The sequence below is a fragment of the Triturus cristatus genome, chromosome 8, assembly GCF_964204655.1.
Source record: "Triturus cristatus chromosome 8, aTriCri1.1, whole genome shotgun sequence".
NCBI classification, from domain to species: domain Eukaryota; kingdom Metazoa; phylum Chordata; class Amphibia; order Caudata; family Salamandridae; genus Triturus; species Triturus cristatus.
Genome location: NC_140591.1, coordinates 225,902,505 through 226,046,683, shown reverse-complemented (window position 1 = coordinate 226,046,683; position 144,179 = coordinate 225,902,505). Strand labels below are relative to the sequence as shown.

Here is a 144,179-nt window from a genome sequence, read left to right as displayed (position 1 = left end):
TCCTTTCCCTTCCACTGAACCAGTTCACTCCTGTCCCCACCTCCCCGCTCAGCCAGCCCCTGCCCTCCTGCCTCCTGGACTGCCCCTCCCAATTCTCAGGGCTACTTAAAAGAGGTCGCTGCATGACAGCGCAGCGGGCATGCCAAAGGCAAGCCCGTCTGAGCCAGTCTGCGCCAGGCCCACGCCCAGTGCCAGGACCCCTGGATTTTCAGCCCAGCGCTGTTATTCCACTGAAGAAATCCAAAACCGCGAACCCAAGCCACGAGATGACTGCAACAACACCTCTCCACGCTCCATCGAAGGATCCTTCACCTGCGACCACTGCGATGTAAGAACCCCACAACCTCCAATCAGCAACACACACCCTACCAGAGACCACAGCTCCACGGTGCCCTACTTAAAGTCAGATCCCTCTGCAAATACGCCACGTAAATCTGGGACACCATATCCACCCTCGCCCCCGATGTAATGTTCACCACCGAAACCTATCTCACCCCATGTCCACACTCAACATAGCCATCACTACAACCCCCAGATACAAGATGATCCACCACAACATCCCCCACAGACCCGGAGGAGGCATCGTCATCATCCACAAGGACTCCCTCGACTGTAATGCCCTGGATGACGACACAACATCGATCATGATCAAACCCAACGCCAAAACCACCATCAGAGGAACCCTCGCCTACTGACTGCCAGTCCCCACTCCAGCTGCCGCAGCGCCATCCCGAACTTCATCCCCCCCGGCTATAGACTCCAACCACTACATCTTCCTGGGAGACCTGAACTTCCACCTAGAGGACCCCAACGCACAGCGCTGGACACACCCTGGACCTCATCTTCTCCACTAATGACCACACCAAGTTCTCCCACACCACTGAGCTGAACTGAACAGACCACAGCATTGTTCACTTCTCCATTGACAGTTTGCTGGAACCCTGACGAAACACCAATCCCTCTCTCAACGCAACTGGAGCAAAGTCACCAAACCCCTCTGGACTGCCGTACTCAATGAAACAAGACTTGTTCCTACTGATTTCATCCAACTCAGCGTCCAAAACTTCTCCAACTGGATCTCCTCAACCGCCGATACCATCTACCCCGGGAAGCACACCACCAGCAGAAGATCCGCCAAGCAAGCCAGCTGGTTCCCCCCAGACCTACTGATCCTCAAGCACCACTTGAGATCCAGTCCAGTCCAGAAGAGATGCCTCTTCAAACTCCTCACGCACGCCTACAAAGCTCTCCACAAAACTGGAACCTCCTACATCAAAAACCCCCTGACATAAACTGATCAACCAGAGAGCTCCAATCCTTCACTCTCGCCTTGGCCCATCTCTCCTGCATCCGTTGCAGCCTCTGCAGAGGTCGTTTTTACTCCTATCTCGGCATAAAGTCCTGAAACAACCTTCCCCTCCACCTGCACACCTCCCCATCTCTAAAGGACTTCAGAAAACAACTCTAGACCTGGCTTTTCGACCACCACCTTTCGGACCGATGTTTGCACCCAGCACCTGGAGACCATCCTTCCCCCCCCCCCCCCCCCCCCCGAGGTGACAAGCTGCACTCTACAAGACCTACTGAAGGACGGGCCTCAGGCCGATCGGCTTGTGGAGCAGTCTATCACTCTTAGAGCCTTCCTTAGAAAACAAATCTGGGATAGGGCAGTCAAAAACGGAAGGGCCCAGCAGATGGTGTACTTTGAAAATAGCTAAGAAATGGGACAAACCCTTTCCTTCATCGTAAGGGATCAATTTAGCCGTAATACTATTCAGCAGATCAAGGATGAGAAAGGGGGTTCTTCCGGCTGATCCTGCTGTAATTTCCGAGGTCTTCCGTTAGTTTTACCAGGACCTTTATAGAAAACACAGTTTTTCCTCTACAGACGACATTTCTCTTTTCATTGGGCAACATTTTGATCAGCAGGAGACTTCTATCCAGCAGTGCAAATGAGAAGCATCCATATATATAGAACCATTTATTCAATGGTCGGAAGAGATACTCTCTCTTAGATTACACAGTTATGTAGTTAAAATATTGGCATAAGTGGATGGCGTTGCCATCTTGACCCCGGCCCCGATCAGTGGCCCATGCGTGGTAGTTGCAGCGGCTCAATCTTTTGGAAAGGCACCCATTACAAGTTAAATTCTGATAATGCTCAGGTCTTATCCATTGTTGCTCCCCTTAGTCAGGATGAGAGGTGGGTACTGTCATTGGTGTATCTTGGGGTCAAATGAACTATTAATATTAATATTCTAGAGATTCTGGAGAATAACTATGGGAATCTGTACCAACATTCCGTTGAAGATTTTTTTAAATTGAATTGTTTTCATTTGGGTCTCATAGGCCACTGCAGTCTTATCAAGATGGTTATCTTCCCTCTGTATCTTTATTTTTTCAGGTGTATCCCATCCTGATTTTTTTTTTACCAAAGTGGAGGTATTGTGGTGGATGTTTACCTGGGGCTATCGCAAGCCCCGCTGTAAGATGCAGTTATTACAATAGCCTAAGGAAGATAGTGGGGTCTCACTTTCGGTTCTTCGGTTGTATGATTTGGCTTAATTTATGTGTGACTCCTTTTGGTAGTAGGATCAGGGTTTTGGCCTCTGGGGGGTATGTTTACCAAGTTTCTTCCACTCGAGGAATTGATAGTTTCTGGGGTGGGCATCGTCGACACATTATACTTCAAGCAAACTTGCTTTAAGATGTTAAAAAGGGTCAATCTTTAGACTATAAGTCAACTATTTGATGGAGATGCTCTTTCTTCATACGTGAATTTACAGCAAAAGTTTTCTCCTCCACACTCTGTCTTTTATAGATATATGTAGATGCAGCATTCTATCCTAAGTGTCAAGGAAGAAGATCTGAACTGCATGGATAACATCTGTCTGGATCTGTGACTGGGGGTGAGTTTCTGCAAAGTTTCAGGACTCTGTCCATCATTTGCTTGTGTTTGCTTTGCTCGCCCTAAGTTGGCAGGGTATGCCCAGACTTGGGTCCCTTGCTCACTTTGCCACTGGAATCAAGCTAGCCTGGCTGATGAGGGCTGCTAGCCCGAAACTGGTCCCAGGATGCTTGTTTCCGGTCCAGGTAAGACATGGCTTAGCAGTTCGGGCTCGACTGTTCCCATGAGGCACAGAGTCAGACTGATTTGCATATAGCTGTGTCTGATCTGGGATGGCAAAGTGAGCTAAAGAATGATGATGGATTCGACCCAGATCTGTGACTGGGGGTGAGTGTTTGAAAAGCTTCAGCACTCCGTCCATCATTTGCTTGTGTTTTCTTATAAGGAATGGTCCACCAAAGAGAAACATCTGGATAGTCTATGTCAATTTATCTGTCATTTTTTGGTCATGTGGATGCTTTGTTTCAGCTGAGGGCAAACAAGTGGAGTGCTCTGCTCCGGCGCAGCAATCTGCTGTTCCATATTGCTTTGAAAGCATCACAAATTAAGGTACATCCTCTTAAATGTATTAATGACTGATATTATACCCAGCATCGCCTCTTCGTTATGAAGTTGCGGCCGGAGGACCGCTGTTTCCGGTTTGGTCTTGCTGAAGCCAACTCAGTTCATATCTTCGCATTTTGCCCTACTCTGCGCTTGTATTGGTAATTTGTTTTCGTAAACTGCATTGCATCGCTAACCTGGTGGTTGTGGCTGACTCTAAGCTGATTATGTTGGGGCACTCACCAGCTATTCCGCCTAATTTATATGGTTTATATTTCTTCTCTATTTTGCTTACAAGGCTGATCTTGGCACGATTTGGGCTTTCTAGTAAGGCTCCCGACCCGTGGATATGGTGACGGTAAATGTTTAATAAAAGTAGGTTGGAGATGGTGCTAATTGACAACGATCCTCGGAGGAAAACATTCAGCCGAATTTGGGACCCTGTCCGGGGTAGGTTGGCTGCGAAGGCTCCTTCTCAGGACTTGTCCGTGTAGCTCCCCCTTATTTGTTTTTCCACAATGCTTTCCCCCAACTTATTCACTATTATGTATAATATCTGTTTGCATTTTCCGTGTTTTCAAATTGTTCGAACAAAGAGAGAGAAAGGGAGAGCGGGAGGGAGGGGAAAGAGGGAAAAAAATATGTTTCATTATTTTTTTCATCTCTTTCAATCTACATTGTTGGTGGTCTATCTTTGCCTCCATTTTTGCTCTAATCTTATTTGCTGGATAAGTATTTTATTTTCTCTCCTCGCTTTGGCTTGTGATGTCTTTCTTGCCATTTAGAAAATAGTAAAAAAAAAATTTAAAAAAATTCAAAGAAAGAAAAAAGCTTGTAGCTAACATGAATGAAAATTTCAATTTTATTGAGAACACGAAGGAGAGGATTATCCCATCCATTAGATACTTCAGTATTGTGGTCCGGCCTTCATTGGGGCATGGTAATGTATGTGTTTTGAGAATTGTCATGGATTTCAATGTATTAACTATTCTCTCATAAATCTTTATTTGGTTGATAAAATCACCATAAAAGAATACAAACAGCATATTTATTTTCAACTTTATTACTGATAAATAACATAAAATGATGATAGTTAATAAAACAGTAAAACAAACACCCCTTCTCACACTACATCTGTTAGTCAGGTCTCCATCTCCTGGACACCATAGAAGCTTGCAGTAAAAGTAACACAGTCAGTATTACCTTTTGTCTACAGCATATTTCTTTGCATGATAATATTTGAACAACACTGAGCGTATACATGTTTCATATTTGCCAAATTTAAAATCTAATATGCTTCAATTTTGGCCCCTTCAGCTTTACAAGAGAAACAGTCATAAAGGAGGATGACAGACGATCTATTCAGAATACCTGGCTTCCATCCAAGCAAAGCAAGAGGAAGAGTCTCTAGCAGGTACTTGTTTTATGGACTTACTTGACACACACACACACCAGTAGCACACAGGCACACCACAAAAAAAGACTCCACACGAGGTTATATAAAAATATCCTTTGTATTGTACACCGAACACATTAGACCACAATCACATAAATCACTTTGCCAACTAGGCAACAGTCATGGCATTACATAGGTCATAAATAATTACTTTGTGCCTTAAACATGCAGCCGCAGTGCTTCTGCGCTTCTCTCACAGGGTATGCGGGAATTATACTGTAGCCTGTGCAGGATTGGGACCTCTGTCGAGGATCGCCCACCCCCCGTCCTGTTACTAGATACTGCTCTATCAGGGACCCCATGTTGTCAGCCCACGTGGGGAAGGGGGCCAAGACACTGCAGGTAAATGTGGTGAGGCCTCCCAGGGTCCTCCCCGTGGGCTTAAGACACAGTCAGTAGCTACCGGCTGGCACATCGAACAATGACAGTTAAATGGGGCACTATCAGTCTGGCTAGGCCACCATTGCCAACTACTTGTACAAGGCGGGGGCACTGACCCTGTTCCGACTCACTGGACCCAGCTGCGCATCCCTGTCACGTTGGCCGGAAAATTCTCTCCTCAGGATGACGCTGCAGATAATGGGGTCCACCTCCCATCCGTCCCCAGTCCGGAGAACGTGTAACACACACGGACTATGGAGACAGGTGGGCGAGGGAAGGAAGGGAAGGAACAGCTGGGAGAGGGATCTGGAATGAAACAAGCACACCGTCAGACACCCGTCAATAGTGACCCACGTGTTGCCTCCCCCCTCCCGCTTTGCAGTGGTTTCTCACCTGTCACCTTCCCACCCGGGGTTTTGAGGGTTCTCTGGCCTGGCCTGCGTGTCTTTCAGTTGAGGTTCGCACTGACGAGTCACCGCAGAGCCAGGGCGGATTCGTGGGATCGAATCCGGAAGGACAGAGGGACGCTGCCCACTGGGAGCAAAAGCCAGCACTTGAAGGTCAGTGCTTGATGCCCCCCAGAGCGCGTCCTGGATCAGGGTCACTCCTAAAAGAACGAGGAAATCGCCTCCCTGAAGGCTAAAGGAAAGAACAGTACTCACAGTTGTGTAGTGCTAAAAAAGGAACGGGCGCTGCTACTCTAAGCCCGGAACTCCATGGGCCGAGGAGCGCCCCCGTTCGTGCTTCCACTCTGGACCCGGTTCTCCGTGGGCAGAGGAGCGCACCAGTCCGCGCTACAACTCTGTACCCGGAACTCCGTGGGCAGAGGAGCGCGTGGAATGGATGAGGGAAGAAAACAGGAACGTGGAAGCGTCGGGGCTCACCGACGAGGTTTTCACCTTCGCGCTACCACTCTGGACCCGGTATCCTTGGGCAGAGGAGCGCTGATGTAGTGTTTCCTGGAGACTGAATACAAGGACTAGGGCAAGACCGAGGATGCAGGGCTGGAACGTTGTTTCTGGAACAAGAGTACGAACAGGACTGGCTGGAATCATCGGCACCGCTTGGTGTTTGTTGGCGGTTTTAACCGCTGTCGCGCTCGGCGCCGAACACGTGGGGCGTGTTCTGCCGGGCGTCCTGGGAAACGTAGTTCCCCCACATGGCAGGGATGCGAGCGGTGTACTACCGGTTCTCGCCACCTGACAGTACACCCCCCTCCCCACCGAGTCAAGCGCCGCGAGGAGCCCCAGGCTTCCCGGGGCAGCGGCGGTGGAAGGCAGCCACCAGGCGGGGGGCGTGGATCGCCGACGCCGGCTCCCAGGAATGTTCCTCCGGCCCATACCCCTTCCACGCCAGGAGGTACCACACCCTGCCCCGCACCAGCTTGGAGTCCAGCACCTTCTCCACCACGTACTCCCGCTCATGCTGCACCCACACTGGAGGAGGGACACGTTTCACAGGACATAAAGAGGGTTTGAGCAACGAGACGTGGAACACTGGGTGTATGCGCATGTGAGGTGGGAGACGGAGCTGTACGGCCACGGGGTTGACGTGGCGAACCACCGCATAGGGGCCTACAAACTTGGGATTGAACACACTGGGTTTCTTGAAGGAAATGTGTTTTGTGGACAACCATACTTTATCCCTACGGTGCTTGTCAGCCTGCGCCTTGTACCTGTTCTTTGCTATGCGGAGGTTTTCGCGGGCCGTTGTGAGGGTCGAGCGTATCTGCGCGAGTCGGTGTTGGAGATCGGGCAGAGTGACGCCAGAACGTGGGAGCAAAAAAGGGGTGAAACGAGGGTGATACCCAGAGGAGAGGTAGAAGGGAGTGTGTTTTGTGGATGCATGAACGGTGCTATTATAAGCTATCTCCGCCACCCATAACCACTCCACCCAGGCTTCTGAGGCTTTGTCCACATAGCAACGGAGGTACTGCTTCAGGGTTTGGTTGAGGCGCTCGGTTTGGCCATCGGATTGGGGATGGAAGCTGGTGGACAGGGATGATTGAATCCCCAGCTCGGTGCACCAGACCTTCCAGAAGCGGGCTGTGAATTGGGACCCCCTATCAGACACGATCTCCAACGGAAGGCCGTGGAGCCGTACGATGTCCTTCAACATGAGTTTCGCCAAGGTCCCCGCCGTGGGTATCTGTCTGCACGGGATGAAATGCCCCATCTTGGTGAGGTAATCGATGACGACCACAATAGCCGTGCAGTTCTGATCTTTCGGCAGTCCCACTATGAAGTCGACGGAGATCTTTTCCCACGGAGTCATAGGGGTCGGTAGGGGACGCAGGACGCCTTGTTGCTTGCAGTGGTCTGTTTTCATCTGGGCGCAGACGGTGCATTGCTTGACCCATCGTAGGACATCCGGTCGAACCGACGGCCACCAGAATTGTCGCAGTACTTTTTCCAGGGTCTTGGAGCCACCCATGTGACCGGCGCAGGGGGCGTCGTGGCACCAGCTGAACACGAGCTTTCGGAGGCGGAGTGTAGGAACCAGAACTCGGGAGCCACACAAGGGGATGCCTTGCAACAAACGCCACTCTTTGTGGCTGCGCAACCAGGACGACCAGGCGAACGATTTGATACCCCGTTTCACTCCGTCGAGGAACGATCCGGTTTCCACTCTCCCCACCACGTTGTCGGGGGTAATGATGGCTCGTTCGGCATCTGCCAAGGGGAGACAGGTCATACCCTGGCGGGATAAGGTATCCGCCTTTTGGTTCTGGGTTCCTGGTCGGAACGTGACGAGGAAGTGGTACTCCGCGAAGAAGAGCATCCACCGTTGTTGTCTGGGGGTGAGATGCCTAGCAGACCGCAAAAACTGGAGGTTGCGATGGTCGGTATAGACCGTGACCTGGTGTTGTGCCCCCTTCAGCCAGTGTCTCCATTCCAGGAAGGCTTCCCGAATCGCTAGCAGCTCCTTCTCGGCGATCGTGTAGTTCTTTTCGGCGGGGTTGAGTTTCCTGGACAAGTAGGCCACTGGATGGAGGTGGCCGGTGTCTGGATGCCGCTGTGACAGAACCGCCCCAACTGCGATGTCCGAAGCGTCCGCCTCCACAATGAACGGGAGTTCAGGTTTGGCATGGCGTAGGACCGGAGCGGTGGTGAAAGCGGTCTTGAGCTGCTCGAACGCCCTCTGTGTTTCGGGTTGCCAGGAAAACGGAACGCCTTTGCGAGTTAGTTTCGTAAGAGGTGCCACCAGTTGGGAGAAATGATGGATAAAGCGCCGGTAGAAATTGGAGAAGCCGAGGAAGCTTTGCACTTCCTTGACAGTCGTAGGAGGCGGCCACTTCACCACGGCTTGCACCTTCCGATCCGACATGACTTGTCCGGCGGGAGTCAGGAGAACACCCAGGAATTCCACTGTCGTCACGTGGAATTCGCACTTCGTGAGCTTGCAGTATAAACGGTGCGCGCGGAGGGCTTGCAAGACCTGTCTCACGTGGACGACGTGCTCCTTCGCGTTGGCCGAATAGATAAGGATGTCGTCGATGTAGACTATAACGGACTTATCCAGGTAATCCCTTAAGGCCTCGTTGAGGAAGAACTGGAAGGCGGCAGGGGCGTTGCAGAGCCCAAAGGGCATCACGAGGTACTCGAATAACCCATACCGCGTCTTGAACGCCGTCTTCCATTCGTCCCCTTCTCTCATTCGAACCAGGTGGTATGCCCCACGGAGGTCCAGCTTGGTGTACAGGGCTGCCTCCCTGACCTGCTCGAGCAGCACTGGGATCAATGGCAAGGGGTATTGGTTCTTTACTGTCACTGCGTTGAGCGCGCGATAGTCAATGCAGCAACGCAACTCGCCGTTGGCCTTTGGGATGAAGAAGAGCGGAGAGGCTGCGGGCGATCGAGAGGGGCGAATGAAGCCCAACGCGAGGTATGTGTCCAGATACTCTCGGAGGTGACTCGTTTCGGGTCCTGTGAGAGCATAGACACGGCAACAGGGGATGACGGCTCCAGGTTCCAGGTCGATGCGGCAGTCATATGTCCGATGGGGTGGCAGCTCTTCGGCCTTCCGTTTGTCGAAGACGTCCGCATAGGCGCTATACCAAGCCGGGAGCACTACGTCTTTCTCCGCCGCCGTGGCGATATGTTGCTGAGAGACCAACGGAGGGGGTGGAGGTGAGTCAGGCACCGTACAGTGTTGACGGCAAAAGGTGGAGCAAAAGGAAATGGTGTTCGCGGACCACTCTATGGTTGGTTCGTGTTTCCTTAACCAGGGTAGCCCCAGAATGAGTTTGCACCGGGGAGCTTTGATGATGTTTAAGGCCAACCATTCGCCGTGGGTCTTCCCGATGGTCATCCAGAGTGCTGGGGTGACATAACGGATGGGCCCCGAGTCCAACTCCTTCCCATCTACCGCATAGACGAGTTCAGGTGTATGTTTGGGGAGGAGAGTGACCCCCAGCTTCTGGGCTTCGGTCTCGTCCAGAAAGCATCCTGTGGCCCCAGAATCAATCATGGCCCGAATGGTCCGAGTGGTATGGTCTATCACGACTTGAAGCGTGAGGAAGAAGTGGTCCGGCTCTGCCTCAGCATCGGCTTCTACCGAAGGGATAGAGTGGTAGCTTGAAGGCTTCCCTTCGAGGTCCTTCAAGCCTGGGCGTTTCCCGCCTCCCCTTCTCCCGTCACTGCCGCGGCTTGGCCTGCGCGAGGCCTCCCGACCTTAGGACGGACGGGACATTCTCTGAGGTAATGACCTTTCTTGCCGCAGTACAGACAGAGGCCCTGCTTCCGGCGGTAATCCTTCTCACTCGAGGTGAGGGACGCTCTCACGGCCCCTATCTCCATGGGTTCGGGCCGGGCCGGTCCGTGATCGGGTGCTCGTGCCGGATCCGAGGACGGAGGGGGTCTTTCCTTTTTTCTATGGTCTCCTTTCCTTTCTCGGAGGCGGTATTCCAACCGCGAGGCAAGTTCCATCATCGCGACACAGGAGCGTGGTTGGGGATCTATTTGTGCTATGACGTCTTTCAAATCTTCCGTCAGCCCCCGGTAAAATATGGCTGACTGCTTTGCTTCAGGCCAGTCAGTTTCCGCTACCAGCCTCCTGAAACTGTTGAGGTATCCGAGAAAATCGGAACTGCTCTGTTTGAGGTCGAGGAGATCACGATCCGCGGAGAAGGTATCGGCTCTTCGGTCGAAGGTTTTCTCGAACTCTTCGCGGAACGTATCCCAATCATAGAGCAGGGCGTCGTCTCTCCTGACGATAGGCACCGCCCATTGGGCCGCGTCTCCTGACAGGTACGAGATGAGGAAAGCTACCCTAGCCTGGTTAGTAGCGAACAGCTTGGGTTTACAATGGAAGTTGAGGAGGACCTGAGTCATGAAGACCTGTACTTTTTGCATATCCCCATGGAATCGTTCAGGAGGGGCCAGGGGAACATGCGCGGGCATCTCTACCACTACCTGGGGCGTGGAGGCTGGGCCAATACTCCCGGCATCAAAGGGGTTCCGTTGGATACGGTCCATCCGGGAGTGGAGGGCAGCGGTTTCTTGACGTGAGGCGGCTAGTTCCCCCTGGACAAGAGCCAGGGCGGCCACCACGTCCTCTAAGGAGGTCATCCCCTATGACAGCGTGATCGGGAGGAGCGATAATTAGTGGGCCGATGATTCTGTCACGTTGGCCGGAAAATTCTCTCCTCAGGATGACGCTGCAGATAATGGGGTCCACCTCCCATCCGTCCCCAGTCCGGAGAACGTGTAACACACACGGACTATGGAGACAGGTGGGCGAGGGAAGGAAGGGAAGGAACAGCTGGGAGAGGGATCTGGAATGAAACAAGCACACCGTCAGACACCCGTCAATAGTGACCCACGTGTTGCCTCCCCCCTCCCGCTTTGCAGTGGTTTCTCACCTGTCACCTTCCCACCCGGGGTTTTGAGGGTTCTCTGGCCTGGCCTGCGTGTCTTTCAGTTGAGGTTCGCACTGACGAGTCACCGCAGAGCCAGGGCGGATTCGTGGGATCGAATCCGGAAGGACAGAGGGACGCTGCCCACTGGGAGCAAAAGCCAGCACTTGAAGGTCAGTGCTTGATGCCCCCCAGAGCGCGTCCTGGATCAGGGTCACTCCTAAAAGAACGAGGAAATCGCCTCCCTGAAGGCTAAAGGAAAGAACAGTACTCACAGTTGTGTAGTGCTAAAAAAGGAACGGGCGCTGCTACTCTAAGCCCGGAACTCCATGGGCCGAGGAGCGCCCCCGTTCGTGCTTCCACTCTGGACCCGGTTCTCCGTGGGCAGAGGAGCGCACCAGTCCGCGCTACAACTCTGTACCCGGAACTCCGTGGGCAGAGGAGCGCGTGGAATGGATGAGGGAAGAAAACAGGAACGTGGAAGCGTCGGGGCTCACCGACGAGGTTTTCACCTTCGCGCTACCACTCTGGACCCGGTATCCTTGGGCAGAGGAGCGCTGATGTAGTGTTTCCTGGAGACTGAATACAAGGACTAGGGCAAGACCGAGGATGCAGGGCTGGAACGTTGTTTCTGGAACAAGAGTACGAACAGGACTGGCTGGAATCATCGGCACCGCTTGGTGTTTGTTGGCGGTTTTAACCGCTGTCGCGCTCGGCGCCGAACACGTGGGGCGTGTTCTGCCGGGCGTCCTGGGAAACGTAGTTCCCCCACATGGCAGGGATGCGAGCGGTGTACTACCGGTTCTCGCCACCTGACAATCCCATGGAGTGTACTCATGGCAACTCATGGCGGGGAAGGCCTTGCCGGCTCTCCCGCAGGATGGCGATCCTAGACAGTGGCACGCGAGCATGCAGTGTCACTGCCCAACACCCCTCAAGCACCTCGGTTCCCAGCTTAGACACTGCACTGCCGTCAGCGAGTCCCGGGTTGGTTCCCTTCACGCATGCCAAGATGTCGATGTTGCCGGCAGCCACCACTGTACTTCTCCTTTCTGGGTGGTTGCTGGGCAACAGTCAGAACTTCAGACAGCTGCGGTGGTTGCCCGGCAACGCTGGGAACTTTACTTTGCGCTGGCCGCAGCACGGAACAGAGAGATCTGCTTGGCCCTCAGCCCCCCTGTGCACAGGCTTTCCTCAGGATGACACTCAAGTGCTTACCACACACATTCGTCAGTTTTCTCTGGCCACAGCCACTTGGGGACAGTGCAACTCTGCACACGCTCTGGTGAGCCAGCTCTAGGGCTGGCAAATAGCACTCTCACCACGCTGGATGGCAATTAAAAGCGCTCAACACGTGCTTTGCTTAAAAACAAAAGTAGTGAAGAACACAGCGCTCACCACGGGCTGTTGGGGCCAATTGGTACAAGGACAGCCCACTCCTTTCTCTGACCCATTCATGAACAATCACTGCAAGCCGTCCTACGCCCCCCCCCCCCCCACGAGTCAGGGGCAGTGCTCCTCACACAACTTTTCCGTCTCTCCTCCCAGGCAGGTTTACTTTGGTTGAAGACTTTGATTTCCCGGAGACTTCCAACAGGAGGCCAGCACACACAAGCCTTTGGAGATTCTCTTCACAAGCAGAATACCACAGCAGGGCAAAAAGAGCCAGTCCTTTTCCTCCACCACAGACAGAAGTGGCAAGTGCAGGCCAACCCACCACTTACACAGAAAAGGCAGCGCTCCTCACATGGTCCTTTCGCTCTTCTTCTTGACTGGGTCCTCTTGTTCCTTGAAGTAATCTAAAGTCATGGGGTTTTAGGTCCAATACACATACCCCATTTTGTTATTGTTCTCTTTGTGACAAGGGTCTCTGAACCCAGTCCAAATGAGTCCTGTCCTCCCTGGTGCAGCATGACCACAGGGAGCGGAGACAGCATTGTGAAAAGGAGAAACAGCCTATTCAGGTGCAAGCAAAACTCATTCCACCACTCTAAATGCAGACCAGGTCTATTCAGCCCAGTGATGAGTCACCCAGGAAAGGCAGGGCATACCTCAACCCGCCAGTGACTGTCTAGAGCGAATGCACATCCCCAACTCCTGTCACTCCAACACCAGACGCTGAATACCCAAACAGTCAGAGGCACACAGGATAACAAAGTAAGAAAATGCCCACTTTCTAAAAGTGGCATTTTCTAACTCAGAATTTAGAAACCACCTTCAACAAAAGGTGTGTTGATAAATTCTGAGTTCAGAGAGCTGCAACTCCATTTCTCTATCTTGTACCTATGGAAAGTTATACTTGTAAAATGTTAGAAAGCAAATCCCATGTTAGCCTATGGGACAGATAGCCTTTCAATTGTGAAAAACTAAATACACAGTATTTCACTATCAGAACATGTCACACACACACCAGTACATGTCCTACCTTTCACATTCACTGCACCCTGCCCATGGGGGTAACTTGGGCCTACTATAGGGGTGCCTTACATGTAAGAAAAGGAAAGGTTGGGGCCTGGCAAGTGCGTGCACTTGCCAGGGCAACATTCCAGTTTACAACTGCGTGTGCGGACACTACAGTGGTCGGTCTGAGACACATTTACAGGGCTACTCATGTGGGTGGCACAACCAGTGCTGCAAGCCCACTAGTAGCATTTGATATACAGGCCCTGGGACACAATGTGCATTTTACTAGGGACTTATCAGTAAATCATATATGCCAATCATGGATAATCAATCATATCACAATTTATACAGAGAGCATATGCACTTTAGCACTGATCAGCAGTGGTAAAGTGCCCAGAAACCTATAGCCAGCGAAAACAGGGTGAGAAAAATAGGCAAAAAGTTTGGGGATAAACCTGCCAAAAGGGCCAGGTCTAACAGAGAACAAAGGAGGATTTAGGTGAGTGGCCATTCAGGGAGCTGGAAGGAGGCAGAGATCCGGAGGCAGTGATGATGGCCCTACAGGGGGGACCAGCAGGACTGGAAGGGACAGATGAGAGACCTGTCAGCAAATGAGAGGCTAGACAGCGACCCGAAGGAGTAGATGAGAAACCAATAAGAATCAACAGAGCAGCGAGTACCTTGACAGCAAAGCAAACACATTTTAGATTGAAAACATGTATGAGCCCTAACAAATTCCCAGCTTTTGAATTCCTTAAGGCTACATTTTGCTGAATTCTTGGCTTCCCAATTCTGCCTGGCAGTTAAGTTAAGGAAATATTATAAACCACATAGACGGCATGTGTCCCCTTCAGTGAGTGATGCAGCGCGGAATACAAAATCCCTCCCTTCGTCACAGACCATAGATCTTCACAGACACATTCAATCACTTCATGCACTGGTGGGGCCCATAACACCAACATTCATTCTCTATTGATCTGTATTTCTAAGGAGGTGATTGTTCCATTCGCTGTAATGAAAGGAAATACCCGTAGTCCCTAATGAGCGATAGGTTCACCTAACCTTCTCTATCTCATTAAGACCTGAACATCACCCTTAGTATTCCTCCCATGGATAGGCCATGGATCAGCTAGTTGTTGGTTTTAGAGATTTCTAATTCTATAATTACTTTACATCAATACATTTCTTGAAATAAACAACCTGACACAATTCTTGTAATTAATAGATGAAAATTTATCTAACTAATGCGAGAAAAGTCATTAATTAATCAAGCAGCAGATCATCATATTTACCTATTCTGGCTAAATGTCGTCCTCTAAGTCAAATTCAGATATTTTGTCTCTCTATGCCCATAGAAAGCAATTATTTAGTTCGTCAGGAAATTGGGCATCTGATCAGTCCGTCAAAGATTCAGGGAAACAGCTGTCCTGCAGTGTCACCGTCCTCTCAGTCAGCATAACGTCAGGAAATCGAAAAGCGCGCTACCAAACCTCTCTATTCTATCATTTTTATAGTAAAATCATTGCAACATGTAACAAATGCATGGGTCACATTTCTCCTGATTGGTGGATTCGGTGTCATCCGTAAAGTTCTCACAGGCATCTTGTCATGAGGTCATGACACGTGTTAATACCGGTTTCAAGAAGTTGTCTATTGTCTTTCAATTTTGGACTTGGTCCCGGAGCGTCCTTGATAGGCACAGTCTGCCTAGGGTCGCGCTGAGGCCACAGTAGCTTGTCGTTAGCGCAGGCGCACTTTGCCCAGGACTTCGTCTTTGTCAAGTCAGCAATATTCATCACCTTGGTCGGCCAGTTTTACTAGGCCAGAATGAGCAACTTAAGCAAAGAAACACAAAAACTTAATTAATACTTAGAAATGGCTATTAAAATGTTATTCCCTCGCTAAACCCTTTATGTGTGTGTATTTATCTAGCAAAAAGCAACATTCTTTGCAGGTTATACTTATTTTATAAAGCACGAATCACAAATACATCACGAAAGCAACACATAACATGCAAATTCTAATTGTCTATCATTAATATGCGTACGGAATTTAGTTTACGTATTAATTAGGCCATGCACATGCAATTCCCACGTGTATTTCTTATATTAGTAAGGTTGATAAATGAACACAGCAAACCAATTAGTACAATTACTATTAATTAATTATTCGTATTAATATAAATATGCAAAATGGAGAGGGTATACAATTTTTAAGAAAAACCCGCCCCAGCAATCCCCCCTTTGGAGATTTTATCACCACCACATCACTAAATTTCTTTACCCTTTTTACGGAAAATTTTGAAATGCGTTCTTGCTCTTATTCATAACTCAGTTTCTTTGAATTCTTCTATTTTTGCCTTTTTATACATACTCTCTTTCCACTCTTCTAATGTTATCTCTTCTAAATCTATATCTTGATTCTTTTCTTTTCTTTTTAGTTTTTCTCTTTTTGTTTTATTCTTTGTTTTCTTATTTCTACAAAACACACAACCTAATCTTAATATTAATAAAATGGAAATTACACACGTTAATGGAAATAATATTTTACCTATAAATGTACTACCTATTTTAACAAAGAAATTCTTAATAGCAGCTATTTTCTTTCCAATCCGTTCCCAAACACCTTCAACCTCCAGTGGTGCAATTTCGTCATGCAATTCAGTAATATTTTTAATGTAGAGTTTTAGATCTTTACTTTCGTCTGGAATGTAAGTGCAACAATGTTGAACTTTCAGCATTCCACAGACTCCACCCTCTTTTGCCAATAGTATATCAAGACGTTTTATCTTAAAGGGTGCTGGTGTGCAAAGCATAGGTTGGTCGTCCCCTTGTCACTGAAACTAGTTTTTTGTTATCCACAGGTCCTGATGAGAGACCCTGAAATTAAGGGGTCTTGAAACGCGTAGACCTTTTGGTGTGATCACAAGAATTTGAATTTGAAAAAGAAAATAATTCTGAGAGATTTGAATTACCAAAACAAATTTCTTTCTGTGGTCTTTTGAAAAAAAATATATTTAGTTGTCTATGTCTTTTTGAGAATCTTATTGACTTGAATGAATGATTAGTTGTACCAGTGTGTTTGGTTTCAGTATGATTGGGTGTCTTGAATGCTTGGAATGAGTTTGTGAATGGTGTGGAATATATTGTACAAAATATATGTCATTGATGTGAAGTGTAACTTTCTTTTAAATTTTGCAATACGGAAGGTGTATTAACTATTTTTGAAATAATTAAATTTGATGGATTAAATCGACGAAAAGAAAGGTCTCATACGCATTTTGTTGTTTCCCAAAATGTGTCCTCATAAGTTGTTTTGAGGTGTATAATATTTGCAGTACTAGCAAATTTGTTGTTTATTTTCCTAATAGTATATCAAGGGCAAGTCGATTTTGCATTCCCATAGCACGCATGGCAACCATTTCAGTATTGACCAATAAGAATCCTCCAGCGGTGATTGTAGATAAGCGATCCACTACTGTTGATAATTTTCTAATTTTATTTGCATTCAGAGAAATTCCCACTGCTGGTATCAATGCTCCAAAGATATCACCCACAATTTCTGCCCAAGATTCTCTCTTACTACGTATTAAATGGTTAGTTAAGCTATGTACACCATCTTCTCCTCTGTCCATGTGAAAGATTTTTGGAAAAACCAGGCCTACGTAACATGTGCCATACCAATGGTCTGGCAAACGATAATATGCCCTGTTCCCACAGATAAAATATAGTCCAGGGAAAACTGGATCTCTTCCACCTTTAAATCCCCATCCACCCATGATTCGGTATGTATCATGGCACTCACTATTACCTAAGAAATAATTATCATGAGCAGTTTGATTCCTTCTTATACAAAATTTTCCTTTCTGAGGCCAGTCTAGAGCTATTGTTGGAGTAGATTCTCCCTTCAATAGATGTTTTTCCATTTCTATATCCCAAGCTGTTCTTTCCACTTTTCCTTCTGAAGCCTTTCTATGCATTTTAAGTCGTCTTTCCTCAACCATATCTAAGAATGTCTTTTCTTCTTTCTGCAAACTGCAAGTCAAATTGTTTCTGAAAATATATTCTAATGTTAGTTTACTAGTTTCTAAGAGAAATTCACCTAATACTTTAGCAGGTTTTACCTTATTCAGTTTATTATTAGCAGGTACTTGTGCGAAAATGTTATCTACATCCGAAAAATAATACTCTAATTTCCCTGTCTGATAAAACAAACTAGCTATTACACTACATGTTATTCCATAAGTGGCTGGAAGGTGATGATAAGTCACTCCCTCTGCCACAGAGGCAGGTAACTGCATGCAGACGTAGCAGTCCCTTACATCCTTGTCTTTACATATTCATACAACAACTTTGAAAATACATTGTTAGAAAAATCTGTTATGGACCTATCTTTATGTAAATGACTTCTATCTGTTACAGTCGGAACTACCTTTGAAATTTTTACTATATTAGTTTTGTTTTCACTATGTCCTTCTAATGTATCTACAGTGACCTTAAAAGAGATCACATGAGCAAGTATGCTCCATAGAAGCATTAATAATCCTGTACAACAGCAACATGTTTTACACCATCTTTTCATGAATGTACATATACGTTTACTACTATCTATGTTAGCCACCTTTACTAAAATGGACTGTGTCTTTTGACTTAGCCTCTTTTACTCCACAACTAGTTTCTAACCCAAGGCTTCTAAGCACCTACGTGGTTCTACCAGTTTTCTACTTTTTGCTTAATTTATTGTTTTTCCACATCAACAGCTTCTTTGTTCTATTCAGTTTGGCAATTCATCATCCTTTGCCTCTTTCTCGTAATCCGGATACAGAATTTCCTGAACTTCCGCTTCTTCTTCTCCAATGTCGGACAAGAGAACTCTCAGGATTTCCGATTCTTCTTCTTCTTTAACCACTTTCAGTACAGTCTCCTCTGGATTTCCTTGACTATATGCCTCTTGTTTTTCTTCAGGCAGGGCCACGTACATCTATTCCAGTGACTTATACTTCTGGTTAGGTTTTCTTGTTCTTTTTTTCTTCTTTATTCTGGATCGTTTCCTCTTCATTTGATTTTTCTTGGCTAGTCACTTCATTCACCTGCTCTGCTCTTGGTGAATTTACTCGTGTCAGCCGATATCTCAATCTCTTTATTTTGTTTGGCCACACTTCATCCTTTGCAATTCTTTTCAGTTTACCTACTTTATTATTCTTCTCTTCTCTCCAAGCTCTTTTCCTTAGGACTCGACCTTCAGGTATTTAGTTCTCACTTTCTTCAGATTCTGTCTCAACTTGCTTTTTCTCTCCCACAATTTCCTTTTCCACCACTTGTTTTGTTTTCCCTACTTCTGTCCCTCCTCGGGTCTCTGACACGCAATCTTCCTGCTGGCTACTTGTCCCTTCACCTAGCTGGATGTTGCAGTTCCCTAGACCTCCTCGGGGGTCTTCTGCAATCTGTCCCTCTCTCTCTGTACCTGTCCCTTCTTCACTCAGATCTATTATTTCAGGTGGAATTTCTCTCAGTCTTTCATCTGGGACTTCCTTTTCCCGAATTTCTTTCACTGCTTCTTCATGATCTTTTCCTTTCTTCTTTCTGTGTTCTTTTCTGGGACCTTGTCTCCCTTGTTCGTTTTCAGAATCTGAACTGTTATCAGAAATCTGCAATCTCCTTCTCAGAGAGATACTTCTGGGGACCAATTTTAGATTTTGTTCTGTCTCCCCCCTTTCAGAGTTTTCTTGTGTTTTTGGCTCTTCATTATCTGATTCAGTACTTGACTCTGATTCATCATAGTATTCTTTTTCTGTGCTGTCCACAGGATTTGGAATCCTCAAAGTATGGCTGGCATGGATCCAGTTTTTTCAATCCAGCACACTTTACAGCTGTTGTCGTGGTCAGAATGACTTGTCTTGGTTTTCCCCACCTTGGAACCAAACAATTTCTTCTTCTGTGAACTTTTATCCTTACCATCAAAAAAAAAAAAAAGGGGGGGGGACCAAGGAGCCAGTTAATGGTCCAGTGTCCATGCTCCCAAAGATTATATTACCACAAAAAAGGTTGGGCACTGTTCCAAAGATAGGGTCCAGAGATTGACCCATATGTCTTATACAGAAGACAAAAAAGAAAAGATGGGAGTCCCAGGTTAAACAGACCCACCACAAGGGGGAAAGCACATGTCTTGCCTCTTGATGCCCTCACACACCCCGAGGGGTGTCATGCTTCATCATCGGGCTATGCTCCTCGTCAGGCCGGCGCTGCAATTCCCAACAGGCCCCCCGAAGGGTCACTTTCTCGGAGATCTTTTGAGGCATGCCGGATGGTGTATGAGGGTGTGTGGGGTGTGGGCTTTAAATGAGGGTCGCTAGAATGTGTGTAAAGAGGATTAAAAATGGCTGGGGGTTATATTGATGTAGTAACCCTCCTGCCAAAAATAAGAAACTCTAAATTAGAGTATGGTCCCCAAGGACACATTGTACCTCGGTGTCATTAAAAACGGTCAACATGTTTCGCGCCTCTGTCGCTATTCAAGTCGTTGGCGCTTCATCAGGACCAAAGAAGTGCAAAAGGTAGTGACATGCACATGAGTGTGTGCGTGAATATAAAATTGAAACGTAAATACCCACAATATATGTCAGGGCGGGCCAATTGTACTGCTCTTGAACATAACCTAGGACACAGAAACAAAAGAGGATACAGTTACAAAGGACGTGCATTAGACTGGCTTAATGCAGCGTAGTGTGCCACAATCGTGTGCACCACATACCAATGTCATACAAAGAAAAAAGGAAAAAGGACGAGACCAAGTGGGGATACATAACTCCCTTGTCTGTTGTTTACTTAAAACATGGAGGATACCAAGGCAGGTGTATCGTGGCGTGTCAATATTACAAGGAAACCCTCTTGTATGACGAGCGGAGAGTCTCCCTATTCGTAGTGATATACACTCTATTATAAAAGGGGGGTTTCTCTACTTGTTGAGATCCCAGACAAGTTTTACTAGACATCCAACAAACAAATTCCCTTGAGGTATGCTTACCTCTAAATGAGCACAAATCACCTCAATGGCTGTTGGCGATTAGACGCCCGCACCGTGTCAGGTTGCTGAGATAAAGGCATGACAAAAAGTAAGCACAAGTGAACAGGGGGTGCTGTCATCACATCCAAAGACATAGGTTACGTGACCTTATCCCCAATCGTCATCGGGTACTCACTGTCGATAGCAGGTGCCTGTACTTCTTACACCTATGCGTCCAACCGCCAAGCCAGTAATACATTGGAGGCAGTGGGACGGAGCTTTTAAACTCGTAGGTTCCTCGATAAATCCTACTTCCTGGGCGTGCCATGCTTAGAGTTGCAAAAGCGCATGCGTGCAAATGCGCCCTTACTGTGCATGCGCAAACCGGGGCTAGTAATCCCCTGAGCATGGGCGTCCCGAGTGGAGGTTTATTATTAACGGCACTCTATGCGGTCAAAACACAGCTTATAAAACGTGTACCGGTCAATGCCAGGGTGAAGCGATCTGGTCGTAAAAGGTAGGTAAAGTCCTCCTAATGGCTGCGTCTACTAAACTCTCAACGTAGATCACAGTAGGCATACCCATAATGGTTAGTGGAGTATAGCCCATGCCACATATTTATCTGGGATAATCAAATTACTACATCTTGTGTATTGTTGCAACAGAAAAATGTTGGTAGTAAAAAGAGATAAGAGGAATGAAAAGAACGGGGGGCCTCCACCACTGAACCCACATTACAAGGAGAAAGTATCACTCATATCCAAGTCTAGGAGCCTTACATTTTGAGGATATATAGGTCTCATGTATGAAGGGAAATGGAAAACAGAAGGGAAAGAAAAGATAAACGGTCCCTCGGCAAAACTGCCGTGCAAGTATTCCATCAAAAAAAAAAAGGGGGGGGGGGGACCAAGGAGCCAGTTAATGGTCCAGTGTCCATGCTCCCAAAGATTATATTACCACAAAAAAGGTTGGGCACTGTTCCAAAGATAGGGTCCAGAGATTGACCCATATGTCTTATACAGAAGACAAAAAAGAAAAGATGGGAGTCCCAGGTTAAACAGACCCACCACAAGGGGGAAAGCACATGTCTTGCCTCTTGATGCCCTCACACACCCCGAGGGGTGTCATGCTTCATCATCGGGCTATGCTCCTCGTCAGGCCGGCGCTGCAATTCCCAACGGGCCCCCCGAAGGGTCACTTTCTCGGAGATCTTTTGAGGCATGCCGGATGGTGTATGAGGGTGTGTGGGGTGTGGGCTTTAAATGAGGGTCGCTAGAATGTGTGTAAAGTGGATTAAAAATGGCTGGGGGTTATATTGATGTAGTAACCCTCCTGCCAAAAATAAAAAACTCTAAATTAGAGTATGGTCCCCAAGGACACATTGTACCTCGGTGTAATTAAAAACGGTCAACATGTTTCGCGCCTCTGTCGCTATTCAAGTCGTTGGCGCTTCATCAGGACCAAAGAAGTGCAAAAGGTAGTGACATGCACATGAGTGTGTGCGTGAATATAAAATTGAAACGTAAATACCCACAATATATGTCAGGGCGGGCCAATTGTACTGCTCCTGAACATAACCTAGGACACAGAAACAAAAGAGGATACAGTTACAAAGGACGTGCATTAGACTGGCTTAATGCAGCGTAGTGTGCCACAATCGTGTGCACCACATACCAATGTCATACAAAGAAAAAAGGAAAAAGGACGAGACCAAGTGGGGATACATAACTCCCTTGTCTGTTATTTACTTAAAACATGGAGGATACCAAGGCAGGTGTATCGTGGCGTGTCAATATTACAAGGAAACCCTCTTGTATGACGAGCGGAGAGTCTCCCTATTCGTAGTGATATACACTCTATTATAAAAGGGGGGTTTCTCTACTTGTTGAGATCCCAGACAAGTTTTACTAGACATCCAACAAACAAATTCCCTTGAGGTATGCTTACCTCTAAATGAGCACAAATCACCTCAATGGCTGTTGGCGATTAGACGCCCGCACCGTGTCAGGTTGCTGAGATAAAGGCATGACAAAAAGTAATCACAAGTGAACAGGGGGTGCTGTCATCACATCCAAAGACATAGGTTACGTGACCTTATCCCCAATCGTCATCGGGTACTCACTGTCGATAGCAGGTGCCTGTACTTCTTACACCTACGCGTCCAACCGCCAAGCCAGTAATACATTGGAGGCAGCGGGACGGAGCTTTTAAACTCGTAGGTTCCTCGATAAATCCTACTTCCTGGGCGTGCCATGCTTAGAGTTGCAAAAGCGCATGCGTGCAAATGCGCCCTTACTGTGCATGCGCAAACCGGGGCTAGTAATCCCCTGAGCATGGGCGTCCCGAGTGGAGGTTTATTATTAATGGCACTCTATGCGGTCAAAACACAGCTTATAAAACGTGTACCGGTCAATGCCAGGGTGAAGCGATCTGGTCGTAAAAGGTAGGTAAAGTCCTCCTAATGGCTGCGTCTACTAAACTCTCAACGTAGATCACAGTAGGCATACCCATAATGGTTAGTGGAGTATAGCCCATGCCACATATTTATCTGGGATAATCAAATTACTACATCTTGTGTATTGTTGCAACAGAAAAATGTTGGTAGTAAAAAGAGATAAGAGGAATGAAAAGAATGAAAAGAACGGGGGGCCTCGTAGGTGTAAGAAGTACAGGCACCTGCTATCGACAGTGAGTACCCGATGACGATTGGGGATAAGGTCACGTAACCTATGTCTTTGGATGTGATGACAGCACCCCCTGTTCACTTGTGCTTACTTTTTGTCATGCCTTTATCTCAGCAACCTGACACGGTGCGGGCGTCTAATCGCCAACAGCCATTGAGGTGATTTGTGCTCATTTAGAGGTAAGCATACCTCAAGGGAATTTGTTTGTTGGATGTCTAGTAAAACTTGTCTGGGATCTCAACAAGTAGAGAAACCCCCCTTTTATAATAGAGTGTATATCACTACGAATAGGGAGACTCTCCGCTCGTCATACAAGAGGGTTTCCTTGTAATATTGACACGCCACGATACACCTGCCTTGGTATCCTCCATGTTTTAAGTAAACAACAGACAAGGGAGTTATGTATCCCCACTTGGTCTCGTCCTTTTTCCTTTTTTCTTTGTATTACATTGGTATGTGGTGCACACGATTGTGGCACACTACGCTGCATTAAGCCAGTCTAATGCACGTCCTTTGTAACTGTATCCTCTTTTGTTTCTGTGTCCTAGGTTATGTTCAGGAGCAGTACAATTGGCCCGCCCTGACATATATTGTGGGTATTTACGTTTCAATTTTATATTCACGCACACACTCATGTGCATGTCACTACCTTTTGCACTTCTTTGGTCCTGATGAAGCGCCAACGACTTGAATAGCGACAGAGGCGCGAAACATGTTGACCGTTTTTAATGACACCGAGGTACAATGTGTCCTTGGGGACCATACTCTAATTTAGAGTTTTTTATTTTTGGCAGGAGGGTTACTACATCAATATAACCCCCAGCCATTTTTTATCCACTTTACACACATTCTAGCGACCCTCATTTAAAGCCCACACCCCACACACCCTCATACACCATCCGGCATGCCTCAAAAGATCTCCGAGAAAGTGACCCTTCGGGGAGCCCGTTGGGAATTGCAGCGCCGGCCTGACGAGGAGCATAGCCCGATGATGAAGCATGACACCCCTCGGGGTGTGTGAGGGCATCAAGAGGCAAGACATGTGCTTTCCCCCTTGTGGTGGGTCTGTTTAACCTGGGACTCCCATCTTTTCTTTTTTGTCTTCTGTATAAGACATATGGGTCAATCTCTGGACCCTATCTTTGGAACTTTTATCCTTACCCAGTCCCCTGGGCTCAGATCATGGGCTGGCTTCTTTTCAAGAGTGGTGGCATCCGCTCCAACCTGATGAAACACAGAATGAACTGCGTCAGCCAGGCCTTTACAGTACTCCAACACCATGTCATCAGTTATAGTCATCAGCTTGTTGACTGGTATAAACACGTGTCTCATTGCGCGTCCCATGATTATTTCATGTGGACTTAACCCTGTTGTTCTGTCTGGTATTGCTCTGATTGTCATAAGTACTAGAGGCAAGACATCAGGCCATTTCATTCCTGTGGCTAAACACATTTTCCCAATTCTATTTTTGATCGTACCATTCATCTGTTCAACCACACCAGAAGCCTCTGGCCGGTAGGCACAATGCAGTTTCTGTTGTACATTCAATGCTTCACTAATCAATTTTACGACCTCATTATGGAAATGTCCTCCTCTGTCTGATTCGAGAGTCACTGGGAACCCGAACCTGGGAATGAATTCTCTCAACAGTAGCTTTGCCACTGTCATACCATCATTTCTTCTTGTTGGGAATGCTTCCACCCACTTGGAGAATAGGCAGACTATAACCAGAACATACCTCAATCTGTTACAAGGAGGCATCTCAATGAAATCCACCTGCATTCTGGTAAAAGGCCCTCCTTCTCGGCCTATGGTTCCTAGACTCACTACAGTCTTTCTCCCAGGATTGTATTGCTGACATATTAGACATCTCTGACATAGACTTTCTGCTACAAGTCTAAACTTGGGGTTGTACCATGTCTGCTTAAAGGACCTGATCATGGCGTCTCTCCCTATGTGTTCCTGGCCATGATACATCCGTGCCATGGTAGACATCATGCTATCAGGCATAACTGGTCTTCCATCTCGATAGACCCACACATGGTCTTTTTCTCTTGGTGCGCATCCTGCTTTTACCCACTGTTTCATTTCCTCATCTCCTGAATCTTCCTGTAATTGTCTCACCTCATCCCAAGTTCCCACAACGTTAGTAAACATTAAGGAGCAAGAAAACATTTCCCTTTCCTTTGCCCGATTGACTGAATTCTGCTTGCGTGCGCAATGCTGTGCCATGTCATTGGCGTATCTATTCCCAGTAGTGATGTAATCACCAACCTGACTATGAGCAGCACGTTTCACCACGGCCAACTGTCTAGGCAGTTGTATCGCCTCAAGCAATTTTCCAACCACTTCCGCATTCTTAATAGGAGTTCCACTTGAGGTCAGGAAACCTCTTTGTAGCCATAGTTGGCCAAAATCATGGTCAACTCCGAAGCCATACTGGCTGTCAGTTATCACAGTCACTCTCACACTCTTCCCAATCTTGCATGCTCTAGTTAAAGCAACAAGTTCAGCTACTTGGGCTGACCTTACTCCTTTCAGGTAGGATGCTTCCATCACTGCTGCAACCGTGCATACTGCATATGCTGCACTTATCACTCCCTCTCCTGTTCTCAAACATGATCCATCAACGAATAACACATAATCACTCTCTGGCAAAGGTACATCCTTTATATCCGGTCGTGGCTTTGTGCAATATTCAAGCACATCCAGACAATCATGATCTGCTTCGTCTCTTACTTCCACATTCTCTGCATCAGGCAACAATGTTGCAGGATTCACATTCAAACACCTCACAAGGCTCACATTTGTTGCACCTAATACGACCTTCTCATACTTAGTCAGCCGACTATGCGTCATATACTGAGTGCGACTTCTGGTCAGGAGGATCGCCACATCATGAGGTACAAACACTTTCAATCAATCAATCAATCAGTGACACTTGTAAAGCGCGCTACATACCCGTAGGGTCTCAAGGCGCTGGGGGGGGGGGGAGGGGGGGGTGCCGCTACTGCTCGAACAGCCAGGTCTTCAGCTTCTTCCTGAAGGAGAGGTGGTCTTGGGTCAGGCGCAGGTCGGTCGGGAGGGAGTTCCAGGTCTTGGCGGCCAGGTAGGAGAAGGACCTTCCTCCTGTAGTCGCTCTTCGGATGCGGGGGACGGCGGCGAGGGCGTGGTTGGCTGATCGGAGGTGGCGTTTGGGAGCGTGGAAGTTGACTCGGCTGTTGAGGTAGCTCGGGCCTTGGTCGTGTAGGGCTTTGTGTGCGTGGGTGAGGAGGCGGAAGGTGATTCTTTTGTTGACGGGGAGCCAGTGAAGGTCTCTCAGATGTCCGGAGATGTGGCTGGTTCGTGGGATGTCGAGGATGAGTCTGGCTGAGGCGTTCTGGATCCGCTGGAGTCTCTTCTGGAGCTTGGCGGTGGTACCGGCGTAGAGGGCGTTGCCGTAGTCCAGTCGGCTGGTGACGAGGGCCTGGGTGACGGTCTTCCTGGTCTCGGTGGGGATCCACCAGAAGATCTTCCGTAGCATGCGTAGGATGTTGAAGCACGCCGAGGAGACGTTGTTGACTTGCCTGGTCATGGAGAGGGAGGAGTCCAGGAGGAAGCCCAGGTTGCGTGCATGGTCTGTCGGTTTGGGTGCGGTGCCCAGGGCGGGAGGCCACCAGGAGTCGTCCCAGGCGGAGGGTGAGGAGCCCAGGATGAGGACCTCCGTCTTGTCCGAGTTCAGTTTCAGGCGGCTGGTCGTCATCCACTCGGCTACCTCTTTCATCCCTTCGTGCAGGTTGGATCTGGCGGCGGCGGGGTCGTTGGTCAGGGAGAGGATCAGTTGGGTGTCGTCGGCGTAGGAGATTATGCTGAGGTTGTGTTTGCGTACGATGGCCGCGAGGGGGCTCATGTAGATGTTGAAGAGGGTGGGGCTCAGAGATGATCCTTGAGGGACGCCGCAGGTGACTTCGGAGGCCTCTGACTTGTACGGTGGTAGGCGGACTCTCTGTGTTCTTCCGTCGAGGAAGGAGATGATCCAGTCCAGCGCCTTGTCCTGGATTCCGATGTTGCTGAGGCGCCGTACTAGGGTGCGGTGGCAGACCGTGTCGAATGCCGCAGAGAGGTCTAGGAGGATGAGGGCCGCTGTTTCTCCATTGTCCATCAGGGCTCGGATGTCATCGGTGGCGGCGATGAGGGCGGTCTCGGTGCTGTGATTGGCTCGGAAGCCGGACTGTGAGGGGTCGAGGGATCCGTTTGTCTCGAGGAAGGCGGCCATCTGCTTGTTGACGGTCTTCTCGATGACTTTGGCTGGAAACGGGAGGAGCGAGATGGGGCGGTAATTCTTGAGGTCGGTGGGGTCCGCCGTAGGTTTCTTTAGTAGGGCGCTGAGTTCGGCGTGCTTCCAGCTCTCAGGGAAGATGGTGGTGTCGAAGGAAGTGTTGATGATGTCTCGCAGGTGGGGTGCGATGACAGCGTCGGCCTTGTTGAAGACGTGGTGAGGGCAGGGGTCGGTCGGTGATCCGGAGTGGATGGAGTTCATCGTGCGGATGGTGTCTTCGGTGCTGATCGGGGTCCAGGCGTGGAGGGTGGTGGTGGGGGGTGGTTGTTCGGTCATGGTGTGCGTTGGTTGGTTGTTGAAGCTGTTATGTATGTCCGCGATCTTGTTGTGGAAGTATGAAGCGAGGGAGTTGCAGAGGTCTTGCGATGGGGTGATGTCGTTGTTTCCTGCGCTGGGGTTGGAAAGCTCTTTCACGATGTTGAAGAGTTCCTTGCAGTTGTGTGCGTTGTTGTCCAACCGGTCTTTGAATGCTGTTTTCTTGGCGGCGCGGATCAGCTGGTGGTGTTTCCGGGTGGCAAGTTTGAAGGAGGTCCTGTTGTCTGGTGTCGGTTCCCTTCTCCAGACTTTCTCGAGGGCTCGACAGTTCTTCTTGGAGCTCTTGAGTTCGTCGGTGAACCATGGGGCCTTCTTGCTGCCGGGTCTGCTAGGCGGGGTCCTCAGTGGGGCGAGTTCGTCCGCGCAGTTGCTGATCCACTTCGTGAGGTTGTCGGCGGCTTGGCTGGGGTTCGCTGAGCTGGCAGGAGGGTGCTGGTTCAGGGAGTGGCGAGCTGGTCTGCTGTGATCTTGTTCCAGCTTCTGCGGGCTGCCTGTTGCTGGTGTTGGTGGGTCGTCGTTCTCTTGAAGGTGAAGTGGACGCAGCTGTGGTCCGTCCATTGAAGCTCTGTGGCGTGGCTGAAGTCTATGTCTGTGCTGGATGAGAAGACTGCGTCGAGTGTGTGTCCGGCGAGGTGGGTGGGGGTGGACACCAGTTGCTTGAGTCCCAGGTTGGCGAGGTTGTCGAGCAGGGTGCTGGTGTTGCGGTCGTTGTTGTTCTCCAGATGGAAGTTGAGGTCTCCCAGGAGGATGTAGTCGGCGGAGGGGAGGGCATGCGGGCTGACGAAGTCGGCGATGTCCTCGCTGAATTGTGTGCGTGGTCCAGGGGGTCGGTAGATCAGGGTGCCTCTGAGGGTGGTGTTCGGGTTGGTGTGGATCTGGAAATGCAGGTGTTCGGCGCTGGTCAATGGATATCCCATCACAATTCCTTCACTTTGCTCCAAGCTTCGACATGTTGCAGCCACTGCCTTCAAACACCCAGGTAAAGCTGCAGCCACTGGGTCAAGCATTGAAGAAAAAAATGCAATTGGTCTTCTCAACCTTCCATGTTTCTGAATCAACACAGAAAGCGCACATCCATTTCTTTCACTGCAATACAACTCAAACTCTTTCTCGTAGTCAGGCATGCCTAGCGCTGGTGCTTCACACAAACCATCTTTCAATCGTTTGAATGCTGCCAATTCTTCTTTATTTAATTCAATGGGATCTTTCACATCACTTCTCGTCAGACGTACCAAAGGTTTTGCAATCAGGGAAAAATTACTAATCCACTGACGACAATACCCCACCATTCCCAGAAACATTCTCACCTCTCTTTGGGTCATGGGGGCTCTCATTCCTTTTATGATTCTGATTCTGTCTATTGTTATTTTTCTCAGTCCTTTCTCAATTTTATGTCCCAAATACTGTACTTCCTTTTTACAATACTGCAATTTTGCTGGGGACACCTTCAGTCCTCCATCTGCCAAATGATTCAGCAAGACTATAGTATCTACCTCGCAAGCTTCACGTGTTTTCGACGCCACCAAGAGGTCGTCGATATACTGCACTAGTATTGAGCTTTTAGGCATTTGTAAACTTTCCAATGATTTCTTCAACAATTGATTAAATATTGAGGGGCTTTCTGTATACCCCTGTGGGATTCGGCACCATGCCAAAATTTGCTCTCCAAACCGAAATGCAAAAATTTGCTGACTGTCATGGTGCAATGGGATAGAAAAGAAAGCATGTAATAAATCAATCACTGTATACCAATCCGCATCATGGGGAATCTGGTACAAAATCACTGATGGATTTGGCATAATAGGACAACACGACACAACGATTTTGTTTACCTTTCTCAAATCCTGTACTATCCTGAATTTCCCATTAGGCTTTTTCAGTCCCATTATTGGTGAATTACATGGACTACTCATTATTTTTCTCAAAATTCCTTGCTTGATCATTTTCTCAATTATTGGAGTTACTCCTTCAATTATCTCAGGTGTCAATTTATATTGGGGGACATTTGGATAGGTTACTCCTTCTTTTACAGTTATCTTTACTGGATCTACATTTCTCATTAGCCCTACATCTTCTCCAGTGAAATCCCACACTTCCGCTTTTACAGACTGTTTCAGTTCTTTAGGTAATTCATCAGGGTTGAATGCTGCATATGTTCCAGTTATTTCACTCTCTCGATTGGCTATTGTCATTTTATACAATACATCCTCATCTGGTGTTTCAAATGCTATTCCATCTGGAGTACAAAATATGGTGCAATTAATTTTGCACAACAGGTCCCTACCTAACAGATTCACAGGACTGGTGTCGCACACGACAAAGCGGTGCATTTCAGTAAATTTCCCTATACTAACTTTCACTGGTTCTGTAAGGTATGTTTTTATCTGTTTGTTGGACACGCCAACTACTTGGATTGTTTCATCCGAAAGAGGAAGATTCTTAACATCAGCTGACCTAACAGTTGATCGAGTAGCGCCAGTGTCCACTAGGAAAGTAATATTTTCATTATTAATCTTCCCATCTACAAATGGTCCTGTCTGGTCTACTTCTAGAGTTGCGCCAAGTACGCACTCTTCTTCCTCCCTTCGGCACCGTCAATAGCCTCCTTCTGAGTCACTCTCATCACTTTGCAGACAATACTGCGAAACAGTGCGAGCGCGTGGCGGCTTAGTTACCTGTTCTTCATTGTAGAATCCCGATTCATTACTATACTTCTGAGAGTTTCTGCTCTGCGGAAAAGGTGGTTTTTGCACCTGATTCTGTGGGGTTACAACCTGCTGCTGTTGCTGCGGTTGACCTCTCACCTCATTCTGCACCTGTGGATTCAATGACGAATTTTCATTATTAGTATTGGCAGGAAATTTACACTCGGATTTCCAATGCCCTAACCTACCACAATTATGACATGGGAACTTCTTTTTAGCTTCTTCTATATTACCTTTCCCTTTTCCTGGGCCGATTCTCGGTTTAGGTCCTGGATTGTTTGCCTGTTCTACTAATTGAGCTTCCTGTCTTTCCGCTACCTTCACCTGTGCCCACATAGCCTTTTCTTTTAACTTTCGCTGGTTTGCCTCAATCTCATCACTAAAATATTTAGCATGTCTCAAAACTTCGTCTATTTTCTTATTTTGCCAATCAACCGTATGTAGTTTTATCATATCACCAATTTCTGGACGCAAACCATATACAAATCTGTATACGAAATGACTCAAATCCTTATCACTCAGGTTCTCATCTCCACTGAACTGTTTAAAAGCCAGAATTAACCTCTCATAGTATGCATGTACTGACTCCTTACTTTCTTGATGTGTCCGGTCAATTTTTACCCAATCTGTCTCTTTAGGGGGTACCTTATTTTTCAAAAATGCCATAACCTGTTCATATTTCTACATGACTTCTGGGCCGGGAGCTCCTGTCTTTAATCCCTAGGGTATTCTTGAGTTGGCCAATTAATCATGAGCTTGCATTCTGTCCACAAATCTGCTGGTACTATTATGTCAAATAGGCTATTCAGATCTATCCATAGTACTTTAGATAATTTTACAAACCTGTCCACTTGTCGGTACCACTCGACAGGCTTTTCGCGTAGTCAAGGGAAATCATTCGTAAAAGACAAAATGTCCTGTCTTGTCCAAGGGACGTGTACATATCCTCCTCCTAGAATCTCTCTCATGGGGTATTCTGTTAATACCTTTTCTTTCTCTCTAACAGGGAATGCTGATACTGTTTTCTCTGAGGCATCGTCACGTTTTCTATACCACCTACTTCTCCATTTATCCACATCTCCCCATTTTCTCAATAAAATGATTATGTCCTTAATCTGACCTATCCGTCCTGTGGTATTCAGATTGTCAATATCTTTTTCAGTGAAATCAATTCGATAGGGTTTCTGCAACGCTTTTACCTTCTCAATGTCTATTCCCATTTCCTTTGCTACTTCTCCTAGTCTTTCATGCAAGTTTTTCGCTCTCCATGTCACACTTTTACACAGGAACAATAATTCTTCATCCTGATAGTTTTTCAATTTTTCAGTAGGGATAGTTCCTACTATCAATTCTTCTAATACCATTCGTAATTTGGCCACATCTATTGACTGGAATTCTTTGTCTTTTTTCTGTAACCCTCTGAGCCATTCACTTAATTCTTCTACAGATGGTCCTACTGGGTTTTCCATGTTACCTTGTTCTAAATTCCTCTGTGGTTCTAATAATGTTTCTACTGTCATTCTACTCTTTTCTGCATAATTCTGACTTATAAATGGATTATTTGAAACACTCGGTTCAAACATAATTACGGTCGGTCCCCATGGATTCTCATTCTGAGTCTGTTCGGGGCTCTCAACCAAATTATGGCTTCTATATGGTACTGTTAAACAATGTTCGCTATCCTTTTGTTTCGCAAATATTTGGCAATATTGGACCTATTGTTATGGGAACTGTTACAGCTTCTAGATTTTTGGTCAATTCTCTTATTTTCTCAGTTAATTCTAGGGTAGTTTTGGCCAATTCTGTCGAATTTTCACTACTTACTCTGCTTTCTGTCTGTTTTTCTGCTTCTCTCACGGAGTTACTTTTCCCTAGCTCTGGTGACATAGTTTCTGTTTTAATAGTTCGTAATGTTTCTTTCATTGGGGCACTTGGTGACAATGCTTCTGGTTCTGGTCGATACGGTGGTGGATTTTTATAAAACACATCATCAAGAACATCATCTTCTGATTCATTCGCTTCATACCCACTCGATTCCACATTATGCCTTTTCTCTACACACTTTCTTCCGCCATTCTCTCCTACCGATCTATCGGGAAACACACCCTCAGTCATGCTTGCATTTCGCCACCTTTTCATGCGATCATCATGCGTTTCATGTCCATATGATCTGCCAAACATGTACCTATATCCTCTACCATTTCTTTGTCTTTCTCGTTCATGCATTTCGTCTTCCCACTCCGTCAATGCCTCAAACTGCGTCGGTCTAGGTCTTGGTTCTAAATACATCATTTTTTCCCGTAAGCTTCTTAAAACGGCCAAATTAAAGGAACCATGTTCTGGAAATGCCAGGACTCCATCGTCCTTGGTATATTTTACCCAATTGTCTAACCAAATACAAGTATGGTATCCATATTTCGCAATCATTAAAGATGCGGGCGGTTTCGGTGGAGGAAGTACCTGTCCTTCCCTTGTCTTGACCTGTTTGTCCTTTTTAAACCACTTCTTGATTTTACCAAACCATGTTTTCTTCTCTTTGTCTGGTGGCTGGTAATACATTTTCTTGGTTTCCGTATATCACTAGTTTTACCACTGTACCGCTATTCTATCCAATCACAGCACGGTTTTACACTAACGCACCAATCAGGGGCGTCTACGTCACTGTCACAATCCTTTAATCCCAGCGCGACTCACACTAACGCACCAATAGGGAGCGTTTATGTCACCCTGTATTTCTCCACCCCTAGCGCGGATTCACACTAACGCACCAATCCGGAAGATTTTACACCTCCGACCGACTGTCCAATCCCAGCGCGGTCGTTCTGACGTCAGCAGCCGCTGCGGCAACTCCTGTTCCTGCCGACCCCTCCTTTACAAAATCCGCTCAGTTTTGTTTCAATTTCTACAATTTTATAAGTAACAACATAAAAACATCTCCATTGTCCGCTTTGCTAACCAAAGAACAGCAATAGACCTTTCTCACGAGAATTCCGTCTTTCTCGAGAACAGCGCTTACCTCTGCCCTACTACGGAATCATTACTTCCGTTGATAAAGTAGCACATCCCTCTACCTTACCCTTCTAGCAAGCATCAATTAACCGCTTCTCTAGAATTAAGACACCTAGTTGGAGACCCAATGCTCCTGAGAAATAACACTAGAGTTTCGCCATTAATCGGAATGCCTTTTTCATACGCACACTCCCACACAAGAAAATGTAGTACATTCACACAGAATCCTGTCTTTCCCGAGAACAGCGAACAGTCTGTCCTACTACAGAATTATAACATTTGTCAACAAAGCAGCGCTTCCCTCTACTTTGTCCTTCTATCACCTGCTACCTTTTCAGTGATAAGCGTTATCGGAATGCCATTTGGATTCCTGGTACCTAAGACCAAAATTTCACAGGTAACCCTTTACTTATCATACGCACTTCTCTCACACAGAGGATATCTCTAATGGCAACACACGACGATGCTGCCGAATCGAACCCAGGCAATGCGCTGTGCAACTTCAATCGCTACACGTTTTTCCCGTGTACCTACGGGCAACCACAATTCCGTCTTTCTCGAGAGCAGCGCTTACCTCTGCTCTGCTACGGAACTGTTACCAATTCCCGACTTCCTACATCCCAGAAGCCGTGCAAACACCATAAAACTCAACATAACTCAACATAGAGTGTTAGTACATAAATCAATACCAATCAATAATCAATAAGCAATGTACAGGCAATAATCACTTAACCAAAACAATAGCTAACCATCATACTGCTACCAGAAAAACTGATGCAGCGCGGAATACAAAATCCCTCCCTTCGTCACAGACCATAGATCTTCACAGACACATTCAATCACTTCATTCACTGGTGGGGCCCATAACACCAACATTCATTCTCTATTGATCTGTATTTCTAAGGAGGTGATTGTTCCATTCGCTGTAATGAAAGGAAATACCCGTAGTCCCTAATGAGCGATAGGTTCACCTAACCTTCTCTATCTCATTAAGACCTAAACATCACCCTTAGTATTCCTCCCATGGATAGGCCATGGATCAGCTAGTTGTTGGTTTTAGTGATTTCTAATTCTATAATTACTTTACATCAATACATTTCTTGAAATAAACAACCCGACACAATTCTTGTAATTAATAAATGAAAATTTATCTAAATAATGCGAGAAAAGTCATTAATTAATCAAGCAGCAGATCATCATATTTACCTATTCTGGCTAAATGTCGTCCTCTAAGTCAAGTTCAGATCTTTTGTCTCTCTATGCCCATAGAAAGCAAGTATTTAGTTCGGCAGGAAATTGGGCATCTGATCAGTCCGTCAAAGATTCAGGTAAACAGCTGTCCTGCAGTGTCACCGTCCTCTCCGTCAGCATAACGTCAGGAAATCGAAAAGCGCGCTACCAAACCTCTCTATTCTATCATTTTCATAGTAAAATCATTGCAACATGTAACAAATGTATGGGTCACAGTTCTCCTGATTGGTGGATTCGGTGTCATCCATAAAGTTCTCACAGGCATCTTGTCATGAGGTCATGACACGTGTTAATACCGGTTTCAAGAAGTTGTCTATTGTCTTTCAATTTTGGACGTGGTCCCGGAGTGTCCTTGATAGGCACAGTCTGCCTAGGGTCGCGCTGAGGCCACAGTAGCTTGTCGTTAGCGCAGGCGCACTTTGCCCAGGGCTTCGTCTTTGTCAAGTCAGCAATATTCATCACCTTGGTCGGCCATTTTTACTAGGCCGGAATGGGCAACTTAAGCAAAGAAACACAAAAATGTAATTAATACATAGAAATGGCTATTAAAATGTTATTCCCTCGCTAAACCCTTTATGTGTGTGTATTTATGTAGCAAAAAGCAACATTCATTGCAGGTTATACTTATTTTTATAAAGCACAAATCACAAATACATCACGAAAGCAACACATAACATGCAAATTCTAATTGTCTATCATTAATATGCGTATGGAATTTAGTTTACGTATTAATTAGGCCATGCACATGCAATTCCCACGTGTATTTCTTATATTAGTAAGGTTGATAAATGAACACAGCAAACCAATTGGTACAATTACTATTAATTAATTATTCTTATTAATATAAACATGCAAAATGGAGAGGGTATACAATTTTTAAGAAAAACCCGCTCCAGCATTAGTGCTGCCTTTTTAGCCAGCAGCCCATTCTTGCAATGTATAAGCATTAAACTACAAATCCAAGAATGCAGTTGTTGCTGGATAAAAAAAGCTGTAATGGTTAAAGGATGGCTCTGTTAGAAAAGAGAAAAAAAGCATGCATGCCCCCATTCCCAATTCAAACTGGAGACTCATAATTTGTTTAGCCAGAAACAGGCTTCATTTTAGCATTCAATTGCTTATAATTGCCACCACCCCATTGTTAATAGGAACATTCATTTGACCCAATTTTTTAACAAGTCTCCTTCATAGCTTTTTTTCTACATAGGGGTATGTTTGGGTTATAACCTTCCGCAAGTACTCCAGGAATGTGACACATTTGTTAACTTTTATGAAAAGGCTAATTTCTTAAATATATTTCACACTAGCATTAGAATTGCTTTATTTTCTTTGTATGTACCTGGGGCTTCAGCTGACTGAGATAGGTAAATATTTATGGTGTTTGAACAAACTGGGCTGGGCTGATTGGATCGGACTGGGAATGGGCTACTAGATGAGACTGGACAGGACCAGGTACTTTCTGTTGCTGGTTAATGGGGCTAGAATGGACTGGATAGGGCCAAACTGGTGCCAATGCAAATGGGGATAGAAAGGCTTTCTGCAGTCTGGGCTACCTCGGAAGGATGTAAACTGGGTTAGAGCTCATTGAGCATGGGTAGATCTGCTAGAAGTGTATAGGGTTTCAACACACTTGGTGGTCCTGGCTGTTTTTGATGCTGTCAATTGAGTTAGTATGCACTGGGTTGGTCAGGCTACTTATGATGGGTATTAATGGTTTAAAACTGGACAGTTAGTATAGTGCTTCTCATTGCTCAAAAGGTGACAATTTGTGATAGTTAGCTCTCAGTATGGACTTCATTACTTATTTTAACTGGCGAGAAAGTGTCACTCATTGCGTCACACATTGGGCAGTAGAATGTCACTCATAAGCATACATGCCAGCCCTCCTGATTCAGGTGGGAGACTTCTGATTTCAAGGCTAGTCTCCCGCCTCCTGATTCCTGCCTCCACAAACACGACTCTGATTGCTGAATCATGATCAGCTAGAAACAAGGCAAAAGTGAAATATTGTTGCCTGTCATGCAGTCTCCTATCTCTCTCCAAGAATTACCTCTGAGAAGAAAGGTTAACACTTTGGGGCATATTATCAAGACAGGCGATAAAATTATCGCCGCTTTAGCGGCAGAAAACTGCCGCTATAACGGCGATAATGGGCTTGATAATATGCTCTTTGGAATTCCAATTGAAGCCCATGTTAGATGTCATTCACATCTAACATGGGCTTCAATTGGAATTCCATAGAGCATATTATCAAGGCCATTATTGCCGTTTTAGCGACAGTTTTCTGCCGCTAAAGGGGCGATAATTTTATCGTCTGTCTTGATAATATGCCCCTTAGTCCTTAATTCTTGGAGGGGGAAATTAGAGCCTGTGACAGGCCTCTACCTTTTATTTCTGGCAGTTTTACATATAGCGCATACAAAAACGGAGTTTAGCCCTCTGTTTTTTGTTTGCGCTATGTGATTATTCCGCCAAAAATGAAATCTTGGTTGTCTTTTGCCATACACATCAATAGACCCGATTCAGGCAGATTGCCTCCCATGGCGGCTCCTCGAGGGAGTGCTGCGAGGCGGTGGGGTGGGTGGAGGAGGGGCAGGGTGGGGGTAGTAAACTTCGGCATAAGGCTGAAGCGAATTAAGTACATAAATAAATAAATATAACGAATTACATTGCGCGCGCTGCATCGCCGATTGGGTTGCAACGCGCGCAATGTAATTCATTTTATTTATTTATTTATGTACTTAACTCGGTTCGGCCTTATGCCAGAGTTTACTACCCTCCACCCTGCCCCTCCCCCGCCCTGCCTCACCGCCTTGCAGCACACCTTTCTGGAGCCGCCACTAATGCCTCCGTTTCAATATAAGTCAATGGGGAAAAAACATTCTACCGATTATTATTTTTTAATCCTCCACTTGCCTGCTCTAAAATGTTGGCATGTATGCAAAAGTACACTAAACCTATAGAGATGTCACACATAAGCAACCTGAAAAATTGGAAGCGATTGCCAGTGACTACTTTTTTCAAGTGAATGTATGTCCAGTATTTTTTCAACTGACATTGCTTTGACAGCACACCTGCAATATGGCCGCCAGAAATTGGAATAACGATCTAGTCCCTCTTCGATGTCGGCCGTGTCCTTAGTTTCCCTTCCGCAGGACGTCATAGTTCGTCGCCGAGTTGTAGAGCGGAGCCTGGAGCTCTCCATCCTAGTGTGCACCCACCCAGCTGGGGCGAGAGCTGAGGTCCGCAGGCAGGGCCGTCGCACTCGTTGCCTGGTGAGTGAATCCACTGCTTCCTCTTTGGGGTTGTAGGTAGCAGGCACTTGCTCTATGGCTGCTGGCTCCCCCTGCTCCGTTCTGTGTCGGAGCTGTCCCTTTCCAGCGTGTTGCTTTACATTTAGTTTACAGCAGGGGAGATCCTCAGGCCCGCTGCATTCACGGGCTCCGGTGTTTTAAATCCTGCGCCTCGACTTCATAGAGGGACCCTCTAATCAAGAGTCTCTAGGTGATCGCGCCACACCTCCGGGTAGGTTTGGGTATTCCCAGCCGTCTGCGTTTGAGGGTCTCGCACTCTTTTGGTCAGAGTGAAATACGAATAACAGTGTGTTCATAGATAATAGCAGGGTTTAGGGTTATTTTACCATGGACTTTTTTGACGCGCATGTGTGAAAGTTGGTGGGTTTAAAACGTGCTGGGCCAGTAATACTGCATTCGATTGACCTATATGTCAACACGATATTGGTGGAGTTTCAAATAAATCCTAGCAATGTTTTAAAAAAGTTGGGAAGTGGCGCATTATTTAAGCGCATTGACCTAGAAAAATTGGTCACAGCGTATTGAAGTTTGGCATTTGTGACACTGGTACTGGGCAGGGTAATGGAAGGAATGCTTAGGATATGTTTTTAAGGACACTGTGCCGCTAACGATGTTTTAAACTAGATGGGATTCAAGCTATATTTTTCAGGGTGGGTTGATTTAGATAGAGCTAGTAACTCAGTTAGAAGGTAATCATTTTTGGTTCAGCACCTTATTGAGAAGTAGCATCGTGCATATTTTGCTTCTGGCTTAGTTTGTATCTTTTCGTTACTTTATAGCATTTCTATGTGGATGGACTCCGTAGAGAATTTGTCAATGGCTAGGACCCATAAATCAGTTATTCTTTAATTCATTAATGTATTTCAGGCTACTTTAATATGTTACCTGAGGTATAATAAATATTGTAAGACATCAATATTAAGATGACATGTTTTTTAAATTCTCTAATGCACAAAAAACAAGCATTGGCATAGCCAATATGTCTCGCCTTTGGGACCTTATAAGTGTTTAGCCATGCAACAGTTTTTGTTGTACCAAGGATATTGTGCTGCATAACAAAATACTTATAAGGTCCCAAAAGCGAGACCATTGGCATAGCCAATAGCTTGTTTTTAATGTGAGCGACCTACTTAGGACACCAAGCAAGACATACCGAAGGGAGTGAGAGGCCTTCTTAGTATGGGAGCAATTTTGTGGGTGGATGCACCTTTAAATGTAAAACTTTTCTCGGTGGAAACCTCCCATTACCTTCTCCATACTGTCAGCAACGGTTTATCAAAAAAGTTTAGACAGGTTATTAAAAGATAGTACATTTGTATTCGAATAGGCTAACGATCCATTTAGCAACCTTGAGGAGGGGACTAGGCATTGAGCAATTAGGGATTTGCCCTTCTGACAAAGGAGAGGGAACTGCAAGGGGCCAAGTGGCAAGACAAATGGTGGCACCCGTGCTTTAGCTTAAACATCTTAAGCTAAAGTCGGGTGCCGAGATTGCTTCAAAAGTAAAGAATTGTCTATTTCTTTACTTTTGAAGCAATCTCAGCACCCGACTTTAGCCTAAGATGTTTAAGCTAAAGCACGGGTGCCACCATTAACAGAATGGCTCACGGAGAACATCAAAGCTCCCGTGCGGCCGCGAAAGTGATCGCGATCAAACATCAAAGCGGCTGTGTGGCCGCGAAAGTAATAGCGATCAAGCGTGCCCCCGCGCACATGCACTGTAGCTCTAGGCTGGCCATGGTAGCACTTTATGGAGCCCTCACAAAAAGTCTCGCCACACCAGCTCATGCGCTGGGTCAGGCGAGACCTAAAAAGCTGTAATCGGTCCACTCTTTGATTTTCCCCTTCCTCATACCGCTCGTCCACATAGATTAAAAAGAATACGTATTGAGAATAATTACTGTGTACCAAAAGGGCTGCTGCTTTATGTATACAGTCAACTTTTTCACTCAGCTAGCAACTTATTTCTGACAGTGCATTCATATTTGAACAGTGTTAAGATTTTGGCCCTATATACTTTGGATCTGAGTCGATTTCTTCCCTTTTATGATGCACCTGAGTGGAACCCTCACTGCATATAGACTGCAGGTGCATCAGGCTTCTCGATGGAATTTCACTATGCACCTAAAAAATCTACTGTTTTTTTTTTTTTAAATAATCGGAATCGCTTTTCTCGAGAAGACTTGGTGCAAGATGGATGGTTGCCATATAATAGATTCAAGTTCAATAAATTCATTCCAGAATAAAATGCTGCTCTGAATACCACACTGTAGTGCCACTGGCATGTGTTGATTTTGTAAAATCACTTCTATTTTAAGTTCTTAACGCCTTTTCGCTTTCCTCGTATTATGACTGTAACAACATTACATACAATTCATTTGTGTGTTACAGATTGCTTATTACCAATGGCATAAACTCTTTCTATACATGGCAACGTAATGAACCTTTTTTTGCATTAACAGCATAATAAGTTACACTCAAACTGAGTCATCCCCATGTATAATTTGTTGTTTCAAATAGTAGTCATCTGAATCAAAACTGCATTTGTTAAACACTTATTAGTAAGATATTATTCATAAGTCCTACTGGCCTCGTTGCTTAAGCACCCAGTTGTTTCAGTATGCTTCATAAGCAATCACTTGTTTTTTACTTTAAACTCCCGGAATGGCCATTCGCCTCAGCCTATCATTTCGAAATTACACCTTTAATATGACACGATAGCCGGAAAAGGTCCTCGTCCAGTGCTTCATATAGTGGTCAGTATTGTGTTCTGTTAATGGATGTGCCTGAAGCTACAACTACATTTGAGGTCTTTCTTGCCTCCAGGCTTCAAAAACTGCAAACTTTGTCAAGTGAAGCAGTGCAGTACCAAGGAGTGATACAGCACAGTACTCTTACTGATACAACTGTAGAACAGTTTCTTCTGTGTTGACGGTTCCAGGCCGTCTATAAATCCACTGTTCCTTGAATATGATTGCCATTGTAGACTAAATCAGACCGTAACCAAGTGTAAGGAAGCGGTGTTTAAGGAGATCCAGAATTTGCTCTTTCTTTAGTCTTGTATATCTGTCCAAGCCTACAAGATGTCTGTGAGCTTTATTCTCCCAACTTGTATAGGAAAAACAATGGTTCCTGTGGAATAATATACTATGAGGTCATGATACATAAGCACAATCGCGATATAGAGGGTTTAAATAATGGCAGAGCGCGAAGGAACCACTAACGCACCAATTACAGTGTAGTATATTTTTATGGATTTTTTAAACCAAGTTAGGAGTAAACATTATACATCAAAACAACATTTGTGCATACTGTCCCAAGTGACAAAGGGAACCTAAACCTAAGTGACAATGTGAATATTAAATACAAGGTTTCCGCAGTTTGTACAAGTCAACCATTATCATAATAATTCAATGTGAACAGCAGCTATATACAGTGATATGTGCTGGGGAAATGGTTCGCTTCTTCTGTATGTCGACGGAGTTTCGACCCTCCAAAACAAGTGGGGTCTTTTCAGAGGGGCTCAATTAATTATACGCCACAGCCGTAGCGTTGTATAATCCCTTTATGGATTAACAGTGACAATGCACTGAGAGTATTTCTCGGTAGAAGAATGGAAAAGCAGGACAGCGCTCCGCGTGTAGATTCAGAAAAAGCCGCGTCAGTCAGCTTGATCAGGTACAATGACCAGGTCATTTGTCCCGCTTTTCCATTCTTCTACCGAGAAATACTCTCAGTGCATTGTCACTGTTAATCCACAAAGGGATTATACAACGCTACAGCTGTGGCGTATAATTAATTGAGCCCCTCTGGCCCACCTACATACCCCATTGGATTGACAGCCTGTCCTCCAATTGAGTACCCGGACGGGTCCTCATGTGAGTAAACCTTTTTCCTCTCTTCTTCACATGTGGCACATCATTTTCACAAGGCTGCGCAACAATATATTCAGATGTCCCTTCATCAATAGTCCTGAAGAGACCCCACATTGTTTTGAGGGCCGAAACGCCGTCGACATACAGAAGAAGCGAACCATTTCCCCAGCACATATCACTGTATATAGCTGCTGTTCACATTGAATTATGATAATGGTTGACTTGTACAAACTGTGGAAACCTTGTATTTAATATTCACATTGTCACTTAGGTTTAGGTTCCCTTTGTCACTTGGGACACTATGCACAAATGTTGTTTTGATGTATAATGTTTACTCCTAACTTTATTGTTTAAAAAATCCATAAGAGATACTACACTGTAATCGGTGTGTTAGTGTGTAGGAGGGTTGGCGCGAGGTGAATAGGCAGTGTCTGTTCAGGTTGAGAAGAGATGTCTTAAGTTATTTTCTGAATTAGAGGAGTGCTAGATTGTCAGAGCAAGCCTGTTATGATGCAGAATATCCTGCCAAATCCTTGATGCACAGCTAGCTGAAGCCTAGTCTCCGGGACATTTCTTGTGTACACGTATTTGCTTTCAGCCTGGCTGTGCTGTGGCTAATCGTATTGCATTGCTCCCTACTTACCCCCCTCTCAGCCTCCGGAAATTCTCATTTTAAGTTGGGTATGGGAAGGCACTCTTTGTCAGTGTTTTTGTAGGTACTGTAGGAGATCTTGGAAATTCGAGTGTAGAAGTGCAGCCAGTGTAGGTCTGTTAGGGTGGTTTCAGCATGTTCAATAGTGGTTTTTTGTTTGTTTGTGGAAGTGGAATCAAGACTGCCGTTGAGCAGTGCCTTGCTTCAGTTCATATGGGAGAGGACCAAAAGCTTTGACCATTTTTTAAAAATGTGTTTGTGTGGATATGTGGTTTGTATTTACAGAAGATTGCGAGCTGACATCAAATTGTGGTTTCCTGATGGCATGAGTTTTGAATGAGAGGTCGGAGTGGATGATGAAGCTGAGTTGCCTTAGGTTTATGGTGAGTTACTTCATCAAGTTTCGTGTTTGGAAGACAATCTTGAAGGTTCTTCTGGAGCTGTTTGAGATGAGGGTGAATTACCAACCATTTGTGATCTACAAACTGCAAGCACTCCCATCACTGTAAACTTCCCAAAATGTCTTCATTATGTTGGCAAGCAGCGAACCTTCAAGGTGCTTATGGGTATTCCACCTTGAAACTGGTGAAGAAGTGAGCTATTTCTACTTCACATCTTAGCCTGGTTCCCTCCCATCTTTAACCACGGTACAGGGTTTTGCAGTTCTTACACTCTTCCATAGATCTGCTTGGTCTTACAAAAAAAACCTTTACTGGTGTTTACTTGCTACCTTCAAATGTTGCACCAGGGGAAATGCGTATAATCCTACAACTCTTTTCTATGTGCTAAATGTGTTTAGAACCGGGTACCAATTTGGTGTTTGGGAGGGGCATGTTGTATGCGTCCCTTCCAAATACTGAATCGTTATGCCATGCATCAATGTTTACGACTGAAATTAATTTGCAAGATGTTGATATTTTACTGATGCCTCAAAAGAGGTCACCATTCCTGTGATGGCAGGGAATTGTATTGGGTCGCAATTTGCAAACTACCATATTAATATTCATGAAGTATTTTGAATCTTGCCGCACTATGATTTCAGAAATACGTTTTTTCTTCATACCCATTTTTTGTATTCATTATATTCTACTACTTGAATTCCTGTATGGGCAATATACAGTAAAAAAAATCATTATTAGTAGGAAAACTGGAATTATGCGGCAGGAGAACACCAAAAGTATGCAGCAGGGATAACAGATATGTGGCAAGAAAAGGAAGATTGTACAGCATAATGCGGCACATTTTGTGATGGTATTACTTCATTATTTTATTATTGTTACACGTTAACACTAACCAAAGGATTCACATCAGTACCAGTGTTACACCCAAATACAGCGATAAGCAACTGAAAGGTGACCAGTCGACCATTTGCGAAAGGCCTTTCACTGCATAGCAAGACAAGGTGCTGCATTTGTATGACCTTTTGATCCGTTTGAGCTAGAAACTATTCTTTGGATGAAATCTGGAAACTATGCAGGAACAATGGATTAGAAGGCAAAGGCAACAAATCTATAAATATGTGGAAAACGCCATGCCGTAGAATCATAAGATTCCAGTGGCCCTGATTTTAAACTGCAGCTCAGTTGTTTGCTCTGCTGGGTATCAAACGTTTTTAAACAACCTACAAACCCTATATAAACCTTCAAATAAATAGATATATCCTAGCAACCAGTGGGGTCTATCGGACATAACGGTATATTGCTATGGTAAATTGTCCAACATGACGTAAAAATACAGATGAAAATGTTGTCACCAATGGCTATTTTTTCTTACTTATTTTCATTATTTGTTTTTATTTTGTCTATTCGGGAAAACCATGAGGGATCTTCAAAAATGATCCTTTGTAGAATTCAGGATTTTTTGTACCTTTCAGAAATGTATAGCATTCTGAGATGAGACATTCCACCACAAACTGAAAGTGCGCTGAACCAAACAAATAAAACCATATCATTATGTGGCGTCGATACATAGATGACATCCTCTGCATCTGGCAAGGAGACACACTCCTTCAGGAATTCCTGAAAAAACTGGACAATAATCCCTGGGAGATCAAAACCACTGCCAATTTCTCCAAAACAGAAATCCATTTTCTAGATTTAACGCTATATGTCAAACACAATTCTCTACAAAGCAAACTACATAGAAAAGAAACAACTGCCAATTCTATATTGAGGGCAGACAGCTGTCACCCTACGCACAACATCAGGAACATCCCCAAAGGAGAGCTTCTACGAACCAGCAGAAACTGTAGTGAGGAAGAAGTATTCATGGACAAAGGCAAAGAAATAGTATCCAGACTTGAACAACGCGGATACAACCGCAATACCTTGGAAAACACACTCAAAACGGTCTCAAAAATTGAACGGACAAGAACCTTGAAAGGCAAACACAAAAAAAGAGGAAGACCCAGCTATCCGCTTCATCACCAATTTCCATAACGGGCATCAACACATTCATAAAATCTTGAAATGACATTGGCACCTACTCAGATACAACCCCAGCCTGAATGACCATCTCAAGGACCACCCGGAAATGACTTTCCGCAGAGCACCTAACCTTAAAAGTATGTTGTGCCGCTCAGAATTTAATGACAGACGAAAAAAGGTAACAACCTTTCTGGACAGACCCGCGGGCTTCCACACTTGCCGCAATTGCAACATCTGCAAACTCAGCGTCAACAAAACAACTGAAGTACTGATGTCACAGGGTAAAAAACTCCATATCAAAGAATGGATAGACTGTACCAGCCAATTTGTCATTTACGTGATCATTTGCCCCTGCAACAAAAAAAACATTGGGAGTACCATCAGACCCTTACGTACCCGGATACAAGAACATTACAGAAACATCCATAAATATAACTCTGGTCACCCGCTGACCGAACACCTTCACAATGAACATCCACACAAAAAAGACTTTACCTTCTTTGGTGTAGAACTGGTACGACCAGCCAAAAGAGGAGGTAACCGTGAACTAAAACTCAGGAGGAAAGTGAGCTCATCCTCCACTTCAACATGGTTAAACTCTGCTTGAATAAAGATGCTGAGATGCATGTATGGCTAGGTGAATGAATGATGCTCACCTAGCCTTAAACTGTATCCTATTACCATGTATCTAACCTCAACCCCCCCAGTTGGACTTCCACGGCCCATACTCTAATGAAGTATGAGACCATGCTGAATGAGCTTTTCTTTTTACTATGTCTATCAATAACTGAATACATATGTTATGATGTTTACACTTGGGTCAGATGTCTTTTTCTCTCCTCTTCGCTATATTTATTGTTTATTTTTTATTCTTTCATTTTCTCCGCCATCCCAGAATTTATGTACCCATATTTTCCAGCAATCCACCTGCTCCCCCATCCGTCTTGTCATATCTAACCCTTTTCAAGATGGCGCCGGCTACATACGGCTTTACACACCCCTTGGCTTCACTCCGGTCCCCCCGGAAGTACTCGCACTCGCATACATCCGCCCCCGGATCCACCCGATACATGCTTCCTAAATATCCCACTCACCTTTGCCCACTTGTTTCAAACCGACCGATCAGGACCTGACCACTGAGGCGACGCGCCTTAATAGGTAAGCTCTTCGCTTGGCCCCGCCAGAAACCCTCGTCCTCCCCCCAACGAAGTTCCGATCCTAACCCACCCATTCCCCCTCTCCTTGTCTCCCTCCTCAGATAACCGAGAAACTCTTCCATTTTATATTTTGAACCAAACCGGACCCAAGAGTCCACTTGATTTACCTACGGTAAGCGGAACTATACATAGAATACGCTGCCGCGACCTCTCTACCCCCCCATCCCCCCTTGCTCCCCTTTTTACATAAACTCGTAAGTGCAGCACCTGCAGTATCCGCCCATTCCTTTTCATAGCCCTTTTGCACTCGCAACCCATACGTTTTTTCCGGTTATGGTTATACGTCTGGGTTCACCTCTTTTCCTTGACCACCTATAGGCGACTCTATCTAAATTCTAATTTTCCGTATCTTTTGTCCATTTCTTCCCGCTCTTCCTGACCCGGGCATCTGATCCTTCCATCATGGTAATTACTTTTTTCCCCTTACCATTCTAATGAATAACGCTTCTTTCTAAATGCCTTACCTTCACAATTTGTGCATGCTACCTCTTATGCATAACACTTACTTGCCATCTTAAACCAATTATTGTACTTGTCGATATGATACGTGTTCTTTCAACACTCGTTCTACCTTCCACCATGCCCAATATATTTCTGCCTCTGTATTTCTTAATGTGACATGCGTATTGTGAACACGTGATACTTATTTTTTGTATAATTGTTCTCCATGCGCCATATTTCGAATCCTGCATCTCGCTTTACCGTTACCCGATACCATATTGACTGTTCATGTTAATACTTATCTCTCAACACACGTTCTTCACCATCACATCACTCAACTGTGCCTTCCTTCACTGCAATTTTCTTCCCTTGACATCACATACGTGATACGCATCCTTATACTTTCGAATGCTCACTATAAAACCCGACATTTCGGGTTCTCCCTGTGATATCTCACTTACTATTTATTCTTTTTCAACTACTATTTTCCATTTGCTCCCTTGCATTTCATCCGCTTGGGTTTTTTTTTAACCCCACCGCTCGACTACCTCTGTTGGCCTTCTTACCCTTTTTCACCTTTCTCACTTCTATCTCTATTTCTACCTTACAACTCACCTTCCATCTCTTCTCTACTACTTGAATTTGCCTTGCGGATCTTGAATTAATTATCTCTTCCTTCCACTTTTGGCTTAAACACTATATCCTGCTTCCATACATAATCTCTTTCTCTTGCTTTTATCCTCGTGCACGGCCCTTGACCTCCGGGCCATTCCTATTGTTCAATATGTGCATATGATGTTATACATTTCTGCATTTAACACTGTACTATACTGCACGTCCAACCTTCCTAAATGTATTTGTTCTTCCTAATGCACCACTTTTGAATTGGCATGCTTTTGTTACCTATTACCACAGCCCTGAGGAAGCCCCAGGCCAGATGGCCAACTTAATGGGGTGAAACACGTGTTGGCTGCACTTCTCTAGTAGGGGTGGGGGAATCATATCGCCCGACGCCCGAACCAACAAGAATTTTATGAAGGGCAAGAAGATTTATTGTCTATTTTGTCCGGCGGACAAGCAGACATTAAATCACAAAAAAGAAATGAGCTGCGGGCGCTCTGGGGCTCACAGGCAATTGAAAAGCCTTTGGAGGCCTCTGACTGGCTGGAAGCCCATGACTGGGCTCTATCTAGTCAGTGATTGGCTGGGGGAGTCTTACGCTAGACGTCAGTGTTCTAGCGTGAGTTCCACACTGGTTCAGCCCACCTGCTCTTAGAACCCGGCTGCTGAACATGAAATGGCGGGCGCTGAGGCACGAAACACATTTGCCTCTGTCTGGGTCCCAGCGCTGCGGGCCGGTTGGCCTTGTGGTCTCTCTGTCACTGATTGATGCAGGGCTCGATCGCCCTGTCCATTGGGATCCGTCCAGGGCAGTCCACTCATCTTTGGTGCGCTGCGAGGCACTTCCTGGAATCGGGAGCGGAAAGTCGCCGTCTCTGACACAGTGAATACTTCACCAGCAGGCGAGTCAACCTGATAATGGGTTTTGCAGCGGTCAGAGCCTTAAGAAAAGTATGTTAAGTGTTATGCTCCATGGAATGGACTGTTATCAGTGGGCGTGGGGGCAGGGTCAAATGTGTGGAATAATTTACAGTAAGGCGGGAACTTCTCCACTGCTATGGGCTGATCAATGAGGCGCGGCAGGCGCCTATTACAATGCAACCAGTTCAGCTTTCATAATGACTGAAAACACAACAAATGGAGTCTCACTATTTAGAGACATTGACCTTTACTTTGCCAGTCTGCTTTTATGGACGAGGTCGCATTCGGGGGCACGGAGTTAACCATTATACTTTAACACCTGGCAGTCTTACAGAAAAGGCAGCCTTGCAAGATTATGCGTGCGCTGTAAATGGAAACATTTTTTAAACGGCATCTTTTTTCCTGGGGTTAAAAAATAAAGCTGAATTTGAATAAAAGAAAGGCCACATAATGAAGCAGGCAGAAAGAATCTTCTCATTCCAGGCAATGTTATGTGTGCAGTGTATTTCACACAGTTCACTGAAACGTGGGCCACTCTTGGTGTCTGAAACATCGCAATGTCACATTTTTGCCTGCAGTCTCCGTTCCTAATACCATCCCCCACAGTCTTTCTTGCGTTTTCCTTATTCCATTACCTCCACCTTCCCTCACTGCTTCTCGCTTAATCAGTGCCCCCACTTCATTTTCCAACCTTGCCACTGCAGCAGAGGAAGAGCCTCACGTCCGTGTCAATTTTACAGACTTAATCTGGCAAGAAACCGGTTATTCTTCAAATTTTGGGCTCATTCCTGTTCGCCGCCCTGTACCTCTATTTGGTTGCATTTCCCGTCTCCTCTACCTACTGTAAACAGCCCCCACCATGCAAAGTGCTCTGGCAGTTTGTGCTAAATAAACAGAGCCTCTGTAATGAAGCTGCAGAGAAGGTCTAAATTATGCGCCGGGTTGACTAAATTATGTGGCCAAAAAAATGTAGAATTATGTAGCAGAATGCAGCACATTTTTGTTTATCGTATTACTTCATGTTTTTTACATCTGTATACGTTAACACTGTCAGTATAAATGTTTTGCCTTATTACTTTCAGATTAACACCCAAATACAGCAATAGCAATGTAAAAGTGACCTCACTACTTGTCATGGGCTTTTCACTGTGTGGCAGGATGGTATACCCTCTTTTTTAGAAACTTTTGATCTATTTGAGCTAGAATCAACATTTTTGTTAAAATATGCAGTTTAGGCAGCATGATTATGTGGCAAATTATGAGGAAATCGTCTCAGCTGTAGAATCTCATTATTAGAGTGACTCTGTTATAGATCACGCACATACACAGGACCTGCCATCAGTGGGGGACCATCTGTCATTTGCAACGATGTAAAATGGCAAAAATTGCAGAACCGAGTTCAATATAAAGCAGAAATTATCAGAATTTACATTTGTAGGTCTCACAATCTCGTTTTATTGACAACTGCATGAAATTATACAATATTCCCACCTTAATTTTATGCAACCGCTGTATTGCATTTTTGTTGCACAGTTACGTCAGCAGTAAAAATGAGCCCCTACCAGATCCAAGGAAAATTGACACTGCCCCCTGTGTGAGTATTCATCCTATGTAGACATAAAGGATTGTTTTTCTTTCCCTACATGATTTGACAAGTAGCGTTTGTCCAGTGTGCTGGACTTTGTGCCTTCTTTATGCATATGCCCATTTCGAAATATCCTAGCATCATCACTTAGACCCTCAGAACGCTCAGCTTCTGAAAAACCCAACTGATTGCACACTTTGCTGCAACGTTAAAGCCTTGTCTTTCACCAGGCTTACCAATACTCGTATGTCAGCATCCGCCAACAGAATTACAGGAGTTTCCAAGAATATAACTGGCACATCTGGGTGGGCAGTGGGGGGCTGGGGACATTGGAATGAGAGAGACAAGTGGCAGAGAACTTGGATTTTAAAGAAAAAAAGTGAACTCTTCACAAATTTAAGTGAGACAAACTTGCACATCTATTGTGGAGCTGCACCTATTCATGTTTTCGGAGTTTACTCTTCCGGTTCCATTACTATACCACTACTGTGCACAAGAGAACCCTGTTGCTACTGCCTGTGCTGCATATGCTCCTTGTGTGGGAGAAGAATGTGGAGATTTATCAGTGAGTGCACAGTAGTATAATCACACCTCACCTGCCCAGGAATGTAAAAGGAGAGATTGATTTAACTGCCCAGTACTGCCTCTTGTGAATTTGTACTTGTGGATGCTGCCTCAGTGAACCACACCATTTTGGTTGCCCCAGGAATAGTTCATAAGCTCTTCCAAAAAGTGCAGTTATTCCTATCCACACGTTTATCAGATCATGTTCACATGTGAGTATATTTGAAGCTGGACAGCTATGAGTTCGCCCTAGGATGAAGAACACCCTTCTGTCCTACAGGTTCATATTCCGACACAGTGCAGACTGGTAATTGACTACATTAATTGAAGTAATTGAAGTATACTTGGCATAGACGGTCTTTAGGTACTCTCTCTACTATTGAAATTTTGTCACATGCATACTGGTTGATAATTGGGAGCAGTGCACACTGACACATCCACCCACATACTGTACAACCTGCCACTACAACAGTTGCATTTAAGGATGCATGACCATGTACTGCATAATTGGACTTGCGCTTGAAATAATGTTGCACAGTATGTTGCACTGATTACAGTGCAGGTTCTCGCCGTGCAGACCCACCATAGTGATTTATGGAATAGGTGGGGCAAGCAGATATCTTCCCAGGACAAGTAGATTTCTGTAAAACTTTGTCCATTGGCCAAGTAGATTTTTGACAAATTTCCACACCCCTGCTAGTTGCTTGTTCACACAAAAAATTCACAAATTCCTCATGCAACTGCAATTAAAAACTTCTCTTATGCTAAAATCGAAACTGCTGACTTTGGAATTTTTCTCCACAACTATCAACAAAAAACCAACATTTGTCCTAAACACCCTTTTGAAACCTAGCACACTGAGTTGCCCCTGCGGAGGTTGTCTAAATTCTCCAGTCATTCAAGCAGTGTCAGTAGGCAGTCATGCGTACACTGTTTGATGCTTCTTTTAGACAGTTTGGTCACTTCTTCTAATCCCTCCAATGCTTGCACTCTGCCCTGTTGCCTCTATTTTAGCTACAGTCCTCAAACTCGTCTTGATCTTCTCTACAATATGGTCAGCTAACTCAGTCGAACTAGTCTTCTTCCTTAAATTAACATGTAATGTGTTAAATTCGAGTATCAGTGATTTTCTCACCTACAGTCATCTTGGCTGTTCTGCTCACCTGAGTTCACTGTGGCCTGTTTATGGACTAGATCCGCAAGAAGCGAAGATGTTCCTGCCTTTATATTACTCAGTCATGACCCAGCTCCTGTCAGCAGGTGCAGAAGAAGAATCCTGATCAGCCAAGCATCATGCCTGAGGCAATGACTGCTTTCAGGCAGTTTATATTGGGAATCGTGAGTCAAGGTGTGCTTTGAGGACTTCCGCAATGATTGGGATGACATCACCCAATTTCTCTAAGGACGTCACTTCTTGCCATGGAAACCTTTACGATTACCGTTCCTGCTTAAGCCCATCTCTCCACTCACTGTGAGCCCCTCGGATATCTATCCTCCTGCCACAAAGAAAGAAGAAATTGAACCCCTGGCACTCTAGGGCTCAATCTGCGAGATGGGGATGTGGGTGGTTAGATATCTCCTCATACCTCACAGTAGGCCTGCAATGAAGGCAGAGCAGCCACAGGACGGCCAAATAATGCAGATCTGATCTAAAACTGTCCCCGTCTGCTGGATATTCCTTGCAGTGTACCAGGGGCAGCAAATGACTTTGCACTTGGTGCCTTGGGAGAGTGAGATACATTGGGGACCAGGGGATCGATAACAAACTCTTAAGACCACATACAGAGTTTTTAAATCATTGTGAAGCAAACATTGTAATTTTGTCAAAAATTAGATTGGTAATTGAATGGTAATATTTAAGGTTGCTGCAGGTTTCAACTGTAAATTCTAATTAAAATATATTTTATTAATACCCTATAAAGTGTAGCTTATTTGCTTTTTAAGTTGTAAATTGAATGTTCAAATTCAAAATTATTATTATCTTACACTCCAGGAGAGCTATTTTGTTTCATTTTGCTCCCCGACACCACATGCAAGGTAGAGGCAGTTCTTGAGAGCATTTGACTGTCAAAGCTGTAGGCACCAATGTTACCATGAAGCGAGTTGCAAATGTGCCCTCCTTTTGGGATGGTGTCCAAAGCATTGTATGTATTGTGGGCACCAGCAGGTCGCCAGTTCCGCAGCAACTGATAGGAGTGCTAACAACAGCTCGCGTCACAAAAGGCAACTGCTGTTGTCTGTTTATCCCTTACGGATATGCAGACTGTCCAAACTGGGGAACTGGTTGGCACTTTAAAGCGGGTATAATTGAACCAATTGAATTCAAAATAAACCCCATTCAGACACAATTTTATCTTATACCCCAGGTACCCTACGAATAAACGCATGGTTTTGGGTATACCTGTAGGTATTTTTAACATCACCCATCTGGTTCCCTGCATGACCAGTCAATATTTTATATAAGAACTCCCATAACACCATTGGTTGAGTCCGCCCAGGTTATACCATCTCACCTGGGTGTGGAAGGATGCCAATGATGAAGCATGTCACGACAAGTGAGTGAGGCGTCTTCTCTAATATCTTTGGATACCCCACCATCCGAAGTTGTTTTGAGGAAGGACGGACCGTTTGGGACCCCGTGGACTTATTCCTTCACCTCCCTTCCCCATTTTGGACAGTCTGCATATCCGTAAGGGAAAAACAGACAACAGCAGTTGCCTTTTGTGATGCGATTGAACTTGGGAGATTACAACTGATCTGCTTCTCTCACTCTCTATTGTGAAAAAGTGCTAATGACAGCTGCCTCCCTAATGTCCCCACAGCGGGTGTGGTGTTGAAGTGTTTGAAGCTTCTCCAGCCCTTGTTTAGCTGATGAGTAACAATGGACCAGATGTACGAAGATTGCAAACTGGGACTTGTATTTCTGCAACCAGTAACTACTTTTTAGGTCTCACCTGACCCAGCGCATGTGCTGGTCTGGCGAGACATTTAGTGAGGGCTTAAAAAAATGCTACCATGGCCGGCCTACAGCTTGCGTGCATGTGCGCGGGCTTACGAGCAGAGGCGCCATATGGCGCATCGCTCGCCGCGCTTGATCGCGATCACTTTCACTTTCGGCCAATACTTGTTTGAGTTCTCATGTTACAGATGACTGTGCTCAAGAGTGACCATTTCTTGATACATCCAGACTGAAAGCAGTTGCTTTAGGTGCTCAATGTTAAAACACACCCTCAATTATCCCCCCCCCCCCCCCCCCCCCCCCCCCCCAGCCATCACGCACACCACACATTGAGCAACTAGGTCAGTATCCCGGCTCTTACGTTGGCCTTATTTACTGTAACTAAAAAGAGACCATGCTTCACAAACATCCCGTGCACAGGAAAAAGCCCCACCCGGGCTGCTGCACCCTGACCCCGTCCCTCGAGCCCACATTAATCCGCTTCCCACGGGGTGATTCCAAGGTGTCCAGAAGTAAGCACCCGGCCAGGCGGCAGACTCCCACACACACACCGAGATCACCAAGCAGAAGAAAAGGCCTTTAGCGTCTCCCACAGCCACTTACAGCAAATATTGAAAATGTGATTGTACGTGATAAACAATTACTATCCCATCATTGAGCAGAGATACCACTCCCGGGCTTGATTTTTCTCTGTGACCAACATGCTCCCAATGTCACATGCCAGCATTTTCTCGTTTGTGTGTTTTGATACATTTTCTCTTTATTACTAAAATCCTTTCACCCCCATAATTGGACTCCGGACAATATATAATCCACCAAACAAAGACTCCATTTATGCACTATCCTTTTGTCAGCTATGGGACTTGTAATTTATAATTGCATTTTCCCGCAAAAAAACGTAATTTAACCAGTCACGTTAAGCATCGATGTATATTGTTTCTGAGCGACCCTACTTCGGGGCCTAAATCTTTTCAAAGTTGCTCCCCCAACGTATAAAAAGTTATTTCTTGGCTGCTCGTGTCCCGCTACACTGCCCCCACCACCCCAAATTAGAGTATGTTTACCCCCAACCTCTAAGGCAGAGGAACGGGATGACCTTGCCTTTTGCTCTCCCCTTTCTCGCCAAGTTTAATTACCGTATGCTAATTTCCTTGCCTACTACGTGATTAATTAAAATCATATTTTCATAATCATTTGACAGTGGCATAGTTTTAACATTATCCAATGCCTTGTGTGTCTGTAAATACAGCGTAGAGCGGGTGGAGGAAGCAGAGCCGAGGACCTTTTATGTGTTTGTGTGCCTGCGATTGGCAACATAACTGGTTTATTTACATTTCATCCTTCAGAGGTTGATAAATTAGTTCTGTTGAGCTGGGTAATATTAATACCCGCTGTTTAAAGGACAACAGAACTACAGGAGCCAGCGCTGGGTAAAAACAGTCGATACAGAATCTGTCTGTATGACCGATCTGTAGTGTGGTTTGTAAATGTTGATAATGTTTCCTGTCAGTTACGCTCTGACTGCTTCAAGTAATGAACCAACCTGTCCAAATGTGAAACCTGAGGGCCTGAGCATTCGATGAATACTTTTGATAACCACAGTACGAAATGCTGCAGCCAGCCTATGAATAGCGCTTCCTGCACTCTGATTAAATATGCAAGATTAACAGCAAGAGTGCTGACTCTGTCCTGGCTGTCATTCCCACTGCTGTAATAAATACAGCCCCGATCAAGCGTCTTGGTAATGATGTTTCATCAGAAACATTTTATAAAATTTTGATTGTCGCCCTTTGCAAAGGATCTGAAATATGCTGGTTACCGTTACTTTTTAATATATTTGCTCGACTTCTCTTGGCATATTTATCATTTGCATTTCTTTTCTGTGCATAATGGCATTGAGCAGGAAAAGCACACCAACTTCTCTATGTAAAGTATATCTTCTGTAGATCATTTTTAGGTCTCGCCTGACCCAGCGCATGCGCTGGTCTGGCGAGACATTTCGTGAGGGCTCCAAAAAGTGCTACCAGGCCAGCCTAGACCTAGAGTGCATGTGCGCGGGCGCGCGCGTCGCGCTTTATCGCGATTACTTTCACTTTAACGGCTGCAGGGCTGCTTTGATGTTCTCTGTGAGGCTTCAATAGATTGCAGCAGTTAAAACAAGCATTGGCATAGCCAATAGGTCTCGCTTTTGGGACCTTAAAAGTGTTTAGGTATGCAACTGTTGCATGGTTAAACACATATAAGGTCCCAAAGGCGAGACCTATTGGCTATGCCAATGCTTGTTATTAATGTTAACTAAGTACGTGTGTGACAAACTGTCAGGATTTTCACAAGAAAGTGTGGGAAACACAACAATTAACATCTTTCACTAAGCGGGAAATATTTCCTCTAAAGTAGGGGTCTCCAACAGGTAGATCGCGAGCTACCGGTAGCTCGCCGACCCTCTGAGAGTAGCTCGCGCTGCTATTTAATTTTTGAGACGTCATTTACAATTTTATTTTGTATCCCGTCATTTTCTTTCACAACTTTCAGCCCTTTTCCACAACTAAACAGCCCTTGCCCGCCCTCACACAAACCAGCTGCTCTGATTGGCTGTAGTGAGCTTAGCTGGGGTGGGGCAGACTGAAGACCGTGACGTTTTTCCTCCTACTAACGCGCCACCTGCCTTTTCCAGGCTGGCACCGCGCTTCCCATCATCTTCCACTCCACTGACTTCACTTGGGCCTCCCGGAGCAGCTCTGAGGTAAGATGGGCCCCTGACCCTGCATGAGCCGAGTCACCGGGTAAAAGCACTCAGTGCTTGCAAGGCCTTTTGATTTTAGCGTTGTCTGCCACTGCACTTTAGATCTGCCTTCAGTAAAAAAGCGCAGTGGCAGGCAACGTTTAAAATTAAAAAGTCCTTTCAGGCACTGACTGGGGCTGGGCCGATATTCAGTGGCGTAGCTAGGGTGGGGCGGTGGGGGCGGTCCGCCCCAGGCGGCACTATTTTGGGGGCAGACAAAGGCATTCAGATAAGGCTCGGCTTGCTTTCGTGGACGTTCGGGGACGGACAGAGAAGAAATAGGACTCGGGCAATGTCCTCTTCTTTTTTGTGCTGGCAGCTGTCCCCCCCTCTCTTCCTATTATTCCCTCTCTTTCTGTCTTGCTTCTCACTTACTGAAAACCGTGACTTGAAGAAACGGTTCACAACCTCTTTCCTTCTTTCATTTAGTTGCTTCCCTGTGAAATGGATCCCAAAAAGAAAAACACTCTTGCGAGAAATGCCCTTTTTCTGACATTTTTCTATTCCAAAGTGCAGCGGGATGGAGAGAAATAGAAGGTTTTAAATATGTAAAATAAATACATAACTAAATAAAGCAAGACAGAGGGGTTGCAAAGTGGCCAGATTGGTTTTATTTACATCCAAATACATCAGCATCACTTTACAGAGTTTGCCAGTAAAGCGCTACTTTTGTTTTCTCGTCTTTGTTTGAACAGCATTGTGTTGTCCCCAGGTGGGAACGTGTACCATTCCTGGAGGTACTGCAATACCTGGTTGATGGGTGGATTGGAAAACACAATGTGTACCATGGCTCTGTGTTTATGGATGTGGTCTTTAAACCATACTGCTTACGTTTTGTAAGGATATAAGCAATGGACATTGAAACGGTTCCCTTCAGGGCCCTCTAGTCATGTCCTTAACTTTTCAGGTAAAACCACTCGCTGATTTCTGAATAGTGAGTGAGAGATTGTTAAGGTAACCATGTTGTTTCTGCTTACATTTCACATACTTTGTTTACTTAATCTTGCATTCCCCATGAGTGGTTGCTTTAACTTTTTTTTTTAGGCAGCATATTACTCTTATCAAGTGCATAATTTGAATTGAGCCACATCCAAGTGTTTATAGCTGGCTCAATTAGGTTATAGCTGAAGGCAGTGCGAGTTTCTCTCAGTGTGGAAGTATGTTGTTCAGTGGAGGAGAGGATGTGGCACTATGGCCAGAGCTGTCGAATTTGGGACTGGGGAACCGGGTTCAGCCTTCATGACCAGTCCACCAGACCACTCTACTGAGGGAGCACATTCCCATGCTAGACCTTAGAAGGCCCCAAGACCAATCTAGACGGGAACTCTTTAGTGTTTTGTTCAAACCACAGTATGTGCTCTGAAGAAATTAGGCTTAAAATCAATTAAATTGGGCGTGGGGGGGTCTCTTGGAAAAATGTGCGAGTTGCTTGGGGTTTAGTGGCTCACGACGATTTTCACTGACCAGAAGTAGCTCTCACTACACAAAAGGTTGGAGACCCCTGCTCTAAAGCTTTGTAAAGGTTGCATAAAAATACAATTTGCAAGTTCCCACGCCCTTGCTCTTTTGCAAATCTCTTCCTATGCACTATAACAGCCTGCAAGTGAATTAAAATGCAGTTTGTTGAAGGTCACATTCAGGTCAGATATTTGATCAGCACGATGAAGCTCTATATGAAAAAGACAGCTATGTAGCCTAGTCAAATACAGAAATGGTCGACTGGGAGCACAGTACGAAAGCAGGTTACTTACTACTGACAAAAGGGGTGGAGAAACACATCAAGCATTAGAAAACATGAGGGAAACAACAGACACACTGAGATAGGGGGTACACTCATCTCACATCCGCACAGGAAACAAAAATCCATGCTCCTGACACATGGACAGGAAAGCGATACATTCTAATGGGTCACACTTGTGACTAGTGGCGCTGTGTGTTATACACACATTTTAGGGGGTCTGACCGGAGATGAAATGTGAACTCCTCCCACAGACACACAAGAACGGACCACCGTTGCAGACTTAAAACCTGCACTGGTGCGTGATTTTCTGCCAGTTTACCCGCTAGGTTACCTCACAGAGTCTGAAGGCTCGAGCACAAAGGCACGTTTAACATCATGCTGGGAGTCCATCTGCCTTTTTGGTTGGTTTCCATGTGAAGGCGATCCATTTACAAGCTTTGGCACACCCAATAGGTCTTATGTTGTTGCACCAAGGATATTGTGCTGCATAACTAAATACTTATAAGGTCCCAAAAGCGAGACCTATTGCCTATGCCAATGCTTGTTTAAAGAACCGACCTGTGTAAGATTAGCTTGGTTTTTACAAATCAGAATCGTAGCAACCTCAAGACTATTAAATGAGGCAAGTCGGAAATTGCTACTCATTATGTATGGAGAACATCACAGGGATGGTGGCCTGCTAGGAGATAGATAGATAGATAGATAGATAGATAGATAGATAGATAGATAGATAGATAGATAGATAGATAGATAGATAGATAGATAGATAGATAGATAGATAGATATATATATATATATATATACATATATATATATATATATATATATATATATATATATATTTTTTTGTTTTTTTTTTTATTTCAATGCATTCAGTTTTCCGTACAAGAAATGAGACTGCGTGTTTTTTATGAGTTGGCAACAGACCCCTGGGCCACTGCCTACTTCTCAAAAAAAGTAATTTTTTACTGATTTCTTCTTTTTTTACACATTCACATAAGGGAGAGAGTCCCAAGAGGGCCTCTTGTGAATAAATTACCCACTTTTGAGGTGTCGGTAAATTAAAAAAAAATGTTTTGCAACTGGATTTCGTTTGCAAATCTGCGATACCGATTCGGTCTTTGGAAGGGACGCATCCAACTCACTGCTTCCAGAAAACAAATCCGAATCCATTCGGAATCCCATATTGGGAATCAGAAAAACGTTTTTTATTCCTAAAATGTGATTAGTAATCAATCAATCAGGGACTTGTATAGCGCGCTACTCACCCGTGAGGGTCTGAAGGCGCTGGGGGGGGGGGCAGCTCCTGATCAGTCGAAGAATGAGGTCCTGAACGTGTGCAGGGTCGGGGAGCGTCTGATGTTTACAGGGAGCTCGTTCCAGGTTTTGGCTGCGGTGTAGTAGAAGACTCTCCCGCCGGTTCTGTTTCTGCGGATGCAGGGTACCTCCGCCAAGGCGAGGTCGGCGGAGCGGAGGTTCCTCTTGGGTACGTGGGAGGAAAGTCTCTCGTTGAGGTATTTGGGTCCGATGTTGTGGTGGGATTTGTGGGTGAGGAGTTTGAAGGTGACCCTCTTCTCGACGGGGAGCCAGTGGAGGCCTCGTAGGTGCTGGGTCATGGGCTCATGGTGCGGTGTCCCGAGGACTAGTCTGGCTGTGGCGTTCTGGATGGTCTGGAGCCTGTACAGAAGAGTCTTGTTGATTCCGGCGTAGAGGGTGTTACCGTAGTCCAGTCTGCTGGTGATGAGTGCGTGGGTGACGGTCCTTCTGCTGTCAGGGGGGATCCACTTGAAGTTCTTACGGAGGATGAGAAGGCAGTTGAAGCTAGTGGAGGCGACGGCTTTGATCTGGCGAGTCATGGAGAGGGAGGAGTCCAGGATGATGCCGAGGTTCTGAGCGTCGTCTGTAGGGGTGGGTGGCCTCCCGAGGGCATACAAAAAGCATTTTAACAGTTGCAGGTGACACATTGGAGCATTTTCAACAGTTAAAATGCTTTGTACATCTGGCCCAGCGTTCTTCGTTGGACTTGTCATTAGCTCTGACCTGGGCACTCCTCCATGTTCTTAGGCATCCTGACCAGAAGCCGAGTTAGGACCAGGAATAATTCCTCCTTGGGCAGCACTTTTACTGGTAAAACACTTTTGTTGTTAATTTCTACAGATTACAAAGAGAAATATTCTCGCAAAAATGTACCTTTTGACTGATTTTCTTGAGGCACTGATAGCATTGTGGTGTGCAGACATTTCGTTTACTTTGCTAACTTTTTGCATGCAGGTGGTAGCCAGTGGCTCCCCAGATAAAGTGATGATATGAAGTCATGCAAAGAACTGAACAGGAAAATGCTTATTTATGGAGTTGTTGCTTTTTTTTATTTCGTAAACCAGCAAATATGACGACTGCTGCCAGGCCTACGTTTGAACCAGCTCGTGGAGGACGGGGGAAAGGAGAAGGCGACCTCAGTCAGCTCTCGAAACAGTATTCCAGCCGAGATCTCCCATCTCATACTAAAATCAAATACAGGTATGGAGTTAATCATTCCAAGTTTGCCTGCTTGAGCAAGACACGAATGGGACATATTTAACTTTCACTAAAAGATGGGCGAAGTTTTAAAAGTGTGCCGCTTGAATTGTCCATATTCCATGTTGTCTTTCTAGCACAGGACTCAAAATTACAGTCCTATTTAGCTTGTTTTAGGCCAACTTCCAGGTGCTTGAGATTAACTCTCGCCCAGATGTTTACAAGGAGACCGGAAGCACTGATATTGATACAACTTTAGTCTGGAAAAGCTGCAGTCCTTATAGAAATGAACAGAGGTGAAGTCTATAGGCTAAAACACGTTTCCCGTGATTTGAAACACACGTGTCGTGAACGATGTTTCTATATTCTTCCCTCGCAATGCGAGAGCGGGTTTACCAAGAATTGTTAGTCCTGTTATATTTGTTTACCCACAGCCGTTTGCAAGGTTTCATGTGGTATTCCCGGGGCCATTCATTTATTTTGGAATTAATCTCGTGAGCCTACATTTTGTAATTATTCTGTAATTAATTACGTGCTCCTATATTTAATTCTGTACATCGGAAGTATATTATCGTCTTCATGCAGTGTTTATTTTTGTTTTCGCCTGCAGATGGCAGCCTTGAGTCATTCTCAAGCATTTATGTCCTTTCTTGTCCCGTTTTCGTAGTTCTTCCTGTATTTTTCAATTTTTTAGTATTCAATTATTGTACTTATCGAGTTTTGTAGGTTGGGAATTTTCTGAGACTTTTTAAGGCATGGGCAAAGTTGGCTCTGGCCCAGTGCCCCAGCTTTCAGAGTTCCCCCTGATAGATCCAACTGTGTTCGCCACAGTCCTGCTCTGATGACATTGAATGAGTCTTAAATATAGGTTGTTTTTTTTAAACACCATTTTCCTTTAATTTATTTTTAATAAGGGTGGTGTGTGGGAGCCTGTTACAGACATTTTGCAAATAGATTGTGTTTGTTTTTAAACACAATGCATCTAGAAAAAAAAAATTCCCTTTAGATCAAAACAAGTCTTCACATTTGCGAAATGGCAGTGGGTCGCACAGATTATTTGCAATAATACCAGTGAGCTGCTGATGTATTGAAATATTGAAAACGTGCATCACTATCCCTGAATATTAGTTGGAAACACATTTAGAATTTGGACCAATGTGTCTGTGCAGAGTCAGTGACGAGGGCATGAAAAGGCCGAAATTGGATCATAAATTTAAAGCAGTTGCACACAGGGGCCTCCAAAATATGTTTGGCCAGGGCCCCCAAAATCCTTAAGATGATCCCTGCCTTAACCCCCTCCCTTTTTAGGTCTCGCCTGAGCCAGCGCATGCGCTGCTCTGCAAGACATGTAGTTAGTGGATTTTCAAAGTGCTACCAGAGGCTTTTCCTGGCCTCAAGCTTGCGTTCACGAGCGCGTGCATGTGCGCAGCCGCCATCTGTCTTTCCTCCGTCACGGGTGATCACTTTCACTTTCGCGCATGCTGTCTGTGTGCATAGCAATGATGGCTGCTTTTATATCCAGCCCGACAACGCACTGCCTCTTTAAAGCAGCGCTTTAGCGTGGCGTCCACCCTCCCCTTTTGGATTTTAATATTTTTTTTTTGTACGCAGCCCAGCATCCGCGCTTCAGCATTGGTGGCCACGTATGTTATATACAGCCCCGAGGACGCTGCGCTTGTTTTATTTTCAGCGTGCCATGCACACCTTCACAGTGGCGGGAATGCACCTTTCTTTCTGCGTGGCTTGCTTTTTTCCAGTCCAGCCACAAGGAGCAGAGGCAGCATCGGCTCCTTCATATGTGAGGAGGTAGGCGAGGCGTAACACAGCTCTTTTCGCTCCCTCAATTGCAATGCAAAAGGTTTTGTTTCCAAGATGGTGTCTTCCTAGCTCATCAGCACTGTTGCAGATGGCTTTCCTTGAGGTATCCAGTTGTCCTGGTAAGTGTGGGAATCTCCCATCTGCTCGAGTGAATGGTGTCACTGCCTTCTGTCAAACTGGGTGCGCGAACCATGTCACCTCGATGTTAACTTTTTTCTTTTATGCCGTTGTCTCGTCACGTTCATTCAGACAGTCTCCTCATTTCCTTTTACCCAATATTTTTACTTGCGTGTACCGAGCTTCTGCCGGTCCGAATGTTTGTAGATCATTTTACATTGAGTTTGCAAAAAGTTCAATCCTAAAATAAAAACAAACAAAAAAATAAATGACGTGGGTTTATGCTGGCCATGTTCCCGGGGAGGGTAACACGGATTACTTTCATTCTTTACAGCTTCCCCCAAGGGCGCTATATAAAACCTTCCAACAGACTACAAATATATTTCGCATTCCTTCACGTAAGAAGCTCCTCGCAGCCCAGGTATAAAGCACTAGCAAACGCCCCTGATAATTAACCCCTTCCCACCTACCTCTCCAAACAAATGAAACAAGCATTGGCATAGGCAATAGGTCTTGCCTTTGGGACCTTGTAAGTAAAAAAAAACTGAAGTGTAAAACTTCACGTTTACATTTACTGCATCCTAAATACGAAGTAAATGGAAACGAAGTCTTTTACTTACTTACAAGTTCCCAAAAGTGAGACCCATTGGCTATGCCAATGCTTGTTTAGCCAGGTCATTCTCTGTACCATATCATCATTCCCTAGTTATCATTAAGTCTCCCCATCCCATTTTACATATGCTGTCCCTTTTTTCTGATATTTTTGTTTTCTATTTCATTGCTGCAAAATATTTTTACACCGAGGTAAGTAAAGCGAAATTAGAATGCCACCTTTTGAAGCTTGCCCTATTTGTGGAGGAAGGGCAGGAGTATTTGCACTGGTAGAGTGTAAAGAGCAATACATTACAACTGAATAGCTCATTGCGTAGTTTATTTACATTTTATATAGAGCACTGCACAACTTGCAACACGTGTTAGGAAACGTTTCATAATCAATGCAGAGTAACACTTTTGTCTTTACAATCTGCTGTGCAACTCCATTTAAATGAAAGGGAAATGAACAGAAAGAAAAAAACATTTCTACCATAGGTAAGGTGCCTTGTGTTTAACCGCCAAGTTCATGATTGGTGAGGAAAGTGTTTGAGTTTTCACCTAAACTGAGAAATATTTCAAATTACTTAAGTAAGAGAGTCCTGCAAGGTTAAAACCAGCTCAGAAAAATAGAGTGAACCTGCTCATTGAAAATCGAATTTTCTTATTTCCAGTAGTTGTCAGTCAATTCACTAGTGGGGGCTCTTAAGGTCTCAGTATGCGTTTTTATAATGAGAATTGTGCAGGTGTGTGTGTATAGCCGTCTTGTCTGTCTGAAATCGGTGAATAAAGTAGATATTCGACAAGAATCCCGTGGTCCGTGCTCTCTTTACTCGGCTGGTGTGGTACTATTCGAATGAGGAGAGTGTTTGCTGATATATATATATATATATATATATATACACACACACATTTCTTTATTTTGTGAAATGACGCGCACCGATCACTTGAGCATCACTCACCTTTGATTCCTGTTGTTCCTATCCGCCGTGAGGGAAACGGCCAGCGAGGTGGACACGTAGTATTGCACCGCCGACGCCGTGAGGGGAACGATTACCCCAACTACAATACCCAGAATCCTCGGCGCAGGGCGAATGCTGATGATGCAATCAGGAAGCGCCTAGCCCTTCAAAAGACCATCAGGTGCCTCGCAGCGCGGGACGCGCGCGGGCGAAGCCCGGGCCAAGGGCGGGCCCGTCCTTGGCCCGTCACTGGTCAGGTACTGGCAGGGCTGGGCCATCCCCATAACGTCTTCCATTTGCCTAGGACTGAAAGGTACTGTTGACTGTTCCCTTACCAAGGAGTATTTTACTTTTGACACCAGTGCCGTTTCTTGTGCCCAGGGAGCTCCTTCCCGCTGATTGTGCTAGTGTTGGCCAGTTTGTTATTGATTTTGCCCTGTCTTACTGGGGTTACAACCCTGTGCATAGTTCCCGATTGTATGTGAAGACACTGAGGATCCTATTGTGAATTGCCAGGGAAACTGAAGCATTTAGGTGAACATCATGTCTTCTAAGTTAGGAAGGGCGACCAGGGGTGAAAAGTCAAGCTCTGCAGGCTCAGTCATGGGAACCTTGGACCAATTCATCATCCGCGCATCTTCAATCCTGGCGCGCGAAATTGACAGCACAGAAAAAAGACTATCATTAGAGATCGGTGCAAACAGAAGGTCATCAATGGGTCTTATAGCAGGGGCGGTGTCTCCTATTATGCCTAATAGACCCCCATTGATACCTATCATCACCACTCGGGCCCCTATTGTTTATCCCGTGGAGAACACAGGTGTCGCTCAGGGAGGGCCCATAGTGACAGCTTACCCAGCCCCCTGTGTTCCTAGTAGGGAGGGGGAAAATATTCCTGTAATCGCATCTCCCTCTGCGTGTTCCCCAGTCTCTATACTCTCCTTAGTTGGTAGTGTCTCACCAGACCCTAAGGAGAAAAACCCCAGGACTTGCTATAAACGAGTTGCAAAACTAACACATCCTTTGCCTATAGTCAAAAGGAAGCGCAAAAGCACAGCCCAGAAGGGTAGGAAATCAAAAATTCAGAAGACAACTGCCCCAATGGAAATTCCCTATGGAACACAAGTTCCTTTAGAGATGAATGTCGAAAATCCTCCTATTCAGTTGAATGAGCCAGATCTAGCAATGTCCTTAGAGCCAGATATTCCCCCAGATTTGCCACAGGCTATTTGGGAACGAATCGAACGGCTAATTAGTGGAATTTGCAAGCCTATTCTTAAAAGACTAACCATGATCGAAAATAGACTGGACTTGATTGAGGGTGGTGAAGTTAATTCCATGGGTAATGTGCGATCAGGTGTTAGTGGTGGGAAGGGTCAACATGTGGTGGGATTGCCCGAGCCTACCCCTGGCACTAACCTTAACTCGTTGGCGCTTTCCTCTCAATTAGTCCAATCTGGTAGTCCCCCAGTTGTGACTTTGAATGCCCCTACTCTTAGGGTTTCTTCCCTGGTTGAAACCGGCACAACCAATTCCACTAGGGCTGGTGCAAGCTCCGTGGTTTCTGGCCCACCTATTATATCCATTGTAAGGGGCCCAAGGGGTTCTCATGATATATCCCCAGTTAGCCTTCCATGTATTGATCTTCCCCCCGCATCCAACCCTTATGTGTGCATTTTGACAGGAGTCCCGCCATTGAGACCTGGCCAACTAGAGGAATACACTGATCTGAAAAATAAGTGTATTCATTGGTTGAACAAGAACCGCCCTCTCCCATTTGGAGCTAAGGCCAAAATCTTATTCGCGAGAAGGGTGGGTTGGGTTGGGCAAAGACAGAAGTCAATCGAGGGGGATTGTATCATCATTAATTTCGGGGACCCCAGAGCAGGGGGGCATATATGCAGAGAACATTACCAAGGCATGGCCTCCAAGATAAGACCGGTCCCTCTAACATTTTTCTACCCTGCCCCCTCTCAAAGTTTCCAGCAGCCTTGGGCTTGTAGGTCCAACATGACGGGGTGGCCGAGGGGTGGATCGGGTGTTCAGTTGGGAAATAGATTTGAAGCACTATCCGGCTTAGAGGAGTGTGATTGACTACAAATTACACCTTTTGAAAATAATTCAATTCACACTCCCATAGGCCCCGCCCCCCCTAGTGAAGGTAGGCCCAATTTTGATTCGACTCAAGGAAACCCATGTGCCTCTAGCCATTCTATTGTAGGGTCTTTATCATTTACAGGGACAACTGGTGGTTACAATATGGAACCACCTGAGGGGCCACGATTGGTTCTAGACTCCTCCCCGACCTCTGGGCGTTCTACCATGTCAAATACCCCATCCATCCAAAGTTCCCCAACCTTAAAACTTTTATCCTGGAATATTGCAGGGTTGGGTTCTTAGATGGCACACCCTGAATGGGTAGAGTTTATTGACTAACATGATTTATGTTTCTTTCAAGAAACCTGGGCTACCGCGCCCCTTTTTCGCCAAGGATATTTATCTTTCCAGGTCATTGCGACTAAACAAGCAAAGGGCCGCCCTATGGGGGGCCTGGTTATATGGGTACGACAGGCACTTTGCTGCAAGGTCACCCAAATACCTACAAATTGTAATGACATCCTTGCCATAAAAATTAGCAGAGATCAAAGCCCCTCTCTATACATTTTTAATGTTTATGCAAGAGGATTGCCTGGCGGTCGCCGTTCCCATGTTATAACATCGTTGGAAAGACTGTTGGATAATATCCATAGGGACTTCGAGTTGTTGGTTGTGGGGGATTTTAACACCACGTTTGAACCTTTGGGTGATACTGCTTACAATCTTATGGCAGAAGAGGACGAAATTTGGGGTATACCCCCATTAGAGGTTGTGCCTATAAAAAAATGGTCAGATGCGGCAATCCAAATATCTGGATTGTGCCTCGGATATAAACTGAGGGCCGTAAATGGACGCACACCCTCTGACATGATAGGAGCAAATACATTTAATAATGGGCGTAGGGCAAGTCGCATAGATTATGTATTGATAGGTTTGTCCCTTTGGCATTGTGTGAAGGACATGGCTGTAGTCACCCGAATAGAAAGTGATCATGACCCTCTTGTTGTCACATTGGAGGGCTTATTGGGTGGAGCAATGCCAGCTAGCCCAGCGGAGGGACATTTAGGTTTAGTGTTGTGTAATGACATACGTCATCTGCAGTGGGAAAACGTCTCCAGATCCCAGGAGTTATTGTCGAAGATGAATTCCGAGATGGCCAAGGTATTGGATGTCTGGGCTTCAGGAGAGGGAAACCCAATCCCCCTGACTCAATTTACTGACATGCATACAGCCCTGTTTGAGAAACTTAAACTGTTCTTTTGTAGACCTGTGGCGTGTGGGCAGGCTAAGAGGAAAGGAAATAAAACTGAGGGATGGTTCTCCGTCAATTGTCGACAGATGCGAAGAAACCTGGGGTTAGCCCTGGGTGAAGGTGACCCAGGGAAGGTCAGGTTGGCACGCACTTCTTATAAACTAGCACTTAAAGATGCAAAAAAAACCTGGGACCAGGCAAGATGGTCCGAGCTTAAAGCTGCCTGTTTGTCGCGGAACCCTAAAGTGTTCTGGGACACTTTTAAATGGGGCCGGGGGGGGGATCCCGGACCCCCCACAAAATAACGTTCCCCAACACCATTGGGTGGAGTTCTTCAAACCCCAGTACGCTTCCTCGGAGGACAAACAGTCCCTAGGGACACTCGAGCAAACATTCTACTCTGGTGAGGTGTTCACTTTGGGGGACGTGGATAGAGCTTTGAACACCATCATCTCTGGTCGTGCTCCCGGGATGGATAACATTCCAGGGGACGTGTTCACAAATCATAAACCATCTTGGCGCCTGTACATTAGACATTTAGCAAATGCTATCGCTTGTGGGGCTCCGATCCCGGCCTCTTGGAAAGGGGCCGAGATTATACCGGTCTATAAAAAGGGCGATAAATCAGTTGCGGCAAACTACAGACCAATTGGTCTCATCGACGCCATCCAAAAGATCATGGGGCGTCTGATTCTTTATAAGATACAGTCTTGGATGGAAGAGGAAAACATTCTTTCCCCGCTTCAAGCTGGTTTTCGTCCCTTTATAAGCACTATAGACCAGGTCTTCCGGTTTATTAACATCTACTGGAAGACCATTGTTTTGGGAAAGGGAGCCCTATACGTGGTATTTGTTGATCTGAAGGCGGCTTTCGACCTGGTGCCGCGACGAAGGTTGTGGGATGTTCTCAGTAATTTAGCTATTCCTTCTGATTTGCTGTCCTTGATCATTCGTCTACATGAGGACAATCACGCACGAGTCAGGTGGGGCACAAAAGGCGAAGTCACAGACTCATTCCCGGTTGCAAGGGGTGTACGGCAGGGTTGTGTGCTTGCACCTACGCTGTTTTCACTCTTTGTAAACGGGGTGGTTGACTTCCTTCAGGAGTTCCCCACCGATGCTCCTGTGTTGGCAAACGAACGCATACCAGTCCTCATGTTTGCGGATGATACCTTGATAGTGTCCAAGACCCCCAGTGGTTTACAGAAGGCCCTGAGTAGATTCGAAGCTTTTTGCTCGTCTCGTGGTCTGATAATAAACACAGACAAGACAAAATGTATGTCCTTTAACGAACACAAGTCCTTCCGGGGTAAGGTTTTTATGAACAATGTACCTCTGGAAAAAGTAGATGCATTCACCTATCTGGGGGTTCTACTTCAGGCAGACATGAGCTGGGCTAAGCAAATTAAATCAGCTACCCTGAAGCATAAGCAACAGACAGGGATTCTGGTAGCTAACTTTAATACCTCCTTCACCAAACCGATCAGCCCATTAATGGAGATATACAGCCTTAAAGTTTTAAGTTCTACCCTTTATGGTGCCGAACTTTGGGGGTTCCAGAATTTATCCACCTTAACTGTAGCGGAAAATTCTTTTTTGCGAAAGACTATTGGTGTTCCCCAAAGTACCCCTATGAGCCCACTACTACTAGACATGGGTAGGAAATCTATAAGGGATTTGGCCAACCTCCGCCCCCTCCTATATTGGAGAAGACTATGGTGTACGCCAGAGCTCTCACACTATACTAAAGGCCTCAAAGACGTGATGGACTCTGATCACCACCACAGGATCAAATGGCTGGGGGTACTAAGATCACTGTTGGCCAATTTAGGCTTAAGTGATCTTTGGGAGGACCCCCAAAATGCTTCTTTTCCCTCAAAGAAGGTCCTAAAGGAGTTATACTGGGACCTGATAATGGTTTCAACGCGTACTAAGGGTGTATGCCAAGAATTGTCTGGTAGGTTCCTTGAGATAAAATCTAAGCCCGCTTTAGAAGATTATTGGGACTTTATCGAGAAACCACATGACAGGAAGTTATACTTCCAACTGAGGATTGGCACCCTATCCGTAGGATCATTTAATGGCAAATGGGGTGGGGTTTACAAGAAAGTTTGCCCAAAATGTATCGATAAAGATGAATCCATTAGCCACCTGTTGTTCTTTTGCCCACTATATAAGAAACCTCGTGCAAAATGGATTATACCTATCTGCAAGATTTTGGGTTTTAAGAAGCATGATGAGGCCCTGAGAATACTTACAACGGATCCCCTACAGCCTATAGCAATAGCCATGGCCAAATTCCTAGGTTGGGCTTGGTCTATTAGGTCCAGGGCGTTGTCCCAGTGTGTTTAATTAGTTTGGCCCTAGTATTTTGGGCAAGCTACCTTCTGTCGTATTTGGTCAAGACTTTTTAATCAAACAAGGGTTTTTTTATTATTCACAGATGAAGGGAATGTTCCCTTTCCCATTTTTATGTCAATTTATTCGACAGTCACTAAGTTTAATCTTTTTTTAATGTTTTTAGAATTCAGAATATTTATGTCTTAATAATATTGTATGTATGTGTTGCTTTTATGACAATACTGTCGAATAAAGCTTTTGGATTGGATTGGAAATGATCACTACTTGGGGGTGTTTCAACCAGGGTCGTTGTCGCAGAGACTTACTGGTAGTCTTGGAATCGCAATATATTCATTCTGGGTGTACACAATATTTTCAAGTTACCCAAAATAGGGTTAATCAGATCAAATTTGTTTGTATGCTACAGAAAGATCCAGGTAGTGATGCACTCTTGACATGCGCCTCAAATTAATTGACTCTATAATTCATCTTAAAATAAGTCCCAAATGTACAGCAGAACAATAACTCGCACAGTTTTGACCACATTATTCCCATGTATACTTAGTTGAATACTTCATATGTGAATGTTCTTTATTTCTTGGTGGTTTGTATGTTAGAAGGCTCAATGCCTCTTTTCTGTGACATGATTTGCACTGATTAAGGGTTATTCAAACCCTCTCAAAACAACCCACTCGTTCCTTACTCTAACAGTCCTGCCTGATTGTCCTCTGTAAAATTCATGAAAATAACAACAGTAAATAATCGATTATGTCAACGCTGCAGTACTAGCTATTGTAAGGTCCACCGCTCAACCAGCAATGATCAAACTGTGGAAGTTAGCTTGTTTCATTGAGGTACCGTTATGTGGTTCTCAAGATAAGCCTGACCGAGGCCCTGGTTCTTATGCTTAATTGGATGGAAAGCAACCTTCAACTTTGCCTGCCTGAAGTCTACAGCTCCTGACCCTACTCTCTTCAGTGCTCAAAACCTACACACTGCCTCCAGCTCCTAAGTGAGTAGGATTCTCTTTCACTTTAACACCATGTCCAGTATTCAAAGCGGTGACCTGCCAGACGCTTGCAGCGATGGCTGCTGCTGGAACTTTCTGTCGAAAAATACGCATACTAAGATATGTTACAGATAAATAACAGTGAAAACCCTAGAGGAATGCAGCTCCCACACAGTAAAACAAGACCAATATCTCTGAATCCTATTTTCCCTAAAATATTCTAAAATACAGTGTGATGCACTGCCAGCACCCTGGCTTAAGTCACTACTATGCAAGTAACCTAACCACCTAGGCACTACAGAGGTATAGTAGTAGTAGTAATTGTATTAATATAGCGCTTACTACCCCCGACGAGGCGCTGAAACTTTTATGCCTGGAATCAGGGGGCTCCGGAACCCAAGGTTAGTGGTTAGTCAATTGTTATTGGTTACTATTAATTATTGCAATTAGTCTCATGAGCTCAAAGCAAAGCATTCCATGCAGTCATTCCAGTTACTTTGTGGTGCACTAAATTAGTGGTGTTTTGTTGGGACAGACTCATTTTGTCACATAGGACCCGTGTTGGTAAAGTAGAAAAAAGATGCAACCTCAGGAGAATAGAGTTCATGAAAGATGAGACCTCTTCAGTTTGACAACTAGCCCTGTTGTAGTTTTCAGGTTTTATAAAAAAGGTGTCAAGAAGACCAATGTGGACAATACTGATACTTGCAGTGTTCTTTGAGTCAGCCTGTTACTTACTATTAGTTGGCGTTCTTGAAAGTCTTATTTGCTTGCTTATATATTGAAAAAAGCCTTGTACCATGCAGACTCACTCCAATGTAGTATCTCTGCATGAATGACTAGTGTAATGGTCCGACCAAGTATTATAGTCCGGGGGGGGGGGTAAACTGAAAAAATCTGGTTTTCAATAGTTTTTTTTAAAGTCTCAATTTTGTGACCGGGGCGGATTGAATAGAGAGTTTATTTCAATGCCAGACAGGCATGCACGTGACAGAACAGCCAATAGTTCTTTCAAGATAAACATTGCAGTTGTGCGACAGTGGTAGACATGAAAGCCCTGGTGGGATTATAAAGGCTCAATTGGCTGCGTAAGTAGTGGGGGCCACCAGTGTATAATGTCCTGTTGACATAGGATACGAAATTAAAATGTTTCCACTTGTGTATGGGCATCCAATCGTTCTGGGTGGAAGATGACAGACCAGTCTGGCGATGGTATTTTGGGTGGTTTGCAGATGGAATTGCAAAGTTATTAATGCCCTACATGTACGGCATTACCTTAATCTAAGCGAATGGTAATTAAAGCCTAGGTAATTGTTTTTTTGCAATGGTGGGGGATTCAGTTAAAGATTTTCCGCAGCCTCTGTAAGATCCCATAGCTCAATCTGTGGAAAGCAGAGATCTTGTTTAACTTTTGTCAATAAGAATGCCCAGATTTATTGCCTGCCTTTTCAGAATGGGGGCCCATACCAAGCCCAGTTGGCCACCATTCATCTGACCAGAATGTATTGGTTCTACATAACAGGACGATCTCGGTCTTCTCTCCCATCAGTTAGAATCACTTCTGCTTCATCCAAAGTGGAAACATGGCTCTTATACATTCACAGAATTTAACTGTGGTGGAATCTGAATTTTCAGCAATAGATATCATTAGCTGAGTATCATCTGCATAAGATAAGACCCAAAATCTGAACTTCCTGATAATGGTGGGCAGTGGAATCCTATATAATAAAAAGCATGGGGCTAAAGGCCGATCCCTGTGGTACTCCAAATACATGGTGACCAGTGGAAGGTATATCCCTGCATTCCTTCGCGCCTGCCGCCTTATTTGATGGCTTCCCCTGTCTTTGTCTCTCTCCTGTCCCATACCACCTTTTCCATCCTTGTGATTAGATGCCTTTTATCCTTTCCACTGCTCTCATTCAGGGAACTACTTATTCTTTCGGCACTCTATGGGAGCACATTGGTTTTCTTGCTCTATCCATGGTTATTTTTCTTGCTGTATCCGTGGTGTCCTGCTTCCCTCTTCTACATACCCCCTTTGCCATCTGTGTGCTCCGAGTTGTTCCCTCCCCTGTTTGTTTGAGGAGTTAGTTGGGGGGACAAGGCAACACAGAGGGAGGATTGTAGAGAAAAGCGCAGATGGGATCGGAGTGAGAGGACATTTGAGGGGAGATGATGGAGCACACAACTAAAAACAAAAAGGAAAGTGTTTAACGCTAGGCCCTACATTCAGCTATGTTTTTTATTATTGTTAGCATGCTGCTCAGCAGCTGCTGCTATCAGTAGAGCATAGCTACAAATCATTGTCCGAGATAATGGCTCTCATAGGTGAGACATATTGTCTTTGCCAATCCTTGTTCCAGTTTGTGTGCTACCTTTATGAAATGGGCAAATGCATTTAAAGGTTTTTCCTGGTTTGGGTGGACAGCACATTCCTGCTTCTGAGTTTGATAGTCCTACGTTTTTGAAAAATACATACTTTGCACATTTATTTCTCCGGTTTAATGTCACAAATTGATATTTGAAAGCACACCGAAGTTAAGGAAGTTAAAGAAGGTAAAGAAATTGAGCTATAGTAAGTTCATGGGAATGATTGATTTCTTTTCAATGTATTGAGTAGTTCTATGATGTGGACGTACATACAAGTCACGCATATTAAAGCATTACGTCCATATAGGATGTTTATATTGCATATTAAAAATCTTTGATTGAATTTATTTACAGACAGACTACTCAGGATGCACCTGAAGAAGTGCGCAGCCGTGATTTCAGGAGGGACCTGGAGGATAGAGAACGTGTAGCTGTAAGAGACAAGAATAGAGATAGACCACCACGAGGTAGGTTCTTAAAACCCTCTTAAATGTAGCTTGATATGCGCACTAAGATTATTTGACTTTTTTTTTTTTTATTGTTTTGGTTTTCTTCAGCTGGTTAGTTATTTCTTTGAACAGATACAAACTTTATACAGCTTACTAACATAAGGATAGTCGATCAGAAAAAAACAGTGATAAGGAACAGGTACCCTCCCTCCCCATCCACTTTTCATAGAAGAACATAATCCTTTCTATGTTGCTGAAATTAGCTTTATTCTGTGATTTGAGTTCCAAGGCCCACATTTAAGTAATCGACTACTTATTAGTCAAGGATTTGTAGTATTCGTAGCCTTGAAGGCACGTCAACTCGCTTTCCGCACCCCTTCCATAAATGTCATCATAGGATGCCAAGTTTGTAAGAAGACGTTTTTGATTTTAGTAACATGGAATATCCTCCTCTGTGTTACCATTTCTTCCATATGCTCCAATACCACATGTGCTCCGTTGGAGCGGCCTTTATCTCCTTAACCTTACCAGTGTCATCCATGCAAGTAGTAATAAATGGTACATTCACTTCCACTGTCCTGACCCTTCCCCCTCCCATCCCTGGGGTTGCATCCCTGGATTTGTGACATGCACGATTTGTTCCATTGAGGTCTCAGTAATTGGCTTATTGGCAACTGAAACCTCTTTCCAGAATAATAGTGTACCTGGGCATTCCACCAAACATGTAGGGGTGGTTCTCTCAACTCTGCATTCTCTCCAGCAATTGCTAGTTATATGTGGGCAGATTTTAAGCTTGTCAGGTTCCATCCCTTGCTCCCTTTATTTTTTGTTTACATTTTTTTATTAGGGTTTTGCGTACAAATTAACACAATGCATGTCAACCATATTACATATGAATCCATTTTGTGCATCAGCGTGACTTAACATTGCTTTTTTCCAGGGTAGTTACATTGGTTGTTGTGTCTTTGGGACTTGCTGTTAGTACTAAGTCCACACGTCTCCCACCAGTACGTTCCAGTAGATCGTCACTTATGTCATCCCGGTGGTGCTAATGTGTCACTTAATCTCCACCGTCTACATGGTTTTCCCTCTTACTATCTGTGTAGCTCCTCCCTGTTGACAAATGTATTCAATTGTTTCAGTAACTAGGGCATCGGTATTTGAACTGCCTATGGGTACAACTGTTAACAGTGGGGAGAAGGGGAAAAAGCCATGAGAAAAGAAGAGGAGACGTATAAGGGGGGGGGGGGGGTAGAGGGGAAACTAGTGAAAGGATCATAAGGGGGGGGTAGGGCGGGTGGGAAGGGCTGCCGCGGTAGTCTGCGCGCTGATTAAAAGTACGTGTGTCGGACTCGTTCTAGGGTAAGCCAGGGGGGAAGAAAAGGGGTCGGTGCGTGGGCGCGTGAGAGGGGACGGGGCCTCCGCTCGCCTCTCCTAACAAAGCCCTCTACTTGTCTATTGTACCTCCGCCATCATCCCTGGGTCTCGAATGGCAGGAGGAGCGGGAGGAGTGCAGGGGTTAGACTGTGTCGCGTTCTGTGCTTCTCCTTCTGTACATTGTTGTTTGAACTGTATGAGGAGTTGGGCCCACTCCATGGATATGGGGTGTTTGCGGATGCCCCTCACCTCTTCCTCTCTGAATGTCTCCTCCTCCGCCGCGCCCCATTTTAGTAACGCTCCCGTCCATGCCGCTTCCGAGGGTCCCGCTGGGGCCCTCCAGTGCATAGCTATGTTCCTTTTCGCTAAGAGGAGAGCCAGAGAAGCAAATTTCCATTGCACTTTTGCGGTTTTCTTTTTCGGGGAGAACCCCAGAGCACATGCCGCCCACGTGGAGGCGACCGGGAGATCAGTCGTCGCTTGGAGCGTGTGGTGCACTGTGCCCCAGTATCGTTGTATGGATGGGCAGGCCCAAAATATGTGCTTTAAGTCTGCGTCCAACAATTGGCAGCGGGGGCAGCGAAATTGCGTATCGGGGTAGAATCGGTGGAGCTTGTCCGCTGTCAGGTACGCACGGTGTAGGATGTTGAACTGTATATTTTTGAACCGAGCGTTCCTGCACACCTTTTTTGGGAATTCCAGCGCTTTGCGCCACTCTGAGTCGTGAAACGCTCGGCCCGCATCCTCCTCCCACGCGCCCCAGAGCCCGTCCAAGGAAACATCCGTCAGTTCCCGGATCACTTTGTAGTGCCACGTGATTAGGTGACTGCCGGACCCCATGCGCAACAGTGTGTGGAGCACCGGCTGTGTCGGGAGCTCACCCTCCCGTAGGTTCCAGAGTTGACCACCGCTTTCTAACACTTGTCTGTGACGTAGGAATTGTCCAGGAGGGAGATCATGCCATTCGACCATTTGGGCAAATGTCTTCAGTTGCCCCTCCTGGAACAACGCCCCCACCTCTGTGATGTCGTGGCCGGCCCACACGCAAAGGGCTCCCGTGGTGTAGTATCCGCCGTTACGGGGGGAGTCCCACCAGGGGAAGCAAGGGGGAGTATAGTGGTTGACCCTTGGACATGCGGTGTACTCGCATCCTGCATCTGCGAGCTATGGCCACCTGTAGCGGGTGCGTGCGCACTGGTGTAGTACCTGGTAGTAGCAGTCGCCGGATCTGCGGGAGGGGTATTCTGCCTCTCTCCGTGATTGTCTCTCCTGTTTGCCTCCCCGCTGTCCAGTGGGACAGCCATTGGAGCTGCGCCACGAGGAAGTATGATTCGAAGGACGGAGCTCCCAGGCCTCCACCCGTCGTGGGTAAGTATAGTGTGCGTAACGCCACTCTAGGACGGCCCCCTCCCCAGATCAGGGTCGCTAATAACGTATCCAATTCCTGGAAGAAAGAGCGTGGCGGGACTATAGGAAGGTTCGCAAAGTAATAGAGCATCCTCGGTACCATGATCATTTTTGCTATGGCGACACGACCGATGGGTGCCAACGGTAGATCCCTTGCTCCCTTTAAGCGCTGATTCTTTGACAGGTTGAGAGATTGTTCTTGTGAATGTCTTTCTGTAGTGTCTCTCCATAATGAGTTTAACATATATATATATATATATTTTTTTTTTAGATATGTTTTCATGCTGTGCCGCAGCCCATTTCCGTATTTAGATTCCCTGACAAGTTATTAGACGCTTCTCCCCAGGGTGAGTGGTCGGGTTGCCACTTCCCTTATAGTGGGCTGTAGCACTCATTGGCCCATATGCTCTCTCTCATTCAGGAAGTCCATAGGTCCAGAACTAATTTTCCCTTATGAAAACGTATTGGAGGTCACTGTACAATCCCTTGATCTCCAGTTTGTGTGACAACTGCCCCTGTGTTGGTGTAAACTCTGTAGTTATACAATAGTGGTGAGGGGAAGATGGTAAACGATCATGAAGTATGATTGCTGGTCCATAGAGTAAAAAGAGTGATCTCTCTTGGGAATGTAGCACTCTTCTCCATTCCAAGTCTCAGATTTGGTTACGGGAGTCTGATGACATATTGCCATTGATGACTAGGTGGATTTAGACATATCTAACCTGTTTCTGAGACTAAACTAAAATCCCCTGTTCATATCGCCAGTTCTTCTTCAAAGCCCGAGTGTTCAGAGTGCTTTGCCTAACATCTGTCCTTTATGGGTTCGGTGCTTAGTGGGGCGCTATTGTGATTCTCTCTCCTTCGTATATGCCTTTTATCATTACGTAGTGCCCTTCCTTGTGTGTTAGAGTATTTTGCAACCTGAAATCGAAATTTTTAGCCAGGTTTTAGTATGAGCAGTGAGAGCGAAAACACTCAGTCCCCTTATTTAAGCGTGTTACTTGTAGAGTCACAATTTCTGATTTATCTGATGTTAAGAAGCCATGAACTCTTCTTGAATGGGGAATTGAGCCCCTCTTACGTTCAATTAAACTACATGGACTGTTGTAAGCTATAAAGAGTGTACCTAGGGTTTTCAGGTGATCCATAGTGTCTCTTAATGTGAGTGTGATACCGTTCTCTTTCTCCCGAACATAAAAAAATTAAACTGACCGTCTTCAATGTGGTCAAATCTGAATATCAGCATACATATGAAAATACATCTAAGAGAAATATTCAACCCATGTCTAGTTCTCTCCTCACTGGTACTCATAGTATCAGTGTTGCTCCATCAACCAGAGAGGAGGAGGTATATCTATGTTGCAAGTTTTGGTGTCTTGTGTGGTCTTAGTCTCATCTTGGTATGGGACAGTAGGTAGTCTTTGACAGTGCTTGTCATTGTGGTGAGATTTAAAGGATCACTCGCTTTTCCCCTTTTTTCCTGTCTTGGCTTATCTCCGATATATTGTTGTGGTGAAGGGGTGAGCTCCCCTTAACACCATTCTCTGCATCTGGGCTTTAGAGAACTGTGGGAAGCTGCAGCCCTGATAGTTGGTTCGATGAATTTAAGTCCCTCTTCTAGTTTGCTTATATGGTGTTATTTCTCTTCCTTTGAAAAGACTAGCCTGCACAGAAATGTCCACCTGACTCTCATCTTTTCCTTGTTCAGGACATTTGTAACCGGCCTCATCTTTCATTGTTTCTCGAGAGTTGATTGTATTAGATTTTGTATAAGTGTGTTACCTCCATGGTAGAAAGGGGATGATTTGTGTGCTTCCTTAAAGATAGTCTCTTTCTGCTGGAACAAGGAGAGTTTTGCCACTAGCTCTCTGGATTAAATGTTGGCTGTGTTAATGATTTAAGTCTCACCCTGTGTGTTCATTCAGTTCCAGCAAATTCTCCTTTCATCTGCAGTATTTAGGCGAACATAGCTTGGACATAGGCAGCTGCGTCCATCCCTCTGCTTCCTCTGTCACATTCCAAACTCTGATTTTTATCTCTTTTTATCTCTCCTTGTTCTGTTTTCCATGTCTTCGTATTTCAAATGTATAATGTCCCCCTGGGTCTCCAGAGATTGTGTCCTTTACGCATCTTCCATCCTGTGTGAGTTCCTGAGTGGTCTCAATGCTGACCACTCTGTCACCGATCTCATCATTGTCTTTCTCTAGGGACGATATGCTTTACTGAAGACTTTTAAACAGTTGCTATAGTTCCTGTTCCAGATAGGCGTTTTCTACTCATTTTTCAGCTCTTGGAGGAGAGTTTAAGTCCCTTTTCATGAGGACAGGTTAATCCTTTTTAGAGAACACCGTAGCAGCGTTTAGAGGTTTGAAGGATTTGACGGGTCTTTGTATGAATAAGACACGTAAATGTTCAGTCCTAATAATCTTGCCACTTCTCTAGACACTTATATCGGCCATGTGTCGCTGGATGCCCCTAATTTTTCTCATGCTGAACTCTTAGAAAATTGAGGTCCTTTACTTCCCTTCTTCCTTTTAACATCCCTACTTCCTTTTAAAATCCCTACTGCTACAAATTTGTCTTTGCTTTAGCTCCTCCATGTGGACGAGACCTTCTCCCACCCAAAGGATGTGCAATCAAGATACAAGTTTCTAAATGCACTTATGATTCACACACATCTATCGCATTCGGTAAGCCAAAGCAAGGTGCTGGTTTATAAATATACTTAAGTTTAACACACACATCCCATTAAATGGAGTCATGGCGCAAATCCAGTCACTAGTGTTCAGCAAGTAGGATTACTCGTACTACTCATCCTTTCAACAGGACTAAGTCAAAGGCTTGTCACTGATTTTCATAATTATCCCTAGAAGCCTATTGTTGGGCCAAAACGAAAGTCCTTTACAGGTTACTGACATTTGAATACAAAGATGGTCTTAACGTATCCCTAGGTTGCCTTTCAGATCTCCGAATCCAGTACATCCCACCTTCAACTTAAGATGTGCCAACCAGCACCCTTTAGCTTCACCCAAACTTCCCTGTGCAACTTCCAGGTTCTGGTCCTTCCACTTGAGAGGCGACTCGCTCCATAACAACAACAAAAAAAAAAAACATCTCCTGGTAACAGGGAAATGGGACAGTTGGTTCACGTTATCTTAACCATGCAAATTTATGTTTGAACATGTAACTGGTGGACATGCATCTCATTTAAAATGTCATATTCTTTTGCTCTGCTGTTGATGGCTTTCCACAGTATCGCTGTTCCACACTTCTCTCAACCACGTTCGGTCTGTGGAAATCACCAAACCCATCTCCTATCCTATTTACTTCTAACTGTATGCTCTTGTTTATTTTTATTTATTTGAGTTTTATATAGCGCTGGCTAGACCCGGAGGTATTGGAGCGCTTTACATGAGGAACATTGAGTTACATAATACAAATTACATCCATTACAAGAGCATAGTAAGAATGCAGGCAAAAAACAATGTTACAGTAGTATGGACACACAGCGGGGAGACAAGGAGAACCGTGCCCAATGGCCGGCAGGGTAGGTGACGGTCGAGAGGGAAAACCAGGGCCGATCTCCTCTATAGCTGTCTAGCAGCTCCACCGGGCATCAGCCATGTTGCTCAGCCATGTTGCTCTTGTACAACATTTTCTGATAGAAATTATTTAGTTTCTTGCAATGATAAAACAATACAAGCCCTTTTTGAAGCTTTTGATAGATCTCATGCACCATACATATATAAGGCATTTCTTTTTATTTCATATGCACTTGAGTATTGCCAGCACTTTTTAGGAGCTGATCTTTTTATAATTTAAATGGGTAAAACCTCTGCTTTTCTTTAGAGCATACAACATCATCTTCGGTGTCCAAAAAGCCTCGTCTAGATCAAATTCCTGCAGCTAATCTTGATGCTGACGATCCTCTCACTGATGTAAGTAGTTTTATGTCTATCCCAACACCATGCTTGTTATACTATGTTAATTAGCTTTTTTTCGGTGCTTGTTAATTCCAGGCTGTTTTAACACTTAATTGAGAAATGGTACTTGAAGATTGGAAAACATTTACTTTGGGAAGAGAAGTCTAGTCTTTTTTGCAGTTTGCTGCATTATCTTGCAAATTACTGCGACAAAGTATCCTGCATTACTTTGAAAACTGTGCCACGCTTTCATGTACTTTTTTTCAGGCTGGCCCTGTGTCTTTCCTCCAAGTGAACTTGACAATCCAGTAAGTCCTGGAGGTGACCATCCTTTTTTAGGTCTCGCCTGACCCAGCGCATGAGCTGGTCTGGCGAGACATTTAGTAGGTGAGTTTAGAAAGTGCTACCCACATTTTTGTGCTGGCTACAAGCGTCGGTGCACGATGGCGTGCACGCGCACAGCTGCTCCCCGCATTCCCCCCTCCCTTCTCGCCCAGCCATCTGCCTTTCCTGCGCAAGCCTTCAGCACCATGCCCCTCCCCCCGCTGCTTTAGCGCATCATCGCGATCACTTTCGCTTTCAGAGTGATCGCGATGACTTTCGCTTTTACGGCCGCGCGGCGTTACTTTGACTGCCGCGCGGCTAATGCTTGTTTCTAATTGAGCTTATGCAACACACACACACACGCTGACTACGCTTATTAATTCACTTTTTTAGCAAAAGTGCCCCATAATTAAGAGCTCACTGTGACACATTATAGTGTTAGAAATTATACCCCATGGATGCATCTTACTCACGATTCACTGAAAACACTTGTCAGTTTTCTCATTTAGCATCCAAATGAGCAATTAAATACATTTCTGAAAACTGTGCGCCCAAGTGATTGGTAAACTAAACTGTTTCATCTCAAAGTTACAACTAACTTCGAATATTTAGCAGTTATCCAAAGCATTGTTTACTTCGCACGTTGACCAGCAGAGGGCGGTTTGTGGTGACTTCTCACGCAGTGACGTTCGCCGCCCACTTCCTCGGTAGTTTAGTTACTGATTGAATGCCCCCGGCGCATCCTCTAACTGCGCAGCCATAACATTCATTGAATAGCATTAGCCTTTCTAATGTTCCACCCTTTAATCCTGCCCTGCGGTTAGCCCGGCTTCTTTTTTTAACCGAGACAGGCACAATATTGTGGAGCGGAGCCGGAGAGAGCTTCCCATTGATGCCCTGGCTGCGACGCGTTGCGCAGGTTGCATAAGTCTGGCCTTACAGCACTCCTTACAACACTGCAAGAACACTGCGCTCCACCAATCAGCAGCTAATCGCTGTGCCCAAAGTAAAACAAGCATTGGCATAGCCAATAGGTCTCGCCTTTGGGACCTTTGAAGTTTTTAGCCATGCAACAGTTGATGTTATTGCACCAAGGATATTGTGCTGCATAACTAAATACTTCTAAGGTCCCAAAAGCGAGACCTATTGGCTATGCCAATGTTTGTTCTTTTTTTGTTTCTAAAAATAGTTGTGTTCAGATGAATAGGAGACACCAAAATCATACCACCTTTCTGAGTAAGGATAGCTGATGTGAGGAGGAGCCTAGCCTTCAGCCGAGATGGCCGCCTAGCTCTTCGGCTCCGCCGACCCTTTCGCCCTTCGTCGATATCCTGGCAAGCATCCTGCGCCTCCGAGCCCTACGCTTACCTGCGCCACGTTCCTGACCACGATACTTTGACTCCGGTCGAAAACGGAGCTGCCCCGGCGGAGTTGAGCCCCGGTTTCCATTCCGGCCTTCCAAGAGGTCGCAGCCGGGCCATTGTTTAGTGGGGACGGCCGGCGGCGACAACGATAGCAGCGGCCGCTGTGGAGAGGGAGGAGCCAGTGCACCGGACCTGGAGCGCGGCGCTGGGATTCTCGCAGCAGCCTTTTCCATGCTCGGCTGCCCAGCGCGCCCCGCTCGCAACATTGTATCCAGCTCCCGTATACTGTATCCCGACCCAGCTGGGAGAGGGCCGGGATCGCTTCTTTGTTGCAGCCTACAGCAGCGGACGCCATCTTCCGCATCGGAAGCCCTGGTCTCGCCGGTGGGTTTCCCTGCACCACAGATTCCCCTGTCCTTGAAGCCTTTCCACGACCGGCTGCCTCCACGCTTCCTGCACCACCGGGGCCCCGCAGAGAGCTCATCACTTTCCAGATAGCGATGGCTGGTGAGGGGGGCTTGCTTCCCGGGGCGCTCGATGGTTGCTTGCCTAAGATGGCGGACGCAACAGCACCCTCCATCCTTGATCCACCGCTGGGGCTTCGCGACATCCTGGCAGCACTGGAGGACCTGTGGTTGGCCTTCCGCGACTCTGCCACTGGTTTGGAGGACCGGTTTGATCGGACTTTTTCAGCTGGCCATGATGATTCTCAAGTGCGGCATGTTGAGCCACATCTTCAGTCGACTGTCGGTGGATCACCCGAGTTGAGGTATGTGGCAGTGACGGGGGGACGTGTCCCAGTGCCCGCTGCGGTACTCCTCGGCTCTGCCCTGGAGGAGTCTGACAATCCTGCTCCCTTGGTATGGCCGGAGCTTGTGCCTCAGCCGCCGTTTTGCCCATCTCCTTTGTCCTTTGGTGCCACGTTTCTGAGCGTCCTCCTGGACTTGCCTCCTGTACATCGGCCGGCCGCTACTCTGGGACTTCTGCATCGTCCTGCTCCCTGTTGTACTAGCCACCGCATAGCAGTGGCGCATTCTGTGGTCCTTTACTATCGAGCTTCGTTCCAGTTTGACTTGTCTCTTACCCCTCGACTGCTGCAACGGACTCCATGGTGGCCCATCCCGTCCAGGTTGGCTGTACTGCAAATGGATTCTGTTGGACTGCAGATTCGAAGGGGCCAAGGCTGAGGAAGGGGGTTTTTCTTGTTGCACATTGATACGTATATGGCTGGGACTGGGACTTGTGACTGTTGGAGGTACATGTAGCAGGGTGTTAGGTCGGGGCCTGGGGTTGGGTGACCGCGGGTAACGATTTTGCTTGTATTGAATAGATCCTCGGCCCTCCTCCGATCAACCGTGACATTCTTTTTCTTTTTCTTCACTTTCTCTTCTCCTACATTTCGGGTACTCTTTTGGGGCGACAGACACACTGCTAGGGGGGGTAGGCCGTAGCCTCTGCATGCGTGTAGGGTGGGGGGTATATTTCCTTGTTGTTTTTTTCTATGGGCCTCCTTTTTCTTTCTTTCTTTTCTCTCTTTCTCTTCTCCCTTACTACTCTTTACCTTTCTCGTTTGCTCTTTCCTTTCTTATTTCTTGGGTCGAGGGGAGGATTGGGAACTTGTGGGTAGTGCTGGGGATCGTCATGTGATATGTTTCTTTTCTATCCTGATTTCATTGAGTGCGATTGATTACCTTACGGATAATGCTTGCTGACTCTTCTGATGATCGTTGCCCACTATAGTCCTAACTGCATTGCTCTGATTCGGATCCTTCCAGACCTGTTGCTATGGACTTATTTCAAGACTTTATAAAACTTAAACCTCATCATCCTGGCGCTCGGCGGCACAATTGTGTATAACGTAATCTGGTCTATTCGTGCTTGTACTGATATGCTGCCGAGTCGTATAATTGCTTGCTGATGTGCCCTTTATTGTCGAGGCCGGCCTGAGGGTTGTAGGCCCGTATTTGTTTGCACATACTGTTAAATAAAGGTTTTCCAAAAAAAAAAAAAAAAAAGGATAGCTGATGCATTCTCAGACCAGGCCATGCAGTGACTGGTAGTGGCGGTACATTAATACTGAAGGTGCTCTGGTATTATGACATGTGCCTTTTTGGGGAGGTTGCCTTCATTGTGTGTTTGTGTTGATATGTGTGTGTGTGTGCTCGATCTCTTATGGCCGAGTGGCCGTGTCAGTGGCGCAGTGGACAAATGCATCCACTGTAGGGGCCTGTGTTCGGCCTCATGGTCACAGGTTCTAATCCCGGCGGGTCCACTCAGCCTTTCATCCATCTGAGGTCGATAAAACGAGTACCATTGAGTTGGGTAACAATATACATCTGTTATTCGGCGCCTTGAGACTTTCGGGTGATACGTACACTATACAAAAGTACATGAGTGCCACTTGACTTGCTGCAATAACCTGAAGACAGATGGAGCGGAGTGCTTGTCTGTCTCCAAGAGGAACTGGGCTAAGCCTACCAGGAGGAGTTGGCATGGTACCCGTTAGGCCTGCACAAGGCCCAGATTACTAAAAGATCTCCAATTTTCCACAACAATCTTAAAGATTTTTACATTGCTGGAGAAAATTTACAACAGATTCAAAAAGGTCTAGTGAAAAAAACATTAAGGGCAAGCATTGTTTAATAAAGCATTGGCGCCTTAGATTATTACTCCGTGTACTACTCACAAGTGACTGAAAGGTGACTCTGATCTGACTAGGGGCCATTCACCAGCTAAAAGCAATACCTGGGGATGACCAAAGAAATTTGATGTGATGATTAGTGTCGGACTTTCCTCTCTGAGGGGTATCCTAAATATCTTTTACACCCTTCACACCGGAGAGGTATAGGCATATCACACCGTATTACAAAGATCTGCAGAATCATTTTTGGGTACAACTAGGAAAGAAAATAGTCGACTGCTGCTCCATTTCTGGGACATAAACTCCCAGAGTCAGTCAGTACTAATCTGTGCAGCTGGGCATAATTCAGTAAGGCATGGCCACTTCAGAGTCCAACTGCCGCTACACAGTGAAGCTAAGGATAAATCAAACATATTGTTAGAGGCTCGTTCCCCAGGATCCGCTTACTTTTCTTCATGTTGAATTTACAGTTAGCACTTGTTACAATTCTTGTAAATGACCATTTAATGCTGCAAACATTATAGCCCACCTCTGCAGATTTATGTTAGGTGGAAGAAAGATAAAGTTGCAGTGGTGTATTTCTATTCTTCATCACTACCCAACCACTGTGGGCATCAGCATTGAGGTGGCTTGAACAGATCATTTGTTATTTTTCTGAAGAACATAGCAAAGCATTTAGGAGGTCATCGTGAGAGAAAATCCCTTTCTGTGGATGATCTTCCCCATTTTTTGCTAACTGGCATTTGAATTTTGCACATATTGCACTGCTTTTCTGTTTCCAGTGTATGCTATGCGCTCTGACCCCTAAAACATGATAAAATTGATTAATATAACTGTCCCGAAAGGCCATATTAATAAGGTGAAATACATCAAAAGCATGGGAATTGAAATGTCACCTGTGAACTCCAGCACATGTGGTGCCATACACCAGGCTGACAAAACATGACTTCAGGCATTCCTATGTAGTGTGGGTACTGCAGGTGTTAAACCTGCAGGGGAACCTGTGATAGTAACCTGCTTTGACCAGAAATAACCTTCCTTTTCGATACTAAAATGATCCCTAAATAGGCCTTGTAGGCCACAAGGTAGGGTGCCTAGTACTTAGAAGTGGTATATGCAATAATTTAGTGTTGACATGTTCTTATCAATCAATCGATCAATACATTTATAGAGCGCGCTGCTCACCCGTGAGGGTCTCAAGGCGCTGAAGAGGGGGGGTGGGGGGTGGTGTCGTTTACTGCTCGAATAGCCAGGTCTTGAGGTGCTTCCTGAAGGTGAGATAGTCCTGGGTCAGTCGAAGGTGTGCGGGGAGGGAGTTCCATGTCTTGGCGGCCAGGTAGGAGAACGATCTTCCTCCGGTTGTGGTTTTGCAGATCCGAGAGACGAGGGCGAGGCTGGCGGAGCGGAGCTGGCGGGTGGGAGTGTAGAACGAGAGGCGGTTGTTGAGGTATTCGGGGCCCATGTTGTGGAGCGCTTTGTGTGCGTGGGTGAGGAGCCTGAACGTGATCCTCTTGCTGACAGGGAGCCAGTGCAGGTTTCTCAGGTGGGCAGTTATGTGGCTGTGGCGGGGGATGTTGAGGATGAGTCGTGCAGAGGCGTTTTGTATTCGCTGCAGTAGTTTCTGAAGTTTGGCTGTGGTTCCTGCGTTCAGGGTGTTCCCGTAGTCCAGTCGGCTGGTGACGAGGGCCTGGGTGACCGTCTTTCTGCTTTCGGTGGTGATCCACCGGAAGATCTTTCGGAGCATGCGCAGGGTGTTGAAACATGAAGAGGAGATGGCGTTGACTTGTTTGGTCATCGTGAGGGAGGAGTCCAGGATGAATCCCAGGTTGCGTGCGTGGTCTGTGGGTGTAGGTGCGGTGCCCAGCGCTGTGGGCCACCAGGAGTTGTCCCAGGCGGATGGGATTGTCCGAGGATGAGGACCTCCGTTTTGTCTGAGTTCAGTTTCAGACGGCTGAACTTCATCCATTCCGCGATGTCCTTCATTCCTTCCTGGAGGTTGGTTTTGGCGGTGGCTGGGTCTTTGGTGAGGGAGAGTATCAGCTGGGTGTCGTCGGCGTAGGAGATGATGTTGAGGTTGTGTTCGTGTGTGATGGCGGCGAGGGGGCTCATGTAGATATTGAAGAGGGTTGGGCTGAGCGAGGAGCCTTGGGGTACGCCGCAAATGATCTTGGTGGCTGTGGAGCGGAACGGGGGGAGGCGGACTCTCTGGGTTCTGTTTGAGAGGAACGAGGTGATCCAGTCCAGGGCTTTTCCATGGATTCCAGTGTTGTGTAGGCGGGTTATTAGGGTGCGGTGGCAGACGTTGTCGAAGGCGGCCGAGAGGTCTAGGAGGAAGAGAGCGGTTGTTTCCCCGTTGTACATCTGGGTTCTGATGTCGTCGGTGGCTGCGATGAGGGCGGTCTCGGTGCTGTGGTTGGCTCGAAATCCGGATTGGGATGGGTCAAGTGCGTTGTTTGCTTCGAGGAATGCAGTCAGTTGTTTGTTGACGGTCTTCTTGATGACTTTAGCCGGGAAGGGAAGGAGAGAGATGGGGCGGAAGTTCTTGAGGTCTTTTGGGTCGGCTGTGGGTTTCTTTAGAAGGGCGTTGATCTCTGCGTGCTTCCAGCTTTCTTACAGTGACTACTCCCCCAAAAGCTATTTTAACAGTAAAGGTTTATAGCTGCCCCTAAGAGAAAAAAACTAAAATTCAGGTAAATTACTATATCAGCAAACTCTGGTTAGGAATAAGCTACAGTAATGATTTAAGCACTGTTTTTAATATTTATTAAAATGTGATTTAATTGCGAAGTTGTACTTATGATAAATATTTAGTAAAAGTAACTTTTAATAAGCTAGACTTTAACTAAAACTCATGTGGGCTAATTAGCTTTAACCTGCCATCAGCTGGTTTAGGTCTGTGCTTCCCATAAATCAAGTGTGTAAATGAATCCCTGAGCAGAAACAATGACTTAAGCTATTTGGCGGGACAACCTGGGTGTGAGGTATGGGACACCTCTCGGACGCCTAACGGCAGCTGGGGAGGGTTCAGGAACTTCATTATCTTGAACTACTATTCCCAGTTGGGTATAAGGGGTAGAATGGGGAAGAGAAGCCTTTATTTCCCTGGCCAACATAACAATAGCCCGGGGAGGGGAGGAGCTGGTCCCAGCACCACATATTTAGTGTGGTTAAGGAGGAGGGAAATTCTCATTCCCCTGGACAACCATTGGCTGGGACACTATCCACCATCCAGGGCTTTACTAAAAATAGTTGACTGTGGGCCAGTTTGCATTAAGGCAAACAAGATTTGGTGCAAGAGTGGGAAGGATTGCCCATGAAAACTTTTGCCCTCATTGGTTAGGGAGTGACAAAGCATCACCCCCATCCATTGGCTAGCCCTACAAAAGTGGAACATTACCCCAGGCCATGAGAACACATCTGGAACTACAGAAGAGAACTGGACCTACTGTCTGTGACCTGACCTGTGTGCAGACATGAAGCGCTGGGCCTGCTCCCACTTGGGTATGTGGACTTTGGCCTATGTTAATAATGCTGACTGCCGTCTTGCTGCTTACATTGCAGCACTGAAACAGCGCTGCTGTTGTAGGTGGCGAAATCCCTCCCCCTGACCCCAGAAAATAACTGCAATTGCAGCAGGGAAAACACCGGTGTCCAGAGTGTGTTGGTATCTGTCTTGTGGTGAAATGTCGGTGCATCTCCCACTGTACTAAGGAATGAGAGGTGTACTCCAAGGGCCAAGTGGCGAACAGCCTGTGTGGTTACAGGGACACAACAAGCTGCAAGATTGCTTTTTCTTGGCATGACTAGCTGACCAGTAGGAGTGAGTAATGATCCCTAGATGCTGAGCTGGAGTTCCTGGAAACCTTAGAAGAGACCTTGAGAAACTGCTACAAAAAGAATGAAAACTTCGCCGGATCTTGCCCAGCTGGAGCATTTTGTCTTCCATTTCAGAGACTAGTTCATAAGATAAAAGTTTTAACTCAAACAATCTGACAAGTTTTTGGACTTATTACTTGGGAAGGACTTGCATCCTCTCCATCTAATGACTCATTTTATTTCACAAAGTAATAGCCAACACCTGTTTGCATTCTTCCTTATATGCTGCTGATACAGCTAGTTGGCAGCTCACTCACAGCGAAGGCCCTAATGTATCAATTTATTTTCCCATAGAAACGGAATGAGTAAGACCCATTGATACAACAAGTCTTGCAGCATCATTTCTGACTGTGCATTTTTACCTTTTGCACGAGGTTCAAAGCCATGTTTTCAGCAGGCCCTTTTATGGAAGTCACCTCTATCACCAGTCCGTAGATGATTCACTTGAGCCCATTAAAAAAATAGCCACTGGACACTTCAGCAACGTTCTGTTTCATGTTATAGCTCCATCCTCCAATGACTCTCTTCCTGATTGACACTTGGAAAAGAGGCATCTCACAAACCTCAATAACAGGATCAGGAAAGAAGCCATCTACATGGCAGCAGCAACAAATGTTAGTGTCCTTCATTCCTTTTGTGGCCGCAGTTGAGGTCGAAACCTCCGGAGGCTTTGGCCCCACTAACAGGTGGCAATGCTTTCATTCTATTTGACCATAACACTCTATTGGGAAGACCTTTGGTTATTGGCATACCATGGTTTGCGGAAGGATGATAATCCAGTCATTAACACGCAAGGGATCCAGTTCCATCATACAAAAAATGCCAAGGAGTAGAATGTTTCCTTCTGAATACGGATGTCTCACCGAGGCACATTTTAGTTCTGCATCCTCTGAATCCACATTTCGACTACCAAAATCGAGATGGTGGAACTAAAGGGTGTAATTTGTCTCCTGGTAGAAAGTGACATTCTAGCAGTGATGGATTTGAATCCTACATCCTGTAACATCCTAATGCATATGTACTGCAAATACCTGAGGCTTGTGATAGCTGGAAAACATTACCATTTTTTCTTTTGCCATTTAGACTCCAGTCTGCATCAAAAGTGTTCCCAAAATGTTTTAGTGGCGATTGCTCATCTGCAGCATCAAACCACACGTATATCCGTACCTGGACAACTGGTTGGTGAACGCTACTATGTTTCAGCAATGCCAGAGCAGCACACACATGATGATCCAACTATTGTACTTCTTAGTCTTCCCAGTACCCTTTCAAAATGTATCTTCAGCTGCTTATGCAACACATTCCTGAGTAGTGATACTGAAAACCGTGGTAACTGTGACAATGGAGAGGCCTCTTTTGCTCCAGTATTCAATTAATCTTTGAGGCGTCTCAGTCCCAGACAGTTAGAACCATGATTAAACTGTTGCAGATTATGGAATTTTGCAGTCACATGGCACGCTTGCGCTTTAGGCCAGTTAGCATGAATATTTGAACCTTCCACGTCGATTCAAATCCCTCATCTCCATTAAACCTCTTTCTACTGTATGGAAGCAAGTTCTTGTCTCCTATTATATTTTAGTAAGTGCAAAATCTGCTCATGGTTTGAATTCACGGTTCACTGGGTGCTGAATTCAAGATTCTCCATATCCTTAAAGTTTGTAGTATTGTTCATGTTTGATTTGTGAGTGCCTCTTGCACCCTTGCAATATTGTCCGTAAAATATGCTACCATTACTTTCCAGCATTACCACATCCTCACCAAATAGCCAGGTTTTCTTGGCATTCACTTACTGTTGTGTATGTCTTCATTCTAGGTAGATTTGAATAATAGATTTGTTTCCTTCCAAAGAATTTCCTTAGAGACAAAGGACCACATTTTTCCTTGGTGTTTTTTCGCATGTCTTTGTTAGCAAAGGGCCAGTCATTGTAGGCAATTTGAATTTTTGTTTTTTATGTTGATATGCTCATAGTAAATAGAAATCTTGATTAATTCTGCATATTTAGTTAAGGAAACCATGTCTATTCGAATTCAGGAGATTTGAATTTGTGCTTAGTTATAGTTTTTTTGTAATAAAAGTTTTTTTTGATGGGTGGGAGGGGTTTGCACCTTTAAAGGAGGGTATTCTCTACTGCCACATTCTCATTTATCCTAAACAGCTTCTTTTTTATTCTTCATCCTCCAATTGTGGTTTAGTCTGAGGCATTTTGTTAACTCAGCACCGTTTCAACCCATTGTTCCATTTGATGCAAGACATTTTGTTGTGTTTTACATTTTTGTTGCAAATTATTCTGCACTGAATGATCAGTAAATTGTTTTTCGTCAGTTCATTTTGAAGTATTCATCTGTTCCCATAATGTGTCCTTGATCGTGTTTGTTACTGTCTGTAATTTCAGGCAATTTGAAATGTATTTTTTGTTACTTGATGAGTTTAGGAAGATGACGATGATGATTCCGATGATGACAGTGATGACGAAAATGCAGCTCTTCAGGCCGAACTTGACAAAATAAAGAAGGAGCGTGCAGAAGAGCAGGCCCGCAAGGTAGGCGCTACTATTATTGTGTATCGGCTTGTAGTTAAGCTCTAGTTTGCACAGGGGTTTCAGAAAGTAACAAAACCTGTGAGCCTTTTCCTTCACATTGCGCTCTAACATAAGCTTTAGATAAGTGTACAGTTTCAGTAAGTAGATAACTTGGTTGTCTTCTCCGTCAAAGTGCAAACAAAAGCTTGTGATTAATGTTTTGTATGGAATCACTATGAATTATATACTATTTGCCAGTGAGTAGAACAAATGGGTTATTAGTGACTATGATAATGAAAAAGTGTCTAAATTTTGCTTGGGTAACATTATAGGCTTCCAGCTTAGTTTAATCCGGTTTCTTCTGTTTAATCGATTCCGCCGTGATCAAGCAAATATTCAAGTCCAGAATTATTAGGATAGTCTTTTTTTTTTCTAAACAATAAAACAAAATCCTGGTTGTTTTGCTACAAAAACAAGCTAAGAGTTCCATGAATACTGTAGCTCTCCTGAAAAGATGGGTATATGAAGGATGTATGAAGAGTTGGTTCGGATGTGTGGAGTGATTGGTGCATTTTGATGTTTACAATATTTATCTATATTGGGAAGGTGTATACAGGTAGTTGGTGGTGTTTTTTTTTGGGTAGGGTTGGTTTATGGAAAGCAATTCCTGAACCTGGAAGTGTCTCTACAATCTTCCTATTGTCTTTCCATCACCCCACCTCCCAAAAACTTAATTAACTGTTTCCTGGCTCTGCACATAACTGCTGGTTCTACTTATTTAGTTATTTGTTTCCCATGTTTTTCAAACCTTAGTTAATGTATTTTGTGATTTGTCTTTAATCCTTACGACTGAGAGCTACTGAAACCTTGTGGCTGAACTGAATATTGTTGCTTATGGTTTTATAATTCAGGTACAATTCGTCAGCTGGTACTATCTTACCTTCCCTTTTCACTCCATCACAATTTTTATTTTTGCATTTACTTGCCCAAAAAACTAAAACCTTTGTGATTTTGAAAGTGAAGTAGTTTGCTTTCACTTTCCCCAACCCTGCTGACTAGAGGAACAGCCACTGGAGAAAGCCAATAGGTCTGATTTACTAGTGGTGCTATTGCTTCCTCATTCCTTGGCAATTTTGTTGGATGTCTGGGTGACGTGAGGATGAGCCTGTGCTTGGGCTTGTGGATGGTTGGGTAAATGAGGGATGAGTGCATGGATGAACAAGTGAGCAACTGGGATGATTAATGGTTGAGTAAGTGCATGAATGGTTGGGTGAATGAATACATGAGTGAGTCCATAGGTACATACAGAGAGCATACAATAGTCTCACAGGCTGAAACTGTAGATAGCAGGAGTTATAATATTATTAAAATGCCAATTACCAGTATTATGCCACTGTGAACATTGCACCAAGATGGGAAGTATTATGCCTATGATCTAGAATTACGATCATTACGCTAGTGCGAGCAAAAGTCCAGGGTTCGGCACCTCCTGCAGGAATGTCTACAACAATATGTCCTCCTGCAGGGATGTCTGCAATATGTCTACTACATGTCAAGAATTGCCACCATTATGTATTTTCAGATTTACCCTAAAACCCAGTAATTTTGGCTGCATTGCCACATTTGTACCATTTCAACCCTAACTAATCATCAGTACATACAAAGATTTGCACCATCACTCAGTGCTAATTAGTACTAGCAGATAGTTGCATCAAAGCCGGCACAATGCTTTCTTGTCCAGACTGCCTTTCTGTACCCAACAGCACAGCACCACCACTTTGAAATTAAGCCTTTGTGCCGAACCCTGATGCAAATGCGGGCAAAGTGTGGCTGCACTGCACCATCCGGCAGAGCACTGCCTCATCCACTCTGCCTTTGCTCTAAATCCATCATGTGTGCTCTTACCTTGCCGGACGTCTGACTTGGAGTTGAGGCAGAGCAGAGTTCTCCTTCCATTGGTAGATGCCAGGCTGGTAGTTGGACAGGTTCAAAAACCTCCAACCCCTGAGGTTTGCATGACGATCAGAATGCCTCAGGCTGCGCCCACCCCATCAGCTGCCAACACCCAGTTTCACTCGCCTTGCGGATTCTACAGTAAGCAAGCTTCACTGAAGTTTCCACTGCTGATTAGTTCTAATGTGCGCAGGCCAAAAATGTGAATAACGCTTCAAGCAAGCAATAACTGAGCTGGGAGCTGTCCTGCATGTTGGTTCTAAATTCCTGACAGACTGCCAAAGCGGCCTCTGCAAGACCTGTTAAGGGCTAGGATTGTATGAAAGAAGTAATGGTTCCGAATGGAAAATTTGCCCATCATCAAATACATTTTGCTGCTGTGTAATGGACAGGTTCAACTTCTTTCTGAAATCTGAGGTGGATGTTAGCTTCCTGGGCATAATTGTTGACCTTTATGTTAGGAAGAAGCAAAGAGATGGCATCACAGCAGCCCCTGGTAACATAGCTGGGGCAGTCACCAGGGTGAAATCTGGCGTTTCCGTAGAATGAGACGTAGAGAAGATCCCCTTTCCTAATTAGTATACGATAACCGGCTCCATCCATGAATAAGGCTCAATCGCAGCAGAGAGCATTGCAGTCTGTGAACAATGCTACTTCATTTATTTTAGAACCCTCCATTTTCTTTGAAGGTACATTTTTCATTGTTATTTTTTTTAACTACCTGCATGTTCATTACCTTAAACCTCTAGAATCTTGTGCTCCTTTATCCCCGTCCTTTCTCAAAACACATTGTATTTTAAAAATTAAAATCCCTGCCAAAGCAAAATCAGAGTGTAATGTTTCCACTGTTTCCATTTAGCCTTGCTTGTTCATGTTTCATAACTTGGGTGGCACTCATTGGACACGTCTTTTGGTTCTTCACATCTTGATTGGTCTTTTGCTTGCTGTGTACCATTTGTATTTGCTTTTTACGTTTCTTTCTTGGGTGCTTACGAATACTGAAAGGGCATATTCCGGAGAGACCTTCCAGAGCCAATGGATAAATACTGTACCTACAGCTTGAGACTACTACGTTGACCAAGCCATTGGGATTAGATCAGTGACATACTGCTGTTGCCCTGTTGCCCAGGGTTCTAGGAGAGAGCTGATGATACCAGCGATTGCACCACTCTTGTCTTGTTGAGTAGCTACCACACTATGCTGCTGGCTGCCAAAGAGTCCATAAATTGTTGCTGCAGAGAAGTTCGATGCCCCTAGTTTTTGGAGCAACTAACTGCTCACATTCTGAGTGCCTGCACAAATTTCAGTTATTCACCTTTAAACAATACTTATTTTAGTAATCTTATCAATACATTCTCAGGTGTCATGTATGATAGTGAGGATTTCACTTTTAATCTCCATATATTTCGATAAATACCACTTCTCTTTACCACAAACTCACCGCTCAAAACCACGTTTTTTCTCTAAATCTAAAAGAGCACATATCCTTCACTTTTCAGTCATCAGCTACCGCCTTAAAAATAAATGAAAGTAAATTAATTATTTATTTTTTAATGCTTTACTCACAACAAACCCCTAGGGTCTATAAACAGTCTAACAGTGAACGTCTCTGAAGGCTGTTTTGGTTACATATACTATTTAGGTGTTCTACCTTAATGTGGCTAGCTGTCCTTTTCTATGGGTAGCTTTCAATTCCCTTCCAGCCCTTTTCTCAATATGTTTCATCAAATTAGTTTGAGAGTATGTAGATCATAATAAACATTACCTCATTGTAGCTCTTTCAAAGTTTGCAGTTAATTTTTTCCGCAGCTTTTTCGAGCAAGTGTTAAACACAAACTTTGTAAAGGAAACTCACACCTTTCTCTGTAAATGTTTACTCGTTAATTTGCTTTTCCAACTCCTTTTTCTGTGGTGTTGAATTAATTCTGCTTTTTATAAGGAATATAAAGGAAGTAAATATAGGAGTGTTTGTTATATAAATGTTGGTTGGTGCAGCTGAAGTGCCATAATGCACCCCGCGAAGGAACTATCTGCCAGTTGGGAGGTTAATGTTGACAATTTTCTTATAAACTAGAAGGACCTCTTCAATTGAATAAACATTCCTCCGATGAAATTTTAAAGCAATATGCTGAACTAGCAGTACGGTTTCCTGGTGTTGATATAAAAGTGAAGGAGAAAAGCAATTTGTTGAATTTCAGTATATAGGCAATTGCAAAGAGTGACTGAATGAGTTGGATTGTTAATCTAAAGTAGTGGGGCAGTGAAGAGGGAACCTCACTTGAGAGGGTTGACCTATGTTACTGTGATCTCGTCAGATTGAGAGATCAGTTGTGTGGTCCTTAGTATATTCCTAGATAATGAGGGATCTGCACCCAGGCAAATTGGGTAGAGAATGTGGCCTAAACCGGTCAACCTCGAAGCTCTGGAACCGGGTTTGAGCCTCGGCAGGGACGCTAAACACATCCTGTGGTTCTGGGCAAATCACTTAATCTCCCGTGCCTCACAAAAAAATGAATGTGTCCATCTGTTGTGGAAATGTGCTTTTTAATGAGTACACCGGTGCAGGGGTCACCCTTCTCTGTCCACGGGTCCGTAGACCAACAAAATAGAGATTGGCACTGAAGCTGGAATTCAAATAACAAGTTTAGTATTCATTCATGAGTGGGACTGCGTCCACACAGCACTCAAGTGCTGCCTGAGGTAGTACTTGGAATACACAGACTATGGTGCTTATATACAGAGTTTGTTGCAGAGTAAGCATGTAGTTACAAATAGAGGGTACAAGCATACACAAGAATAGTTCTAGTCAGACATGGGCAGATGGGTAATCACTTACTGCTTACAGTTGCAAAACATAGTTGACAGTTATATCCTTAGCCAGGTGCATTCTAGCAGCTACAGGCCTTTTCTCAGCACGTACATTGCTTTGGCTCAGTACAGAAGGAGTTAACTAAAGCTGATGACACAAGCAGAATAGAAAGGCAAGCAACAGTGAAGACGGAAGAATTACATATCTAACAAAATGGATGCCACAAACAAGATGGCTTCAGCTTATGCTAACGGAAATTATTTCCGATTTCCACACTGTAACGCAACTGGTTCTCTGATACTTTCGGGTCTGGTTTGCGCTATATAAAACTCAAAGAATTTTTTTTATTTGTGCGATCTAGGCGTCTCTTGGATATTTTTGTAGGATTCTAACCCACAAGTACCACCTGTGGCATGCTTCCATCATCTGATCCTAACCCACTACACCTAGCGTGAGTGGGTGGGCTCAACGCAGTTTGTAAGCAGAGCTCTTATACCAAGAACAAGGGATTATGAGTGAATTAAAAATGTCGTCCGTATCCTATTTTTACTATGATGGTCCTTAGGCAGGGTTAAAAACAGTGAGATGTTGCATGGATAAGATGACCCAAGATATCAATAGGTCGACCTGTTTCAGCCTGCATAAATACCCCTAAGAGTCAGTAGGCTTTCTTCAAGACCAAGAGAGATATTAAACCCCTACATTTCGTGGTTGGTATTTCCTGCTGTTAAACTTGTGCAATCAAACAAACATAATGAAGCATGCACGCAAACATACAGACCATAATGGACCTTTTCCTCTTTATGGTCTCTGCTAGGAAAGAGAAAATATACAATTATATTCCATGCGGTAGGAATCATTACTCCCCTTTTCTTACTCTTGTCTCCTGCTTCGGCACAACGTGCCTATTGTGTGCACGAAGGCATGCAAACGTGTGATCACCCCTTCATCGCGCCAACAGGATTCTATTTTCACACACACACTTACGCACACACACAATTAAAAACACACGCACAAACAAGTAATTAAAAGCACACACACATAATTAAAAGCACACACAAGATAAGACAATTATTATAAATTCAAATAGTTACGGTGTACGGCATGCACAAACCCATCAATTTAAAAGGTCTCCTCTTACACCAACATGTCATAAATATTAATAAGGCATCGTAAGGTAGTAGTGGTGGGCAATCCCTGTAGGCATACACTGGGGAGACCAAAGGGTATTTACCTTTAATCTCCTCCTGCAGAGTTTGCTAGTTACTGCATATTCAATCAACAGCCCCCCCTTCTCTTACTTCATCAAGGGACATCATCCATAATTTTACATATTCGGCTCCCAGTACGCCTTGCATGTTAGCTGTGCTCGCGCCGGGCAGTGTTTTTGAATGCAAAGCTGGATGAGTCATGTGACACAGGAGTGTGACATGACTATTAGCGTAAGTAGTACCTTACTGGTTGTGAGGCATATAGCATGTGGGTGAGGTCCACATTAAAGTGGCCCACTGGTGCCATAAAGGTTCCTCAGTGCTCCAGAGTTTGTCCAGCGTGGTCTCGCCCCTTGTGGCCTCTCCAATGTCACCTGCTGCCTCTGCATGCAGGCGCCTTCCCCCCCCCACCCCCCACTGCTGGCAGCGACTGCTCCCGGCAGGGAAACCTGACGTCTAAATACACCTCTGCATCAGCGGCCCCAGACCGTGGAGAAGAGTACCATTGGTGCTCCTACCTACATCCCTGAGCAGCCCAAGTCTTGAACTCCCTCTGTTAGTTCTCCTCAACTGGTCTCCCAGTCCAAACCTCTTTCTGCAGTGATGATCTCCATTATAAGCTATTAGGCTTCTGATGCTGTTTTGCATCCTGCACCAAGCCGCCTCTGTTGAGCTGGTGGTGTGCTGCAGGTGCTGCCTTGGGCCTTGCCCACCACTCATTTTTACTCCTGGAGATTGGTCCTGTAAGTCGATTGTACTGTACCAGTTTGCAAAACTTGTTTTTCCTCGCATAGCAATACATTGCAGAACTTAAAATTGCACTGTGTCCACTTTTTGAACTGAAAAGAATTTATATTTAAGACGTACTTACCTGAACGATTTTCTTCTAATGCCCAAACCTATATAAAGATTCTTGCTATTTTTATAAATTGATGTGGCTCTCGTTCTTGAGTTGTGACGTCCTTTATTAATCATTGTATGTATTTACAATTGTCTTGCACTCCTAACTGTTTTAGCCTAAGGCTGCTCGGCCACAATACTCCCTAGTAGAGCACTTTGGGACTGCATAGCAACTCCTGTCTACTGATAAGGGAACCCCTGGACTCTTTACAGGATATATCAGATTTTTTATATACCAAATAAAGAGCCAGCTTCCTACAATAAGTCAAATAGCCCTCAGTATAAATAATTTAATGTTTGAATGAGTGATGACAAAGGTCTTTGTACTGTTAAAAAAAGGAAGGAAAAAAAACGGCACAACTTCAGCTTGTGCCAAAATGTGCAGCTAGAAAAGGGGAAAAACAAAACTGTCTGTTTGGCCTGGAAACAATGTTTGTTTATTCCACCAATGCGTCTTCTCAGCTCTCTCCATTTCCACTATGTTAGCAAAAGGGACTACAATACAACATAAGATCCCTATTTGTAGTGGTTCCAGCTTAAAAAGAATCTAGTGTTTAAAGTCAAACCTGTGTTTCTGGGCCAAGGTATTTGAAAGTTTGTCTTTATGCGGTACTAGTTTTGTGAACAGCTAATGACAGTTTTCTATTGACAGTTCTCTATTGACTCCAGAGCTTACAATCATTGGGAACAGTGGCAAGAAATTATCAGCATATATTTTAATATATGCAGTAATGTATTGTGACTTTTATGATGCATAGTATAACACCACCAATTTAATAGGCTTCTGTTAAAAGTATTGTGCTGATCAAGACTTAGTTTTTCCTTTTGTATCCCTATTTGTAAAATTGACTTTCTCAAACCTTTATGCTTATAATTGGTTTTGCTTAGTATGTGTGCTTAGTTGCAATTTTTGGTGTTTTAAATAATTCATATTCAGATTTGCCCTGCTGAGAACACTTTTGTTCCTAATTACCCCGTCTCTTTACGGTTGTGATTGGGGTGCAAAATATCTCTCTACTGTATTCACAGAAACAGTGACATTAAGCATATGCTTTTTTCGTTCTCAGGAACTAGAACAAAAAGCTGAAGAGGAGCGCATACGAATGGAAAACATTCTCAGTGGTAATCCCTTACTAAATTTAGCAGGCCCAGTCCAGGCTCAAGCAAATTTCAAAGTGAAGAGGAGGTATTGTACACCGCTATTATTTTCATAGTGTTGCTAATAAGTTAAATGCTGGTTTCATCTCCGCACCTTTATCACTACCCCGGTTTTAGTCATGCACATTTTTTTGTGATTGATTTATGTTAATGTTATGTATTCCCGCAGATTGTGTAATATGGGGCAACCAATGTGCCTAGTTCTGAGCGACTTAAAAACTTGGTCTTCTTGATAGAAATCAAGTCAAAATTAATATGTAATACAATACCCAATCAGTAATATTATTTTCTTTAGATATTTTACAGCCAAAAATGTGGCCTCATAAGCTCAACGTTTGTAGTCAGACCTTCATCAAAGCTACTCCCTTGCTTCTTGCCAATGACCTGCCTGCAGCTCCATGTTCGTCGGAGCCACGGGCAGGCCATGAGTCGCTCACAGGGCTCTCAAAATGTACTCGACCGCTCGCAAATGCGAGTGAATTTCTTGAAGGGTGAGCCAGTTTCAGGCCTACTTGACCGGCTTGGCGAGTGCGATCTGCCACTGCAGTACCAGGTAAAGGCTCTAGGGGGCAGTAGGACGGGAAAAGCACAGGCAATCAAGTGCATGCACCACCTAGCATACCGGTGGTGGTGCGGTGCGCGATGAAGGCTCTGGGGGGCAGCATGGTACGACGGGAAAATACAGGAAAATCAGAGGCAATCAAGTGCACGCACCACCTAACATAGTGGTGTGGGGCGCGGCCTATCGTTTATGTGGGTCCAAGGCCGTCAATCTTGTAGCGCGTGAAAGCGCTACCAATGACTGCCCTGAACATCATTTTGGCCAGCCCTGTGCAGCAGTGACGCAGCACGCCACCACGCGCTTTCTTCACTGGAGTGCAGGGCGATTTGGCTTGCAGTCTACACAGGAGAGGAGTCGCAGTTATATATATATATATATATATATATATATATATATATATATATTTATATTTATATATTACCTACTGGCGGTCGCCAGTAGGTAGTTATAGTTAGGACCACGTTTCCATAGGAAATCCGCAACATTCTATTTTGAATAACTTTGGCGCCGGTCGACGAATCCTCGCGAATTTTTCAAAATAGGTGGGGCGCTACGCTCCGCTCCTTCCCTGAAAGTCTCGGGGGGGATTCGTCAAGCGGGGGCTGAGATAAAAGGGGGGTCCCAAAACGCGTTTTTCCCATGCATTTTTCCATAGGACCTTTAGACAGGGCTACAGCCCGAACGGCTGAACAGAATTACTAGAAATTTGGCAGAGAGGTAGTCCTCAGGTCAAGGAAGTGCCTTTTGTAGGTTTGGTGTAAATCTGTTCAGTAGATTCTGAGAAAATAGCCTTTAAATCAATATATATATCTGAGCCAGCTTACGGTGCGCTTACGGTACGCTTACCGTACGCGTACGGTGGCGTGCGCGAGCGCAATTCTGATTGGCTCTTAGATCTTAGTAAACATTCGAATCGGCCGAAACCAGGAAGCGGCGGCCGCCATTTTCTCTCTCGCACTGAGAGTGATTTTTAATATATACAGTCCAAAAACATGTAAAGGGGCTGTCTAGACAAATCCCACACACATAGCCATGATGAAGGAGTTCCAAAAGACCCCCAAGGCCAAAAACGGAATTTTTATTTTTTCGTTAATTTCGCCGATTACGCTTACCGTACGCGTACGGTAAACAATTATAAAAAAAAAAAAATTATCCACACTTTCTCCACCCCGTGTGCAATTGGTGCCCGAAGGGCACCAATTGTGCATGGCTTTTTACAGCTGAGATAAACTAAAATATTTAACCAAAAAATAATAACAAAATTATCCACACTCTCTCCACCCCGTGTGCAAATGGTTCCCGAAGGGCACCATTTGTGCATGGCTTATAAAATATACGAAAAATTAAAATATTACCTTTCAAAACGAAGTGCATCATATGTCCTCCATGTGCGCACGGTGCGCGAAGCGCATCGTGCGTACATGGCCCATCTAGCGTAACGTGGGCACGCGGTGCACCGCGTGCCCACCGTGCGTGCACGGTACTAACTGCGTAAAGTGGGCGCGCGGTGCGCGAAGCGCACCGTGCGCGCACGGAACGAACTGCGTTAAGTGGGCGCGCACGCCACGAATGGCGTAAAGTAACTTAGCATTTAAAAAACCATACAAATTCACTGAAAAAACCATAGGTTTCACACACGTTATAGTTAGGAATTAGCATTTAAAAAACCTTGCAAATTCACTGAAAAAAACATGGGTTTCACACATGTTATAGTTAGCGGAAATTTTACTGATAAAAAACCAATGAAATTCCCCCGTTATAGTTAGTGCAGGCAACTATAACTCACGCGACCGCAATCTTCTGCTGATGACATATGTGTCTTTATGAAAAAAAAATATTTGTAATATATGTATAGCTAAAAATGTATGGAAGAAGACATGGGCAAATAAGTGTCTAAATACAGTATTAGCATCAGCAGAGGATTGCGGTCGCGTGAGTTATAGTTGCCTGCACTAACTATAACGGGGGAATTTCATTGGTTTTTTATCAGTAAAATTTCCGCTAACTATAACATGTGTGAAACCTATGGTTTTTTCAGTGAATATATATATATATATATATATATATATATATATATATATATATATATATATATATATAATATATATTAGTTTTGTTGGTTACTTTTCTACTAATAGGAGGATCGAAATTGAATTAGTGTCTTAGAATGGAAATGGAAAGCCTCAAGACTTTGTACAATGCAGACAGTGAGATTTTCTTTAACGTGACAAGGTAGCCCCCACTTTGCAGATTGCTTTGCAATCTGCTTTGACCTCCAAGGTAGGTTTCTTTAACAGGTCTTGTTTTTTTAAGTGTAGATGTCAAACCTGGGCTTGACAACTATTCTTCTAATGTCAGTTCTAAATATGTGGTGCCTGAGGCATGTCCGTGTCACGACAAGAGGTTTTTATTGTCGTGTTGGTGTAGCGGTTGTGTGATGGGGCGCTAGAATTCTTTAGTGGGTGGAAGAAGCGCCTAGAGGGGAGGGTTTCTCTGCAGAAGGATGGAGGCGGATTGGAGACTGTCCCGAGAACTGAAGGCAGAATGGTTGAAACGATGTGTCCTCTAAATAGAGGTTTACATCTGAGGCCCTGACAAAACATGGACCAGGAATCCCGTTTCGAGGATTGTATTTGAGGGGCACATTTTGTTTGCATGGGCTTTTTGCCCCCTTGATGTGGAGCAGTTAAAACGGGAGGGCGAAAATCCAATCTGCACGACGGAAAACGTGTGAATTTGTGTGCAAAGTACGTTCATGTACCTAGTCTAAGGTGCGGATTGTGTGACCGCTAATTACCACACCCCTGCAAACTGTAATGAGCAGGAGCGTAATTTGCACCCACAATTGTGACTCGTTTGTAATAGCGTCGCCGTCAGTCTCTTGTATTTAGAGCCAGGAGAAAAAGAAATGCTGTAGGAGTTTCCCCCCCAAAAAGTAAGTTTAGGCCCAGAGTTAGGCTTCATTAGGGAGGGGGGAGTGAGCTTCACTAGTGACATCGTAGATGTTGTTTCCATAAAGAGATGGTGCATACAGGGAACAGCCTCGGCTGCGCTGCTAGAATCCACAGGGCAGACCCCAATGTCACATTAAAACTAGACTATTGGTTTTGTCAGTGCCTATTTCTGAATGCCAGGAGTACTTTTTGGAATGATTTGATGGTTGTGTCCATCAGATCAGAGAGACCTGGTAGCTTTTATTTTTGATGTGTGCTGGTTATAGGGAGCAGGATTTTCTAATATGTGACAGTGAGTGTGCCTGACCGGAGACGTTTTAACTGCTATGTGCGTGCCTGCCTGGCTTAAGCAGTGTTGCAGCTGGCCCGCTGGTGATCCCATGTGTCTGTGGTGGGTAAGTTGGTTACACCCTTGCCTCCTTTTCTTTTGTTAGTCTTGTTGGTGCATTGCTGTGATGTAAGTCCACCTTCATAGTAAGTTTATTTGTGGAGCGAAAATCCTGTCTTGGGAATTTGGAACAACTGGTCTGTCCTAGTCCAGTGCCAAAATGAAAGCTGTCCCATATGAGAGCAAACTGTTAAAATGGCACAAGTGCACCTGAGGAGCAAATGCAAGTGTATATTTGTGCAAGTATCTGAGGGCAGTCTGAGAGTGAGTTTTGTTGCAGTGTGTTTAGAAATTAGTGTTCGAGGCATATGAGCTGCAGATTACACACTTTTGCATAGATCGCCATCTGGTGTTGGGCCCGGATGTTTGCAGTTTGTTTTTCCTTTTGGAAAGTCTTTGGAAGTCACGAGGTCGGTGACTCCTCCTTTGGATCGTATTGCGCATGGGCTTCGGCTCCATCCTCAGATTGTTTTTTTCCGCCATCGGGTTCGGATGTGATCTTCGCGCTCCGGTTCCGAACAGCTTCCAGTTCGACGGTCGACGCGCAATCCTCACCCCAAACCGCGGTATTGTTTCGATCGCGATCTCCCTGACTCGACGCGCCTTCTCATCGGCACGGACCTTCAGTTCGTCGTCGACTGCGGCCTTCGGGCCTCTCCAAGCTTCGGTCCTGGCTAATGGAAAGGACTCAATTTAAAAAGTGCCCTCGATGTGGGTCCAAATTCCCCCACACCGATCTCCACGAGGTATGCAATCTCTGCCTCTCCCCTGAACACGAGGCTCGAGACTGCCCGGCGTGTAAGTCCTTCCGGTCCAAAAAGACTATTCGGGACCCAAGAGCCAGAAGAACTAAGGCACACTCCTCGACGACGGTTCCGGACGACTTCTTCGGAGAAGGCATCGACGCAGGCAATAGAACACGTTCCTGTCAACCAACAAAATATGGGGGTCTACTCCCTATATTTTCTCATACCAAAAAGGGACGAGACTCTACGACCCATTCTAGATCTCCGGCCCCTAAACACATGCATACATTCAGACCATTTTCATATGGTAACGCTTCAGCAGGTACTTCCGCTTCTCTCCCAAAACGACTTCCTCACAACTTTGGACCTAAAAGATGCGTACTTCCACATTCCAGTGCATCGCGCTCACAGAAAGTACCTCAGATTTGTAGTGGACGGACAACACTACCAATTCAAAGTGCTCCCATTCGGAGTCACAACAGCACCACGGGTATTCACCAAGTGCCTAGCAGTGGTGGCAGCACACTTGAGAAGACAACACATTCATGTCTTCCCATTCCTAGACGACTGGCTGATAAAAGCCAGTTCATACAATCAGTGTGTACAACACACCTCCACCACAATCCATCTACTTCACCAGCTGGGCTTCACGGTCAACCACAAAGTCCCATCTACAACCATCCCACATAAAACAATACCTCGGTGCCACCATAAACACTTCGAAAGCACTAGCCTACCCCAATCCAGCCAGGATTGCAAGCATTCAGGCTCTACGTGCAAAATTCATAGCACAACACTCCCTTCCAGCTCGAGTGTTCATGCAATTAATAGGCATGATGGCCTCTTGCATTTTCATAGTACCTCACGCAAGACTCCAGATGCGTCCTTTCCAAGAGTGCTTGGCGCACCAGTGGAACCAAGCCCAGGGTCAACTGACAGATCTGGTGTTGGTAGACGGTAGCACCCATCGCTCTCTGCAGTGGTGGAACACCACAAACCTTTCCAAAGGTCCACCGTTTCTGGACCCGGTTCCTCCGATAGTACTAACAACGGACGCATCGCTCTCCGGCTGGGGTGCTCATCTATTACATCTCACCATGCAGGGCACATGAACACCTCAACAGAAGTTACTCCATATCAACCATCTGGAGTTACTAGCAATCTTCTTAGCCCTAAAATAGTTTCAAACACAAATTTCAGGCAAGGCAGTCCTCATCCGCAGACAACATGACAGCCATGTATTATATCCAAAAACAAGGCGGCACACACTCTCCACAGCTCTCTCAACAAGAACAAAGCATATGGAGATGGGCCATACCCCACAAAATCTTTCTCCTAGCTCAGCATGTCCCAGGAGTCCAAAACACTATGGCGGATCTGCTCAGCAGACAGACACAACAGATCCACGAGTGGGAGCTTCACCCGCAAGTTCTTCACCCGTTCTTTCAAATGTGGGGGCACCCACAGATAGACCTATTCGCCACCCACGAAAACACAAAATGCCCAAGCTTCGCCGCCAGATACCCACACCCATTGTCCAAAGGAAATGCGATATGGATGAACTGGTCAGGCAGATTTGCGTACGCTTTTCCGCCTCTCCCACTCATTCCATTATTGGTGCGCAAACTACAGCAACACTCCCTCACACTAATCCTAGTAGCTCCAACATGGGCCAGACAACCGTGGTACACCACACTGCTGGAACTCTCTGTAGTACCGCACCAAACACTACGCCTCTCACCATGCCTCTTAACCCAGAACCATGGAGAGATCAGACACCCGGACCCAGCTCAACTCAACCTTGCGATCTGGCTCCTGAAATCCTAGAATTGGGGTACTTAAATCTTCCCCCTGACTGTATGAACGTCATCAGAGAAGCTAGACGACCTACCACTAGAGCGTGCTACGCCGCCAAGTGGAAACGCTTTGTTGTCTACTGCCATAACCACATCAATCCCCTGGACGTGTCCATTCAACACATCATAGGCTATTTACTCCACCTACAAAGGTGCAATCTAGCCTATACGTCCATTAGACTACACCTCGCAGCTATTGCAGCTTACCTACAAAACGGGCAGCATCTCTCACTCTTTCGGGTACCTGCCATTAAGGCCTTCATGGAAGGCCTTAAAAGGATAATGCCCCCAGAGTACCACCCTCACCTGTGTGGAACTTAAATATAGTTCTCACAAGGCTAATGGGGCCTCCTTTCGAACCTCTGCACAAATGTGATCTACAATTCCTAACATGGAAAACCGCTTTTCTAGTAGCCATCACTTCCCTTAGAAGGGTCAGTGAGATATAAGCACTTACCATTCAAGAACCCTTTCTCCAAATGCATCATAACAAGGTTGTTCTCCGCACCAACCCAAAATTCCTCCCTAAAGTCATTTCCCCTTTTCACCTAAACCAATCTCTAGAACTACCAGTATTTTTCTCGCAACCACAGACCGTTGCAGAAAGGGCTCTTCACACACTAGATGTTAAACGAGCCTTACTCTACTACATCGAGAGAACACAACCTTTCCGTAAGACCAAACAACTGTTTGTCTCTTTCTCTCCACCACACAAGGGCAACCCCATCTCAAAATCAGGGATAGCTAGGTGGATTGTAAAATGCATTCAAATTTGCTACCACAAAGCAAAACGAACGCTATCCGTTCCTCCTAAAGCCCATTCTACACGGAAGATGGGGGCTTCCATGGCATTCTTAGAGAACATCCCATTAGATGATATCTGCAAAGCAGCTACATGGTCAACACTGCACACTTTCACTAAACACTACTGTGTAGATGTGCAAACTAAGCAACAAGCTAAGCCAGGCTGTACTCAAAACATTATTTCAAACTACTGCAGCAGATACGGGTGGTCGCCGCTAAGGTTGGGAACTGCTATATAATCTGTGCAAAAGTGTGTAATCTGCAGCTCGTATGCCTCGAACGGAATATGCTTCTTACCAGTATGCATCTGTTCTTGGCATGTAGAGCTGCAGACCTACACACGCCCACCCGCCTCCCCGGCTACCTGTATCTGTTCCAGTTTATCTTATTTAGATACACACACATGGGTTTCTTCACTGTTATTACTACGCTCCATCTTTCCCTGCTGGCAAAAAACAATCTGAGGATGGGGCCGAAGCCCATGCGCAATACGATCCAAAGGAGGAGTCACCGACCTTGTGACTTCCAAAGACTTTCCAAGAGGAAAAACAATCTGCAAACATCCGGGCCCAACACCAGATGGCGATCTATGCAAAAGTGTGTAGATCTGCAGCTCTACATGCCAAGAACAGATGCATACTGGTAAGTAGCATATTCCTGTTGATCGTTTCGCTGACATAAAGGGCTGCAAATGCACAATTTGGCCCCATTATTTTACTGTTTTTCTTGCAGAGACCCCCATGAATCATTATTGGGTGGTTTGAGCTTGCTCACTTGCATTGCCCACTGGCCAACAAATATTCTGTAACCTGCCCCCCTAAACAAGCATAGTCTCGCCTTTGGGACCTTACAAGTATTTATGCAGCACAATATCCTTGGTGCAACCAACGTTTTCTTGGGTTGTTGGCGCTGCAAATGTTTTGAAAAAAATTCATATGCGATCAATTTGTGGGTCGAGTGCATTGATGTTAGGCCGAGTAGAAAAGTCTACTCACTCGACCTGTAGGTCAAGTAAGATTTTTTTAGATTTGTCGAGCCCTGGCTCAGAACTAGGAGTGGTTACAGGGATCATCTTTGTGGTCCTGACAAAAAGCCTTGGGGTAAAGGCTTGACACACGTTGACCTTGAGATATACACACACATTACGGTTTGTCTCTTAACTTGCCCTTTTAACCATACCAGCAAGAGGTCCGAATAAAACGTTTGTTCCTACTTAGCCAGGTATTTTTAACTCTAGACAAGACACTCCCACTCTTATACCATCAAACTCTTTATAGTATTTGACTAAAAGTGCTCCTACGTCTCCATTGATCGCAGCATGCCCGTTCCGCAGCGGGACGGGAAGAACCCGATGATGAAGTATGCTACCAAGGAGAATCTTGGTGGGTGAGGGTTATTTTTAAAAAACTTTTTGTTTTCCTTAATAGATTGGAAAGATAACCAAAAACAGTCCATCTGTGCTATTTGGACTATTAGAGTAAACACAGGAGGCTGAGTCCTCTGTTTCCTGACCTCTTTCTCCTTTTCTTGATTTACATTGGTTGTAGTTGTATACACAAATCAACCGGTCAGTTTTTTCTTGACTTCAACAGGGAGAGAGCAATCAGAACATCTGACTCTTTAAGGTAATCTTTCTTGATCATTCAGGTCCTCCATAAGCATAGGAATTGAAAAGAGAGTAGTTTATCCATGAGCTACGAGGGCTGTGACTATCATATTGCAGAAGACAATTACACTTTGTCTTCTTCTGGTAAAGGGTAGCGTACAACTTTCATTCTTCAGCTTTAATTAAAAGATCAAGAATGTTGATCTGTTTTAGTTGTGTTCAGGAGTAAACTGGATGTTGTGAGCGTTTATTTAATCATTCAAAACATCCCATCAATGATTCAACACTCCCTCTTCAGATCATAAATACATTGTCTACATAACTCTGCTAAATTATAAAATGACAGAAAAAGGTTTATTCTTTGAGTCTGTGTACTCGAGGTGCTATGTCCTCATCCGAATGTCAGGAGCACCCTGAGTCTGCCATAGGCACCCAAGAGTGCTTACTGCAACAACGAAAGAGTGCTGCGGAGGTCCAAATCTTGGGTTGGCTGCAAAGAGCATGCTGCTCCTCGTTGGCACCTGCTGCGGTCTACCTCGACCCTGGTTCACTCATGGGCTCTCTGTCTTGTCTCCACTGGGGGAACCTTGAGTCTCAAAGCCTGTGGGTGGGGGCAACTGTTTTGACTGTAGCCCTGAGACACTTTGACTTTAACTAGTCATTACGGCAGTTATAAAAGTTGAATTCTCTAGTGCGGGCCTAGCTTGGATGTTGCCCCTAGTGAATGAGGAATAACCTCTGTCTGTAGTTAGAAGAGCTTAATAATGCTAAAAGAATGAGACTGCAGTAAGTTGGTATATAGAAATGTGATGTTTATTGTCATCCGTGTATGTCTAGAATTGTCAAATGGGAAATCATCTATACTATTGATGAGGATCTGGCTAGCATGCCAGTGCTTAATTTGAGCCGGTGGTTTCCAATGCTCAGCACCTAATTGCCTGAACCTGCACTTATGACAGATGCCACATGTTGGCGCTGTTTGTGCAGTTTAAAGATGAGCAGAAAAACAGTTGATGGTTAATTCAATATACATTAAAAACAATTAACACTTGCCCCCCAAAGTCATCCTTAAAGCTTTAGCGGCTTCGAACAGTCTGAATTGTTACACTTGTAGCAGTGTGATGGTTAGTAGTTGTGTAAGTACGGTGGCAATGTGTGGTGCAAACAGCGGTGGCCTCTTGACGAGCGCCCGGCACATATTTAAAAAATAAATAAATAAAGCACTGTAGCATGCACATAAGTGCTAGTACATGGAACAAATTGCTTAAAGAAAACATCAATTAATTGACATTAGGGCTCCAATTCAATCCACACCCAGACACGATTGGTCTACCAGGGCGAGTCCTGTATACTTTTGCGAATTTCACATAATGTATAGATAGTAGAAATTCAGGGATGCTTTTCATGAACAAAGGCATGTCATTCTTTCTTTAAAAAACAAAAAAACTTAATCTAATGTTTGATCTGTCTATCTGTGAGTTTGTATCTCTAAAGTAAGGTTCATAGTCAAGCTTCTTTCTTGCCCTTCAATCAACTATTAGCAGTTGTTCTCAGAACAGTAGTAAGTGGTTTTCTCTACCACTATTCCACTGCCTCTTTCTGCTAGCCATACTGACTGTGCTGTGATTATTGTGTAACAATAGGTAAATCATGTTCGGAGTTGTACTTAATATTATAGCTATGCTTTCAGCATTTCAAGAATCTCGAGAAATCTCTTCACAAACTAGGTGTTTATCTCAGGATGGCATAAACCTGTAGCCTTCCCCAGTGAATCCTTTACCTTCAAATGTCACTGTCCTTCAAAGAGCAGCAGACCACCACAAGGTGAAACAGCTCTTAATAGTGGAAGATGGCGACTTCCTGTTATACACTTTATCTAAGACAGAGTGGTCCCTACTATTCTCGCCCAGGACGAGCATGACAATTGCAGAGTACAATATTAAGGAGCAGGTCGAGGCCAACGTGCCTGGAATCAAAAAGAAATATAAGATAGTACCTGACAATCCACTTTACGCCAATGGTAATATACAACTGGAAGAGATCACCCATCCGGGGAACAGGAGATGGTTCATTTCCAGATAAAGAAAATTGCAAGTTTAATGCAGCTGTAAAGCCTGTTTCAGTAGGAGCAGCAGCAAAGTGTCACATAGCCAACTCTGTGGGATTTCTCTCAAGGTACAGGAGATACCATTGGGAGGAGGTAGAACAACGAGTCCGTCATCTCCCCATGGCCTGCCATAAACGCAGCAGCAGGGTAATGAACGATGGCAAGATTATCTCAAATCAGTTTGTTTAATGGTGGGGAGCTGTGCTTCAAAGCTAACAAACGAATATTAGATGTTCCCTGATAGGCATGTTTGACTATAATAGAGTTCATTCTGGCAATGGGGACCAGGGCATGTTTCAAATGTTTCTATTGTGAACAATCCCTCTCAAATTGTTCACAAATATTGCTGTTTTGACACATATATCAGTAAATCCTACTTTAACATAGCTGTAGTGCAGAAACTGTGCCATTGGATAATTCTCCTCTTTTCTCCTCCTGCATTGATTGTGTCTTACTAGTCACCAGTTTACTTACCCATTGATAGTCATTATTCCCGTTATAGGTGGTCATTATTCCTGTTCTAGATATTTTGTATATCTGCGTAAACCGGTAATTCTCTAAACTTGCTGGAAAAAGCGTTATGATGGATTTAATGCTACATTTAATGGTGCTTTAGTTCCATTCTTGCCCCGGTCTATTGGATATATCGGAAGAGTGGGCTTAAATGCAAAACTGTAGATTTTGTAATGAAGGAAAATATTACTTATACGTTTTTTAATTGCAGTGTTGGTTTAGTGGCTTTATTTTATTGCTACTAACTGGTAATGAGGTAAATGTCCTCACGATGATCATGAGGCAGCAGGCATTTGCTACAATTGCTTGTGTACATTTCACACATGCCTGACTCAAACAAGAGGGGTGTAACCTCATATTTTTGCAAAGCATAGTGAATGTTTGTGTCACAGACTTGTCTTATCCCAAAACAGTAATTTCAAACTGACTATACAACTTTGTATGACCCCCTCCAATGGATTGGTGGGATCCTGCATCTTTCTAGTGCAACGGGCATAGCTTTGGATGACAACAGTTAAGTTGGCTCTGTTTCAGTTTCCTGACTGCTTATTTGCCCCTGTAGTAGTCTGACATCTAAACCAAGATGTTATGTTAATTGGGATTTATAAAGCGCATAATCACCGACAGGTCTCTTAGCGCTAGGAGAGAGTAGCTGAAACCCCCTCCCCCATCGGCTGTCAGTACCCCTGGTCAGAGCTTCTGTTGTTCCCAAGCCTCTGTGAATAATAGGGTCTTAAGTTTTTTCCTAAATGTGAGAAGGACGGTCTCCTTACGTAGGCTTTTTGGTAGTTTGTTGCATAGATGGGGGATCAGGACCGAGAAAACTCACCTGCTTTTTGAGTTTTTATTGAACCGCGGACAGGACAGCAGGCCTGCCTCGGACGAGTGGAGGGTACGCCCTTTGTAGTGTGATCCACAGAACTGAATAATGAGAAGCATTTCTGGGAAGGGTGCCACAGATGGCTATGTAGCTGGTGCTTCCCTCGTTTGTTGGGAAACTCACCTGGGCGATTGTTTTATTAGTGACTCATTCTTCCTACAAACATTATGGAGTAAAGATCAGCATGCTTGTCATAGATAGCTTTTCTTTCTCTGCCACAAAACCACCATTTGCAAAATGTGACTGACAACATAGCAGAGCTGTACATGTAAGCAAGACATTGCACAGTCTCCAGAGATCTCTGTAACAAATAGTACAGCTCTTGTGCCCTCTCCTGGACAGAAAGATCTGTGTATCTGAAAAACACAGAACAGGGGTGGAAATTGTCAGATCAGATGCCGTCAGAAAGCTGTCTATTTACAAGTGGGAACTCTATCAAGAGCCATCTAGTGCGGATCTCTACCATTTGGGGTATTCAAATTAGATGACCTCTTTGCCATGAGTGTGAACAGAATTCTGTGCACTGTACCATTCCTGGAATGTTCTCAGAGACTCTGAAGATGTGTGCTCACTGTGTAGTTGTTTCCTCATTCATTATACTGTTCTCAATTTAACCCAGGACACTGAGACATGTCATTCTGATGAGTCTTCTACTGTACGAGCGAATTACCTTATTCACCGACCTGCTAGACCTCTGCCTATATGCCCTTTGCAAGCTTCCACTTGGGATGGATCATCTGTTGAAGCAGGGGTGGGAGATTTGTTCATTCAGAGTTAAGAACCTTCTGCCTTGCTGCAGAGAGAATAACCCAATAGAACTTTCCTTATTGCCTTTGTGCTACTGTTATCGTATCATTGTGTGATGTAAGAGAAGAGCCTTTTGCGATGAGGATGGCTTCCACAAACATGGCCTATTTTGAGAGATGAAAGAGAGTTTTCATGTTATGTTTTTTTGTGGCTAATGTTCCCATGATTCTTTAGTTTGCCTTTTCCTTGGCTGAGGATGAAATGAATATGGGAACTGTGAAAAGACATTTGGTGATCATACCTGCTTTTCTATGAACCCATCACCAAAGGCCCTTCTTATGCCTCCGTATTTTGACTTTACCTTTCAATGCACTTTCAAGAGATTCAAATCTAGATATCACTTTTTGATCACCAGTTAAGTCGATTTATTGTTGTACTCCTGATGACCTTAAAAAGGGCTTCCTTCACTTTTGTTACATGTGATAGAGTTGAAGAACCAAGCTAAAGATTTCCTCAGCAAAAACGCTAAATACAATTTTTATTTTTCTGGATGAGGTAGAGGGTTTGACCTTGTGTTGAAAGTGATTTCAGAGTTCCTTTTTCTTCAGAAGAGCACTGTTCGAAAAGTTCCCTTTCTACAGGGTCACCCCAGATTATTTTTTGCCTTCTGAAGCTGAATCTGTTTTTGTTGGCCATAGGACTGCATACTTTACTCCTTCTTCAATTTAATGGTAAAATCGAATTTTATATTATTATTTTGGAAATGACACTTTTAGAAAGTTGTCATTTTCCTGCCTAAGACAAATGTGACTTTCTGCCAATATCCGGTGTCACCTCATCCCTGATAGCACCCCTAGAGTGAATCGTGTATTGCTCCCAGGCAATGGCGAAAGGGCCTTGATTGTGGGAAGGGTTGTTCCACCCCTGATCAAGATGTCCTGGGAGCTGTAACCAGCGCCTGTCTGAGCTTCAAAGGCTAACCTTGGGCTGTAAACAGTAATTTCCTGAATTCATGGAATGTCTACCCTGTCACTGGCAGATGCAGCTTACACCTGGGCCTGACTTTCTTTTGTCTATCTAATCCAGCAGCCACCAAACCCAACCTTTTGTTCTTCTTTTGTGTTTTAATATTTCTTTACTGTGTGAGTACTGCATAAATCCTTCACACATTGCGCCTTAGGTAAGCCTGACTGCTTTTGTACCAAGCTATCCGAGTTTTGTACCAAGCTACCAGAGTTAAGCACAGGTTTATTTATTGACATTTGTAGTTCACCCAGACAAGGATTGTGGTTATTATTTGAAGTGGTTTTGTCTCCCCCCCCCCCCCCCCCCCCCACCGCCCCCCACCCCCGTAATACTCAAATATTTTATTATGTCTTTTCCTGTTTATCTTCATCCCAGATCTTAGTCTGCAAAGCATTCGATTTTGTATTTGATCCTGGAAAGGTGCCAGGTTTATTAGTACAGAGAGCAAAAGGTTACATGAGTCAGACATGTCTCTCTAGATAACTGCAGTAGACCTACAGCAAAGGCTTCAATTTCAGGGCAAGCCCTGTAGGGAAACAGCTATAGCTCTATGTTGGGCTTGGACACAGTCCAGTGACTCCGAAATGTAATGTACACATTTACAAAATCTTACAATGTGGATTATAACTAATTGCTCCTTTAAAGCTAATTGATAACATGCTAATGCACACCAGGTAATCTCTCAATGTAAGTCTAAAATAACCAATTTTCTATACCTCATTAGACTAAAAATTGAAGTTCAGCAAAACTGAGGTGAAAACTGATGCCTGCTGTATGCTGCAAATTCATTCTGCAAAATCTTCTTAAACTGGCTTGTTTCAGCTGTTATAAATCATATCATTTCACGCTGGCATGATTTTACCTTCAAAGGTCCCTGTAGTTGTAAAACATAAATGCCCAGGCAACGATAGGGCAAATAATTAATGCTTCCAATTTTGGCAAAGAAGGAAACTGATCACAGTTAGAAATTCCTCACCCAAAGTTTCCCAATTTACACAAGTGGATACATTCATAGTGTGATCAATCTACTGTTTTTTGGTTCTCATTTGACACCATAGGCACTAGACTTTAAAGTAGAATTGGAAATTGGGAGAAATGTGTTCCACTTCATTTAATCGCGTTTGAGAGAGAGGGGGGGGGGGGGGGGGAGAATCAGTGAAATTCAGCAGTTATAGTTACCTGAGCTAACTATAACTTACACCCCCGCAATGCTTATGGCCTCACGTATTACAAGACTCATGAGGGGGTGGTGGCAGTACCCAGGGTCTTGTATGGTTCCAGGAGACGGCTGCGCAGCCCCCCGTTCCTTCCTTGGTTAAGGACAGGCCTAAAAAAGAAATTTGGCCCGAGGAGGTGGTGATCCCCCCCCTGCCACATGTAAAAAAAAAAAAATCCCCGGGGATTTTTATTTTTTATTTTGCCGCTGATCCATGTGTTGACCCATGAACTGCGGGGAGAGGGTCAGGCTATTCCTCCTCTGCCCGCTTTTCTTTATTTTTTTACTTTTTGTGGGACTCTGCTTCAAGCAGATTCCTAAGATGGCTGCCAGCACTTCCTGGTTGAAGTGTTGGCAGCCAATCAAATTTCAGTAGGAAACCTACTGCAAGGACTGTCTTCTTCAGATATCTGTTATTTAGACTTTAAGTTCTCTTAAGCTACTGAATGGATTTGCACCAAATCGCGAAAAGCGCGCTTTCTGGACCAACATCTAGCTTTCTGCCAAATGTGGTGTAATCCATTCTGCGGTTCTGGCTGTCGTCGTGTTAACCTCTTCAATGCCCATGACGAGCTGGTCTCGTCATGGGCCGCGGTTGCGCTGTGCCCATGACGAGACCAGCTCGTCATAAACCCCGCCCGCTAATACAACGGCCGGCACAGGGCGGGGAAAGGGGCGGGCACTGAAGGGGTTAAAAACATGAAAAATCCCCATAGACACAGCAACTGAACCAAAAAGGGGATGTTCTGATTGAATTGGAAATGGCACTGTGTCGTGATGGGGCAGTGGAGGGCGATGATGAACTGCAAAAAACGGGTAAACATCCATTAGTATGCGGATGTTAGTCCGCGTACCATTACTTCGCAAGCGTTACAACGCATGCGATGTTACAATTCGTAGCCTTTACTACGCAAGTTTATACATCGCATGCGTTGTAACGCTTGCGAAGCAAAGGCTATCCACATCGTTGTGTGGAAACTGATGCGCTTCCGTTTCCACACGACGTGCACAACTGACGCTGGAAGCCCGGAGAAGAGGAACCACGGCTGAAGGAGAAGAGAGGAACCGAGGAGGGAGAGGTAAGAGGGGCTCTGTAGTATTTGAGGGTTAAGGGGAGGAGGGAGGGTCATGCAGGAGGTAGTCTTTTTGGTTTTAGGGTAGTGAAGTTGTGTTTTTGTAGTGTAGAGTAGTGTATTTTGGTTTAGGGTAGTGTCGGGGGGGGTTGTGCAGGGTAGTGTTTGGGAGTAGGGACAGGACTGGGGGTAGGGGCAGGGTCGTGCTGGGGTAGTGTTTTAGGGTTTAGGGTAGTGGTGTGTGTGTGTGTGTAGTGTAGGGTAGTGTTTTAGGGTTTAGGGTAGTGTCGGGGGGGGGGGCATGAAGTGTAGTGTTAGAGTGTAGGGTCCAGGAAGGGGGAATGTCGTGTAGGGGGTAGCGTATTAGGGTAGTGAAGTGGTGTAGTGTAGTGTAAGCATGATTTTAGTGCGATGTTTTTAATTAGCATAAACCATAGTACATTTATAACCATTTGCATTATAAATGCATGCACAGTTAAAACATGCAAAGTAATGTTTATGCTAAGTAAAAAACATTGCACTAAAAGCATGCGTAGTAATGGTATGCGAAGTATCGACATACATTCGCAAAAACACTTGTGGAATATCAGGAAGCTGCTGATAGCGAAGTTCAGCATAAGTGGAAATATGCTGTTGCTAGAAGCTACGATAAGGGAGAGCGACCAGGGGCCACCCTCGCGGCTCTGTTGAGACGTCGGAGTGAGATCTCGACGATCACGGCGATACGGTCTGAGGAAGGTAAGCTTTTAACAGATCCTGAACACATACCAGTTTACACAGTACTATGAAACCCTCTACCGCTCCCTTCCCTAATCGGATAACAGTGGGATATGAGATTATTTAGAGCACATCAAATTGCCTTGGCTCACAAATGAGGGAGAGTACCTGTTAAGACTGCTTGAGGCCTGGGAGATACACGAGGCTCTGCGCCATATGCACTCTGGCAGTGCTCCGGGACAAGGTGGCTTAACTGTGATTTATTTACAAAGAATTCAAAGATCTCTTACTCCACATTTGGTGACGCTCTTTGAAGAGCTCTATGAAACAGGGAAGCTCCCCCCTACTCTAAGGGAAGCCATGATAGTCCTGATACCCAAGCCTGGTAAGCCCCCTGAGGAGTGCTCCTCTTATTGCCCTCTATCATTGCTAAACGTAGATACTACAATCTACGCCAAAATCTTAGCTAACTAGCTTGCCCCATTGGTCCCGAGTCTAGCTAGTACAGAGCAGGCCGGGTTTGTCCCGGGCTGTAATCTAACATGCAACTTGCGCGCCTTCTTTGGCGCTCTTCAGCACATCAAGCCAGAGGTCCAGGCCACTGCAGTATTTTTAGATGCTGATAAAGCATTCAATTCCGTTGAATGGCCATTCATGTGTGCTGTTCTAAAAAGAATGGGGGTGGTTGGTTTTATTTTTAGGTGTCGCCTACGCAGCACGCAAGCGCTGCTTAGGAGGGGACCTTTAGCAATTGAAATTGATCACCACTTTTGCCTAAACGCGTAAAAGTTTTGTATTGCAACGCGTGCACGTTTGGCGTTTCCCTTGCGGGAGCGAGCAGCGCCGCCAACTGTTAGTAATTATCTTCAAAACAGATGGTGCCGCTGCTCGCTCCCGCAAGGGAAACTGTGTGTGTGTCTGGTCCCCATGCACGTCCTCTCCACCCGGTCTCCACAAGAGTGCACGTTGCTTTAACTTTCACGGCCGCACTTGTTGTAATTTAGCATTTGCTGCCCTCGTCGCCGCTGCTGGTTTTTCTTTCCTTCGCCCTCTTCTCAGATTCTCCGACTGCCTTTCTCTTTCTCATTCGCCTTGCCCGCTCTCCTCTCCATATGTGCTGCAGCAGGTTACCGGGCGCGGTCTGCCTCGGACACACTTATTTATTTATTTAATTTGCCACGCGGGGCAAAACGTAGTGTTTCGCAGCACTATAGCAGTGTGCTTTCATTTTCTGTGCAGTCCGCCTCTAATGCGCATGTTTAGTTATTTAATTACTTTCGCGCAACACTGTTAGCGGTGTATGTAAACCAACCCGTAGCTCTAAAACTGCAAGCCTTTGTCACCGCCTTCGTAGTTTAGGAGCCTGAATTGATGGGGGAGTATCCGCCCTCGTGTAAGCTTTGTGGGGCATTTTTGGAGTGTGCCCTATTGAAGCAGGGCACAAGTAGCCAGTCGCTTCAGCCTGGCATAGACGCACCACACAATGCACAGAAAAGACTGATTCACCAAGCACGTTACACTACACAAATAAACACACTGGAAGGCAGTGACGTGGCACCCACCGACAGATGCTACACACACAGGCCTACAATACATACAACACAAACACGTACTCCTAAAAACACACTAGGACACAGCTTAACCAAGCAGCTGCCACTACACAAGCACACAAAGGGCACATGGGGACACAGTTACCAAGAGTATTACACCTACACACAGAAGCAACACTCACAGGCCTGCTACTCACTCTAAAACAAGCATTGGCATAGCCAATAGGTCTCTCTTTTGTGACCTTATAAGTATTTAGTTATGCAGCACAATATCCTTGGTGCAACAACATCAACCCTTGCATGGCTAAACACTTATAAGGTCCCAAAGGCGAGACCTATTGGCTATGCCAATGCTTGTTAAAGCTAGTAGCAGTATTGTATGACTCGCCAAAGGCTAGAATAAGTTTGGGCGATATGGTCACTAATCCAGTCCAAATTTCCAGAGATACTAGACAAGGATGCCCGCTGTCTCCCCTTCTCTATGCTATTGTTGCCGAACCACTTGCTTGTGCCCTCAGGGAATACCAAGGATTCTGTGGTCTTCGATTTCCGGCTTATAATTGAATAGTGTCATCTTAGGAGGATGACACGTTGCTTTACATTAGGAACCCGGAGATCAATTTGTCCCCGGTGCTTAGGGAGGTGGTCCGTTTGAGTGAGCGCTCAGGCTTAAAAACTAACTGGAACAAGTCCATTATTTTCCCGTTGACATCCACTACAAATTCCATCGAACTGGATTTCCCCTTGACATGGACCGCTGAACCGGTGCGCTACCTAGGGATACAAATACACGCTGACCCGGATACTGTTTTCAGGGAAAACTATGGGAAGACTGTCACTAAGCTTAAGAAAGACAGATACGATTGCCTATCTCACTCCTGGGGCGGATATCGCTGATAAATGGTGATACTCCAGAGGTTCTTATTCTTATTTTTAAATATTCCTATGGTGCTTGCGGCTCACTTCTTCAAAACCATCACCTCTATATTGACCAGGTTGACTTGGGCGGGGAAGCAGCCGAGAGTTCAGTGGAAGGTCCTCACTCTCCCCTACTGTTTGGGAGGACTGGGAGCCCCAGATCTGGACTTGTACTACAGAGTCGCACAAAGCTTGCATGCATTTCATTGGCTGCATCAGGCACTAGACCCACTGCACTTAGACATTGAAAAAGTTGCGGTTGCCCCTTCGGATCTCCCCTCTAGTCTATTTCGACCTCCAGACCGTCGCACGGGAATTCTCGACACCATAAACTCCACAGTGCACACGTGGCGTGACTTGGTAAAAATACAAGACTGCAATATTTTGTATTCCCCTTTGGTGCCGCTGGAATGGTGCGCTTGGCTCCCTGTGTGCAGAGATCAAGCTTTCAATGTTACCATGGTGGGCGACCTTTTCAGGACGGGAAGGCACGCACATGGGATGAGTTAGTGCCTGAGGGCGCTGCTCCTACCCTACTAGTGCAATTTCAGTATTATAAGATGAGACACGCCATGCGTGAGATACTGGGTGAAGATATGGTCGAGCCCACTGAGGTTACCCCACTTACACTTATCCTTCAAGCGGAACTGCCTGTTAAACTAATGTTCAGGTTTTATGGGGTTGCGCAGGCCTACTGTAAGAACTACTACACCAAGTCTAGACTTGAGTGGCAAAGGGACTTGGGCATCAATATCGACGATGACACTTGGAGGTATAGCTGTGAGGCGACCCGTCGAGTTTTTCTTTAAATGGCCGACACCGCCTAATCCATTTTAAATACTTGCAAAGAGTTTATTATACTCCGGAGCAGCTGTTTCGTTATGGGTTGCGTGAGACTGCTGAGTGCGATAGATGTGGGGCGTGTCCCGCAGACTTCCTACATGTAGCCTGGGGATGCCCAGTCATTGGCAAATACTGGGGAAATGTATTTCACGCTCTGAGCGATTATTACAGAAGCGCCAGTAGTCCCTGACCCGCTAATTTCTTTGCTGGGGTACATGAAGACATTAAAAAAGTGAATCCGCTCCCCCCCCCCCCCCCCCCCCCCCCCCCATAACCGACCCAAAAACGTTTGGGTCCTATAGCAAACATATCTCGCTGAACAAGCTGCTCTGAACACAGGCTCACTCCCTGATATAAGGGATAACCCAGGGTAAATGTTATATACGTCCGCTTATGTGGTTTAGGTTTCGTTGATCATACTTTGGGACTTACATGACAGTTGTGTAGTTGTGTAGCATGATAGGAGTCAAAGAAGTGTAAGTGTAGTGTATATTGAATGCCTTCGCTGTGGCTACTGTTTGGTTATCATAAAATATATTTTGCGCCAAAATCTTTATTTTCATTGTATAATACTCATGCAAAAGTTCCAGCGATGCATATTTTTTTATGGTTTGTTTACTGTCTAAATTGTAACAGCAAGAGATGTCTGCTTTTTACAATGTGCAACCTAATAAAACCAACAATAAAAAATAAACATTGGTATAACAAATAGGTCTCGCCGGCTGCCTCTTAAACTGAGCTATATTTTGTTAACCCAAAGACATGACCAATAAGAACTGATGACTTTCTTATACCTCCACAGCCAAAGGCATTTGAGGGCGGAAATTTACATGAAAAAGTAAAAGGCTGCAACAAACAATAAGTTTACAGATTGTCTGTATAAATAGAAATGTTCTTTTCATTAGGAGTTGCTGCATGTACGAGGCAGAGTACATGTAAGGGTGGATGAAGCAGGCAGCGGAGAGCCCAGATGCCTGAGCAGGCAGAGGGCTGAGTAGGCAGTGTACATGTAAGAGTGGATGAAGCAGGCAGCAGAGAGGACAGAAGCCCAAGTAGGCAGAGGGCATGAGCACGGAGCAGCATGACAGGCACTCATTTGACTACTTAAACGCATCTCCTGTTAAGTGTAAAGTGCAGATCAGAGGGCCTTGCCGTGTTGGACAAAAGAGCGCAAGGGACCCCGTTGGCAAATGATGGCCACGTTAAAACGGAAAAAGGCGCGATGTCTGTCGCTGTTTAGGAAGGCCTTGTGTGCAGACCCACACGCAAGCACTCGCGAGATTAGCGCAGAGATGCCTGTGGGAAGAGAAACGAGCAAGAATTCCTCGAGACCAGCACCACCTCGTGGGAGCCCTGATGGGCGATGCTGGGTGCCAGGAGAGAAGGGGTGGGATAGAAGGAAGGCTCAGAAGACAAGGGGCGAAGGAGAGATAAAAGGCAGGCGGGAAGAAACGTGAAGCAAGGCAGGAGAGAAAAGAAGCAGAAAAGAAGAGTACAGAGACTGAGTTAGGGAAGGATGAGTGCGAAAGAGGCATGTTAAAAATTGGGTGGGGGGGGGTGAAGAAGAGCTGGGAAAAGAGTTTAATCAATGAAGGTATGGAGGGAAAGAGGAATTTGGGGAAGGACGGAACAGAGTGATGGAGGCAAAGGAGATGACAGGATGGACTCGAGAGAGATAGGAAGGAGAAAATGATAGGAAGGATGTGGAATAAGAAGGGAGAAGAAGAGAGAAGGGTGCACGAAAACATTTGGTTTGGAGAAGTGGTTGAATGACATGTATTGAAAAGTGGCCTTTTTATGCACATGGTGCAGCACTGTTTCTCTCATCGGGGTAAATCATCTTACAACTTCACCTGGGCACTTAGCAGCCATCCTGTGACGTGGAAGAAAACAAGCCCACGTTTGCAAGCGTGACCGTAGGTTTTTTTTGGTCGGATACCTCCTATCACTTACAATTTAAGAAGTACATCTGAGCCAGAACTGTTTGTCGCGCGCTGCCTTCTCTTCAATAGAAGCGAGGAGGGGCGCACTGCTCGGTATGTCCTGCTGGCCTGCCCTCCCTTTAAGAAGTCCCCAACAGTGGTGATGGCATCCACGGCCCTGACTTTTCGTGCACATATGGATGCAAACTCGATGCATCGAAGGACGCAAACTTTAAGCACAGTTGAACCAAACACGAAGCACCAGAGGATGTAAACGGCACCGGTTGATCCAGACACGAAGCACCGGTTGATCCAAGCTCGAACCGCTGATCGATATAAGTTATTTGCACCAGTCGACATCACCTCGATGTACCAGTCTGCACATGCTGGAGCCTCCGATGGATACAAGTTACATGCTTAAGTTGAAACAAGCTCCATGCGCCTGTTGATACGAGTTATAGACATCAGTTGACACAAGCTACATGCACCAATTGATGTAAACTCCGTTCACCAGTAGGCACAAGCCTCCGGTTCATGCAAGTTATTAGTTATATGTATTATAGGAATAAGCTCGATGCGTCAGTTGCCAAAAGCTTGGCGCAGTCCTTTTGATCAACACGCACAGGGGGCTTTAAAGTGTGCACTAAAAAGAAGTCACTCTTGGAAATAAATGACCTTTAGACAGTTTGCCGGCTGTTGTTGCAATAAATCATGAGAAGAGGCGGGAGCCTCCGTGTGTAACTGCCCTTGTTTCAGCCTCCAAATGCACCAGAGGCAAAGAGCTGCCCCGTGCTCCCTGGGTTGGCATAGCTGCACACTCCTCCCCCCGCCCCTGGTTAATGTAAACATCTCGCGCACACAGTTTATAAACACCACCATCCACACACAGAGAAGATAAACCGAGGTAACCCGGGACAGACACTCGTACAGATGCGATCTGTCTGCCGGCACCGTGCTCAAGCGCGCGCAACAGTCTGGAGGACACGCGCGTCCTCCCACCCAGAACCGAGTGCGGCGACACACCAGGAAATAGAAAACACAACTCAGCGCTTCCTCCACAGCTCGAACGCGGCCCACAAGACACAAGAAACCGCTTTTTACAATCTGAAAATATTGAAAGTAAGGATGAGCTGGTTTAAAGGGCACTGCATTTCTTTCCCTGCCAGAGCAAGGGATGTTTTACCGTGGGGACTGCAACGCCCAGACTTCCCGCTATGTCGGATAATTCCAAAAGTTAAACCCTCACCTCTTTCGGTTGGCGACGCTGTCCCTCGGGGGTTAAGAAGCCACCTCATTTCAGATGCTAATGTGCCTGTGCGCGGATTCAAGGAGGCAGGCAGCCGGCTAACATCACGGCGCGGCGAGCAGTAACGGATGTGTACCAGGCACTGAGAGCGCTCTCACTGTGCGTAAAGGGGTGGGCCGAGGCGGGCTGCCGAGGCTCACTAGTGCGTCTTCCGAGGCTGATAAGCCAGCACGGCCGAAGCGGACCGCACTTGTGCAATTAAGTAAATAAGCAAGCGCTGCCGAAGCGGACCGCGCTTGTGCAATTGAAGCTGAATGCGGTGAAAATTCAAAAGAAAGAGTGCTTCCAGGCTTTTCAAGGAGACCGTGTGACTCCACCAGTAAACGATCCAGTCCGTGTGGGCGGGGCCAAAAGAGGAGAGGGTGGCAACCTGGAGGGACAAAACAGTCCCAGGTACAATCATCACACTCCGTTCAGAATAATCAATGACGCAAAATGACGCACACCAATGAAAATTATGGGCGGAGCCAAAACACAACTTCTGAAAGTATATTGATTCCAAGAAGCCCTCGTAGAGCGAGCATAGCATGCAAGCTGCAACGCCAGGCGAGCCCTAAAAAGGGGGATGTGGTTTGAAAATTTCATGAGGATTAGGCAAGCGGTACCAAAGTTCTTGGCAAAACAAAAGGCCCTAACTAGAACTACCTTGTGCCTGGAGATAAAAGTGATGAGATTCCTTATCACCTTCTATCTGCCCCTGTTCTGACAATTGTACTGCAGGAGATTTAAAAAAAAAAAAAGTTATGGTTGATAGTTCAGCCTTTTTGACTTGCTCGCTTCGGGGCAGGCAAATTTCATCCGCTTGAGTGAGGCATGCTTGTGATATCCATGGTTGGCGCTGCCTAGCAACGAATTCATGAATATAAGAAATATCTTCCTTCTCTAGAAGTGAACCTGAATATTGATTTCGATGAGGAATCTGCATGAAGATAGTTTCCATTTGCAAGTGTTACCAGTTGTAAGTAAATTGTTTTTCGGTGAAGCCTAATGTCATTTGCTCTTTAGATGTTCATTCGGACCTTTAGAAGACTGCCAAGTGCACTACTTTGGGGGTATGCACTTTTTAATTTCTTGCATTAATGGGTGATCCTTTTTGAGCACAAATGTGTTGGTACTCAAAAACTGTTTTAACAACCCATTTCTTCAAAGTATTGAAGTATTGACCTGTTCTCATCTCAATGAAATATATTTTCTCGTTTCAGGTGGGATGATGATGTTGTTTTCAAGAACTGTGCTAAAGGCGTAGATGAAATGAAAAAGGACAAACGATTTGTAAATGACACATTAAGATCGGAATTCCACAAAAAGTTCATGGAAAAATATATAAAGTAGTACAGTTTTATGTGCTTCCTTCTTCAACATTGGACTAGACTTGGAAGATTATGGTAATACCCTTTATGGAATGAAAGAACTGATTTTATCCTTCAAGTCCACAGTGTGTTTGTTTTAATGTTAATGTCAATATTTTTTTGGTTTGTTCTTATTTTTTTTTGTTTAGAACGAAATGCACCGCTTTCCCTGTAATTGTGTAGACGCCTACTAAAATAAATCTTTTTTTCACTAAATATTCTTCATTGATGATTTCTTGTAAAAAATAAATATATAAAAAATTGGAAAAAAAACTAGATGTACTGTCACTTTATTGTAACATCTATGAACTTGGTCTATATACAAAATTCTTCTTAGGGGGAATAAGGGTGGATTATATATTCCAGTTTATTGGCCAAAGGGAGTTACAGTTGTTTTACAAGGATAGTAACATCTTGAAGCTTCTCTTCTTACTGCCCCTTAAGCAGTTATGAAATAAAGAACTTGCCAGCTGCAACACACTTATCTACTTGTGATTTTTTTCGTCACCATAGTCCTTAATCTTAGAAAAAGCATCAGTTTCTTAATGAAACGAAACTGCTGGAATATTTGCTATAAGCTTGGGAAAGTGGATTAACCCAACCACTTGAAATTCAGTTCGATTTCGTATTGCCGTTAAATCTTCCTACCTGCCAAAATGCATCTCTGCTTTTTAATTGAAACAAAATCAAATTAAATGAAAGCTTCGGTTAAAGGACTTTAATGCCTCATACCAAAACCCAACAGTAAAAGTTACGTAAAAAGTCTTGATGTCTCCTTCCTATTGTGCTGTTCAGGACTCCTTATATTTAATTTCATGGATTCTGTAATATACTTTCCTAGTACACCGTTGTTTCGCATGGTAAGCAATGGATTTGTCCTGTAATTGTGCGGAATTCCTTGTAAGCATGCTGTGTGCGCTGTTTTAATGCAACATGATTTTGAGAGTTATTTGTCCTATTGGCCCTATGATGCCGGGGCTGTCTGTTTTCTGAAGGTGTCCTCAGATGGTCTGGGCCTGATGATTAAGAGCAATGTGAAATGGGTGTTGTTTTCCGTGCAGTTGAGTTCTGTATTGGGGGAGAGGGTGTCCTGCGGCCTGCCATGCATAGTCTTGTGGAATTTCTCTATGTATGGGTTGTCACTGCTAGTTCCATCACTTGTCTTCACACTTTCTGGGGTGTGATTGATACTGCACAATATGATTACTGCCCTTTCATGTGTTTAGAGTGAGTAATTGTCCGAGTGGTTTTAATGCAAGATAAGTTGAGAGATGCTTGTGTCTAGATATTCACCATTTGATTTTGTCAAAAAGCAGCATTTTCACAACTTATTACTCGTTATAAACATTCTTACTTTCCCCCAGCTGTCTTATTTTTATTTGAACGTGAGGGGGGCTTTGGTGTTGGTGAGTGTTAGACATGGAGGTCTCTAGTTGGCAATGGCTTGCCACTTTGTCCAAGTAGGGATCATTCTTCCTAGTCAGTGTATGGAAGTTACACTCCTAAAATAACCCCTGCTCACCGCCTTGTTAGCTTGGCACGAGCAGTCAGGCTTATGTCGGCAGTGTGTAAAGTATTTTCACATAACCAACAATAATACAGTGAAAAGATTACAAAAAGACACCAAACCAGTTTATAAAAATATCATTTATTTTTATATATCCAAAACGACAGAAAATCCAAAATACAGTACTTGGAAAAATAGGCACTTTGTTCCTTGAAGTCAGTAACTCCGTCCGGCGCTACGGCGAAGCTGTAAACCACAGAATCCAACAGTTCCATCTGACCGCCTCAGTCAGAGGCGTCGACAGATTCGTAAACGTTACCTTTTGTGTTGCGGCCGGTCGTGGCAGCCGTCACGGTTGCAATGCGAAACGTAGCTGTGCGGCATGCAGTACCCTTGAGTCGCAGTGCAGGCAGCAGTTCGGTAATGGTCATTCAGTGGCGTCGGTAAGACCAGGGCTGCAGTGCGGAGTGTAGGCGGTGCTCGTTGTGGTGCTGACAGATCACGGTGCAGGCGGCAGAGCGTCGTGAGACATATGATCGGTGCCCCCCACCCAATCCACGATGTGGTCACGGAATTCGCGTGCAGCGATGGCGTCCGTGAGACCAGGATGGTGAAGTGAAGCGAGGCGGTGCCGAGTGCGGGCCCACTTCAACACTGAACAGCAGTGAGAGAGTCCGCACAGTCACAAAACCAGCAAAAACAGAGTCAACCTAGGAGGTCAGAAAGCAAAAAGCCTGGGGAAACTCACCAAAAGATGCTAGGTCTAGCACATGTCCCCTCCAGCTGAAAGTAGAGAGAACTACCCACCCTCTTGGGATTTCTCTTCACTAAGGCGGAAGAACCTGGACAGACCATCAGCGTTGGCATGTTCTGTGCCAGGGCGGTGTTCTACCGTACTGTAGGGAGATGGACTACCTCAACAGTTTTAGGTTCTCACCCCTCATTTGCATTAACCATCTGAGGGGCCTGTGATCTTTCTGAACTCTGATGTGAGGCCCAGACAGGTAGGATCTTAGCTTCTTGAGTGCCCAGACCACAGCAAAAGCCTCTCTTTCTATGGTAATCCACCTCTGTTCTCTGGGTAGTAGTCCCCTGCTAAGGAAGACCACCGGCTGGTCTAGGCCCTCATTGTTCAGTTGTGAGAGCACCGCTCCCACACCATGTTCTTAAGCGCCAGTCTACACTAAGAATTCCTTGGGGGAAGTCCGGTGCCTTGAGCATGGGTGCTGTGCACATGGCTGCCTTCAGGGCACCAAAAGCTTTCTGGCAGGCATCAGTTCAGATCACCTTCCTTGGCTGCTTTTGGAAGTCAGCTCTGTTAAGGGGGCAACAATTCTGCCATAGACCTTAGCATATCTCCTATAGTACACGGTGAGACCTAAAAAAGGCTCTCCCCTCCGTCTGGGTCTTGGGATGCGGGGGGGGGGGGGCTGGCACTTGCTGGCCTTGACCGTGAGACCTGCCATCTGCAGAGCCTTCAACTCTTCCCAGAGGTGCTGCCGGTGTTCCCAGCTGGCACTGAACACTGCGATGTCGTTCAGGTAGGCGGCACTGAAATCCTCCAGTCCAGCCAACACCTGGTTGACCAACCTCTGAAAGGTGGCAAGGGCATTCCTCAACCTAAAGGGCATCACCCGAAAGTGGTAGTGCCCCTCTGGGGTTGAAAATGCTGACCTCTCCTTCGCCCCCTCGGTTAAGGCAATCTGCCAGTACCCAGACATCAAATCAAACGTGCTGAGGAACTTCGTAGCTCCCGACCGATTTAATGAGCTCATCAGCTCGGGGGATGGGGTGCGCGTCAGTCTTAGTGACGGCATTGAGCCCATGGTAGTCCACACAGAACCGCAGTTATGGAGTGGCACTGGGTACAGCAGCCTTTGGGACGAATGCCACTGGGCTGGCCCAAGGACTGTTGGAGGGCTCTATCACCCCTAACACCAACATCTTAGAGACTTCCTCTTTGATGCCTGCCCTGACCCGGTCAGTCAACCTGTAAATCTTGTGTTTTACAGGAGGGCTATCACAGGTGTCCATGTTATCTGTACACCAGTGAGGAACACCTGGGGTCAGAGAGAACACTGTGTGAACTGTCCCAACAACTGGTGAAAGTCCCCCTGCTGCTCTGGTGTCAGTGTAGGGGAGAAGGATCACACCTTCCACTGACCCATCATGCTCCTTGGTAGACAGAAGGTCAGGGAGAGGTTCACTCTCCCCTCGCACCCCATCATCTGTCACCAAGAGCATGTTCTCTTCGGAGCCCTCAAAGTGAGGCTTTTTCCTGGAAGCGGTCTCCCAGCCTTCCTTGACCAAACTGAGAGGTCCTCCCCCAGGGTGTCCATACAGAAGCTCAATGGGACTGAACCCTAATGACTTTTGTGGTACCTCCCTGTATGCAAAGAGAAGGCATGGTAAGAGGATGTCCTCCTTACGCCTCATAGGTTCTGTTAAACCTTTGATCATGCCCTTTAAGGTTTGGTTGAACGTTTCCTCCACACCATTACCTTGTGGGTGGTAAGGGGTAGTGAACTTGTAGGTTACACAGCACTTCTTCTACAGGGATGTCATATATTGGATATGAAATTGGTCCCACGGTCAGAAACCGCCTCTCTGGGGAAACCCATGCCGGAAAAGAGCCCCATTAATGCCCGCCCACCACTGGCGCCGTCGTCGTTCGAAGGATTGCCTCCTGGTACCGGGTGGCATGAGCCACCAAGACCAGGATGTACCTGTTGCCCATGGCTGTTTTGGGATCCAGTGACCCAAAATGTCCATCCCAACCCTTTCGAAAGGGATTCCAACGACTGGAAAAGGTTGGAGAGGAGCATTGCACTCCCTCCTACTCTTACCGCCTGCCTGGCAAGTTTGGCAATACCTGCAATGTCCATCTGGCTGCCTTCACATTTGGGGCCAAAAGAAGTGGGTGACAAGCCTGTCAACGATCTTGTCCCACCCCAAATGTGTTGCCAAAGGCACGTCGTGAGCCAGACCCAGTAGGCGGTCCTGAAGCGCTGGGGTACCACTAGCACATGGGCTGACCCAGGCCCAGCGACCGTAGTCTCACTGTACAGAAGATCATTTTCCCAGTAGATCCAATGTGATCCGGACTGATCACCAGCTGCCTGGTCTGCAGCCTGCTGCCGCAGACCCTCCAGAGTAGGGCACTCTTTTTTGCTCCCTGCAGAATTCCTCCCTGGTGTGACCACCTTCTTGCTGCCAATGGATCAGCTCAGATAAGTCCCCCAGTTCAGCTACCGGCCCCCCCCTGTAGGTACCGGGGCGTCCCCCTCAGGGTCAGCCTCCTCCCGGATCGTTGGAACCTCCAGGGGCAGGTTTCCTGCACCCCCTGTCCCTGCTTTTGGCAGGAACCTAGGCCACTGTTTCAGGCTCCTGGTCCTTCTGATCACCCTTCCTGGCTTCCATTGACTGAGTGGTCACGCATGCCCACTCTAGCAACCCAAGCATCTCCAAGGGAGACCTGAGCTCAACATCCCTCCACAAGGACTGCTCCAGGTTGTTTCCTAGCAAACAATCTATGGTATGGTAGGGCTCGCAACCCCCCTCCAGGGCCCGTAGACGCCCCCCCCCCCCGCACCCAATCAAAGGGAACCTGCACCACCATTCACTGGCTCGTTGAGTTGTCCACAGCAACTACTTGGTGAAATGCCCCAGGGACTACTTGCTCCTCAGAGACCAGGTGACACCGGACTGAGGTCACACTGGCTCCAGTATCTCTGAGAGCCTCTACCCTTTTCCCACCCAGGCGCTGTAGTTTTTTAGTGTTGGCAGGCACCAGGTTTCCTGGGACCATCTAGCTGTCCCCTAGTGAGACGCAGGTCATTTCTGCGGGATCACCACCCTCCTGTGGGTACCCCTCACCCCCAGCACTACACTAGCCAACACCTTCAACTGCCCACCGGTGGGTGGCTGTGCCCTCTAGGAGCACTTGGGATCCCTCTTCAAGTGACCCACCTGCCCACAGGCATAGCACTTGTGGGGGAAGGTCTCTGCTGTCCTTCCTGAAGAGACCCCTTAGTTCTTATCTCCTGCGGGATGGGAACCTTTATCCTGGGTATTCGTTTGGGGCCCTTTAGAGAACTCCTGTGCTTTAACCTTGTCGTCCCACTCTTCTGGTGGGGACCCTGCCTTCCCTTGGCCGAGTTCCCCCAAACACCTTCTTGTGGACCTGGGTACGCGCCCAGCAATCCGCCTCCATTGCAAGCTTCCTGGTGTCAGTCAGCTTACCATCAACCAAGTGCTGGCGCAGCTCTGCAAAACGGACTCCCAGTGCTCCCATGCAATCAAATTGTAGAGCCCTTAAAAATCTGTCACATTTCTGCCCTTCACCCAGCCATCCAGTGACCTGCAAAATGAATCCACACATTCCAACCAAGTGTTTGCATCAGTTTTCTTACTGGACCTAAACTGATCCTTGTACTTCTCAGTAGTGAGACCATACCTGGTGAGAAGGGCCTCCTTCATGTCAGCATAGGTGAGGTAACACCCCTTACCCAAAGCCACTAAAGTGTCCCTTGCCTCTTCTGGGAAAAGAGCCTACAATCCTGCCCCCCAATTCTTTTCAGTGACCCCATTCATGTAGATAGATCCCTCGTAACCCTTAAACCATATATGTATGTCATCCCCCTTCTTGAATTCCCTGCCTACATTCTTGGGGATGCGCAAAATTCTATCTGCCTGCACTGATAAATTGCTTCCACCATTTGTGCTGGACCTACTCCTTAGCTCCAGCTCCTCAAGACCATGTTCATGATCTAAGATAATCTTTCTTTCCTCCATGGATATTCTTTTGTCTTCCCTTTCATGCTCCATCCCAAATTTTTCCAATTCAAAATTCCTTGCTACCTGCCTGTCCTACAGCTCCTCTGGGGACAAGCCACTGCTGCCTGACCTGGAGGGTCCCCCCACCCCAAAAAAAAAGCAGATCCACCCTAGGAAGAGGCTCCTCCACCTCCCTGCTGAGATCTCCAGACTGCCCACTGGCATGTCTGGCTGCTACCCAAGCCCTCAGTGCCTTTTGTAGTTCCTCCTTCCTGGTGAGACCTCTGACTTGGACCTTTAGGTTTTTACAAATAGCCTTCAGCTCTTTCACATTGTATGATTCCAATCTGTCCTCCTCAAAGGCAACTTCCAAGGATGCAACAGCTGATGCTCTTGATTCAGGCATAATGAAGTAGCAAGTTTAAGTTCTCAGCAAAACTGGCAAGACCAAAAATGGACCAAAAGAACCAGTGTGTGGTACGTAATTGTCTGCGATATGGTAGTAGTGTACACCAATCACTGTAGGTCAAGTGCAAACTCAAGTCCTATCCTCACCGCAGACAACCAGTGTTAGAAATGGGGGTCTCTAGTTGGCAATGGCTTGCACCTTTGTCCAAGTAGGGACCCTTCTTCTTAGTCAGGGTAAGAGTTATACTCCTAAAATAATCCCTGCTCTCACCCCCTTGGAAGTTTGGCATCAGTAGTCAGGCTTATCTCAGAGGCAGTGTGGGAAGTATTTGCACATAACCAACAGTAATAGAGTGAAAACACTTCAAAAGGACACCACACCCGTTTAGAAAAATATCCAATATTTTTTTATATCCAAAACAAGACCAAAACAACAGAAAATTCAACCTACTTAACTTGGAAAATAGGCACTTTGCAAGGATACTTTAAAAATACAGTTCCTTGAAGTCGGTAGAGCCGTCCGGTGTTACCGCAGTGCTGCAAACAACAGAATCCAACAGTTCCGTGTGACCGCGTCGGTCAGGAGTGTCAACAGATCCGTAAACTGTACCTTTTGTGTTGTGGCCGACATGTTGGTGCAGGCTGGTCGTGTCAACTGTTGTGGTTGAGATGCAAAATGCAGTTGCTCGGTGACCGTCGTCAAGCGGTATCGGTGAGACCAGGGCTGTGGTGCGGATTGAAGGTGGTACTCGTTGCGGTGCTGACATCGTGGTGCAGGTGACAGAGCCGGTTGCGGCGAGCTTGCGTTTGTCGGTCCAGACTGCGGTGTGGGGCGGTTTGTTGTGAGACTTACAAGCGGTGCCCCCAATCCACGATGTGGTTGCGGAAGTCGCGGTCAGCATGCTGCGACGGCGTCCGTGAGACCAGGAGGGCAAAGTGAAGTGAGGCGGTACAAAGTGCGATGCCCACAGGTCACGGTGCAAGCAACAGCTTGGCGGCGGTCATAGTCTGTGAGACCAGGTTTGCGGTGCGAGATACAGGCAGTGCCCTCTGTGGTGCCGTCAGGACACAGAGCCAGCGACGTAGTCGGTGACTGAGTCAGTTGTGTTCACCCCTCTGTGGCAACTGAAACCACTGTTCCAGAGGAGGTACCCAGAAGTCGGTGAAGTCTTATCGGTCCCGGAGACTTCAGAACAGGAGGCAAGCTCTACTTCAAACCCTTGGAGATACTCAGCACAAGTAAAGAAAGATCAGTCCAGTCCTTTTACTGCCCAATGCAGAAGCAGCAACTGCAGGCCGACTCAGCAGAGGGGCAGTAATCCTCCTAGCAGGTCTTCCAGCTCTTCTTCTTGGCAGGTTCCTTGATTCCAGCGAGTTCTAAAGTTCTGGGGTCTGGGCCCCAGTATTTATACTCAACATTCCTTTGTTCTTAGAGAGTGTCTGTGCTCAGCAAAACTTAGTTATGAAATGAAATTTAGATTTATTACGTGCGTTAATACCTGGAGGTGTCTAGGCGCGGCGGCTCCCCATGATGTGCTAGCCAGAGTGAGTATTTAGGATACTGTAACGGAGCTAGTTGTTAAAGAGCTGGAGTTTTAAAAAGTTTACAAAATGCCAGAAGGTTGTTTTCTGCCTTAAGTGCCAGTGGGAGTGAGTTCCACAATCTGGCTGTGCCTGCACTAAAACGTCTTATTTGTGGGTCATCGGTGTATGACACTGTCTTGAAGCCGAAGGACCTTATGAGAGAGCAGAGGGGGACACCGTAGAGATTGAAAAGTGTTGTGCTCAGCGAGGAGCCTTGTGTCCTCATTGGCCTAACTTCCCGGCAGGAGTTGGAGACAGAATTGTCCAAGGTAGACCAGGCACATTCAAGTGCAAGAAATCTCCTCCCACTACCCTAAATGCAGCCCAGATCTATTTAGCCCAGCCCGGAGTCATCCAGGAAAGGCAGGACACACCTCGACCACTCCAGTGGCTGTCTGAAGAGAATGCACATCCCCAATCATTCCTAAGCCAGTCAGTCAGTCCACAAACCCAGCAGGGGCGCACAGGATGGTTAAGCAAGAAAATACACAGAACATAAAAATCATCTTTACTAAAAGATGCATTTTTACATTCTGAGTCCAGGCATACTAAACTCTATTTTCCTATCTTGCCCCCATAGGAATTTATGCTTATAAGATGTTATAAGTAAGCTCCAATTCTATCCAATGGGACAGATAGCCTTTCCATTGTGAAAAACGAAATGCACTGTATTTCGCTATCAGGACATGTCATACACCTCAGTATATGTCCTACCTTTCACATACACTCCACCCTGCCCATGGGGCTACCTTGAGCCTACCTTAGGGGTGTCTTTACGTAAGAAAAGGGAAGGTTAGGGCCTGGCAAGTGGGTGTCAGGTCGACATGGCAGTACCAAACTGCGCACAGACACTGCAGTAGCTGGTCAGAGTTACATTTACAGGCTGCTCATGTGGGTGGCACAATCGGTGCTGCAGTCCCTCTATCAGCATTTGATTTACAGGCCCTGGGCACCCTCAGTGCACTTTACTAGGGACTTACTAGTAAATCAAATATGCCAATCATGGATACACCAATCCATACCACAATTTACAACAGCAGCACTTGCACTTTAACACTGAACAACAGTGAGAAAGTGTGCAGAGACCTAACCAGCAAAAGCAGAGTCAAACCGGAATGTTAGAAATCAAAAAGCCAGGGAAAACACGCGAAAAGAGGTCGGGTCTAACAGTGAGTAAAGAAAAATAATAGTTTGCCAAAAATAATTAGAAGATATTTTTTGTTATCTTTGGCCAGCAGTGTCTGGTTATACACCATCTGCATTGTTTGCCCAGATTTCTCCAACAGTGACTAATTCTGTAAAGTGAGTGGCTGTGTTCTACGCTTATTAGGAACAGAGAGCAAAGAAGATCCCACACCTGAAAAATTGCAAATGCTCAAGACCTCATTTGGTCCAGGTGCTCTGGAGGTTTTTCAACCCTAAAGATGAAGCAATCATTTGGAGTCCATTTTCTCTCTCAGGTTGATTCTGCAATGGAACTTCTGATAAACCTTCAAAACCAATGTTGAACGAAAGTTTCATGTATCCTATATTCTGATTTCTGAACAATTCGACTCCTATCCAGGTATTACATGATAGTCTGCTAAAAAACGAGACTTACAATTTTCGTCAGGAAAAAATATGCTAACTAACTTTAGGGCCCCTCCTGAGTAAGTATTGAAGCTTTTATTAACTGCTAACTGGCCCTTCCAGAAGCTATTCTGGCTCCATAGACTAGATCTCACTTTACGCCTGCAGTCTAGAAGCGGGCCGCGAGGAAGCACGTGTAAGCACTTGCAGACACTGTTTTTTATTTTTATTTTTTTTCCTCTTACAGTTGAGACTGTAATCTTGATGATGGAAGCCTCCTGAATTAAAAAAAAAAAAAAAAAAAAGGTAACCCCTATCAGTACGCTAATCCAGATTGAGACTGAAAGACTAGAGGATGCATGAGGCAGTAAGATTTTGTCTAGGGCAACTTGGTGTTGAGGTACGAAGTATTCATTCATGCTCTGATACTCCCATACCCTCGCTAATTTATTCCCTTGACACTTACTGTAGCACATGGGGAGATTTTACTAAACTTGTCAACAATGGCATGTAGTCATAAAAGCTGCATATGTTGTACAATGACATCCAGAGCACTCCAAATTCAAGTGAAGGTCTGCTTCCGAAAGCACATCAGTTTTTATTGATGAGAGTTTAGTGATCCAATATTGCTTGCATTTTTGTACATAGAAGACAGCTGACACGTGTTTCTTCTTAGACAACTTTTTCAAGGCTCCAAGGTCAATTGATACATCTGTAAATGTGTTGTAATGAGAGAGGTGCACCAGTGCCCCTCACATGCTTTCATTCCAGAACAGAACCCAATGGGCTTCATGATCACAAAAATCACGAGAAACATCTACATTTTGGGAGCAGGGAACGGAGATAAAAAAAATCCATTAGGTCATGACCAAGGGCGACCTCTAAACCACTGTAAGTGATACAGTAGCTGTCTCTATGGGAGATCTGATAAAAGAGAGAAAAAAACGTTACGGCACAACATGGCATGCCAATACAATAAAGTGTAGTAGAACTACTATAAGTTTGTTTTACTCAAAAGTTTACAATAAAAGGTATAAGACATCAAAATCAGTACAAGTAACAGAAGATTGATAAGACACCCAAAATAATCGTGTTATTAAATCATGGCATAAAAGAGACCAGTTTCTTTGCATGTGAACTCCGAACATACAATTCATAGTAGATAGAATATCGGAATCACATAGTTAATAGTTTGTGCGGCGGACCTAAACGTTTCTTTAGCATATTATTGCCCTAATGTCCTTATGAAATCACAGTGGCAGGCGGGTTAAACGGTAGATCTTGTTTTGCCCTCATGGAGAAAAAGAAAAGGTGCCATTTCTTAAATACAAATTTTTGGAAATATACTAATGTCCAGAAACACATATTTTGCAATCAGTATTTAGGAGAAGTTAGCATGCATTTTGATGCAAGCATATTCAAGCAAAGTGTAGACTTTTGCATGTGAAGTGTAGCATGACTGAGAGAAAAGCAAAATAATTTCTTCATGCATTATTTATTGTGAATTTTCAAAATAAACTCCGTTCATTCAATACCGATTTAGAAGATTTGATATAAAATGCTTCTAAAACATGTGCACACTGTTTGGTGAACATTGTTTTTTAAACCGTAGGTGTCAAAGCAATGATTGCCCCTTCAATTTACAGCATAGCCGTCATAAGGTTGTACTGTTGGATAATCTGACCAAATACCCAGGCAAGGGAAGGTTCTCAAGACTGTGATATCCTACTAACTAGATTGTCAGAGGTTGTTCTAATTGGCCCCAGGACTCTTGTGTGGCCGAATTTTGACCTCAATAGAAACAATGTCCACTATTTTTTAGTAACTAGGAGAAGTGGAAATAGAGCCTGTGAAATCAGCCTCAAGTGCACCTCAGGGCTCATTGACACCCATTGAGGGAGCTGAGACTAAAGTTAAATGATTCAACGGTGGCTGCTTTGATACAAACAAATGAGATGGGTGGTAACCAAGTATGTGATCTTTGTGGCATGTTCTTGGTGTCAACCGATATTTTCGCTGCCTGCAGTCTATCATGTAACGCAAAGGTAACAAGGGCTACTAGGGCCACTACTGTAAAGAAAAAAGAGGGTACAAGGGGTCACCACCTGTAAAGAGGGGGGGGGAAAGAAGGTAGGGTGCAGCAGAATCATAACTGGGTAAAAACCTCCACCCAGAGTGAGCCGTAAAATATACGCAAATCTGGTAACAGCAATGTATAAATCAGAAATTTGACAAGTTGCTTTTTCTATACATTTTATTTATTTTTGCATACTTAGAGAGGGTAAAGCAGCCAACACTACCGAAGTAACAAATGGTAGAACAGATACCACAGAACCGTAGGTGCTTATTGATGTGTCGCCCTCCCTTGCCATTCACCCCCACCCCCTGTATGTTCCATATGAGTACCAAACTACCTCTGGCTCCAATTTAGTCCAGTGCTTCTGCAAACGTGTGCCCACTGTAGTCCACTGATTTAGACTGATCAATTTCAGGAGTTATCATAATTCAACAGTGCGGTGCCCATGCGCCCCAAATTTTTACATATTTCTTAGGACAACTTTGGGCTTTGTAAACCGCCCTCTACATGCTCATGCAAAAAAACAACCTCCAACCGGGGGAGGGGGGGGTCTAGGGGAGGGGGATCTGTTTCTTCAGGACCAATCCCACTTGGCCAGGGTAAGTCCCAGCCACATAAGTCAACTTGTAGGTGTTCCCACCCAGGGTACTGTTAATATGTAGGAAGATTAAGTTTGGAGTCTAGCAGGATATGCCAACCCAGAACCCCATGTAGGCAGCAGGTCACATGGCCCCAGTAGGGTACTATTTTGGGACAGCTCCTCATTGTGTGGAGTAAATCTCTGCTAGAGACTATTAAATCCATATTGTACAATCTGTCTGGTACCGAAAGAATTGACTTTGGTGGAAGTCAAATTTGTCACTTATGTTGTGGTAGTATTTCCTCCATGACATCTCTTAAGGTAGAGATACCAATGAAGTCCCATCCCTGAGGTCGTCCAGTCCAGCAACTTGAGCCAGGGCTATACCAACCCACAAGGAGGTGGTCTGCTCGGTCAGCTCCTGGTGTCTTCTAATGGGCTGCAGGGTGGACCTCCACAGGGGGAGAACCACCCTCATCACTGGTGGGAGCGCCTGTGGCACTGCACCACCATACAATTTGAGGATTGTATTACCCTGAAGTGCACACTTTTGTACTGCGTCTGCAGGATCATGTGTGTCTAGGAGCCATTCTTTAATTACGAGGAGGTAGCATGAGGCAGGGGCAGCGTGGGGGAAAAGAATAAAACAAATTAATGCTTACCTGCATTCTGCAGCGTTGTTCTGGCCTCTGCTCCTCTTCTCCCGGCATGCCACAGGGTCTCCTGCACCAATCCGGACGCTGCTCTCATGCTGGTATTACCCAGCATGAGAGCACTGCCATGATTGGTGAGAGGGCCATAATTAGGCACTCACAGAGGCCCGGTGACCCTTTGCTTATTCTCCACCAGGTTGTGAAGCAGAGCTTGGGTGGAGAGATCGAAGTCTGCATGACTGTTTGGCAGGCCTTAGACGGCTGGCCAAATCGTTATGCGCACTTGTAGCAGTGCAACCACTCCTCCTTCCTGTGGCTGTGTCAAAATGTGGGGATGGACATCCCTACCCTCGGCTCAGCTGCAGGAAGAAAGTGAAGAAAAATAAAACGATGATAACCTTTGTTATGATTTTATTTTTCATATTTCACTGCTCAAAAGCAGTGGGGCGACACTCCTCCTTAGCGGAGGAGCTGCCACTGGTAAAGACTCTGGTTTCATTACAGAACTTGCAAGTTGCATATTGGCTGCATTTGAAATGCCCCCTGATGGGAGGTAGATCCCATTGAAACTAAATAGTTGGGGGTCGTAGGAGCAGGTAAATCTTTTCCTACCAATTTGTTCCTCACTTTGAGACCCTTTTTTTTTTTTTTTTAAATAACGAAGGTGTGCCAGTGTTAAAAAATGATGTTCCCCATGGCACTGCTGTCAATGTGAAATGTGCTGACCAAAAGCATTCTTCCCTCCGTCTCAGTGCACTTGGGAGTCAACAAATGTTCTCTATGGGGGTACCATGCTCTTTTCAAGTCTCTAATAATTAGGTGGGATAGCCTCTCTCTACTAAACGGCTGATGAGCAGGTCTGATTTCTTGAAGAAATCTTCCTTCTTGGAAGTTTCTGCATACTCTCAAAAAGTGGCCATAGGGAAGGTTGTCCCGTAGGCGTCTGTGCTGGTGACTGGAGTACATCAGAATCAAGTTTCTTCCTGTGGGTTTTCTAAACAGATGTGTATAAAACACCATCCTTTGTTTTGATGGTGAGATCTAGGAATGTGATGCGTGTGTTGCTGTGCCATGGTGAATTGGATGTCAGGAGAACAGGAGTTGATCCACCTTACAAAATCTTGGAGTTCTTTAATGGTGCCCTCCAAGATTAGAAAAACCTCAATGTATTGGCACCAGAATTCAATAATGGACTTGTACGGATTGGTACTGCCAAACAAATGCGTATTTTCATAATCATCCATGAACAGATTCACCAAGTCTGGAGCAAATCCTGCTCCCATAGCCACGCCCTTTCCTTGATTATAGTAGGTGTCAAGGAACAAGAAATAGTTTTTGTGAAGGGCAATTTCGGTCAGATCAACCAGAAAAGAGGAGGGTACCCAGTGTGGCATCACCCTGGTATCGAGTGTCCTCGCTATCGCCCAGAGGGCCTTAAGTTGTGGGATGTTGATATATAGGACAGGATGACCTTAGTTACCTAAATCTGAGTAAAGTCATTAAAACGTTTCCCTTCGACCGAAATTCATACTGTCCCAGATGAAATAACATGTTAGAGGTACAATAGGATTGAGGGAAAACCTAGACATATTGAAAAAGTGATTCCAAAAGGAACTACAACCCGAAACAATCCGGTGACCCGGAGGTCCAGATAAATTCTTCTGTATCTTTGGAAGAGTATATAAAACCGGCACTCTGGCGTGGGGGACCTTGAGGAAAGGATGTTCATGTCTAAAAAGGAAACTCGCATTGAGTCCCGCATCAGTGACATCTCTGATAGATCTAACCTCGGGGTAGGCTCCACCCCTGGCTTTGGTGTAGTGTTCCTCAACAGAAAGATGTCTCAATAGCTCTGCACAGTAGTACTCCTTGTCCTGTAGGACTATCACCCCACCCTTGTTTGCTAGTTTGATCACAATATTATGGCTGTGGGCAATTACGGTTAATGCTTTATTCTCTTCTGTATTGGATGTTTCTCCTGGTGTTGTGGAGATTATCATCCATAGGAAAAAAAAAATACAGAAGTCAAGAAGTTCTGGACCGGGGGATACTAAATGGAACCATGTTGGAAGAGGCATGCAAGTTTTAACTAATTGTGTTACCTTCTAAACAGAAAGGGGTGGTTATGTTACACATTAGGTAACCAACCATGGAAATCTGGACACAACATATGCCGTATTAAACTCATATAGATGTCATGGCAAATTCTATCGGGGGGGGGGGGGGGAAGGTCACCAGTGGTGCTGTAGGAGTCTAACCTTAGGGGTGGTACTGCAGAGAGTTGCTAGTTTGGGCAGAAGCTGGCAAAGTTTAAAGGAAAGTTTTGCCACCTAGCATTGATCCTTAGAAGCAGTTGGCACTTTTGCCGCAGAGAGCACATGACTTTAAACCCCCTGTATCGGGTGCTTTTGGAAAAGCGTGGTTGTCGATAAAGTATCTTTGCAATCCGCAGATAGAGTACAGCTATAAAAGCAACATTTGTCGAATATTGCAGAAGGGGGTTTCCCAAAGGATGCGTCTTGGCCATACTAGTCATGAAGCAAACTGAATCTTAAAGTGATCACTAAAACCCATTATGGAGCGCTATCAAGGCTGTTTACATGCCATAACTATCTATTAACATTTTGTGCGTGTACATTTCAGTAACAAGCGTTCGATTGAATAATTTATGGGACTAAAGTTAGGGCAGATTAAAGTGAGAACTATTGCAGGAAACTGGGGTAGTAATAGGGAAATGAGGGAAAATATTGTCCATGCGTGAAATTTAAAGTGGGAGACCCCCCCCGATGCAATGTTGTACTGCCCCCAGTGTAAAGAAAAACTTTACATTGCAACATTTATATAACGCTTACTACCACATATGTGGGCGCTATTAGCTAACCCTCTTCATCCATTTGCCCGTTATCGTTTTACTCACATTTTTCTTCCGTTCACTATTGCATGGGGCAGTGGGTCAAACCACTTCAGCCAGTGGCTAATGTCACTGCCATGTGACAGCATTCTGCTCTCTCATAAAGAACACATTCTCACACAAATTATTCCCTTCTGTGCCAAGAACTACTGTTGCAATGTGTTCTTTTAAGAGACCACGCGCAAACATATTTTTTCCTACTTGGTCATAAAATGCCTGCCAGGAATCCTAATAATTTCTCTAAAGACATGCAAATATGGCATTATAGTTTGTACTGTGCATGCATTCTCTTTTGTCAAAAGCATGAAATCAACTCTTAAATATTAAAATCTATGTTGTGCATAGCATATACACCCAAGCATGCAACTCTTTATCGAAAAAATCATACTCTCTGCTTTCAGAAAGAACAATGTTGAAAGGGCAAGAGTATGGGAGAAAAGGGATCAGTGTGTGTGTATTCATATTGTTTGTGAAAAAATACGCTTTGCTCAGTCCAAAGATGGCTGGCAGGCTAGCAACTCTTTCAATAATGAGGGTGGCACACATTTTCTCACTTTGAGATCAACAAAATGTCAGACAGGCACTTGAGATTCAGTGAATCTCTACTTGCTGGTCATATCTGACTGACTGTTAAAGAGTTCATCAAGTGAGTGTGGGGGAAAAAGCCTTGCATTTCTAACAAAACCTAGTAATAGTCATTCTAGAACCACCTTTTATTTGATGTCTGTTTTTGGGTCTTGAGGCCTGTTGGTACCTCATTCACAGGATGGCTCTCTGTCCAATAATCCTGTTGGGATTTCAGTGAGAAGTCTACAATGTCCAAAAATGTTTATGAAAACCACTTGACAAAGTAAGATAGCCTGGAAAAACATGAAGAAGCAAAAAGTGGGAAATCTTGCTACAGGCTATTCGTCAGCACCTGGTATGCAGCTGTGTTCACTTGTCTCAATCATAGGGGTGACTGTTTCCCTCTCTGGCTAAAGGTCATAGTTGGTTAGTGAATAAGAGAAGGAGGTGTGGAGCCAAGCCAGACCTCAAAATGGCCGTTCCTTAAGAGAGCTCGGCCGGCCGAATTACAATCTGTCATCCATCCATCATTTTTGCGGACTCCCCACGACCACTATCTGGTGCTGCAGCCTCCCTGACGTACAGTGGCCTGATTGGTGCGCTGCTCCATAGATGGGCCCCAAAAGCAAAGTGACCGTAGAGTGGGTTCTCTGTGATTGGTTCAGCGGGGCCCAGCGTTCTCATGGGCCTCCTGCCTATTGGCTGGTGCTGGCTTGTCTGCTGCTCCGGAAGCGGGGTGCTGAGACGGGTCTAGCCCCAGTGCTGGCATCTCATATCGCCTTACCACACTACTGATGCTCTAGCCTAGGTGGGGCTGAGTTGCGCGGTTTCGGCCTTGATGTGCGGAGGCTGCCACGGAAGCTGCGGCTGCCACGGAAGCTGCGGTTGCTTTCTGGCCGGGGCAGGGTGTGTTGTGGCGGTCGGACTGCTGCCCATGGTACTGCTGGATCCCAGTGGTACACAGCACCTGGACCAACTTGCATACCTGATTAGGACCGCCTCAGGTCACCCACAGCTATGGGGTCTATTCTGCTTCCACCTCTGCCTAGTCCTACAACGCAGGGTTAATGCTACTCCTTTGCCCTTCTGCCTTGCATTTCACCTACCAGTCATGTGGCCGACCACCTACCATTCCTACTCTCTAGCGGTTGGGGCCCTGGCTGATGCCCTCACATTCTGCCCGTGAGGGGCGTTTCCCTGCTCTGCCTTTATGTTATGTTATGTTATGTTAGTGCTATTTGTATTGCGCACGGCTGCTCCAGCGAAGGAGCGTCCCGGCGCACCGACAAGGTGGCGAACACAACACAACTGGGGAACAGAAATAATTATTAAGAAATTGGGGAGTGAAGGATTTAACAAAGCTCAGAAAATAAATGAGTTTTAGCGGCCTTGCGGAAGGAGAGCAGGTCACCAAAGGTCCGGAGTTTCAAAGGGAGAGCGTTCCAGAGTGCGGCTGCCCGCACCTTAAAAGAGCGACCCCCCACCCGACTGAGTTTGAACCGAGGGGCTACCGCTAATTCTTGGTCTAGCGAGCGCAGAGTGCGGCCCGGGATGTAAGGGCGCAAGAGTTGGTGCAGTAAGGGAGGTGATAGGCCCTTCAGAATTTTGAAGGAGAGGCACAAAACTTTAAAGTGGATCCGCTGCCTAACGGGTAACCAATGCAAGGCTCGCAAAGATTGACCGGCCGAGCAAAACCTAGGAAGACCTATGATCGCTCTGGCCGCAGCGTTCTGCACTCTTTGAAGTCGGGTTAACTCAGCCTGGTTTAATCCTATAAAAAGGGAGCTGGCATAGTCCAACCGTGCCAAAACCGTTGCTTGCACCACCAATTGACGAGTTGCGGCATCGAAGTATTTAAGGGCAGGGCGCAGATTGCGCAGGATGCCGAAGCAGCAAGCCGCCGTCCTTTTGGTGTGGCCAACAAAGTTGAGGGAAGGGTCCAGCCAAACACCAAGGTTTTTGATCTCCGCAACCGGAGTGGGGGTCGGCCCCAGCTCAGAGGGCCACCAAGTATCTCCCCATAGGTCCGTCCGCTTCCCAAAGATCATCACCTCCGTTTTTTTGGCGTTTAGTTGGAGACAGTTGGACGTCATCCAACCAGCCACCGCCCTGAGTCCTTCTCTGAATCTTGGGGCATCCACCCCAGAGTCCCCGCTGATCGTGACCGCTAGCTGGGTGTCATCTGCGTACGACACCATGGTCATACCACAGAGCTTCACAACCTCAGCCAGCGGCCTCACGTAGATGTTAAACAACGTGGGGCTCAGTGAGGAACCCTGTGGGACCCCAAGAGACAGAGGATGACATTTGGACTGGTAGGGCGGGGACGCCACACAGAAGGAACGATCCCTGAGAAACGAACGGAACCACTGGTGTGCAGTGCCGATCACCCCTATCTCCTCAAGACGTTGCAGGAGAATGTCATGGGAGACCGTGTCAAAGGCGGCGCTTAGGTCTAACAAAACAAGCGCCGCCGTTTGACCTGCATCCAGAACTACCCGAAGGTGCTCGACCATAGATAACAGTGCTGTCTCCGTACTGTGGCCAGCCCGAAAACCATTCTGGGTGTCGTCCAGAATGTTGGCACGCAACAGATGACCAGAGAGGGCGGTGTTGACATGCGCCTCCGCGAGTTTGGCTGGCCACGGGAGAAGTGAAATCGGGCGGTAGTTCTCCGATTTTGTAGGGTCGAGAGATGGTTTTTTCAAAATGGGCATTACTACCGCATGCTTCCATTTCAAAGGCACTTGGCCTGATGATAGCGACGTGTTGATTAAGTCGCAAACCGGGCGAGCAAAAACCTGGTCTCTGAACATAGGTGGCTTGAGCGGGTCGTCCGGCGACCCCGACTTAACTCGGAGAGCCAAGGCCGTGTAAGACTCCAAAGAGAGAGAGGGGAGAGAGTCTAGCACCACCTGATCCAACCGGATGGGAGGCCCCATACTGGTTTGTGCAGTGGAGGAGGGGAAGGCCCTATATATGGTCTGGACCTTCTCCAGGAAGAAAGCCGCCAGCGCTTCACAATGAGTATTGGAGCTGATGGAGTTACCGGCCGGCTTCCTTGCCACAAGGTCTTTAAGGGCCTTAAAGATGGTTTTAACAGGATTCCCACTATTGCGAAACTCCAGAGCGTAGTATTCAGCCCGGGTTCTACAAACCGCGCGGTGATAAGACTTGACCGCAGCCATATACAGGGTTTTTTTGCTGCTGTCATACCTCTTCCTCCAGTCTCTCTCTGCACGTCTGCAGACACTTTTCAGAGCCCTCAGATTGCCAACATACCAGGGACTGGGGGCGCGGGAGCCACACTTACTGGAAACCATCGGGATAAGGGAGTCGAGGGCCCTGGTTACCCATCCGCAGAAATGGTCATAACCAGACTCCACGTTCTCCACTGCACCCAGTGGGTCGTCAGTGAGAAGGCGGTGGAGATCTTCCGCCTTTAATTTGCTCCAGCGCCGTCTGGGCATGGCTCGCAGTGGCACCTTAAGTGGGGCTTCATCAAGACTACAGTGAATGGTCACGAGTGAGTGGTCTGACCAGGTCAGGGGGA

The 144,179-nt window shown here is 45.5% G+C and overlaps 1 protein-coding gene across 3 annotated transcripts; it reads left to right on the top strand.

Annotated features, from left to right (window-relative positions):
* The first annotated feature begins 37,972 nt into the window (after positions 1 to 37,972).
* CWC15 (CWC15 spliceosome associated protein) lies at positions 37,973 to 124,267 on the top strand. Of its 3 annotated transcripts, none has more exons than XM_085621411.1 (7): positions 37,973 to 38,107; positions 60,312 to 60,447; positions 73,355 to 73,467; positions 80,083 to 80,171; positions 90,794 to 90,901; positions 98,821 to 98,939; positions 123,848 to 124,267. In XM_085621411.1, exons 2-7 carry the CDS (start codon positions 60,317 to 60,319, stop codon positions 123,975 to 123,977), a joined length of 690 nt encoding a protein of 229 aa, XP_085477537.1. In that variant the 5' UTR covers positions 37,973 to 38,107; positions 60,312 to 60,316; the 3' UTR covers positions 123,978 to 124,267. The 3 variants fall into 3 exon arrangements, with proteins under 3 accessions (XP_085477537.1, XP_085477538.1, XP_085477539.1); XM_085621412.1 differs by lacking the exon at positions 37,973 to 38,107 and adding an exon at positions 38,229 to 38,357; XM_085621413.1 differs by lacking the exon at positions 37,973 to 38,107 and adding an exon at positions 42,958 to 43,056.
* The last annotated feature ends 19,912 nt before the right edge of the window (positions 124,268 to 144,179 follow it).

Coding starts and splice junctions, on each gene's coding strand:
- CWC15 (XM_085621411.1), top strand. CDS start 60,317: ATGACGACTGCTGCCAGGCCTACGTTTGAACCAGCTCGTGGAGGACGG. Junction 60,448..73,354: donor CATACTAAAATCAAATACAG/GTATGGAGTTAA, acceptor ATTTATTTACAG/ACAGACTACTCAGGATGCAC. Junction 90,902..98,820: donor CAGAAGAGCAGGCCCGCAAG/GTAGGCGCTACT, acceptor TTTCGTTCTCAG/GAACTAGAACAAAAAGCTGA.